This window comes from Amphiprion ocellaris, chromosome 18 (assembly GCF_022539595.1).
Source record: "Amphiprion ocellaris isolate individual 3 ecotype Okinawa chromosome 18, ASM2253959v1, whole genome shotgun sequence".
Taxonomy (NCBI): Eukaryota; Metazoa; Chordata; class Actinopteri; family Pomacentridae; genus Amphiprion; species Amphiprion ocellaris.
Genome location: NC_072783.1, coordinates 31003244 through 31112520, shown reverse-complemented (window position 1 = coordinate 31112520; position 109277 = coordinate 31003244). Strand labels below are relative to the sequence as shown.

Sequence of the window (109277 nt, the reverse complement as noted above, 5' to 3'; positions counted from 1 at the left end):
CACCAGCAGGAAGCCGCTGTCCTAGTTACAGTGATGCTGTACCGCTACCCAGCAATGATATGGAAATCCTTTACAAATCCGTGGATCCACACTATAAACCACATCACTGCCAAAATCCAATCACTTGGTCCATGTCTTATTTCTAACCTTCCTGGAAAATTTCATCAAAATCAGTAATTGTGATTTTGAGTAATGTTGCACACAGACAGACAAACGTACGCTGATAGTCACATACCTCCATCGTGTTCATTAGCAGAGAAATAAAGTAAACAGCAATGTCAGATAAGTTTCCCAGCAAAGCCTGTAATCCAATTTCAGAATGCTAAATATTCTCTCATTTAATATTATTTAGAGAATGTACTAAATACTATATTTAATCACAATTCTACAGCTCCGATTTGAAAAACACCCACACGTCTCCTTTACCAAATGATTAATCTCCAGCGCAAAGCCTGAGAGCCAAATGGAAACCTGAGACCCAAAATCTGTGACCCTCTTGTCACGCTCTGAGCTTTTTGATTTACTACAGTCCAGCTCCCAGGTGAGCTCCCCCTTCACCCGTCAGCCCCGTGCTGCTTGTCTCACCGCCTGCAAAGAGATGGATGGCTGTGAGTGTGAAACCTAGCGGCGGGCTACATAGCCTTGAGGTTTACCGTCTAATTAGGCTCTAATGTAACTACAATGCTCTGGAGAAGATGTTGTCTTGCCCACCAAAGCTCTTTAAAAGCCTCCCCAGGGCAGCTTGCAGGGAGGTGCGGTGGCAGGCCACAACCATGTCCAAGTGACAGGGTTGGGATTCATTCCCTTGCTTGGATGTACTCGAAGCGACATGCCAGCTCTTGTGACACTAGATTTTTTATTTTGCCAGTTTAATATACATACTCTACCCGGTCAATCAGGCAATTTCATGCTTTCCATGAAAACGCACACTTTTATTCATGTGCTAACATAATTGGACAAGGGTTTTCTAACCATCAATTAGCCTTTCAACACCATTAGCTAACACAATGTAGCATTAGAACACAGGAGTGATGGTTGCTGGAAATGTTCCTCTGTACCTCTATGGAGATATTCCATTAAAAATCAGCTGTTTCCAGCTAGAATAGTCATTTACCACATTAACAATGTCTACACTGGATTTATCATTCATTTAACGTTATCTTCATTGAAAAAAATGCTTTAAAAAAATACGGACATTTCTAAGTGACCCCAAACTTTTAAATGGTTGTGTATTTATACAAACTGAAGGTTTTCATCTGAATCCAAATACCTTGAAGAAAGAGGTCACTGTGCTGTCTAATTGGAAATGTACCACGCTTCCACACCAGAGTATTATGTTGAACGTCTACATCCACCCAAATTCAGGAGTTTTAGTGAGATACGTTGTCATATAAATCTTTTATAAGTTACACACTACACAGATTAATAATAATCATTCATATAGGGAATTTTGAGACAAATCACTTTGCACATCTTTCATAAACTGTTCAAACCCCCATAAATAAACCATTTGACCTCTCATCCTCTGGAATAGAGCTGCAGAGCATCAGAACCAAAATCCAGTTTTTACCACTTTAATAAATATGGCAGTTGCAGACTTGGTTTATTATGACATGATAAACCTTCAACAGGGCTACCATCATGAAACTGCTTAGCAGAGGTAGATCGCCACCCACATGCTGATGCATCAGCTCCTAGATGAGACATTTAGTGGCAGAAAGTAACTTTACACTTGAACAATTTAATGCACTTGTTTTCTGCTACTTCAGTCTTCAACTTCACTACAGCTCAGAGGCTGATACTCTACTTTTTACTCCACTACATGTATTTACCATTTGTTACGTTGCAGGATAACATTGTAGAATATAATCACCAAATAAATATGATGTACTGTTAAAGGTTAAAATAAGACTTTATTGATTTCTACGGGACCAATTAGCTACACTGCAGTATATCGAGCATTTAACACTGACCCCATCTCTAGCAGTTGCAGCATTTAAGTGACGTGTGTAGCATGAATCATCAGTAATTATAACCCACTAATATAAAGCATATTACTCTAAAGGGGCACTCTGCATGATGAGGACTCTTTTGGTAGAAGTATTCTGGTATATTTATGCTGACGTAGTATTCCTACTGAAGTGACATTTTAAATCAGATGTTAACTGCACTACGTAAACCATTTGAACATTTTCCATCGTTTCTGATCCTTAAGTATCTGCTGTACTACAGTGATTCTGAACTTTCTGCCAGCATTATATTACCAATTCATAATATCTTGCTTTTTTTGTTTATTAGAAGAGGCCCCCTCTACTATATTAATGCTGATGGGTTATTATAAAGTGAGCAGGTCAAATGATAATTTAATATTTAAATGAAAGCAAAAAAAGGTGTAAAAATTACAATTAGAGGAATAAAAAACACATTACTGCTTCCCGCCAGTTTGTTAACACTAAATAGAATCAAACAATATTCTTTTTATTTTACACTTAGGTTGCTGCACAGTTTTAACAATCCAGATATAAAACTTTAATTAGTGAAATGTTGATTGTAACTTTATATTGATGAATAAAGATTCTGGCATTGTTGCACTACAGCCCTTTTACAAAAGGTGATTTACCTTAAAATACAAACTGGAGGAGGATTTGTCGCAGCTACAGGCATGTTCATGGTTATAAATTACAACCCAAAATATGTCTTTTAATGGCTTATTACTTCCCCTTCAAATATCCCAGATCTTCAGCTCTTTATGCATTTGGGTTCAAAAACCATAGAAGTATGTCATAAAGTCTTTAGGAACCCATTTGTAATCAAATTATTTCTGATGTGAAATAATAGCACTGCATGCTTATTAAATATTACTGAACAGTTTCATATTTATTCCTTGAAGTCATGCATTTACAGTTAAAGGAAGATGAAACTGCATTACAGCATGCTGTCACTGTTTCTCTGTTGTGCAGTCAGCAGCAATGAAACAAAAGACAAATCAGAATAGAGAGCACTGTCAATATTTTCCTGATGCATCATGTGATTTCCCCATTTCCCCACAGCTCATGAAAGACGGTATCATCAGCTTGATATAATATTAGAAACCGGTCTTGAAAGATAAGGTGTCTGGCTGAAGGTCATCCGTGCCCTCTTGAGTGAATATAAGAGCCCTTTGTGGTTGGGTTAAATGCACCTGACAGGCTGTTGGAGCACAATCACCCATTTTAATTGTCATGTAATGGTTTCATGTAGAGCCAAACTGTCTGCAACACTTCAGTGGTTGGAAACCAGAGCCTGGCCACACAACCACAGATGTGGTTATCTGGATGTCCACTAAAGTAACCAATGAAAAGAGAGAGAAAAATCACCCTGGAGAGAGCTCTGCAGAGACATGGTTAGAGGAAGATGTTTACAGATAAAGCAACAGAGTTATCTGCAGCAATTTGTTAAATTACAGAGCTTATCAAATCCTTTATGGTATCGAATAAAAGCGGAACACATTTGAAAATCTTTGTGTTTTAAGCTTGGAGAAATACTAATTGCTTTAATGCACCTGACAAACTGGCTGCTAAATTACATTTTTGGAAAAAACAGCTACCCAGTCCAGACAAGAAAACCTCAACAGTTATAATGCACGCTCAAAGAATTCAATTTTACAATTTAGCGGAAGCCAAAGATGGCAGGAAACAAGGTAATTCACAAAGCCCCCAACAACAAACTCCTGGCCGTCGTCCGTCTGCTTCATGAGCAGTAATTATGTCTCAAAATGAAAGCCATTTCATATTAAGCTGTGGTCATAATCCAACGTCAAAGGCAGACTCATTATCGACAATCATGGGAATTAGTTACATCATTTCAGCAAACCGAACTAATCATTTCCAGGATACCGCACAAGCAGATAGAGCCATTAGAAAAAAAATTGGAGCTCCTAAATAGAATAATTGACATCTATATCTTCTCTGCTGCTTTGGCTGAAGGGCTTCAGAAATTGCATTAGTTGTCATTGAAAATCTGAACTGAGGGAAAAAGACACCACTTAGACTTTTGCAGGGCTTTGAGCTGCATTCACTGTTCTCATTCTTATATTGCCAAACGCTGCATTAAAAAGGTCTGTGCTTCATCTCACTCTGTCACCAGCGTAACAATCTGCAAAAACGGGAGCAGATAAACTCAGGAATGATGAATTTTTGACAAATGCTAGCCCACTGAAACATCTCGTCATCCTTTATCTTTAAAATGAGTAATATGTGTATGTATTCAACTTAATCTAACGAGTTGGAAATAAACCAGAATTTACTCCCTAGGATACTTTCATTAAAAATAAGAGAAATCTTTAAATGAACCCGAAGATATTTTAAACTTGAATGTGAACCTTTAGTTTTCCTTGTCAGTCAGATGTGGCCAGGTCATCTAGTTTAGTGGTTTTCCCTCCCAATTTCCACTAGTAATAAAGAAGCGTCTAGTTTAGGACACAGACCTCTGATGTCTATCAGCACAGGTCACTTTGTGGGGGCAAGTGGAGCCCTCAGCAAGATGAGTGGATCATCACTTTCCCTCAACACATCATCAGGAGAACAACCTCTCCTGCCCCGACACATTCCCAGCATTTCTCAGGTGTTCTTTCATGCAGGTAGCACATGTGACAAATGTCAGAGTATGAAACGACTTCATGATGTTGGTCAAAATTTGTGTACTTCTTTTTATTCCACTGCCAGTATCAAACACAGTCAATATTAAAAGTCTGACCCAACAACGTCATGGTAAAATGCAAAACCAAAACGACCAAGGAAGAAAAAAAAAAAGAGTCAAAAAGGTACATATAATTCACTTTTAGTCAAGAAAGAACAAGAAGACAATACTTGAAACAATGAAATATTTAACATGAGCCAGAAAAGAGAAGAGACCTTACTTACAAAGAAAAACTGGTGTATTGGAATGGAAAGAAATGAAAGGAAGCAGTATAGTTATGGTACACTGGATGCCAGCAGATAACCCCAATGTGATAAAGGCTTCATATGCAGAAGGAACAATTCCACGCTGCACTTAGGTTGACCTGTAAACCAGAAACGTGAGGAGAGATTCAATCAACTTGAGCAATCAGTGAATGGATGCACAGACAAGCAACATCCCAATCGTAGACTACAGCATATTGAGCCATCCTTGAGTCAATAAATATGGAGAAATTAGTCTGAACAAACATTTTGAAGTAGAAGTGATTAAAAACAACTGCTGCTGCTGCTCTCTAAATTTCGGAAATCTGCTGATTCTTTCAGTGAAAGAGCTGAACACAAGTTTAAGTGCCATAGATTTCATCCTATTCTTTCATTTCACCATTACAGAAACAAACATCTGCTAAAATAACATTTTTCCTTTTTGTTTTTTCTGACAAATCATTTTTGCAAACACTAATCAATTCCTCCCAGAAGTCGATTTGAAGGAAAACAATTTAACCAAAAACGGAAGGAAAACAAACCAGAATTTCTGGTGTATTTAAATGCAAATCCAAGCACTTCCAGTTCGTACTGTTGGAGTTATTAATTTCTTTGCACATACTGTGTACAAACATTCATAATAATTTAGCGAGGGTGTCATTACAGTTGCTTTTTAGACATTTCAGTCAATTCTTTCCTCATTAAGTACAAAAAAGGACTCCTGAGCCCCACTTCCACTCAGTGATTTATCAATGCCACCTGTTGTTCAAACAGCACTCTGTATACACCTGATGCAAAAACAAATTACAGTAAACGTCTTTTAATTAAGATTACAGTTTATTAAAATTGTAATTGACTGTCCAAACTTTGCATCTCTGAATATTATAAACAATTTCTTTTATTTTTATTCTCTTCTCCCAGCTTCTTAAATGTGACAATTTGTTATATTTCTTAGTCTTATGTGATTGTAAACCTAATATCCTAATATCTTTTGGTTTTGGACGGTTGATCAGACAAAACTAGCAATCTGAAGATGCTACTACCAACTCTGAGTACTTGTGATGAGAGCTTTACACAAATATTTGACATTTTATAGAATAATCATTATTAACCAACAGATACCCTGACTGAGATATACGGAGAATCACTAAATTAACAACTGCATTTCAATTTGCAGTGCAGACAATATATTTTTGGCCAATTACACATTTTTTGTTTTCTGGGCTTCGCAATTTACATCAAAGGCTACATTAAACAACATGAAAACCTTCAGCTTTAAATGGCAAATAAATTTCGGTTGGCAGTTTGTTCATAGAGCTCACATGTAGCTCAGAGGTGCTACTTTGACAGAGGTGAAGATATCTGTATATATGAACAGTGAAGAGATGACCATGGAAATAATGAGAGGTAATATTGAAGCTAAAAAAGGAAAATCTACCACAGATATACAGTGTAACGTTGGTTTGCCAAAGATAACAGTTGGGCATGTTGTAAAAGAACAACAGGTTTGCAAAGGACACATAGAAAATATCAAACATCCTGCGAGTGGAGTGCTGTGGGTGACCAAAAACCCTTTGCACAGTGAAGAAAAAACCTTAATGACTACACAGGAATACGTCAGGAATGCCCCTCAGCCTGTAGGGTACATGTTTCATTTTCACATAAATACTTGATCATAACCTAAAAGAATTTACCACAAAACGCAACCCCAATACCCTCAAACAACAAAAGGTCTGGTGGCTAACCAGTAGAACAGTGGAGCAAAGTAAGAAAGAGAAAGCACTGGGATAAAAAGGAAGGGCGCATGACCCAAAGAATTTCACCTCATCTGTCATACATGATGGTAGTTGGTGGGCTATGCTGAGGTTTAGGAATGCATGTCTGCCGACAGAAATGGCAAACTGCCATTTATTGATGAGTTTGCTGCTGATGGAGTCAATAAGATGAAAGCTTATATTCAGCCAAATGCAAAAATCAGTCAACTGATCTCAATCAGACCGAACTGAAAACCAGCAGAATGTAAAATCCATCATTTTATTTCTGTACTGAAGCACAAAGGCTGAAGAACGAAAAAATGTGTAACTGTCAATTGGAATACAAGCCATTTCAACACCAGCACAAATTGCCTACAAAAAAATACCACCTGGCTATCTTGGTTTCAGCAAAAATCTTAAGTTTCTAGTTTCATAGAGGTAGTATTCATTACAGGCTTACTGTAGTGAATTGCATTACATTCTACAGCAGGTTTCTATTTGTCTGGTCAGTGACACAGCCAGAGATACACAAACTGGAGGGCGGATTTTCAAGTTCTCATCTGTCTATCTTTCAGCTGTCGGATATTGAAAAGTGGATGGACAGAGATACAGATCAGCATATGCTGCAGCTGGACATGCTCCTTGTAAACAGACCTGCTCAAAGATTCAGGAGGTAGCAACCTGCTATACTATGTTAGTGTGCTAGTGTGGGCACCACAGTGTGGGGAGGAGGACTCACTTGGGCTTTGTCTCAGCATCTGTGACTTGGCGGATGAAGATGGCGTCCTCTGGATGACTGATGTCTCCTTTCTCATGCATATAGGAGGAGGCGATTGCAAGCATGGTGCCGTCATTATTGAAGGCCAGTGATGCAATGCTGGTCGGGTAACGGTGGAACTGACACAGACGCTTCTTGTTGAATGGGTCCCAGATGTTCACAAATCCATCTGAGCCACCTGGCAAAAGGAGAGGCTCAAGGTCAACCTCAAAAGTTATGTTGCTGCCAAGATATGGATCTTTATTAGCCGAGTTCCACAAGCAATCTTGGCAGCTCAATGATAAAAGGTCACAGCAAAATGTTAAAAAAAAAAAGGAAACAAATATTTGCTTTTGTCAAGTATGAACTAGCCAATCGTACCTGTGGCAAAGGTGTTATGAACACTGTGAAATGAGATGGCATTGACAGGGTAAACCTGCTCAATTCCATCTTCCTTCAGCCTGTGGCATTTGAAGGCATACTTCTTCTTCTGAACCTCCTGGCTTGGGTCCAGGTACTCCACAGCTACACGTCCCTCGATTGAACTCAAAACGTAGCCCTGAAGCCAAGACAGAAAATATGAGGTTACCATCTAACTTCCACACATGAAGAATCTGTATCGGTAACGTGATGCTTAATTAAGAGCTAATTATTAATTCTGAGTACATTTTATCTGACTCTAACTTAAATTTTACCTGCTTGTTGGGGAAGGCTCTAATGCAGCGAGTTTGATACTTGAGACTGGATTCTCTCCTTTGCTGTACATAGCCCATGTTCCTCAAATCCCACACCAGGACTCGTCTTCCAGCTGTGCCAACGATCAGCCTATCTCCAGCCACAGAGAGGGTATACACCTTTCACAGACACAATAAGTATGAGACCAGAGAAAGACATACCACTAGCAACGCTCAGAGTATTTGATATATACACACACAACATTATACAAACACGTGACAAACTAACAATGAAATAACATCCTCTTTATCGAGGTAGAATACTACATTTACAAAGTTTCTCTTTTCTTATACATTTAATTTAAATAGATAGCTTTCTGGCAAGCATCTATAAAGCGACCGTATTATGTAGCAGTGGTAGGTACAAAAGTGAAATTACAACATAATGTACATTTCTGTTCTCAACTAAGGTCCTACTAGTGTATTCTTTAAAATGACTGTTGAACATTCCCAAAAAATGTCATGTCATTGTGACTTAAATTATCATCTCCAAAGAGGTTTAGATATGAAACCTTCAACAAAAACATGCAGAGAAACTAGCAGGCGGTTGGCTGTTTCTATGTTCCTGCAAAAAAAAAAAAAAAAAGTCAACAATACAATCCTGCACATTTGTGATACCTGTTATACTCAGGTACACACTACTTGTAGGATTTAGGTGACTCCGACATGTCAAAATAATTTTTATCATTTAAGACACAATTTGACATTCATCAACATTGTTATGCACCAGTGTGACTCTGCTGCTCTACCTTTTCAGGCTGAGTAAAGGTGCCAGCGTTGCAGGGTGTCCGTGGGTCCCACAGCCGAACCGATCTGTCCCAGCTACCCGTTACCATGACGTTAACTTCTGGGCAGTACTCCACACAACGAATGGGGGCATCGTGAGTTCCAACTATTGTATCTGTTTAGGAAGAATATTACACAATAGAAAGTAAATAAACAAAATCAACACTTTCAAATTGCAGTTATAAAGCTTTGTGATAGATTTAAGCGATTTCATCCGTTTCTCAGAGGCTTGTGACATACCTTGGTCTGTGTTTAAATCATGAGTTTTCAGTTGTGCATCTAAACCTCCACTCCAAGAATGTGCTGGGTCCTGCAAATAAAAGGTGACATTATCTGTATGTACCACAACTCCAGGCTATGACATAACAATTGGGAACCTAAAGAAAAAAATCTGTGACCTACATAAAAAGCACAGTCAAGAACTGGAGCTGTGTGCTGGTACTTCATCCGCATAGTGTTTCCTACGACATCGTAGAGACGCACGGTGCAGTCCCAGGAGGAAACCAGGAGGAACTGGGCTGTGCTGGGGCTGAACTTGACAGCAGAGATGCCATCCTCTGGTCCCTGGTTCAGCTTGTACTCATTTGAGCCAGTCATCTGCAGAAGACGAAAAAATGCCCATTAATCCTAACCTGAAATTAAGTGATTCTCCAAGATCCTTTGAGGGAAACCTAACTGACGCATATTAACCACATATAATAAATAGCATTCAAGATAGAGCATAAACAATAACAGTTGAGGATGGAACACTACACTACCACATAATTCTATTCCATTACAAACTACAGCTTTTAAAAAATGTTGGAGACTTGACATGGAACAACTCTTGCACTGTCTAAACATTTACTTCACCATTTCTATCTCTAAAGATGCTTCACAGATATCAAATTCACTGCATGGACTTTGTCTGGAACTGCCTTACATTATCCATATAGATACCCGAAGCAGAAGAAAAGAAGCCAAAGCACTCACTTAAAAAATAAACAGTGTTATACTCAAGGCGAGTAAAGATTTTTGACTAATACATATAACTGACGGCCTACTTTGACATTTACAAGTTAGACTGACAACAAAACATTCACAATTGTGATTTGAAACCCAAACGTTGACTGTTGTGAACAACAGGCTTTTGTGGTGACCGTAAAGAGTAAAAAAAAATACGTTCCACAACTTTTCTCATAATATTTGATAATGTAACAGAGCTGAATAACAAAACAGTTATTAGTAAATCTTTATCGATTCACGGAATGATATGAGTTAGCTACCAATACAGCTGGAAATGTATTGAGTCAGGCAAATGAGTTATGACATGTGAGTCTTCTTTTATGTTTGGAAAAGCATCTAATCATTTCCATCTTAGAGAAACTCACTGGGAGTAAACCACTAGCTTGTTGTTAATTTAGCCTAGTGACAGACAGGGGCTACATATTTAGCTAACAAGCCCACTTAGCTACTTAGCCTGCTACAATTTATGTTAAATAACGCGTTTTGTCCTGTTGCGAAAGCTCATGTAACAATTACTTTACTTTTGTAGATTCACGATTGCATTAGTTCACATTTTACACCGTGTACACGCTTTTCCGTTAAATCCAGCAATTACACCAAGCCCACTTCTACTGCCACCGGTGTGTGTGCTAACGCTAGCTCGGCACAGTAAAGATAGCGGATACAAGCCGTAACATGAGACGTTTCACTCGACTTACCGCTTCAGTTTGGTGTCGTTGGGACGCAAACGATTCTCTTATAAAACGAGACCAAATATAATGCCTTGGTTTACTATAAAGTATACAACATATAACGTAGAAAATACTCGAAAGCCAGGTGGCTGCGTGAAGCTAGCTCCCTTGTAAGCGCTGCCGATGCTCCGCCGGATGCTGATTGGCTAAAGCGAAAATTCAAGTTCGCGCCTGCGACTTCATTGGTTGAGTTTACCTCAAGGTTACTTCCGTTGTCTGTACACAGATCACATGACACAGGTCTGCTCTCCGTCACTCTACGGGCAATGATTGCATGCAGCGTTTTTTTTTTACTGAATGTGAGTAATCATATGTGTTTCATTAAGGACATATGTAATGCAGGTATAATAAAAGCACTGTAGTATACAATAAATATGCACAGAATGCAAAATAAAAGCAATAATGGCGTATTGTACGTTTTTGGGCAACCAGTTGATTGCTAGAATAGGAATATCAAAGGATTTTTCATCAAGTTAACTGTCTGAGTTAGTACTATTTCCACAAGCTTGTTTAAAGGAGATTTATGTCATTCTGTGAAGTGGACCACTTTATTTTATATAGCTTCCCTTTACATCCAAAAGACACACAGTCTCTTATAGCCTGAGCCAACAGGTCAAATGTAGCCTGGTCTATTTTAGTCCTTTTCTCAAACGCAAGCCATAAAGAATAATTATTCAACTCTCTAAACCCAATATTAATATGGTTAAATTTATGAAAAATTAACAAGACTGGCTCCTAGGGTAATTAATCATTCAGAATTGCCTTGTAATTGTGGTCATCTAATTCTACCATTTGTGTGAGACAATCTATTGTTTTTTATTTTTAGAATATTTACATTGTTTTCTGCATAATTAGAGCATTGGGTATTTAATAAGAGCCTATAAGATCAAAATGTAAAAAAAAAAAAAAAAAAAAAACAGTTCGTAAATATTGCTGAAATTAAACTGTACCCTTTTTGTCCAAGTCATCAGTCTATGAAGGATGGCCATGAGTAACTCAGGATCTAATTCTGATCCCTGTTTTATTATCTGGATGATGGCAGACCCACAATGGGACTTAATGCCTTGTTTAAAATATTAAAGATAATTTCATCCTCACAAATGTTTCAAAATCTACAACATGACTTAAATAACCCATTGGTTTTGCATGTACATCACAATTATATTAAGGATAAATACATTTCTTTTTGGAACAAATCTTTACTGAGTGTAAGACCAGAGAATATACAGAATTTCAATAACAATATCAGAAGAAAACCAGACACAAAAACAGAGGCTATTTTTTGGCTCTTTCATGGCTTTAAAATAACTGCCAAACACTGCGTCATAATAAAAACTGTTGCCTGTATTACCTGCAGTTTTCAGGATAATTCTTTTAAGGATCACATGATTGTCCTCACTGTTACAAAGAGAAAAAGGATATTTTGTTGTCTTTCAGACTGAGCTATAGGTGACAAAGGCTGGTAACCTATTGTGAAGCCAACGGTATTGCACAAAAATATCAAAATATTAAATTCCACATTTTTAGCTACAAGCACTGACACAAGTCTCTGTAAAATACATATAGACAGCAAACCCTGTTCAAAACAAGCCTCCTTTACCCCCCAACTGAATACAATAAATATATGCACCCATTTTTTTAAGATTCACCAATAACAATAATAATATTAATAATAATAACAGTAATTTTGGTTTGTTCCTCTCTTCCTATAGAAGCTGTAAATGGGACTCTGCTCAAGGACATTTCAGCAGAATAAAAAATGGTTACATATAATAATAATAATAATAATAATAATAATAATAATAATAATAATAATAATAATAATAATAATAATAATAATAATAATAATAATAATAATGTGACCTAACATTGTGAAGCTACAAAATATACAAAATTTTATTTTTTCAATGAATCACTCTTATTTAGCTAAAAACATATGTACAGCGCGTTTTGTCACCATCAGTGTTAAACAGGCCTCAGCAGTGGGACTGGGTGGGAATAGTACATGTGGTGGGGAAACGCCAGCAGGGACTGGCTGCCCGGTGAGTTTGTTGCGGGGCCCCCGTTGCTCTCCGAGGCTCCGTTTTCGTGGTAAAGTATCGGAACCCGCACAATCCTCTGCGCCGCCGCATGGCTCAGGTTGGCCGCCTCCAGCTCCGCGGCCAGCTGCCTTTTCCACTTATTCCTTCGGTTCTGAAACCAGATTTTCACCTGCGTCTCGGTCAGGTGCAGGGACGCGGCCAGGCCTGCCCTCTCCGAGCTGCTCAGGTAGCGCTTGATGTCGAAAGTGGACTCCAGCTGGAAGACCTGACTCCTGGAAAACACCGTGCGCGTCTTCTTCTTTCGACAGGTCTTCTTGTCGGAGTCCATCTCGTCCGTTTTTCTCTTCCAGTCGTCCTCTTGGTCTATTTCTTTCTTTGGCTCTTCCGCGTCACTCTCATCCAGCGCGATGTCGTCGTCGGCGCTTTCCTCTTTGGCATCTTGGTCACTTTTTTGGAGATCCGGGGAGCGCCTGTCCGGTGCCGGGGATGATTCCCTCACGTTGACCTTTTCAGAACCTGCAGAAAAAAAATATTTCACAACAATAACATTCTGTGTTTTAATTCATTGAATGGTGGAGTCACAATTATGTATTTTAATTCGTTCTGGATATTCAGTTTATTGATGGAGGATGCGTTTTAATTGAGTTAAAATTTTTATATTTAATTAATTTAAGGTTTTGAATTAAAACACGTACTTTCATTGTGATACTAAATATACCAAAAGGCCCATTTTTTTGCTCTAAAATCAATTCATTTGTTTCCAGGCCAGAACTCAATGATTCTCTTGTGTAAAATTTGAACAATAATTTACCTCCAGTCCTAAAATGCGTCCCAATCGTGTATGGGTACCACCAGGTAGACGCTCTCTCCAAATACTGCGCCGATAGTCCAATTCTCTGAGTGGGAAACTCAAGTCGAGGGAAAGACAAGTCACCGAACCGAGAGAAGAAGCTGCCTTCAAAAACGCCCTTGGACGAGCCGAGTAGGGTCTTCGGCTTCGTGGGTTTGTCTTCAATATTCAGCAGGTTCTTTATGGAGAACGGTGAGTCTTTTGCGGGTTGGCGAGTCTCTTGCGTATCAGAGTCTGCCATCACCGTTTACTGCCCGATATGGATCACCATCAAAATTTATCAAAGTGGGAAAAACACCTGAAACAGATTTTCTGGTTTTTAGAATCTGTGTTGAAATAATAAGAAAAAGAGAGAGAGAAATCAGAAGAAAAAGCTCGATTCTGCGTCCAGCTCTTCCTGGCGATGATCAGTGAGCGCGCTGGGATCACTGCGTCAAACTTGCGCCGGATTGTAATGATGAAATAAAAATGCCATCCGAGTTAAAACACGCTCGGTCTCTGCTATTGGGCAGGTACAATAGCAAATGGGATTTGAGATGAAACCGCGAGGGGCTGTGACGAGAATAGACTCCAGAGAAAAAAGGCCGCGCAAGCGTTTTGGCTCCGGGCGCAGCAGTGCGCACCCACTTATCATCCAATTAGATTAAAGAGGAAAATGTCTCGGGGTTTTTGGGGAGGGCGTGCACGGGCCCCAATCACCTGTCAGTAAATTGAATAAATGGTCCAGAGATAATCACACCTAAACGTGGAGCATAAGCACATTGGCCTTATTACGAGAATTACGCATACATTTTACGCACGAATGTAAGCCTCTAGAAGCATGTGTGCAATAACAAAAATGAGGATATTTGACTTAAAAGTAATATAACCCTTAAAGTACGAAAAAGATATACAAATGGTGGAACATTTATTGATTCATTCTATTCTGTAATCTGCTAAAATGTTGGGGTGGAACCTTCCATTCATCTGTTGCGTTTTAAATATCCCCTGTTCCACCTGTGCTCAACAGAAAAGCAATATCCACTGTGCATTTCACCTGCACCGGAGCTCATTGACTTCAGTGTAATTTTATTAGTCAGGAAGTGCCGCAGGCAAACATCAAATTGAATGCTTACCATCGTGATAAAGTCTTTTCACATCAGCTTTGTATAAAAGCCTGCAAACCACAGGGGCAGCAGGTGATCTAATGCATGAGGATGACAATAGTCTTGTTTCTGGCACTTGTAACTGTTCTGCTGGTGCTTGGATTAAGCAAATTATGTTTGTATTCTTTGTGAAACAGCCATGTAATCAAGTGTGATCATATTAGACGAAAATTAGCAGAAAATAAAAGCAAAATAAAGAGGAAGAAGATGATACTTAGCTTGAATCCAAGAGCTGGTCTCTGAAATGAGCTTTGCATTTTGATATAAAACATGTCACTAAGAAGATCCTAAAACACACAAAAATGTATACCTGCCACTCTGGGATGGCTAAAGACCTCAACATTTTTGCCCACATTATTTGGATATATTTGCTTATAAGGGAGTCTAAAAATTAACAACACAAAAATCAAAATGTGGGATGCATTTAAGGTTCATCATATCAACCAAACTTGAAGCAGATGCAGAGAACTAATCAAACAAATTGCATTTGCTCAACCTACAAATATGCAGCCTGTCCTTTCAGCTCATGGAGCGCTCTTCAGCTCTAAAGGACAACACTGTGTTTTGTGAAAAGCTACTTGAATCTTTACATAATTAGAGGTCTCATAACTGTGTTAAAGATGGGGGCGGAGAAAGTGGCTAGCTGAGCTGCATTTGCCAAGGCAAAGTGAAAAGCAGATAGCGGTGGTGTTTCATCAGATTATGTTCATTAACTAGGGGCCTCCACAAGTCAGGATGGATCAGAGGGGAAAATAAAGTACACTCGATCGCTGATGCAAACTCGGGCCTGAGTTTCCCTTTTGTCGTTTAAGTGATTTTGGGAATATCTTGGCAATCATCAGACTGATCATATTAATAACATTTTGTTCTACATCTGTTCAACTTGTCACTTCACTCAGGTATTAAAGCACCAACATTATCCTCAGCTATCAGATTCAGGGGAAGATTTAAAGTATAGGGATATATAGATAATTACATCCCACACTACAGGCAGCCTAACATATCAGACTAAAAATTCTATCAGTGAAGAACCACAACTATAAACAACACATTATATTTTGCTCCATGGAAATTTTGGTGGAGGTTTCTTTGACAGGGTTTGGTCAGGAATGTTCCAATTATCCTGAATTTTCATGAGGATGAGCAACATTTCAGCTAATTTCACTCAGAAAAATCAGAATACACTCAAAATCTGATGTATTAATAGGTGAAATTAAAACAATTAAGTAAACATTAAGTAAAATCTGATATCACAGATTACTATAGTAACAGAAAACAGAACATCACACATTATTATATCCAGCAAACAGTGTGATCAATATTTCTATTGGTTCTTCATTTTTAGTTATTTTCTCTCTCTTTCTGAACTGAAATATAGTTTAATCAATGTAATAAATAAAAGTCTTGTTATTTTAAGCTTATGAAAAACACTGCCCATCTCTGGGACTGTATCCTCTCTTGCATATTTTACATTTCTTTATTTCTTTTTAACAGTAATTCTCTGTAAGGGGTCATGGGTATAACTTTTATGGGTCTGTATACTTGAACACAGCCTGTCTGTTGTTTTAAACAATAGACTTTATTTTACACAGCACACGTAACTCATTGAAATTTAATCAGTCTAACCTACAAAATGATCAGCGAGTCAATTATGCAAGGCAGGCTCTTTTCATTTGAAGCACCAGCATAATTAAATTGATATAAAATATCATTAGAGGTGACAGGCTGTTAAAAGACATGGTAATTGACTGGCCTTTCAGTGTGAAGCTGCAGCAAACTCAAGAGTGCTGCTGTCACTCAGGAAAATGCTGCCATCTAGTGAGAGATCCTGGTGTTGACCTGAAATCGCATGAAACAAAGACTGACACGACAGTATATTTCACATTTAATACTGACAGTTATTGAATGATGATTCTTTACAGATATTTCATGATGTGCAATCACTCACTGTACAATATTTGTGGTGTGAACTCTTACATTCCACCTGTTATTTAGAGCATCCTGCAAAGACAATGCATTTTAAAATTACTGATATCAGTAATAGAAGGCACTAAAAATCCCCAATCAATATCTTTCAAATATCCTCCCTCATATTGCAACATATGGATTGGACATGTTACATAGTTCATCACCACGTCTCAATAAGAAGACGACAAAAAAGGGAAAGAGGTGGTAAAGATCTACAAATGACAAAAACCACCTTATTTCTTGCTTTTCACACAAGTGATGGAAAGAAAATGGAATTTAAAAGAAAAATAAATCTATATAATTACACCAGAGCAACTTTAACCCAAAAGCCAGGGAAATGCAACTACAACATCAGTAACAGGAACTACTTAACAAGAACACAAGTTCCTACAAAACTCTAGTAACATGCAGCAACATGATGCTGCTGGATTAATTCCACTGAAGTCTTTCGAGGGAAAAAATATGGAGTGAAACAAAGCAAAGTGCAGCGTATCATTCTGTGATTAGATGGTTTCAGTAGTCATACTCCTTATCAATGAACTTGGCCATAGTGGAAAGCTGGACATTTGTTGTGCCCTCATAAATGGTGCCTGCAGAAGGAGACAAAACAAAGCATTAGAATGAATTCCTGCTGTACAAAACAATGTCCATTTGTCAAATTCTCCTGCACAGTACATGAATCTGAAGCTTTCACTAGCAGCAGACAAGGGGCTTTATTATGCAGCTCAGTCTGCTGCTGCTCCACCTGGAGAACCAGGGAGCCAAAATGGTGGTGATGAAAGGAAAAGGGACATTTTGCCCTGGCAGCTTCCTTGGCTGTGTGCTGGTATAATGGCACTCTGAGGGGTCGGACAGGGGAATTCCTGCAGAGTCCGATTACAGCCACCGCTATCAGGCCCTCTCTCCGCCCCACTCTGGTCCAATCACAAACACTGACACCTGACCTTCCTGCAGCCTTCCTGAGTTGTGTCCTTCCCACAGTGCAGCTTCAGTTACATAAACTACATCTTATCTAAACAACAATCTCACAAACAATGTCAAGTCAGTGTTTGTGGAGTGGTTCCGAGTCGTGGCACATATGTAAAGTCAGACTTACCAATTTTACAGTCTCTGTAGTATTTCTCTATAGGATAGTCTTTGGTGAAGCCAACTCCTCCCATCCATTCGATGCATTTAGATGTAGTTAGAGTTGCAACCTAGATAGACAGATGGACAGATAGATATTTTATTAATTCCCTTGGGGAAATTTAAGGTATCCAGTAGCACACACGTATTACATTCATGAAAGATAAGGAAATCAGCGTACAAAAGAGTGTTCAATAAACATACAAATTGTGCTAGTTGAAGAAATAATGTGCAAAACTGCTCATATTTACAATTGAAAAAAAAAACAAAAAAGGCCTAATACAGTGTAAAAATACAATCTGATGAAGATAAAACAAGAGACAATATAATAATCTACATTGCTGAAACTGAAAATAGTTTTCAGACAAGGATTAATGGCCAAGATTGCAGCACCACACAGCACAGATAACATAGAAATAACATAGCACAGGTAAATAAATGAATATGAAGAGAGTAGTAAATGTTCAACAGCAAAGTATGGATCAGAGGAAAATGCAAAACTGATAAAACAGCTAAGTTCTACTACAAGGAAAATGTATAATCATTAAATATATAACCTTGATGTTCACTCTATAAACCATGAAACTATACACAAGATGACAAAATAAAGTAAAAGAAACTGAACCCTCTGTGTCACATTTTCTGGCATGTTTTGGGTCCACTTGTCGGCTTAAAGGAAAGCTTCACTGCAAATCAATACAAAGTTCCTCTGATTGATCACCTTTATCCTGTGAGGAGAAATTTCTATCTTGATGGCGCCTAACATACAAATGACTGGACTATGCAGCAGTTGTCGGCATTTCTACTGAGCTTGAAGGATCCAGTTTTACTCGCTGTGCAACTGCAACCTGAAATAACCTGCAGAACAATCTAAAGCTTGACTCATTTATACCCTTAGGACAATTTAGGTTTTTAATTTAACCTTCCATTTAGCTTCCAGCTGTTCTTGTTTTAGTGGATTCATTGGTTCTTAAATTTTAAATGTGGTAATTAGCGTTTTTATTATTATATCAACCTTGCCCTTTAAAGTTTTATTGTTATTCAAGTTCCTTCTTTGTGTGCCTACATCTGTTACTTTCTTACTCGACTACATTGCAAATGAGGAGTTCATACCTCATTGTAATATGAATTTGAATAAAGGTTGAACGAATGATCTTTTCCAGGATTGTGATGCGCCAATCCATGAGATACGAGGGGTAATCTAGTGGCTCAGTGAGTATTAAAATGATGCAAACCATATGGTATGGCATTCACAGTCAGCAGATGTTAACCCAGTTGAACATTTAAGGGATTTCTTGGATCAAAATGTTCGACAGTGCTCTCCTCCATCATCATTAAAACACAAAATGAGGTGAGAGGAGTGTTCTAAAACCTTCCAGTTAAGTTTCAGAGACTTGGAGAATCACTGCCAAGGTGCACTCAGGCTGTTCTGGTGGCAACAAACTGATGCATCTCCTTACTAGAAGACTTTATGCTGGTTTTTCCTTTAATTTGACACCTCACCTGTACATTAACAGGTCCACAAATATCCTTGTATTAAATCACAGTCCATGAGTCCAGAAGCTCACCTCTGAAGTGAAGTATTTAGCCATGCAGGCCTCCTTAATGAAAGGTCTCCCAGCTTCCTTGAGACGAGCAGCGTTGTACGTCAGCAGTCGGGCGGCTTCAATCTGTGTTGCTACGTGAGCTATTTGGTGCTGCATGCCCTGGAATACAGAGTACCATAACAACATAAGAGCCCACTGAACAATGCACAGCTTCCAGAATAATGTGAACAATCACCAAGGTGTTATGTAGAAGAACAGAGTCTATTATGGATCTTAACCTGGAAGTCAAAGATACGTTTTCCGAACTGCACCCTCTGTCTGGTGTAAGGAACAGTGTGATCAAAGCAACCCTGTGCAAGTCCAACCATCTGAAACACACAGAGATAACACGTGCTACATTGCCATTTTACTCTTTAAAATTTATGATGGCACATGCTTAGCTTGTTTAAAGAACATAATTTAAACAAAAATGTCTCATAGTTTACCTGCGCTGCAATTCCAATCCTGCCCTCATTCAACATTCCAATAGCATACTTGTACCCGTGGCCGACCTTTCCTAAAATATTCTTCTCCGGTACCTACAAGAGAGCAGAAAGTTAGTAGAAATCACAGTCTGTACTTTGCCTGACATCAGACAACACAATGTGTTTGCATGCACCTTGACATTGTCAAAGTTGAGCGGGCAGGTAGAGGACGCACGCAGGCCAAGCTTGTTCTCCTTCTTGCAAATCTCGAGCCCTTCAGTGTCCCGGTCCACAATGAAGCAGGTAATTCCTCTGTATCCCTGCCAATCAGAGGATAGTTTGTGTTTGCTTTAGTGCATCACAGAGGTACACATTTCAGTAACAAACAGTATCACCACAAACTACAAGAGAGTGGACAATACACGGTAAAATGCACAGCAGTACAATGCCACCCAATTCAATACAACATCCCCAGAATATATGATAAAACTGATTTGCTTATAAACTTCAGCTTTAGCTGAAACTGAGTGACATAGATCTTGATTTCAGCCTACCATTTTTAAATTTAGAATTTATATTGCTGTTGTTTTGGATTGTTCTAATGTTCACCAACTGAGCTTTATTTGAGAAAACCAAGTTTCCTCATTGAAAATACATTGTGCTTTAGTCAAAAAAATTTAAATCAAGTCAATGTGTCATCACATTATAAACTTTAAAAAATGTATCATATTTTATCATATCAGCCTTAAAGAGACACAACTGGCAGACTCTAGAGAACATAATGAGAATAGAAGCATAAGCAGTGACTCACAGCAGACGGATCCACATTGGCCATCACCAGGAAAACACCTGCATGCTCTGCGTTACTGATCCACATCTTGGATCCATTGATTATGTAATAGTCCTTGTGTTTTTCAGCTCGTGTTTTCAGAGCAAAAGCGTCACTCCCCGACTCTGCTTCAGAGAGGCAGAAGCTTCCAACCTGTCACAGGTATATGAGGAGATGGAAGATGGCATTACAGCAAACGCAGTGCAATGAGAAAAACACCACAATACTGGACACTGGAGAGTCCACTGTTAAGCTACAATGTGAAATGGCTCACCATGTCAGTTGACAGCCGGCTGAGGTACTGTTCTTTCTGAGCTGGGGTACCAAGCTGGACAAACAGTGTGTTGATGAGTGTGTTCTGGATGTCACAGAGCACAGCCACAGACGGATCCACCTTCGCCAGCTCTTCAATGACCAGGATGGAGGAGAAGAATGTGGAGCCAGTGCCACCATATTCTGGATCAATTTCAATGCCCATGAGCTACAATAATAATAATAATAATAATAATAATAATAATAATAAAAGAAAAGAAAATTAGTCATAGGATTAAACTAGAAAACTCACAGTGATTTAATTGTAATGACACATCTGTTGAATCACTATTAAATGAATTACATACACCCTGTTCAAAGAGGGATTTGATCACTTCCTCATCCATCTCAGAATTTTCATCCATCTTTGACACAAATGGAGCGATGCGCTCTTGCGCATATTTTTTCACTGTCAAACAACAAGACAGATGTTTAGTGCTTTAGGAATTTGTGTCACCAGCCGTCTGCAGCAACGTGAAAACAGTTCTGCTCACCTGCTTCCCTCATCATGCTTTCTTCCTCTGAGTAAGTCTGAAGGGGAGGGAAGGAGGAGGCAGCTGCGTGGTCTGAAGCCACATCTGGGGCAGCTCTGCTGGAACTGCACCTCCATGCAGCCTGGCAAGTCCCCCATGGTCGAGAGATTTGTCTGAAAGACTGAAAACAAACAACAATAAAAACATTAAATACTTCCGTTTTTGGGTAGTTACACATTCTCACTGAGTGCTAGGCAGTTATGTCTAACGCTGCTGTTGTCAGTTAATCAATTAAACGATTAATTTAGTAACAAACCTGCTGTGTGACCAAACGAGGTAGCTTGTGCCCTAACAAACATTAGCATGTTAGCTAATCACGTCATATCAACAAGAGCTTGCCAGGTTACGTAATTCAAGGGTAAATGACTGATACAGTGGAAAATGCATTGAAATTAGCGTAAAAACCTCCAACACTAGTAAACTACATGAACAATCGCATAACATCCAGCCTCACCTTTGAGAAAATCCTCACCAACGGAGCAGCCATGGTTTGTTACGAAACGTTTAAATGCGTGTCTCCAGCAGAGGGCTAATGCTACCTTTCATAACCTTACGTAAAAGTCAACACCTACATTTTCCGGGGTGTAATATTGGCACGTTTATCGTAAAGATGTGATTTTCCTATTCTTATTTATGGAATGCGCAAGAGACGAAATTGGGAAGTCTTGCCAAGCTGCAAACAGAGAAAAGTTGTACAACGTCTTTGAAAAGCGTCCTTAACTTTTTCTGCATGACAGTGAAATAGTAATTTCTCCGATGGTCACTGAAGCCAACAGTTGCGTTTGGGTGAAAACTAAACACAGACGTACCAGTAAACAACGGAAGCAATCACAGGTTCCCTGAGTAACGATTGTAGCTGATTAATTATCTCTCTTCTGTTTGATTAACAGTAATGTTGTTTAGACAAAGAAAGGTAAGATGTTAAACTATGCTAAATATGAGTGTTAAAACTATTTTCAAAATCCGTAAAGGCTAAGATAGCTAGGTGACGTTAGCGCCGCTGCTAATAGCTTTAAGCTAGCTATTAAGGTATTTTATATACAGATTAGTGTGCTACCGCTAGCTACAACAGCTCACCAGCTGTTAGATATCAAAACAGTCGTCTCACTAATAAAATTTTTATTTTTTTAGGTTCAATAGAGAAGAGGGAACATGGAAGAGATAAAGACGGAACCTGTGGATTTTGTGAAGGAATTTCAAGAATACCTGACGCAGCAAACCCAGCATGTCAACATGATCTCAGGCTCTGTTTGTGGAGAGAAAGAGGCAGCGGAGGCGTTTCAAGCCGGTGGGGAGGACGCACAATACACAACAAAGGGATACGTTCTGTCTCTGATAAGTAAACGGTCAAACAGTAAAGTCACGCTCCTTGTTTCTTTTTTTCATTATTTTTATTTACAGTTGCCCCGAGGTGTGAGCAAAATGGTCTGGACCCCCCGTCTGTGGAGGTGAGCCTGCCAGTGGAGGACGGGCCGGATGTCCAGATGGATGGCCTGGAGAGGACCTGCGATGGAAAGTACAAGTGCAGCTACTGCAGCTATGCTAACAAAGGCATGGCTCGCTTAATAGAACACATCCGCATCCACACAGGTCAGTGTTATCTCTGCATTTTAAACACTGTAGGCATAGTGCTGACAAACTGATAAAGCAGTGGCTCGGGGGGTTATCAAGGAAGGTGTAGCAATAATGAGTTAGTTGTTCTCTGGAAATAGTCCAAATTGCTACACTATATTGTACTGTATATGTCTGTTACATTTCATTTTTTTCACAAAAGGCATAGACAGCACTGGCTGAAGTGTATTCACTTTGTTTTTTATAATGCCTTCTGTAGTACACATACTAGATTGTACCCCCTTCCTTACCCTCTGTTTACTTCATCACAGTAAAGTATGCTTAGTAATATCAGTTTTATAACTACTATTTTTTCCCTCACCCAGGAGAAAAGCCTCATCGCTGCCAGCTGTGCCCATTTGCTTCTGCATACGAGCGCCACTTGGAAGCCCACATGCGCTCACACACTGGAGAGAAGCCGTACAAGTGTGACCTCTGCGCCTTTCGATGTAGCGACCGCAGCAACCTATCGCACCACCGCCGGCGGCGACACAAGCTTCTGCCCACCAGGGTCGTCCGCTCTCCTTTCTCCAACAAAAGGATGTTGAGCGCTTTGCAGAAGAGGACAGGCTCGCTGGGCTTCAGCCGGCGACTCCTCATTAATTTCAACCCTCCCTCCATGGTATTGCCAAAATCGGATTATCTGAGTGACTTGTCTCACAAGATCCACCATTTGAACAGCAGTGAGTTTAAAAACCTTCCCAAGATGGATGACAGTGAAAGTCGCAACAGGAGTGGTAATGGTTTGACTTTTAAAAACCCACTAGACCAGCTGTCTACACTTGCCGGCCAGTTGACCGACCTTCACCCTGAGACTCAGACTCCTGTTTCCCCAGACAGGGAGTCTTTCAAAGATGAGAAGCCCATTCTCATTCAGCATGTTTCTAGTGAACAGGTTGCAGTGTGTACTAATGGAGTGCAGACATCACCACCTAAAAAGGAATCTCCTGGCTCAGGCCAGGGGAGCTGCAGTCCTGTTCCTGGCCTCGGCTTTGAGAACAACATGAACATTCTTGCTGCTAGTGTTAGCAACAGCCAGCCCAGCACGCCCAACCCTACCCTGACTGTGCCCGACCAACAGCTTTTGCATAAATGCCAGCATTGTGATATTCACTTTTCTGACAATATCCTCTACACTATTCACATGGGCTGCCATGGCTATGAACATCCATTCCAGTGCAACATCTGTGGTCATATGTGCATAGACAAATATGATTTTTCATGCCATTTTGCCCGTGGCCAACATAAAAAGTGATTCTGTGCAGCATAGATGCATCGTGTTTTCAATATATTGTTTATACAGTATAGAAACTAAACATGGTGACAATGTTTTAGGTTTGATATTTTTGCTATGTATAGTTCATTACTTTTTTTACTTTACAGTCAATAAGTACATTATACTGTTGCTTTACTGCATTTCTACGTTGCTGTCAACTGTGAGCTTTTCATATTAGTTGTGAAGGTACAAAACCACTGAAACATCTTGCAACACAGCAGTGTCTGCAGCATTTCACAGTCAGTGTTAGACAATGCTGTCTGACTGCAGTCCTCCTTGGTATAGTGTTTGCACTGCAGTTTTCTGGATTTGCAACGTCTGACGGCGTTCGAGTGAGTCATGGATTCACTCAACCCTTGCAGTAAATCACAAACATATAAATGGCTATATTTAAGTAATTTTCAACACCAAAACAGCATTTAACACCAAACATTACAAGCTTTATCAGCTTTGTAGTAACAACAAAGCTCTTCATCTGTCATTTTGACCACTGTCTGTACAGTACGTTGCTTGTTGGTCTAATTTTACACCAAAGTTTCCATTTTAGTTCAGTCATCTGTGGGATGTTCAGAGACAAAGTTTGTATCCAGACAGACTTCTTACAATCTTGTCTTTTTTTTTTTTTTAAACTTACACCTCATCTTAAAGACTGCATAATGTGTCAGCCAAATGAATCAATCATGTTTAAAGTACATTTCATTATTGTCTTTTAACTCTTATCCCCAATATTTATAATTGTCTTGAGGTACTATACATACCAGTTTGTAGTACATATCAGAATTCACTGTAGCCACCATCTGTTTGTACAGTAGCTGATGTTGAGATACTTTAAAGTTTGGGTGTAACCCCAACACTTTTACGTGTATTGTGAAGTGATGTTCGTAGCTTCTGGTTTGTGTAAATCTTGGTCTAAAGAATTAATCTACCAGATATCTTGTTTGTATGTGATTATCTTATTACACACCGAAAATGGGAATTTGAGAATAATAAATAGCCCTTTACTTTTAAATACCATATTTGCAACAATAATGTAGATGTTTTCAACGAATTTTGAGAATTCTTTATTTATTTTTTGTAAACATTTCTTTCAGGTTTTTACTTCCTAAATAAAATAATTAACTTATAAATGCATTTTGTGTGTTTAGTTTCACAATGGTGTAAAAAAAATATAAAAGTCCCCAAAAAAACATTTAATTACATGCAGAGCATTCAGTTTGATGCAATTTTTCATACGATTTGTTAAAAATCTAGTCATATATGGTCATTTATAATTCTTGACAGGATTTCCTTCTTCTTTTCATCAAAAATGTCCACTGCTTTTTTCACCACACATTCCACGTCGATCTCTTCTTCTTGAGTGAACGGTGCCTCCTGAAGGAACTGTTTCCGCAGGTCATGAAGAAATGTGGCTTTGGATTCATTCAGCTGCGCGGCCAGTGACCTCATGTGTTCAGAGTGGACATGATTTTCTGGAATTAGGACAGCAAAGTGATCATTATGCTTGACTTGAGATGATCATGTCTTCAGTTGAATGTGGATATTTAATATTTATGAAACTCAACACTGACCTCTGGCAGTTTTCATAGCCTCGGAGATGAGGCGTCGACAGGCCTGGTCAGCCTGGTGGACGACACTTGTTGCACATTTCAGACGGTCAGCTTCCTGTATGAAACAAACAATTACCCTCCTCTGTAGCTAGGTGCTTAAATTTCTCTACCATGGGCTGCAGAGTTGAGATGACACACCTTTTGTTCAGTGTTGTCCTCAGCTAGGCTCAGTGGGTTACGTAGTGCGGAGGAGATCAGCTCCATCACCCTCTGGCTGAGGATGAATCACACAGGGAGAGTAGGAGGCAACAAACAAAAACGAGATTTTATGCAGTGAACTTCAGCAATGACTGTTAATAAGTGCTTGTTCTGTTGTCTTACATATCAGATTCGAATAGATCGTCTGTGCTGTTGAGTGAAATGCTGCTCATCTCCCATGAGTTCTTCTGTGGATTTGGAAACACCAAACGCTTCACCATATCCAGTATCACCTCAGTGGGAATGGGTTGAGACCTGCTCTGGTTTCTGCTGATGCAGGACTCCAAACCACACTGTAGATAGACCTGGCAGAAACCCAGCGAATCTGAAACGACAGAGGACAACTTTCAACCACCATTTAAGCAGTATAATGTTGGTTAGTGGGATATTCTGTTGACAAAGAGTTCTTACACTTTCTGGCAAGTTGGCACACTTCATATCTCATGCTTGGATAGTAGAAGTTGTCATCCAGAATAAAGAGAAGTGGTGCCCGGTCAGACTTCGAACCTTCAGGCTGCTGCAGGGCTTGAATGCATTGTTCCCAAGCAACGCTGTTGATCTGAGAGCTGCTTGGTAGCTCTACAAATACTTGAGGGTTCTTCAAGAACTGCTCTAAGCACTGCAACACTGCTTGTCTGTGAGATTTCCATTCAGTGTGCTGGAGAAGAAAAACAGAGTTTCCCAATCAATGAAACATCAAACAACACTGGTATGGTAGAAAAGTTCTGTAAATTTTAGAGTCCGACCGCTATATCACTTGAAAAACATTGTCACAGTTATGTCGCAAAACATGCACCAATATGATTACTTTCTTTTATAGATTAGATTATACAGAAGAAGATATTGATATTAGAAACCAGTTTAGATCCTGAACTGACAGCTCTGATGTGTTTACCATCTCTTGCAGTTGGACACTCTCCTCCACTCTGGTCCGAAAAGCTTCCTCTGGGATCAGGTCATCATACGGGACCACCGTGGCTCTCCATCCGAGCTGTGCGGCGCTGCTGAGGAGGCTGCGGGCCAGAGTGGACTTCCCGGCGGCAGGCAGCCCGCAGAGGACACACAGACAAGCCGGAGCCCGAGCGACACTCCCGGCCTCCTTTGCTGCCATGAGCTACCAGACAGCCTCCTTCAAACTCAGCTCTTGTGCTGTATTTCCATGGATGCAGGTGTGTTGACAGCTGATTTCCGCATTGTGCCGCGTCAGAATCACGTGGGTGAAACACGTGACTTCTTTTCAAAATAGAATCCCACAAAGTGAAGCAACGACAGACTGTATAAGAAAGATACATTTATTTATCTTTAGAAATATTTTTATTACACAGTCTATGGAAGCAACTCAAAAAGCACACATTCTATGCCAAAAAATACCGGGGTTATCATTGTAATAAATAAATAAATAAATAACGCAACTTAATAGTTTGCATAATTTTTTAAATTTTGATTTTTGATTCTACTAAAATTACCTTCACCCAGTAATCTACATTTTTTCCTCTGCAATCTAAATATTTTTAATTGTAGCTTACTTTTTTTTAGATTTGATTTTAATATAGTGACTTTTTAAGAAAACAATTCATTCAACAACAAAATTCCGTCTAATAAAGTTTTTTTTTTTTACTGCAGTTGTGTATTTACATACACTATATGAAAATCTTACAAAAACAACAAATTTGAGTTTAAAGTACACACAATATTAAGTTGATGCAATTCCCACTATTATCATCTCAATCCAACACATCTTGTAACCATATATCTAAGTAAATGGAGAAAATAGGTCCCCTGGATTACTTTCACAGTTTGGGAGCAGTCCCAAACCAGACTACAATGTTTTTTTTGTTTTTCTAAACTAAAAGGATGTAATACAAAGGGGCATTGTTTAACACTGGCTGCAAACCTGGAAGTCAAAATCCCTGAAGGGTTCCAAGAGATAGGGTCTGCATAGTCACCAACTATTCTACAAACGAGAGATAACGTTTGTATAGATTCTCAGTCAACCAGGGCAAGTTAACAGTGAGATCGTCAACAGGACTCTTGTATTTGGAAAAAAAAGAAGAAGCTGAAGCTCTTGGGAATAACATTTGTGATCTTTATTAACTTATTGTAAAACATTTCCAACTTCAACTCGAAAAACCCCAACTATTAAAACAATAAAACCACAATTCGAAGTTATTGAGAGATATTAGGTTGACTTCACATACCAAAAGGGTTCTGAACAATTGGTTTTAGAACAGCCAGGTGTAGGTGGTTTTGTTTTATAAGTAAAACTTTCTTTGGTTTCTTTGGTTACACATCCCAAACAAGCTGCATATTGTCAACGCCCAAGAACATGGAGGTTAAAGTCATTTATCCTTTAGGTGAACAGTGAATGCAAATGGCTAAACTGCCGAAACAGAAGAAACAAGGTGAGAACATTTCCCTTGAGGCACCGCTGAAAAACAAAGCGAAAAGTAAAGCCACTTACTAAAGCATTTTCTTGCATAATGTTTAGATCTGACACCTGCATAGTTTATGCCCTTCATGTACTATTAACACACTCCAAGAATTAAAAAAGGGCAAGAAAAGCATACTTTACAATAAAAATAATAAACTTTGTACAAACTGTATATTTTTTTATTACAATTAACATCCACAGAATCAAAATTCATAAAATATTTAAAATACTTTGAAAAAAAAACCCCATAATAGAACAAGATACAGAAGTGTTTTCCCCTGTATATCTAAAGTGTGATAAACAATGATTTAATAAAACCAACATATTCCATTAAGTATTTTCCAGCCTCATCCACCACCACAATACTACATCCAATCTTACAGAAGGTGCAGGTACCAGGTTACAGTGAATAATCATCACAGCGTTTTAAAATGATCTGTTAATACTGCGTTGAACTGTGGTCAACTCACTCACCATACAACTAAAAATATGCCACAAAGAGAAGTTAATCACACTTGTTTTTGTCTTGGAGGGATTGGTTTGGGCACCCCGGGGCCTTGCGTAGGAGCTGGTGATTGCACAGGGACCTTGTTTGTGTTCCAGTAGTCCAGTTCTCCGTACCTGAAACTGATAGGTTGTGGTTACATTCAGTTAAAACCAGTTACACAAGTTTGCTTGTTTAATTAAAGTTTCAGCTTCTATTTATGTATAAAGGAAATATTTATTGAGTGAAGTTAAAATCGGTTCATACTCAGAACTTGGAGCTGAGGTAGCTGGTGGATTTCCAGGCTAGAATTAAAAGGAAAAACAACTTACAATGAGCCATTCTTTAAAAACATACCTAAACCTTAACATGGACATACTCTATTCATAGATTAAGTTCGTGAATCCATTATTGATGAAAATCTCTACAAACAAACACTGCACTGCTTTCTCTGCAGTGCCAGTTATTAAGAAAAGCATATCTACCCTAACAGGAGGGACCCGTACTGGAGGATGGGTTGTGACGTCTGTTTGAACATTGTGGTTTGGCTGTGCATTTACATTTCGAGCATTTCGTGACCTGGAAAAGACAAAACCAACATAATTTTTTAAAAATAAAAATATGAATCAACCTTTAAAATATCTTTATATGTGTATATATTTTTAACATGAGCCGATGTTTACTTATGGCTTCGTTGTTTTAGGCAGGGCTCCAGGGAATCTCTCCTATAGATGTAGAGCATCGCCAGAATGATGAGAACCAGAACAGGAACCGACAACAGGAAGAAGATCAACAGGCCGTTTCTGAGGGAGTAGTCTGAGGCAAAGAGTATTATGTATGGATATTTAAAAGTGTCATTTGCATTAAGAAGTCAACATGTAGTTGTACTTGTTTACCTACAAATATACCAGGGATTTATTCTAGGAGCTTCGGTAGAAATCAACTGGACTTCTCTTGTCGGTTCTTGAAGACGTTTCACCTCTCATCTCATCGCTGATTCTGGCTGACTGGCAGCTCCACCACCAGGATTACCATTCAACCACTTGGTTTCATAACAGTTCACACCATGAGTCACACGAGTCCTGGGCCGTTAATGGGCATTTAACCATGTAAGCTGGAGTGACTATAAAACTCCCAATCAGCCAGTTAGAACTGAAGAAGCCTCTTGGATGAGAGGTGAAACATCTCCAAGAACCTAAAAGAGAAGTCCAGTTGATTTCTATTGAAGCTCCCGCGATTCCCACAACTTGGATGACTGAGAACCAGCACAGACATTGGTGATTTATTGATTTTTTTAACCATTTCAGAGACATGACAATACAATAGGACAAGCAAAAATACATCAGAACTGGAGAAAGGATGCCAAAAACGATGTCCACTGCACACATGCAGTAGACATGGATAGATTGTCAAGACGATCAAAATTATCTACGACCATTCTCATACAGACTCCACAACACAAGCTACCACAGTCATGCCAAGCAGACAGGATGATTAATATATGAGTAACATGAAGCTCTGATAAAGGACTACTGTAGGCTACATGGTCTTGTATTACGTTACCGTACACATAGGGATGCATGTGAAGAACATCATTTCTAACTGGTAAACGTTTTTCCGATTAGTGCTGATGACTCTGTGAACTGTATACATGGAAATGACTTGATGTGTACTTCAGTTTGAAAATGAAACCAGCAGATTGAATATAAACCTACCTATCTGAACAGGACCACTGTCTATGCTGCCACCTTGCCCCGATCTGTCACAGTTAGGTGGTGCCCACCCATTATCACAGTGGCAGTTGCCTTGGTCATTACATACCTGAAAAAGACATTACAACAAGAAAGTCAGACGTGCCCTTATCGGCTGGTAAGTGAAAGTAAAGGAAATGCAGTTTTACCCCTCGGCCATTGCAGGTGGTTTGAGCCTCACAATCTAAGTTGGGCAGCAGAGCAGAAGCGTTCACGCACTGAAAGTCCAAACAGGTCTAAAAGAGAAAACATAACTTATTGATGCAATTACCATAAGTCAGTGAGTCACTTTTTCTGTTTCCTGGTTACATTCCTTCTCTTTGGCATGGACATTTTTCAAAATAGTTTCCATCCTTCAGTCTGCTCACCTTTCCTTTGTCACAAGGGCTGCCAGGGTTGACGTAGGCAGGATCAAGCACATCTGTGCCAAGGTTGAAGTCTGCATTGACACAACTTGACCCTTCAACTATTTGGATGCCGATTGTGGCACCATCAGGAGGGTTCCACAAGTCCACATCCGTGCACTGCACCTTCCCACACATGGCATTTCTGTGGCACAGGTTCAAAAGAATACGGTCAATTCCCAGAGTTGCTAAGGAGTTATATGATAGAAGGCTAAAAGCTATATATCTTGTACCTGACATGCAAAAGTTGCATCATATCATCTTGTATAAAATAACCATCATAAGGATGATATATGTTGTAAAGCTGTGATTAAGCTTAATAAGAGGATTTGGCATTTTAAAAGATTTTTTTGCAATTGTATCCATATTAGTGGATTATAGCTCAATTATATGTGCAAGACGGGTAATTTGAAAATGCAACACGACAACTGTTTTTCCCCAAAGTTACAGACTTTATATAAAATCCATCATTGAATCAGTTAAACATCTAATGATTATTAACGAGAGATTTAAAACTTAAGTACTTACGCTACAGTGCATTTTATGTAGTTTCCTGTGCTGGTGATTCCACAGTTCCCAAATTTGTCTCCTATGACATTTGCATGTGAAAAACAAATATCCGCTGCCTTTCTTGCAGGATCTGCAAAGGAGTAAAATAATATCAAAGATAAATTGTTAATGACAGAAGAAGTGAATTCATGTCTTTCTAGGTGATGGCTGCCTCCTCTGGTCAATGTATTTTAGACTACATTATCCACAGACTATCACAGAAACAGATTTATTATTCAGTACATTTAAATGGTACAGGGTGCAACTCATGCACATAACTACCCAAAAGTACAAAAACTTTAATGACCCAAATGTATCAGTCATGGTCATTGAATGTACCTGGTGCGAATAGATGTCTGCACTGGTAATCGTATGTCTGGCAGCGGCCTTCATAGCAGTATGCAGCATTGTTTTCACAGGGCAGGCCATCCATGACATAGTAGTCATTGGGACAAAATGGACTGTTGCCTTTACAGAATTCAGGAAGATCACAGGTGTTGACAGACTCTCTGCATGGCGTTCCAGCAACCTGGATCTAAAATCGAAAACCATCACATTTCAGAATATTTTCCAAAGCACAACTTATGCAGTGCAGTTCCAAGCTTTATAACCTCAGCTAAAGTCCAGAATATCGCAGACCTGACAGTTGTTGCAGCAGCCTCCCTGAGCACAAGTGGACCCACGTGTGAATGTACATGTGGCAGGATCACAGCATTGATTATCGCATTCCTGTAAGAAACAAAAGAAGGAAAAACTATGCTTACCATCACACTAAAAACAACAGGAATAATACACAGCAACAGCATATTAAGCATAAAGGGGCTCTACTGTGTAAAATGCATCACATTTGTGCATTTGTGTTCCACCAAAAACTTCTTCCTGACTTGCAAACACAGTGTCCTTCTAAACAACATTATTTTTCAAATATTGTTTTTATATTCAAAATACTGGATTACACGGTCTCATATTTGATAACTGGACACTTACACTGCCTCCTGCTGTAATAGTATCTGGTATATACACCGATCAGCCATTATTTGCTTATTATTTGTCATATCTGATATACCTCCAAATAAGCAGAATTTATCCCTACGAAAGCTGTGAAAACCATCATCAAAGGCATTAACGTTTATTAGACTCGTGCAATACATAATAGCATGGAGTTCTGTTATTTCCTATGAGTGTGACTGTCTGACTGGCAGTACTCTACCTCTGGTTGGCCACAGTCACACTGCTCTCCGTCCTCCAGTCGGCCATTGCCACATTCAGCAATACCGACGACATCTGTCTGGGAAGGCTGATTCCTCAAACACACACCTCCTCCACGGACAACCAACCTCTCAAAGTCTTCTGCACTGCAGCGGCTGAAAGTAGTGGAACCACTGCAGGGAGATAAACCATTAATGGACATATCCATTTGGACAGATCTCACATTAACAACTTTCACCACAGCGAACAGAAAAAAAAGAAAGGAAACTTGTTCAAAGCACAATTATATCATCAAAATATGGATCCATCATTTGTGGGAAAATGTATTACGTTGCACTCGCTCCCATGATGCAGCTGTTTCCATTGCAGTTGCAGCGCGAATTATCGTGATTCATGCCCAGATTGTGGCCCATCTCATGGGCCACCACAGTGGAGATAAAGGCCAAGTTGTTGTCACTGTACTGCAAAAAAACACATTGGATACATTTAGTACTGGCGTTTAAAAATAAGATCCTGAATTTGAAATTAAAGTTAATAAAAATTTAACTTTATATTATTTATTATTAGGTATAATAATAATAATTTAGAATGATATTAACCTGTGAACAACATAAATACTGGTAATCCATCTTGTTTTCTAACATAAATTCTAGAACAAACTAACATATGACACCTTAAAGTAACCTAAAGCTCCTTATCTGTACTTTGATGTAGAATATTAAAGACACTTGAACACATCACAGAGCAAAAAAATGCAAGGAATCTAATTACCAAAATAAAACTGCCTTGTCATGGGGTAGGACTACTTTCAAGTAGAACCTGTTCTAGAAGTGTGCTTTTTACAGAGTGTGAGAAGGAGCTGCCCTCCCATACTGTCCCATGAATAATATAGATGGTATCAGTTTCTATGCAAAAGCTTATGCTGCCAAAGCACCATAGTGTCAACTGGTGTTAGGAGTTAAAAGAGAGTTAAACTAACCACGTTGATCCCTCCACTGGTCGTTACAGAGCAGACCGTTCCAACGAAGGCCATACCTAACACGCCTCCTTCGTACGCCCGGGGTTGACCACTGTGGACCGAGATACAAGTCACAAACTGTGCTTTCCATTTCAGAACATTTCAGACTTTGGGGCTTCCATTGAGAAATATAATTTGAAGGTACATATTGCTGGAAAAAAGCAAAAAAAAGTACACATTACTTACACAATGAGCTGACCAAGGTCATGTCTGAGTCTTGGTACCAGAGTCGTCTTCCTCCACCTAACAAACCTTCCCAGCACCTCTCCTGCAGAGCCGTCCACACTGAAGGGGTTACTATCCGTAAAAATCTCCAGGCCCACTAACACAACGCGGATATTCAGCTGTTTGTAGTACTGGAATGGAACAGAAAATAAAAGCAGAACATCATAAAACGCAGCACAGTACACTCGCACAATTAGATTACATTAGAAATTAGCATGTTTTCTTTTACAAAAAACTTAAAAATCTCACCCCATCCAGTAGGTTAGCCATCTCCACCATCTCCTCATGTACCGCTGTCTCATTTTGTTGTTTGAAATTGTACTGGTCACCAAATGAACAAGAAAAGTGTTAAATAATGCAAGGACTGCTATTAATTATTTCAAAGCTACAGAGTCAGTGAGTAAAGTAAAAGTGTTGACTTACAAGTTAAAAAAGCTAATCATTGTGAAAACTCACCCTGAGATTATCGACAACCAGCACCAGCTCCACATAACTGGTTTGTGGTAAGTTTCGCTTCCTCTGTTAAAACAAATAGTTTCGGAGGGAAAAGCCGCTTAGAGCTGCATCCACTTTTCATTTTAAAACCTGTTTACACAATAAATATAAGTGAACACACAGAGAATCCTTACCCGTAGCAGAGAAGTCAGCGATTGGCCGGGTTCAAAGGGTTCGTGGCTCGGCGTTGACTGGGCCTCACTGACGACCCCGCAGGTGACGGGCTCGGACCGAATGTCCTTCAGCAGGTACAGAAGATGCTCATTAGTGGCAGACTGTGGTGCAGGCTCAAGTCCAAACGTCTCATTTCCGAGGAGGATCACACCCCTGCGGGAAAGCAGTGAATTATCAGATGTAGTGATAGATAAATGCTTTACATCAAAGCAGGGATGTGGTGCTGCAAATCTGTGTTACGGCAAAACTTACTGAGGAACAAAGAGATGGAGATCAGTTTTTGAAGGTTTGGACTGATCACACCCCATGAATTCAACACACATATATGATAATATGGCAAATGGGTGCATGATCTCATTTTTCGGTTTGATTTTGTACGCGATGAACTGTGTTAAACATCTAATCAGACAAAACTTAAGGTCAACAAGTGTTAACACTGAATCGGAGTCCTGCTCTCGTCCCTTTTGTCACACAAAAGAGGAATTAGAAACCAGCACCCGCCTAATCTAACTGGTTTGAAATAAAAATGTTCCAACCTGAGGCCAGAGCAGGTGCTGAGTGCTACCACTGAATTTTCATATCCTTCAACCTCTCCGTGGTAATAGCAATGCACCTGGAAGAAGAGAAGTAAAAACAGGTTTGAGGGAAAATGCTCAAACCAGCCTTCCAAATCAGAATACACAATCTTCAGCTTACATGAGGTCTTGGATATGATGTGTTGTAGCTACCAGCTGCGTCACGTGAATATTGGACAAATTTGGGGTGTAAGAAGTCTCTGAAAATAAGAGGAAAAATGCAAGAGATCTTTCATATGCAGCATAAACAAGGTCTTACAATAACATCAGTGTGATTTAATTCTGCACTTACCTGTTCCTTTTTAGATGAAGGACATGTTTTTTGTTGTTTATGTTGAGTGCGTACGATATTGTCTCATCTCTCTGTTTCTAAATACAACAAGAAAGCACTGTTAAATGCTGTCATACTGAATAATCAGTTAAAAAGACAGTCAAATTTGGTTTCTACCTCCTCTGATTGTGCCGTGCTGTGGATGCTCCTTGTACTTCTGTGAATCACCTGGGGATTTACAATTGAGTACTTGGAAAGTTTTGATGTAATCCCATTGAATACATCTGGAAGAAAAGAGGACACAACGACAAGCTGTAAATACTGAGAAATTATTCTGTGATGACCTAATGTCATCCCTTCTCAGGACACAAGTAAATCAAACACACACCCAAAGGAAAATGAACAGAGCAATATTTAAGCCTTTTTGCTTTATTCTTAGAATAAATTACGTCCTTTTAAAACAGAAAAGATAACACAAGCAGAACTAATGGTTAACAAACTCCTAAATGCCCCGTCATTGTTGTTGGCTTGTGCATCAAGGAAGAGAAGCGAGGTAATTTTTCTGCTCCATCGACAGACCACGCAACAACTCAAAGCGCCTCACCTTTGTTGTCAATCCCAGAAATAAAACACTGCAAGAAAACAACGAATAGGATGTATTTTCTGACCATGATCCTTTGTTAAAGTAGCGAGATTATGTCCCCATTAGGAATACGGAATGCCAACTGTTAGCCAAATGAATTCAATGTTCGTGTCTGCCTTCTTGCTTCCTCCTGCTGGTCAGGTGCTGGTCAGGTTGGGCGTGTCTTTAGACAGGTGAACACACCTTAGGAAACAAACACGATACAATGGTGCAATGGCAACACGGAAAATATTCAGGTGAGGGTTTTAGCACGATAAGCTATCCTGTAAGTGTTAAAAATGGTTGAATTATATTTGCTTTTCCGCTTAATACACCGATTGACCCCCGTTTGTCATTCCTGCGTTCGTTTGGGTTGTAAATAATAAAATATGATATAACTTTAAAAAAAACTTAAGCTTTTTGTTGGTGGCTTCTGAGTCAGAGTTTTTGCATATTTACACCAAAAATAAAATTCACATTAAGAATTTACAAAGGTTAAAATACGCTTTGAAGATATCGCGTTATTTCCGTATATAATACGTCACTCGCATGCGGAAGTGTTTTGGCGTTAAAACAGCGGCGCAGATGAATTGTTTCAACGCTCCTCTAAAAGTAAAAGTACGGTTTTAATTATAACAGAAGAACAACAAATATTCTTTTCTAATAGACTTTTGTCAGTATAAACAAAACCTGCTCTAATGTGCAACGCTTTTTAAAGCAAGGATTGTTTCTCGGTTGTTTTAAGCCAAGCTGGTGTAGTCTAAAGCTAGTTAGCACGTAAAGCTAGTCAACAATCCCAGGTTGAATGGGTCGTTGGATGCTAGATAGTCTGGCAAAACTTAGTTTGACAGCGACTAATTACGATTTACGATAGACTGTTCATTACTTTAGTATACAAACAGCCATTTCCCTGCATCAGTAAGTGCTCAGCAAACGTTTGATTGTCATAAAACTAGTTAATCATTCACATATCAACACTAGTGATTCTGCCACTAAACCACTGGTATGCGTTTTCTTGAAATAGTTTATGGCTACACACCGGATTTTAAGATTTGCTTGCCTACTGAATAGACGGCAGAATCAAGTCTGGACAGCATCACATAACGCTTCATTAATCGTTTCTGCTCAAGTTGTATTGTGAGTGCACATAAAATGCATTTCCATGTTTAAAATTGCACTTGTGTTCTTTTGTAAATGGACGTCTCACATATTGCTTTTTTCTTTTAAAGAATGACTGCACTGACAGACTTTGAACCTTTAGCAAAGAGGCTAAGGGTTGAATCAAGTGCTCCAACATCACCCTCATCTTCTCACGAAGGTAATTTGTTTATTTAGAGTATATGGACATGCTTTTGACTTCATTTTCAGTATCCTTATTAACACAACTTTTGCTTTGTTCTTCAGGCCCATCCCTATGCAGTCAGAGCACAGGTAATGAAGCTGTAAATCAAGGAGGAAGAGAAAACAAAGCTGAAGCGAAGATGGATGTACAGTCAAAGGCCAGAGAAGGGGTTCTTCGAGATGTAAAGACAAAAGGTTCCCTTCAAAAGAGAAAGCAAGAACAGTCTAAAAACACTCTTGACCGATGGTTGGTTAAGCCCTCAAAAAACCCAAGTACAGCTGACGTGTGCCAGACCCAAGAGGATGAAGAAATGACTAATGATGGTGACTGTCAAAGCACCTCAGCTCAGTCTGTGGACTGCAAAATTGCTGAACAACACCCAGTATCTGACACAGATGAAGACACCCAACCATTGACACCACAAGACCTGGATCAAGACTATCCTGCGTCGCCATCTTCCCAGGATTCTGCAGAGAGTGAACTTACTGAGACATTGTCTCGTAGTGATGGTGGATTAGAAAAACAAGAAATGGAAACATACCAAGAAAGCTCAGAGGGCCCTGTCAGACAGAATATAAAGATAACAGATTTTTTTCCAGGGTTGCCATCACTCGCTTTACCTATGAGACGAGGCAAATCAAATAAATTTCCACAGAAAAAAGATGCAGACAAGGCAACTGCCTCTACTGATGTCAAATGGCTGGGCACGCCGATCAGTGAGCTAAAGAGAATGCCTGCATGTGGTGCACCGCTTCCTCGGCTGAAGGATATTACTGGCCAGCACACTGTGATGATACGGGTTAGAGCTGCTCTTTCCTCTGCATACACATCACAGCACAGATTTGTACAAATATCTTTGTCAACAATTCATTTTCTTTTCAGGATTATATGACTGCGATAAGATTCCAGTTTTGTTAGAAATAGCTTGGGTGAAATTCACACAAGATTTCAAAATTTTTTTTAATTTTCTTTGTGTTTCTCAGGTGTTGCTCAGATGAAGGCCTCATATTTTAGTTGTATAGTATCACTGGACTCTGAATGTTCGTTGATCTTCCAAGGCTTTAATCAATACATTTAAAAGTATGCAGCAATAAGATTTAGTTTACAGTAGTTTTTATTATGTGTGAATCCAATATTTTAAATACCAGTTTGAAACAAGACCTTTTGGAGAGCATAGTCAAAATTTCATAAAAGTTAAAACCATGTGATATAATGTCTCCGATCCTTATCTCACAAATTGTTTTTCTATGAAAAAAATATGTTTTATGATGATCTTCAGAATAAGTTATAATCAAGCAAAGGTAACATCTGAATATATAGCCTTTAATATGTCAATTATTGTTGGGATTTTTAGTTTTTTTACAGATATGCATTTTATTGGTCATAGGACTTGGTATTACATGTGCTAATGCCTTTTATTTTCCTATTTTCCTTCCCATTGACAGACAGACCTTCTTCAGAATGGTAGAGTTCCAGTTCCGTATCCTACCGTGTTTAAGGATACCTGGGATGAAGTCCATGTCAAGATGCCCTGTTCCAGCAGTAATTTGTTTCCTGTACAAGATGAGGTAATCCTTCAATTGTTTATACACATGCAAATGTTGGCATAAAAACTCCATGATATCATGGTTTATGTTTTAAAGATGTAAAATTACACTTAAAATAATGTTCTAAATTGCCACATAATGAGACAAACATGGGCATATTGCTTTTTAGGATGAGCCTGGTGATATTTTATTTCAAAATATTATTTTAAAGTAGTGCACTTTAGGTAAGATGTCAAAAGATACTACAAGTTCATTTTTTTTACATCTCTGTGCATAAAATGAAGCATCATTGTGATGAGGCACAATTGCAAGAAACCTGCCCAACAACACAGTGTTATTTTTTTGCACATTAAAACTGAACTGAATTCACCCTGCAACGATCTAACAAAATTCTTGCTTCAACAGGAAACACGAGAGCTGAAGAATAAGAGTCGATGGGAGCTCATCAAGGAAACTTTAGAGATGCAATTTGCAAGTCCGCTTGAGTTAAAGGCAAGTTTCACAATTTTGCTACTTTTATTGAACAAATTACATCCATGTTCAGAGAAAAACTATTCAACTTTGGGTTTTACTAGTCTAACATTATTTTTCCACGCATAATGTTTCCTGGGTAGAAATTTATTAGAATAGGTGAAGATTAAATATCCAAAAGGAGTAACACCTAGTACAATTCTACAGTGCTGAGGATCTCCACCACTGAAGTTGTTGTTACCAGATTCAGCCATAAGATGGCGTCATGGGCCCAGAAACTGAGAGAGACAGCCTCAGAATTTAGACTGTGGAAGAATTTGTTTTTAGTACACATATATTAGTAATTGTGTCTTAAATGATGGTTCAAATAGATTCTGCTTGTTTTTCTATGTTTATTTTTTATGTTACAGAATGCAGTATTAAAGTACAGTGCCTCCCATGCCAAGAAATGGGACTTTACAGCATTGCATTTGTACTGCACTAAGGTAAGAAATATATCTGTAAATCTATTTTTATGATGTATTAGTTACAGTTTTTATGAATCCTCATGATCCTCAGCGTGGTGAATGACGCTCCTCCCGTTCAAAAAAAAAAAATCCTTCTCTGGAGGTGTTATTGAGTTATTACTGGCGTGCAGGCATGTAAACACAGATGAGCACACATGTTGAATATGTCAAAGGAGTAGCTGTGGACTAATGAAACATCAGCTGTCCAATCATGGCATTTAATTGCCAAGCAGAAGGCAGTGTCAGCTAGTGTTGGTGCTCCTCATTAGCATGGTATATAAACAGTATTAAATGGCATTGTGAATCAACACAAAAAGACAGGCCTATTAACTTCATAGCTCAATATTTAAGAAGTAATTGCTACACCTGTGCAGCCATATTTCTTGTGTTTGGTTTTCTTCTACTTGAATACACAGTCATGAATTCCTATATGAACCTCACATGAAGAGTGATTTTGATTTAAAAATATTTTTAAAGTAATATTTTTGTGCAGGGCTGAAGCAGCTATGTAAAAAAGAATTGTCTGAAATATGCACCAACTGGAAACACTTGTTTGAGGTTATTGTTACCGAGAGAGGTTTGACCAGTTAACACATCCAAGTGTTGACTTACCTTTTCCACCAGCACTAGGAATGTCAATTCAAAGTGTGTGTGTAATAAAGACATCAAAGGCTTTAACTGACTGCATATACCTGTGACTTAGATAGATTGTGTAGGGAAGAGATTTTTTTTGAAAATGCTTGCGCTGTATTGCTCAATATAATAGAATATAACAATTGGGTGTGATTAATTTGTACATGTTTTAAGGTGTTTTTTCTTGTCCATAGCTAATTAATTTCCTTTACATTCTGAGACTAAAATAAGCCCAAGTTGCCTTATGCCGGGCAGAGCACTGCTGGTTCATTGGTCGTTGCTCAGAGTTGTCAGTGTTTTCTCCGGCCTTGTTTGGAGGCCATCCATCATCTGTTGTCTTAATGCATTCTGCGTCATCCTGTGTGCAGAATCAGAGAGGGCTGTACTATTGTCTGGCTTGTGAAGGGGATGGGAATATTCCATTTGGAGAGATGGCTGTTTTGTGACAAGAGTGTTTCATATAAGACGTACAGAGCATGTAAGACTAGACAAGTAATAGACCTTATTTTCTTTATGGTAAAGGAGCGCTCGCTCACTCTGTGCTTCGTGGCATCATCTAGAATACATCAGCTACATGTTTTGATGATATCTCACATTTCACTTGAAAATGTCGTCATGAATGTCATTGTGCCATATGTGTTTCTGTCATTTTGCAGAAGAACAGTAATGGGTTTTACTGTGGCTGAGAATGTTGTAGCCCTTTACAAGCAAGTGGTTGTATAGAGAAATAATTTAATCTTTTGCCAAAAGGTCACATTTAGTAACTTGTCAGAAAGGAAAGTGGCTGACATTACAACTCAGAGACTGCTTTTCCTCAGCTTTATACTGTTACATCAATTGTGTGCTGTATGGGTTTCATAAATTATGTTATAAAAGGGAAACCTGTTAGAGAAAATCTCAAGATGTTGAGAGTCTTTAGCCAAAGGCTAAATTTTGCAGTTGCAGCTGGACTTGGAGTGTGTCACGTCTCCTGGAAATGTTAAAATAGAGTTAGCTTTATGGTGAGATCCCATATAAATTGTAGTTAATGGCATCAAACGTTTTTATCAATCACTATTTTGTTGTTTAAAGTGAATATGTCAGTTTCACCAATACTGTGTGTGTATTTGACTGCTAAATTGTAAAAATCTGGTGTAATTGAGTGCCATGTTGGACAACTTTTTAGAGCCACGTAAATGTCACTGTTGCTCAGACAAAATACATTTACTTCATTTATGCACTCTGTCATTGCAGAGTTGACACACATATGCAGTACCCTCGTATCAAACCTTTATTGCATCTGTGCCTTGCAGAATTTACTCAGCGCTTGCCTGTGTCACAAATCTGTTTTAATAGTCTAATATGCTGAAGGGGAAGTAGAACTCTAGACAACGAGTACAGTATCTGTAACATATAGAAAGAAATAGTCACATGTAGCCAGTATAAAATGGTGTTAATAAGAAAACAAGTTCCATTTTTTGAGTAAAACGTAGCAATGCAATGTAACGTGCCCATTTTTCACTTTGTTGCTTCTCCTCTGCCCCATGCCAGTTTGAAGCTGTATTTTGAGTGTCAGAGAAAAGTAAACATGAATGGCATGGAGTGACGGGCCAGGCTCCTTCATTGAATATTCATCTCAGCACGCGTACCTCATGAATAACTGAATAGCTGTTGACAGACAGCACCACTTTTGTTCATTTCTCTTTCACCAGCAACCAGTGCTCTATTTACAGTTATGGGCACACAAGTGTTTTATTTTAACACGGTCGCATGTCCACAGACTCAGTCAAAGAGATTGCTTTTTTGCTTAGATCTGTGGGGAAAAGGAACATGAGTGTGAAGTGTAGTGTTAAATCTGTATGGGAGCTCTGGTTTCTCACTGCTCACGCCCCTGCATCCTGCTTAATGGCTTTGTCAGTTTTGCTGTGATGTCGTACAGACAGTTAGTTCAGCTGATTTGATGCACTGTCCGGTGCTGATTTAAAGAGCTCGGCTTATACTACCTCAGCTATATCCACTGTCTCCCGCTGTCAACCAGCGTCATTTATTACGCCCATAGGAGCAGTTTATGATGTCAGCCAGGTCATTACTTATGACAGTGTTTAGTCAGGCTTCCTTTGCCATAATATAAATGTCCTGGGCTAAATTACCAGTCAGGGCTCTTTGTCCTGGGAACACACTGTCCTTTCTGTTTCAAATACTTGGTCATTTGCATCTCTTCCAGGAAGACTGTTTAATCAGTTGGCATGGCTGTGCAACCTTGATGAAATGGCAATGTGATTGATCATTCTGACATTTTGTAGCCAGTATGAGTGCAAATACGGGTGGTATATAATGTCTGTTGTCTCTAAGATTTGTAAGTGTTGTGGTGTCATGGCTAGTGGGTATGTTATTCATGTTAATGTGGTTGTGTGGATATTACTGTAGATGAGCTGTCCAGCTAAAGCCAGATATATTTTATATTAATCCATTTATTCCACATTCCCTTTGAAATATCTTACATGAAGGAACAGTCCACCATGCAGTTTATCAGTTTTCCCTCGTTATTTCTATCTACATGCACGGTATTGTTCTGCATTTTGGATATTTTAACAGCATTTGTTTTTCTGTGAAACTGTACCTGAAGTCTCAACATTTTGATGCGGATCAGAGCTGTGAATTTTATCTGTTTGTCTCAAACTAATCAGCCCAAACAGCTAATAATGTCACAGCTGAGTCTTGTGGCAAATCAACAAACATAAACAGATCTCTCGCTCTCTCCAAGGTCCTGGATCCTGATGCTGCTGAACATCTGTTTGACTCTCTGTTGCCAGACATGGTGCAATTAGCACTGAGAGTATCTGAGCTGTGCACCAAGGTAACACCCATCACTAACCAGTGGACACTGACTCACTGGTCTGTGACATAGTAGATCAACCCTGCAGGTTGATCCCAAAGGTCACGAAATGATAAATATTCTTGTGAAATGGTAGTAGAAAATGGTGAAGTCAAGGCACGTAGCTATTGATGGTCATTTATCAGATGTTTTATCATCCTTTTGGTCATCTCGTTCGTCAGCATGTAGACAATGAAGAGCAATGTGTGTCTGCAGCCAGAAAAAGGCTCATTAAGGAGGTTTTTGTGTATTCATTTGGCCAAGCAGCAAATTATTATAACTTTTAATTTGACACCTGTGTGTTCATTTTATTTCTAGTTTGATTAATTTAACAACCAAAGTGGCCCACACAAATAAAAACATTTTCCAAACAGATTCACGATTGAGCAATAATCATGGTTCCATGTGGCGAACTCATCAAGTGAGCACGTTTGTAGTATTGACAATTCTGTTATGTGCTGCATAGTAGCTGTTTATTTCTGTCTCCTGTAATTATCTGTGCAATTGGTTATTTTGAAGAGGATTACAAAAAATTGTTATTTAAAGAATAAAAAATTGTCCATAGAAAAATCTATCTGTTGGAAATACCATTTGTGGTTGAAACTGATTCATTAATACTACAGGAAACTGAGTGGATCGGAGAAAAACTCTTTTTGCTGTGTTGTTTCAAATGTTTTGGCTATGCAATTCATAGCCAAAGTCATTTTCCTGTTGGCCTGTTGTATAAGTGTGACATGCTCTTTGTATTGCTTACACAGATTTATCATGTATTTATAAACCTGCTACCCTGAGAGTATGTCTCCTGCATATGCACGAACAGACCTTGATTGTAATTGTATTGGCTGATTCAAGAACGACAGAGTGGTGCCAAATTATTACATTTATGCAGCATACTTCAACGTCTTGTTTGCTAAATTGACAAAACAAATTATTTTGACCTTCCTCGGTTGTACCTTTGTTCCTACTCTAGCCGATACCCCTCATCAAGAAAGGCATGAACCACTCCATCACCATGTCTCAGGAGCAGGTGGCATGTCTGCTCGCCAACGCCTTCTTCTGCACATTCCCCCGACGGAACTCCAGAAAGACTGAGTACTCCAACTACCCAGACATCAACTTTTTCAGGTAGTCTATGAATGTAGTACTTGGACTTGTGCTGTTTAAAGTTATATAATCAATGTGTAAATTACACTGCTGTGACAACTAGCTTCATTTCCATGAGGGGGCACTACTGTATATCCTTTTCTCACTAATCATTTTGTCTTCTGGCTACACTTTGAAGCATACAGCATTGACAGTGTGAATGTGTTGTCTTCAGCCTACTCTACCTGCCAGAACCAGAGGTTTTAATTTATTTGTAGGGTAACAGGATATGTTACCAACTAGAGCGGTGCATTGTGTCTTTACAAAATGAAGTACTTCATGAGAAAAGAGCAAACTGAGTAGGTATATGCCTTCATAACCATTTTTTACTGCAAAATTGCTTTTTAAGAGTTCATCAGCAAAGTACTGCTTACATTAAGGGTACAACAGTAAAGGATATGGTATACAGAAGGTCCATGTGGGAGTCAACCCTTTTAAGAAAAAAAAACCTTTCTTTTAATTGATTGATTTTCTAAACAAAGTGGTGCTTTAATTCTGTTAAACATTGTTAAATTGTTAAACACTTCTTACTTTAATTCTATAATTGTGTTAATTGGGACAATTTTTTCATCATCATACCTTTCTCTTCGAGATTTGCTCTTGTGGGTTAAACCAGGATAACAAGTACCTTTCTTTATGTGTATTTAAAATTGAACTTGTTCCCTTCAAAAGCATAGACTCTGACGAACAGTACGGTATTTTCTTAATCCCTGAAAACATTCCCAGTGGAGTGGAGTGGTGTAATGTAAAATCAGTCTGCAGATCACTGCTCTGTCATGTCCCCCATCTCTGCTGGCATCACATTGTAATTACCTAAATGGAAGAGGAAATTAGATTAACATTGACTCAGATGGCTGCTTTTGACAACACAGAAGGCCATTGGCTATTTTGCAGAAGGCAGTAAAATGGTTCAATTGCATCAGAATTTCATTCACATAAAGGTTTTGTTGTAATTTGAACCAACAGCCAATAGATCATCATTTTTTCCTCCTTAGAAATGTCAGCAGTGTGGTACAACCAGATATTAAATGCTTTGCCCTTTGTTTTTAGAAATTATGACATAGTTTTCATTTCATTACTTTTGGTAAGGGGTTATGATAGAACGAAATTCATTTTTATTTCACAAGGAGACTCACAGGATAGGTGTAGGAAATAAAAAGCCTATTATCTGTGGATTTTCCTTTTATCTCAGTGCAGACTTCCTATTTGCATTGAGATAAAAGTGACTATTAAGACTTTTTTTTACTTGTTGGAACACTGGCTCTGCTCTTCACATTATTATTCAGCAAATTGTCTGTATTATTGTACCCTAATGTGCTTTAAACCCAGGGTTTTTAGACTATTTTTTTTACATTTTTCTCGAAAGGAAATGTTGTTTTTTGTTGATGATGCTGAAATCTAGCTATTATATCAAATGTAGTGATATATATGATTTTTCTGAGTTACATCATAGCTTTCTGCACATCTGTAGGAGGTATATTGCTGTTATATAACTGTGTATTAATTCTGTCCCTCCTAAAAACCACATTGCGATTTGTTACTAAAAGGCTACTCTCACTAGTGGCTAACTTATGTCAAAGGCATTTTCCCTGAGGACTACATGAGGCATGATTGCTTCTAGGGGCCACTCTGACAAAAAAGAGAAATGAATGGTAGAGTTGACTTCGATGAATGACTTTCTCAGCCCCTGAAGGGCTTTCAGTGCATCAGGCTTTTGTCATTATTTCATTTCCTTCACATGAAATTTCTCTCTTTTTGTTGTGGCATGTGTGGCTGGCTGTGGGGTTCTTTATAGAGTTTGCTTGAGAGTGGTGGTGGGCTTAGTGTTTAAAGTGCATTCAGACCCATCCACTGCACCTCACTGCTAGCAGCTTTGTGTGTGATTATGTGCTTTTCCAGGGGGATTGACACTTTGCCTCCTGAGGACTCTGTTTCTTAAAAGGGACACAGGACTTCTTAATGTATCCCCAAAGCGGGAGCCCTGTATCCTTCTCTCTTCCTTTTTTGTATGAGTGCTGTGAAGTGGCACATGAGTGTTGCTCTGTGATGGAAAGCCTGGGGCAACTCCGTTGTCGTAACAGCGAAGGAGCTCCTACATAATCGGATAGTGACTGAAAAGGAGGCTGAGTGAGAGATGAACTAATTCATATCAAAAGTTAAAGCATGACTGAACTCACATGGCTAAAGTGGAGGTCGTGTGTCTCTACAGCACTGGTTGTGCAGAGTGCAATTTTTCTTGGTCCTGGGTATAGTTTTCTGATTGTGAGAGTTGGTGGTTGGCTAGAATGCCAAGTAAAGCCCCCTTGTTTAAAAAGTAAGCTTTTCATTTCTGAAAGGAACATAAAATGCCATATATCAGTATTTACTCAATGAAATCCATCATTTGTTTTTGCTTGCAGGCTGTTTGAGGGATCCTCTTCAAGGAAGATTGAGAAGCTGAAAACCCTGATGTGCTATTTCAAGAGTGTCACTGAGCAAAGTCAGTGATCAGATTTTATTTTCATGATTAAACTGAAACTTATTGTTCGAAGATTTAAAGCAGATGTGTTTTACCTTTTTGTCTTTCAGATCCTACTGGACTCGTAACATTCACCCGAAAAGGGTTGGATAAACCGCTAAATTGGAAAAGGTTTGGTATTTTTATGATATAATAAAAATATCATCATTATAGTAGGAGGAAAAGTGTGCCATTTATTTCCTCCAGAAATTCTTGCACTGTTAAATCTGCTAAGCTGCTTGGAAGTAAACAAAAATCCATCATCTTAATCATGGTCGATAACTTGAAAACGATCTTTGTGTTTCAGCTCACAGACTCTGCTAACAAAGCTCCACATTACTTGTGAAGGGACCATTGAGGATGATGGTTATGGAATGCTTCAGGTGAGACGCAGAGGAGGAGCCTGTCAGTATTGTTCACTTGTGGAAAGATAACATGGTGTGGTTTTTAGGGACTTTAATTTGCAGAATCGTCTTTGTTTGCTCAAAGGAGCTGTTAGTTTGAAAGATGTTCCTTCTTGTGGCTGGTTTCCACTCCCTTTCCCCCCTTCTGTCGTAGTCAGTCACTGAGCCGCCTCATTCTGGAGTCTTCCACACAGAATGCTTACTACTGCTGAAAAGGCCTTTGAGGGAGCTGGTGACACGTCGGAGGCAGTGTGTGCTGGGACTGGGGTCGAGGCCTCTGAGCCTCCCCTGCTCTTTGTGTCGGCCATGCTTCCTGTCCACTGTCAGGACGGCCCGCTCTGGCTTTCACCTTTTGTTTGCCTCCAGTTGCCACAAACTGACAGTTGATGTGCACACATGACCAGCTCCGAGGCACGCTGCAGCTCCGATTGATGGATGCTCTGCTGCGGTGGGGGTGGTGGCGGTGAGGTGCTGACAGCTTGTCAAAGCAGACTTTGGAGGCTGGCTAGCTGTCCCAGAGTTGAGTGACCAGTTTGTGGAGATCTGCTCTCAGACTGCTGCTCACCCTTCTGCAGCTTCTTCCGGGGGTTGTGAGGGGTTTGGTCTGGTTTGTCTACAGGCCAATGAGCAACAACTGTCAGTCCTGAAATTGTAAGATTATATGTTCCACATGGCTGCTTTCTACCTGTGTAAAACAATCAACTGTCACGTCTGTCTGAGCTGAAACAATGAAATGTGTATTTTCTTTTGAATTGTAAAAAGAAAATCAATTTAGCAGCATGTTGTGACTGGAGGAAGATGTTTACTGTGGACTATAGGACTTCTCTTGATTTGATATCTGCTACTAACAGCCGCACATTTTAATGCTGTTTGTGGGGAGACCTTATTTTGACATAGGGGACAAATGTCTGAGCAATGCCAGCACCTCAGGCTACATTCCCAATCAGCTTGTCAGGGAGTGTGTCACAAATAAAAGAAAAAGGGTGAAGATCATTTTATGAAGTATTTTTCACCTGTTGTCCAAGTCTGGGAAGCTGTACATTAAACCATCTGAGAAAATGCTACTTTAGTGTTGTTTTGTTTGATAAGAATATGTGCACATGACTAAAAAAAATCTTTTGATGCCACAAGAACATGGGTGTTCCATAATCATCAACCATCTGTCTTGATTTGCAGGTGGATTTTGCCAATCGGTTTGTAGGAGGAGGGGTCACCAGCTCTGGTCTCGTTCAAGAGGAAATCCGTTTTCTTATTAACCCAGAGCTAATTGTTTCTCGTCTCTTCACTGAAGCCCTGGATCATAATGAATGTCTGATCATCACAGGTCAGTGATAACAAACTCTCCTTGTTAAGCAATCATTTCCACTAAAGAAATCCTACTGTTTGATTATTCATGGTTTAATCCTTTGATCCAGATCGAATCAATAATTCCCTGGGTTCACTCTTCTTACACTTATCCTATAATTTGACCAAAGAAACATTGCATGCATTTGTTGTCACACACAGCATCAATTTACGCCATTCTGACTCAGCAAGAGGTTAAAGGATGTTTGCAGCAATTGCCTGATTTCTGTATCAGTCCTTGTCATGTTTCCTTTTGATTGGCTGCAAAAGGTACAGTCTGGAGTTACAGACCAGGGTGTTGTGATTGCTCTGTTGGATCTTTCTGTTGATTAATTCCCACTATACTTCTGAATTGAGTGTTTGCTTCAAACAAGGCTGGGACAAGCCAACAGGCCCAATAACATGGGCTTGATGTGAGGAGTCCCAGCAGGAGGCTGATGGCATCTGTCTGGTTTTTCGCTTTTTTTTTTCTTTATCTGTCTCACACTGTTTGTCCAGACTGTTGTAGCTGCTTGATTGTATTTGATGAAGAGTGCAGACAACCTGTCTAATATAGTAATAGTAAAAACAAAAAAGGCCTACTCAAATCCAGCAGTCATGCTGCAACAAGGAAAATAATTAAGTACTCATGCGTTAATAGATGTTAAAACTGTCATGAGTTAAGTGGCCAAAAAGAAAGAGCTGCTACAGAGGCTACAAAGGAGATGTTTCAGCAGCATTTTTTAGTTCTCTATTTTGCTCATTTGGTGGAACAGATATATTCCTACTTTAACCTATCCAGCTGTCTACACAGGTCACTTAAAGGCTTCTGTTTTTTTCATTCCATTTGTAAAATTCAACTAATTTCCCCTCAGTTTTACTTGTAAAACACATTTTGTGTCAAGGCAGGTATCATAACAGTAATTACATATTGGATTCTGAGTGCTGCCAAGACGTAAGTAATAATAAACTAGTGATTTTCATAGGTGATATTCAACCTTTCTCATCTGCTCTGGTACAGGTTAACTATCTGTACTTATGCAGTACAATTGTACCAAAAATATCAGTTATGGTACATTATGGTGTATGTTGTATCTGTTTAAATATAAATATATTAAGATTTATGTCCTTCTATAGATATCAAAATTCAATCAAAAATAGAGATTGCTTTCATGACCCCCTCTTGTAAGAATCTATTTTTTTATCTTCTTAACATGCCCTTATGGTGTTTTTTTATTTGCCAGAAGACAGATTATGACCTAAATAAGCAGTTAAAAACATGGCTTGAAGCTGCCGTGTCTTGATGAAAAAGATTCAGAAAAACAGGATTTCATACATAACAAACCTAAGGAACCAATTATGTCTGCTTGCAGGGTTGGGCTTTCTGGATCAATACTCTTGTTCAGATTCAGTTTCCGTTTACAATATGTGGCAGAATTGCTCCACTGTTACAACTTGCCGTTGTATAGCGGAGGGTAGTTTTACAGTGTTGGAGCAGAGCTTGTGTCCCGTAACTGCAGTGAATGGGAAGTGGTGGTTGGAGAGAGAGGCAGGGGCTTTATACATCTGCATATTCTAAAGAAAGCAACAGTTCAGAAATACATTCAAGCTATTTTAATGAACGAGGGAACAATTTTCGTGGAAAAAAACTTCTAAATATGAACATTTGATGCACAGAGATGGTTTCTGGGGGGTTTAATTGATGGCCAGAGAGGGACTTTAACATTACATAACAAGTGGCTTGGTGGTTTAGAACAGGAATTACGACACCCAAGACTCCATCCTCCCAATAACCAATCATTCTGCAGCATATAAGCTTCTTGCTTTGGCAGAGTCACCTTCAGACTTCTTGCTGGCCATCTCTCCCATGCCTCCACTTATGCCACTTAACTTTATTACTGAGCCCCAGAATTAATTATAGCTGGAAGACCTGCCCAAGACCCGCTCCACTAATGGACTCTTCCATTCCATCATCTTTATTAAACCCCGCCTGTATCTCTTGTTCTCCACTGTAAAAGTCTGAGCGTTAGCTACATCGTGGGTATGTGGTAAATCATATTCCCCTGTGATGCGTTTTGGCATTACAGTACAGGAGGTAATGGATCTTACCTTGGCACTGAAATTTGCAAAAGTGCCTAGGCCTAATTGAATTTTCCTTGATTGCTAGATATCTGGCTGCCAGTGGGGCGGTCAAAAGTATAAATAGTATCAAGGAGAAGTCATATGATTCATTGATTGCAGTGCTGACCAGAAAATACGTTGCCTACGTGATGTAAGCAGGGAAGTTTTTCTTGACTCTGTATGTTGGAAAACAGTGTCCGATAAAGCCAGTGCTAACCTCTGATGATTATATTGTTGTTTGAAACCTGTTTTTGCTGGACCATTTCTATAGTGTCCTTATTGTAGACGACTATATCTTCCATATCTTATTATTGTCTATTTCTTAAGATGGAAGCTGGCACCTTGACATGGAAATGAGATACGCTGCTGACCTTTCAGTATCTGGTCCACCACAAATATGAGACGCTTTGTTTTGCTGTATTTACACATGAATGGAACAACCTTCAAGACACAGTGAATTATACCTGCTGGTTTTTTATTCATCATGTTTGTTATTTAGAAATAATTTCTAATGAGCAGGATGTGTAAAAATCAAAAGCATAGTTCATTTTGTTCCCGAAGAATGTTCCTTTCAAATCCAAGAATAGCTGATCTGAGAGTTTGGAGAACCAGTAAAGGTCAGTCACATGCATAGTTAACACGAGCCCATTTAGTATGATGGCAGCAGTGTTATCTTGTGGTGGACTTGGAATGTTTTGCATATTTATATCTAATCTCTTTACATTTTCGCTAAGAGTGGTAAAATGTGTATCTCAAAATTCAAAACCTCCACTGGGAATCAAGTTCCTCAGCCGCAAAAAAGCTTATCAGTCCCTGCTTTTGCAAATACATGATTGATTCGTGATTGAAGTGTGTTACATAATAGACATTTGAGCCCATTCTGCTTTTTGCTAATCTGTTTTGCTTAAATGGTAATCTAGATTAGATGCTTCAGTGTCTTAATCAGGTTGTAGTTTCCTATTACTTAGAAAAAGAAATAAGAGGCTGGCTGATTAGTAGTGAAATGTCTATGAAGTGGAGAGCACTCTAGAGACCCCCCCGCTCCCCCATGTACAACTCCTAAAACCTGCTGACCAAGACTCCACTACTAATCATTCGGTTTATTCACTTTGCAGCATGAAGCATCTCCGCAAGTGCTCTCAATGGTCAGGTACTAATGAGTGCTAATGAATGGGAAGTTAATTTGTGGCCTCATTTGTTTGACTGTGCAGTTGCCTCCTCCCCCCGCTGCCCTGCTCCCTTTTTACGGGTGTTGAGTGTTCCCCTGTGGGCTGGCGGTCAGTCACTGCTTCTCACATCGTTTAAGGGGGGTAATAACTTGACCTTCCTCTTGTCAGAAACAGCTGCTCCTGGTTCTTTCGGGCAGATTTGTTATTTGTCTAAAAGTGGCTGTTTTTAGGTAATTAATTTTCTTTGTATTTGTTTGTTGATCGATTATTGGATACGTATTTAAATATATTTAGGGAGTCTTTTGACTTAGAAATGAACCTGTTGTTATTTTACACTATGGTGTTTTACATTTTTATAGCAAAATGTATGAGCCACTAATTGTAATACAATGGCAGTCATACCAGTGTTTGCTTGCTCACCATAATCACACCAAATTATTGAGCCAATTAAGACAGTGTCCTATTACCTGCCTTTCAGCTTTGCCTCCTAAAATACGACTGGAAGGTGTCTTCACTTCGGATAATGTTGGAAAAATCTGTACTAATATGCTGTTACTGGCTTTTGCTGTTTGTGATTAGGAACGCAGCAGTACAGTAAGTACACCGGTTATGCTCAGACCTACAAGTGGAGTGGCAGCCACCAGGACCCAATTCCAAGGTATGTGTTGCATCTGCATGCTTTAACATTTCTATGTTTAGCTCCTTTGTTACAACCAGTTATTGTGGTTGATTGGTCACTTAAACCCGTTGGTGTGATTAGAATGTCTGTTAACTGTTAGATAGATTTCAATGATATTTTATGAACTCATGGATTGATATTTTTGTTTTTCAGTGAATACCTCACCAGCTATGCATCAGATTTTGCATGGATATTTCTGTTTCAATAATTGCTATTGATTCACAGAGCTTTTTTCTAGCGCCATCATCAGGTTGAAACTTTTATTTATCTTCCCAACATTAAAATGTTAAAATGCTGCTGTGAGCATGTCATCGTGTTAATTTTGGCATTTAGCACCCATCATAAAGCTGCTAGCATGACTGTAGATTGCAGCTTGTCCCTGTCCAGTTACAACTGGAGCAATCTTCATATCCTGTAAATTTATTTATACACAATTGAAACTAAATTCAGACACAGTTTTAATTCAAGTTGTATTGACTTCATTTTGTGCAACTTCCTGTCTTTTCTGTGGTCATAACTACTAGGAACCGTTGCCCCTTTTGACTAAATCCCCCTTGTTTTGTTGTGCTAAAGCTGTGCAATCCCATTTCTTTTCTTTGTTTCAGTGACACCTGGCAGAGGAGATGCACTGAGATTGTGGCCATCGATGCGCTGCAGTTCAGGAACCATCTTGAACAGTTTCTCCCAAACAGAATAAACCGAGAACTTAACAAGGTTATTTTTTAAAATTTTCTTTAACTCTGTTTCTTTCTTGTGTTTTTCTGTGTTCTTGGTCTGCTTGTCACAAAACATAGGTACTGTGTTTTGCATTTTGCTTCTGTTTGACACAGGTTTAGATAAGGTTGTGGCTTAAATGAAAACAAAACATTATGTAATCTCATTAGAAAACACATATTAGCTTCACAGTGAGTGTAAATGCGAATTTCTTCTTTGTTTTTTTTTTAGAGAGATGAACAGTAATTTTGGGATAATTCTACAATTACTCTTTTATGTAATTTTTTTGTTTTTATCCCCCGTAGTCACGTCTACATAAGAGTTTATGGCTGCAGTATTGTAATTTTTTACTCTGTCGTTTCGCTCCATGTTTGGTTTGCACAGATTTAATGGTTTAACTGTCAATCCATTTAGTTGCTAATGGAAGAACAGTCTCATCACAAATGTCAGCTGAGATTATATTGACTCGTGTTTACTTTTCTAAGGGTAAATATATCAATTATGGACAAGTGTCACATGCCTGTAATATGTACTGATAGATTGTTTTATTTATAGAGAATAAGCATAATCTTATTCATTGCATTGATCATTAGGCCCAGAATGAATTTTAATGAACATAATTGACCTCACGGTAATTAATCATAGTTATTAAATTCACATCACAATTTTTTAAAAACGGTTGCGCTTCCATATGTGTAATCCTCCCACAGCAGTCATGTCTATTCGTAATAGAAAATCAAGATGTTGATGTTGTCAAGACTGCCGTCAGAAAACATGGAGGAGTTTGACAGCTCTGACAAGGGTGTGAAGAATGCACCTCCACAAAGATCAATCCTGTTTCAAATTTTGTTCAGCAAACTGTCATATCTGCCCTTTCACAGGGAGAATTTATGACCGGTCAGGCAGAGGATGGGCACTTCAATTCATTTTCAATATGCACTTCATTTCCTATGTGAAAATTAATATCTAGGACCCCTTCAGATCTTTAATTTAACATGTTCTGCTTTTAGAAATTAGATCTCATGTCACTTACAACCCACCTGCCATGCCATTTCAATTGCTCTTATTATCGCATGTGGATTTAGTCCAATTATTAGTATGTAAAATCCATATCAATTTCACACCAGCTGCAATAAAAGGGAGGGAAGATTGATGAAGTGGCGCAATGTGACCAAATGAAGTAATGTTAAAAAAAGTATTTTCAGTGAGGTCAACCAGCCTTTATGATGTACCAAGTACAGGCCTGCAGGAAAATGCAATTAGTATGTTGCTTTCTGTATTCCATTTATGTATGAGGTTATGATGATGTTCAGTTGGCCTGGTTTATATAAAACAAACCAGTGATCTGGAACAATAAAGCAATCCTGATTCTTGTCAGATCTGATTCCAGGTTTATGTACCAAATGACAAATATAATTCCCCACGCACTGGAATGACCTGGCAGCATATGTGTCATAGCTCAATGTATTTGAGTTCTTTACTTATTGAGGATTTAAACCCTCGAAATTTCCAACTTGGATACTGCTTCCAGCTACGTATCCTGTTGTGCAATTCTGTGCTTGGAATAACTTTTATCTGACAATATATAAAGGCGATGATGCATATTTCTCCAGAATGTCAGTGTGCATTTACTGTAAGGAATTGTAAATGATTTCAGACTCATCAATATTGTACTATTTTGAGTTGCTTGTGGTTGTAGTTTTCTTTATTTTTACATTCTTTTTTCTAATTTGCTTCCTTCAGTATTGCCTTTACGTTGTCTTTATATAGGCTTACTGTGGCTTTGCACGCCCCGGAGAACAAAGTGAAAACCTGGCAGCTGTGGCGACAGGGAACTGGGGCTGTGGGGTTTTTGGAGGTGACACGCGTCTCAAAGGTAAGCACTGACGTCACGCTGCCATCAGTAGATCTTAGAGAGAGAGAAAAAGACTGAGATCATTTTTGGGCATTTTGCGGCGTAATTGGATTCTCTTTCCTGGATATAGCAGAATAAATTTCAGATTGAAAAGTCTCAGCAGATCAGTGTGGGCATCCATTTGTCTTCCAGGAATGCGTTCATTTACTTAAGGCCTATTCGTCGCCTTCCTCCTATTGATCAAACGTCAAAGTTAATATGTTTCATTAATAGTGAAATTGATCGCCTGCTTGAGTCCATCAATCTGTTACAGCTTTCTGTCTGTGCCTTGTATCACTGTCACTGAGCAGGAGGCTTCAGGAGAGTTTTTGCTCACCATTTGCTGTAGTAGCCCTGCTTTCCATTCACTCACTTAGCGACCCTTTGCCTACAAATATACATACGTCCGTGCACGTTTATTAATTAGCCATAGCAAGGTATAGCCCTCCATAGGCACAGTCACCTACTGTCTGCTTAATGACATGTCTCTGGGGAAGAGCTTTGTATTTCAGATGCTGCTCTCTGCCTGGGTTTAGCTTCTGTGGCCTCACATCACCACCTATATTTTTTAATTGCCAGATAATTCCTCAAGAAAGCTGTTTAAACAGAGCAGAGGAGAGAAACTGCTGAAATGTGGAGATATTCAGCTTAGCCTCCTTTTGAAAATGTTGATTCAGTTTTGCTCATTAACGTGGCATCTCAACCTTCATTAATCAGCAGACATATTTCCCGTCTCTTAAAATATTCACAGCTCTCCGGGGCCAGACCTGGCCTCCCTTTGTAACTAATCCAGAGTTCTCAGTGGGGGTGAGACCTATTCCACCCGATCACTTACCTATTACTGTACAGGCTGGGGAGGCTGGTGCCACTCAGTTTTAATAAAGACATCAGCTACTGGATGGATTTCAGACATCTCTTTATTTATTTTCTGTTGTATTTTTACAAGCAAGACAAGGAAATATGTGTAAAAACATGTAAAAGCTCACTCCCAGATAGTTTTCAGCTTTTGTAGTTTTCTTTCATGTATTTTTAAACTACTAAATCATTTATAGAAATCCTTGGTCGGTACTTATACTGCACTGAAGCATATTTTGTGTCACTTTCAATGTTGAGGTTTATCACAGTCTTGTTTTCCTCCAGCTCTGCTCCAGATGCTGGCAGCTGCCGAGGCGGGCCGAGATGTAGCCTATTTCACCTTTGGTGACAGCCAGCTCATGACAGATGTCCACAACATGCACTCTTTCCTCACTCAGAGGAACATCAGTGTTGGTAAAGCATCCTGTCGGGTTCCTGTTTTAATGAAACTGTGTTTATGCCTTTCTTTTTTACACTTTATCGATTGCGTACTCAAGGATGTGAAGCAAAAAATAATATATATCCTCTTACGATTTTGTTGTAAATGATGTGATCTAATGAAAGCAGTCTATGGGTAATTATTGATCGTGAAAACTTGTCAACTTGTCCACCATTTAGAAAAAATAGACGCAATCTCCTTGTCTCCATCACAGGGGAGGTGTATGATCTCCTGGGGCAGTACTACAGCTCAGTGTGCAAGAGCTGCCTCGGTCGGCGCCCTGACGTCAGCCTCTACTCCTTCATCTACCAACAGGTCAGCTCCTCCCTGGCGCCCGACGACTCCGACAGGGGTTCGGCCAGACAACACAAACCCACAGACTGCCATTAAGGTCAGGTGGCCGATGAGTCACCATGCCTTAACCTCGGAATCAAAACCCTCTTACTCTGCCTTTAGCTTCATTTTTATAACTTATTTTTCTGCTCAATCAACATTTATTAAATTGTGAAGGACATACCAAATGTGGCCTTGACAACTGGCCGCTGAAAATAAAAAACCTTGCATGCAGATCCTTTTCAGAAGCAGCCGAACTGCAGACGGTGGTTAGTTATGACCCTGTCTAACGCTGCAGTCCAAGCTGTGTTAATTTTGCTGCAGCTGGTAATACGGCAATAGATTGAGCTTCAGTGCGACGCAATTGTGATTTTAATGGTGAAGCAAAGGTTGCCATCCATCTTCTCGGTTTGTCATGTTGCCTTTTTTTTTTTCCACCCACACATATCCAGCCTAATTGAATTGGCTGTCAGAAATCAAGTTAAAGGAAAAGAATAACAAGCACGGTGTTTGGAAAGCTTGGAGCAGTCTCAAGAGAAGTGATTTGATATAAAGAGCAGCCATGCTCGTTGAGAAATAATCTCCTAACTTCAGCATTTACTTAGTTACAGTCATGGGTTGCATTTTGAATACTTTCTTTAGGTTAATTTTTGTATGTGATTGCACTTCAAGTATTAAATTTTTTATCAATATTTTTCAAACAATCTCTGTACAAAATTGTTATTTCTAAAAAAACCAAAAGATGCACTACAATGAAAAGTGTGAATTTTTCTGACAGACTTTGTTTTTCAGTTTAAATAAAATCAGTTTTAAATTAGCCTGTTTTTAATGATGCATATATTTTATTCAACAACAGCATTTAAATGGAGCCACAAATGTCAGTAAAGCATCTCTGAACAATCAGAATGAAGGTTTCTTCTCCAATGGATGTTATAGGCGAAATGAGTTTCCATTTGTCTTTCCCCAGCTATTGCTTCACCCTTTCACTCACAGTTTAATAAGGTCACACATTTTATATAAACTGTACATGACACCTCATTAAGTTAAAGAATAGATCATAGGACATCCAGTCAGATGTGAGAGTCGGCAGTGGGGCTCCTGTGTTATCCTCTCTCTGTTGGACAGAAGACAGCTTCTTTTGCAATAAAACCATTAGCACTTTGTAATTTGGTTTAATTAGGCCCATCACAGTCATAAAATTTCAGCTGACATTTAATTGTCACACTAATAATAGCAATTCAAATGTCTTTTTCTGCCCCTATGCCTCTACTAGTACTAGATTAGTGGTTTTATTTCTTTTGACAACCATCTTTTTTGCTGCAAATCTAACAAAATGATCTCCCAGTTATTGTGCTCTTCTTTGTTATTTGGCTTAAAACCAAAATGTGTCCAAGATTAATATAAAAAGAAATGCAGAAGAAGAGGATATACATGACGGAAAACAGTGTGACAGCAATGACTGAATGAAATTTGTGTTTGTTTCATCCAACTGTTTTTATGCAGGTGAATAGAAACATCAGCAGTCAGCTGAAATATTTACAATTTGGTGATTACTTAATTATTCCGAGGTGTGATTTTTTTTTGGGGTGCCACAGTATTAAAAATACTATTTGTAACTTATCGTTTAACTGAGCACAGTTAAACCAGTTTACCACTCTGGCCTTGCAGATAAGATCCCGGCCTGGGCCTGATCTTTCTGCATGGAGTCTACATGTTCTCCCTCTACATGTGTGGCTTTTCTCCGGGTTCTCCAGCTTCCTCCCACAGTCCAAAAACATGCTGATGATTCTAAATTGTCTGTAGGTGTGAATGTGAGTGTGATTGTTTATCTCTATGTGTAGCTCTGTGATAGACTGGTGACCTGTCCAGGATGTCCCCTGCCTTCACCCTAAGTCAGCTGGGATAGACTCCAGCCCCTGTGACCCTAATGAGGATTAAGCGATGTATAGGTAATGGAAGGATGGACAATTAAACCCGGTTATGCATTCAATGAAAAAGGTGTCCAACATTTAGCACTCCAACACTGATTTAAAGATTTCTGCCTCTCATGCTCACTCATACACATTTTTTGTATTTCAATTTGATTTTCTTTTCTCTTTGTCTGATTATCTAGTTACTTCCTAATGAGCTGGTATCGGTCAGTTTACAGATTATCCACTCAGCAGGAGTTTAGTCGCAGAGTATTATTAGTTAAATGTTAAATTAGTTGTGTTTGCGGTACTGAATGAACTCCTGGGATCCTATAAGTGAATGAATGACGTTCAGGCGTCTCTGCTTTAATGCTACAGTCTGCCTTCATGGAATCAGGACCAGAAGCAGGGGGTCTCTCTTTGTAGCTTGCCGAGTTCAAATAAAGCCTTTGGTGGCGTCTCTCCCAATGGGATCCACCATAGACATCCTAGTGTATTGATCCCTCCACAGTGAGCCTCATGTGTTTTTGACCTTTAGGCTGCCATCTGTTCTAAAGTCATGAACATGCACAGGGTCCAGTCCTTTAAGCATAATCAATAGAATGCAGTTTAGTAATAGAAAACATAAAAATGCAGTTTGTAGATAGGACTTTGAACTTCAAAGGCTCAGTGGAAGTGGTAGTTGCAAGTCACGATGGAAAAATTCTTCTTTGCTGTCTGTTGTTTTTATTTATTATCTGTTGAATTTCTAGTGTAGTGAAGGAGAGCTCTGTTTCCTCTGTGTTAACTCATCCCCCTTGAGTAATTATATCATTAATTCATGATTAAAAATATTCTTGCCTTTGTTTTGTGACTAAATACCTTCAAACCTAATGCAGCTTCGATCAACCATAGCTGTGCTTTGTGGCTAATGTTAATTAATAAATGTTAGGAAACTAATATGCAAAACAAAGATACTAAAAATGGAAAACTTTATAGATTCTGATCATTAGCCTATTAGCATTGTCACTAGTGAGCATGATAACATGTCGATGTTGGCTTTTAGCTCAAAGCACTACTGTGTCTAAGTACAGCCACACAAAACTGCTAGCTTCTACGTTTTGTTTTCTTTGCTATGATGTGCTTTCCATCTATTAGTACCTTTGTTTTAACATAATTGGAGCTATTATAGGTGTCTGTTAATGGCATGATTAGAAATTGTAAATGTTTGGGGGAAAACAACATCCTTGGCCTAGTGACAAGTGCACATTAACCCCAACTGATTAATGCTACTCCTCTAGTTGTTATTGTAAAATGTGTTTTCTCCCTTTTAGGAACATTGTATTGTGTGATTATGGAACATTGTGTTGCAGCATGAATTAGAACTTTCCAGCCGTCACCTGATAAAGTGGCCAAGTTGGATTTGAGTTGTGCAACAAGGAGCTCAAGCAACATTTGAACAGGTACAGTTCACTCATACATTTGCACTGAGAAATCACACACATACAGCACTATATTTATTCTAGCTTTTCTTTAGACTGTTGACTTTTCTTTAGTCGACTGACTGAGATATCAGTGAACCCCAGAAACAAATATCAAACAGTTCATCACTGGATTCTAGTTGAAACTGGAACAGTGCTGCCATGTAATCTTTTCCACTTTTTCTTTGTTTCCATCCAAGAAGGTCAGCTCTGATGATCTAGGGTGCTTTATTATAAATGGAAAGGGTCTATTTAAATTAATTACAAGCTATTTACTTCATATTTCCTTATCATTTTTGATCATTAGTGGCAACTCCCTGCAGTGTTTGGAGGAGTTACGCAAGGTTCTCTTGGCCAGAGATTAAAGGCATTATCAGTTGAATATTGATATGTTTGTAGAAACCCTGGGAGCTGTGGCTTATATTTGTTTGGACTGAAGACATAAGACAAAAATAGGATTCGTTGTCATGAGCAACTAATTACTTTGTCGTTTCTGTGATAAAAATCCCATGAAAAATGAAAAGATGAATCTTGTAAATACACCTGGGACATCGGGATTCTTGTGGGATGGAACTGATTTGCAAAGGACTCTAACCTTGGAACATGTAGTCGTGTATTGTTGCTAGTCTACGCTTTTGGCATAAGTAATCACTGCTTACATTAAAACAGATGAAAACCAAGACAAATCCAACACAAAATCCGATCAAGTTGACCAGTTTAGCATTAAGTAGTAGATCCAAATCTGTCTTTGCTGTAAATTTTTGCTGATAAATTTGACACCTTTTAGAGAAAAATGAAAATGAAACTTTACACATCAAAGAGCGCTCTCTAAGGTGTTTATATTCCTTGCCTACTCTAATTAATCTGTGTGCTGCAGTTTTCAAAGGGATTTATTAGGATATGTTTTTTTGGCAAGACCCTTTAGCACAGGTGCATCTGGTTACAGCAGTTACATTACTGGAGCGGGACACAGTCAAGTTTAACAGCAAACCTCTCATTATTTGCGGTTTTAAACTTCAGCAAGATACAAAAATGTGATTTTAAAGCTAGGATTAATCAAAAGAAACGGCTAGAGGTTCCAAATTACAATAATATGTGTTGCTTTGGAACAGCCACTAAGATAAAATACAATATTCTGTCACTCGTTAATTAATATTTTCCTCTAAACATCATTAAGTTTAATAAGCTATCAATGAATCACAATGTTCCACAGGATGTTTGCTTGCTGGAGTTATTGAAATTTCAACATTGCTCTTCTGTTAAATCATATTTGTGCCATCACAATTCATAAACCTTGTCTCTAAATGTCCTCGCTTCACACTGCTGTATCCGTGTTTGAACTTGGCGTGACCGAAATGTTTCTCCACTTCCTCTGTGTCCTGTGTGGCGCCTCAGCAGTGGCATCGCCTCTATTATTCGATGGTAATTGTGCCTCTCCTCCGGCTCTACACATGCTGAGATGGTTCCTGGTTGCACCGGTGTTTCCTTCACCGCTCTGAAAAAACCTGCTTGCATTGTCTTTTATTGAGGTTAAATAGCCTGCAGTGGAGACGGCATATAAGTCGCTGACAACAGCGATTCTTTATTAGTGACAGCATTCTGTGGCCATTTTAGATCAAAGGCTTCCACTGCAATTGATCCGAAAGAAAAATCCATTTTTATGTGATAGCTGTAGCTTTTAAGCAAACTGACTGCTCGCTCCATGAGGTCAAGGACTGAGTGAGTGAAGTTATTCTGGCTCGTAGTGTTATTAGATTGCCTATCTGTCATTGGGGTGTCATGTGATTGATACTGACTCAGCTTGAATGAAAGATGGAGCAAGGCCATCGGTGCTCACACACAAAAGTGAGGACTAGTGTGGAAGATGCACTTAAAGGAGAGAGAAAAAAGGTCCAAGCTGGATACTAATATTGCGTAATTTCTCATTTATACCCATTTGAAATCCATTGTCCCAGCTCTGTCCTTCATTTTTCTTTAGAAAACTCACAACTTCAACATGTTTAGTGGGAAAAAAAATGCTAGATTGGCAAAAGGATGAGCAGTTCCAATTGCAAAAACTGCTAATTTAAAGACAGTCCTCATGTTGCTGACCATGTAAAATTGCATGAACTAATCATTAGCTTTCATGCGTTCTTACTGATTTCATTTTTACCATGTTCTAGGATTCTAGACATCAAATTTAACTCTCCAAATGCACCATGTAGGAACTGTTAATTTTGTGGTATACAACTGAATTGGTTTTACTTTCCAGAATTCATATGTTCTGAACGAAGCATCTCTTCAGGTCCTTTAATTGCACACTTGTTGCTCCTCTCACCCAGGAGGTAGATACCACCATCTGTTTCGCGTCTGCGCAAGACCAATCATAATTTCAAAAAGAGAAAAATACATTCTGTTCCCTGGCAGAGATTTCAAAGTGCTCCAGGAAGCTTGTTAAGGAATATGAGACGCACCTTTTATATTTGCTTTAAAACCATTTTAAATGGAGCTGCATGTCCGAATGAGACGTATCGATGTGTATGTATGTATATGTTGATTTTAGGGTGCTTTGGCTTGTGTTATGGCATCAAGCAGATGTCTCTCACTAGGTTTCAAAGGTTCCAGAGACAGATGCTTCCCAAACATTTCAAAGGAGACATTTTACTGACTTTTTGGCCTTGATCATTTTCAGGATATGATTAGATTCCAACACATGGCAGCAGCCGTTAACTGAGAAAAACAAAGTAAACAGAATAAGTTTGAGTATATTTTACATTGGTTAGTTAACCGAATCTTAGATTAAACTGCAGCTGATTCTAACATCTAATGGGGGAGAATTTGTTGCTTTCTTTCGCTTTATACCACTTCAAACTGAAGATGTTTGAGGCTTTTGACTGCTTCACAGAGCTAACATTAACTTGACACACGTTTGATCTTTGAGAAAACCGTAACTGTGGGTTTCCAAAGTGCTTGATATGTTGTTTTGTTCATGTATGTGAGGAGTCTTTGACAGTGGACTGTGGGGAATGAAAGGCAGAATGACTGGAAGCAAAGGCCTGTCACGTGTCGCAGGTTGCCTCTGAGCGTCCACAGAGAGGACGGATCTGTCTGCATGTGCTTTCAGTGCTTTTCAGAGTAGCACTGGCAGAGTGGACCTCGAGGCTCCGTCGTGCACTGGCCTTGTTATGGAGCTGTCACTGTTAGGGTGGCAGCGCACAAATGCAGCACTCACTTTCCTGGATGTTGGACAAACTAACTGTTTCGCACAGATACTTTAAGAAACTTAAAACTCGCTTGTTTTTCCACAACAGAGCTGTAATTACAGTGTTTTTAAACAGGCAACACTGGCTCACCAGTGAGGCTGCACAGAGGGTTGACGATTTCCTGGTTTAAAAAGTGAATCCCTGCTGGGCTTTTCTTTACTCAGTATTAATTGGATTTCATCTGCGAACGCCCTCCAGTCCACAAAGAGACATCCTTTTTAATCACAACATAAATGAGACATACTAACGTGATATCATAACTCAGGGGGATTAATGGCTTCTAATTGAGAGAAGAAGTGCTCAAATAGATTCTTTTATCTTTGCCCTTTGCTTAACATCTTATGCATGATCAAGTTCTCCATTTGGGATCAAGAGGATATATTAAAGCTATAATATGGAATATTTCTGCATTTAAATGTCAAAAATCAATTACACCAGTGTTACATATTTTGTTGACTCGTGCACTTACATTATGTCAAATGTTTGCAATGATTTGCAAGCTAAGAGAAGTCCATAATTCTGTGTTAAAGTATATATTATTTTGGTAAATAATAAATTGTAAATGTTTTTGTTTGTTTGATTGATTTTTTTTTTTTTTTAACCACAGATGAGTATGACTTAAATTAAGCTGCAGTAATGTTAGAAATCAGTAATACATTAGCTTGCATTAGTTGCAACTATTAAATTAGAATTACATGATGTCATGCAAAGATACGTGACCAAACTTAACACAAATGCATAACCTAATTAATCTGCCCTGCTGAAGAAAACATCTCCCAAGATTCCGAGCTGCTTCACCACAACATCAACGATGTCTTTTATTATTGTTTTCAACTGTGAGACCCCTAGTGGCAAAAATTCCATTTAGACTTTAGAGCTTGATGGATAGACTTGGAACCCAAATTCATTTGCCCTTTTCTTGGCTAAATTGCTCTTAATGTAATTATATTGCAGCAAAGTGTAGTGTATATCAAATGAAACTACACAACTTGACCTTTCTAACAATTCTGCTTGCTTGCCTGTGCGACGAATCAATGTCAAATAAAACTAATTTTAATTTAAATCAAATTTAAGAATAGCTAAAACCTGCAAACGAGGATTCTTCAAAAAGTTCTCGACCTCACTGGAAAGCGTCACAGCAGAAAGATTGCATTATTTTTTATCATAGTCTTTGTGAAAAGTGATATAAAACTTTATAGTATACAGTTATGCCCTAAAATGGGAATTCCACCCCTTGTTTCCGGATGAGACCGAGAACTTTTTGATATGATCTCCACAATTACTCATGAACCTGTCATTGCAAAGATATATGAAATATTTCCCTGGTTTGTCACCTCCGCAAGTAGGTATGTGAACATGTACATTAAATAATAAAATGTATTTCTGTTAGGCATTAAGCACATATTTTTCCCAATTCCCATTATCATGGTTCTGATATTGCCATATTACAAGCAATCTTCTCTACACAATTATGAAAATGTATCTCTAGTTCCAGCACTTCACAGTGAGATACAATACAGGTAAACATAATAGTTTGATAATACAAAGCATTTTTTCCTCGATATGAAGTCTAATATAATCATCTACAAGTATTATTGTGGCAGCTGATAAAAGATCTGGATAGCCTGGACAAAAAACAAGATACAGCATTTATGGTTAGCCTTCAAAATGACCAAGATAAGAGCTTGAAAGCAAAGTTAGGGAAATTACACTGATAACTACAGAAGGCTCATAGGGTTAAAGCAGACCAAAAAAGACAAAAAAGGGCAATTAGGTGCATTTACAGGTACAACTGATTTGTTTGTTGCACATTTCTTTTTGTCATTCAGATGAAAATGTGATAAAATTCTTGTTTGTGTGCAATAGTTCATCATGTTCCAAGCACCTTGATGTCACTTTGGTAGTTATCACATTTGAATCATTTACTGCGCCATATACTTGTTCATATAGTAAAACTCTGCCTTTGTAATCGGTGATTTTCGCTTTCTCACTGGTAACACTGAGTCTTGGGCAACTGATATTTCTGAGTCAGCTCAGAGGCTGAGGATGCTATATAGTTTGTCTCGGCGTTAGGTAATTGTAAACTACAGAGACAAAGCCTATTTGTTGTGTGCATCTGAGCTGTCTTGTAGGGCTAGTTTCCTTGACAAGTGTGGCTAGAGGGGCCATAAAGCGACGCTGCCGTCATCCCTCAGCCCTGTTCTCTATTACATATGAACTAGTGGCTAAACTGACAGGCTTATTTACACCAGGACGCATGTAGCCGAGATAATACCATCACTCCGGTGCCAAACGCTGCTGGTTCACCAACATATCTCTCAGACAAATTACTAAGAGTTAGGGTAAAGAGTAACTCCCAGTATCAATTCACCAGTCATTTGGTTTGAATACACTTCCTTTACGGATAAGTGGATTAGACCTTTCCCCCCTCCTGCTGTTCAATTACCTGAGCACCCATAAAAACCTGAAGTTCCGTCTCCAGTGTGAGATATCGTCGCGCTGCTCGTAGCAATAAGAGCGAGATTTAGGAGAGACCCGGCAGAGGGATTCTCTCTGTCACCAGATATTGCGATCTCCAGCAGCTCATTAAACGTGGAACCATTACTTTCTCTCTGCTTCCCCCCTCCAGTCATCTGCCTGCACAGCCCCCCTGGAAGTAAATAAACACAAATGAGCTCAGGAATGTATGAAAAAGGAAAACAAAACACATAAGCAGAATTTGTGAAAAGTGGCCACAGAAATACTTCAGAGCTGCGTGGCTCATAAAGTTCCTAATGCCTCTTAGTGCTTGGATGAAGTTTATATCACAGCCAGCTCCCCTGTGAACTACTGTGATCATAGTATGTGTGTTCCCCATGGTGCTGTTTGAGTTTCAGCTGCGTTATTTGCTTCATCAGTAAGAGGGAACAGAACTCATTTTCTCATTTCTGGTAGTTCAGGGTATTGACTCATTTTTTTCTATTAGCGGATTTATTTTTAAGTGGCTTTTTAAACTCTAGACTCCGTTTATAGCTTTTCAAAATGACAGATCTGCAGGGTCATTGTCAGGTGTAAGGTCAAACATGCAATCATCCATAACAGTTCATCTTCTTTTGATTACAAGAAATTTTTGAGAAAAAACAGTTGAAGTATCACAATAGGTTGTTTAACTGGATTCTAAACCCTTCGATGTTCCAGCAGTTGGAATGAACAGGGAGCAGAAACCCTCACGTTTCAGATATGAATTTGTCTCATGGCAGAAGTGTAGCAAAAGTCGTGTAAAAACACAGCCAACTGTGAAGCCGCTAGACTCGTAACTACCGTCCTCAAAACGTATTCTCCATCATATTCATGTTGTTCTGTAACTTCGAGTCTTAAAAGTTCTCTCGTTAGACTTGCCGCCGCCATGTTTCTCCTCAATCAGGATTCCTTCTGTGCCTGCACACAACGACATTCCCACTGTGCACAATTTTCTGCGCATATTTCCTTTGCTATTAAAGCGACATTTATTGTCGCTTTAAAACCAGAGGAAAAGCACATTTATTTGTTTGTCTTTATGTTTCTTTTATTAGCCTTTTCTTTTATGGATTCATTTTTTGATTAATATTGCTTTATTTTGCCAAATTATTTTTTGATTTTATTTATAAGCACATTTCTTCTAATTTTTAAAAATTATTTTGTCTTTAAATTTCAAGTTTTTTTATTAGCCTTTTCTTTTATGGATTAAGTTTTTGATTAATATTTCTTTATATAGCAGCATTTATTTTTAAAATTTTATTTATTCGTCTTTATATTTCCACTTTTATTTGCTTATTCTTTTCTAGATTTATTTTTTTAATTTGGCACCGTCACTACTCCATACTTTTAGCACTTTTTTCGTAGAAAACAATGAATTTTTTCATTTAAAAAAACAACAACAATGGCATAATGTAAACAAACTGGCATTGAAGGTCTATAATCATGAAAGTGAATGACTCATTGGTAATTATGATCTGGACTAATGTAGATCTAAAGAGATAAAGCACTCACATTTAAAATAATATTAATATATACTGTTTTTCTGGCATTGTTTTTGATGTGGACATTTTTGTCCTTCAGAACCTCTGTAACTTTTTTAAATTCATGCCGTGTTAAACCACATTCTGGCAAACTAAGCACAGAAATGTCTCATAGAAATTAAAAGTTAAAGAAAAACTCCCTGTTGGTCCGTTCATACAATAGGCCGAAGAAAAAGCCCATTTGTGTCAAAATCAGCTTTGTCTCTTCTTTCCGAAAACAAGCAAATGAACACACCTCCATTTTCCCATCTGTTGAAACGGCGTTTGTTCCTCTTAATGGGTCGCTGTAATTGGCAGGAAGCGAGCGCTGCTCCATGGTGTGTGCTTTAGTTGGTGGAGTCTGGAGAGTGATGGAGTCACTGGCAGCTGTGGGCTCCAAGATGCTGCTTTCTTGCTCACTGTGGGCCTCAGTTCATCTCCTCACCACCCCACACAGCTCTGTTCCACAGGGACGACGCTACTGGGACAAATGGCCACCTGGGAGCCGAGCACTTAATGAAGCACACCTTTTTTCCCCCCTTCTTCTCCTCATTCAACCTCTTTTCCTAAGGCCAACAAACCCTCCATCTCACATCTGGCCCTGGCAGCGGAACAGATCTGTTAGGGGAACTTAGGGAGCGAGAGAATTGCCTTTTTGCAAAACTGTGTCTCACATGACCAGAGCCACAAAGCATACATGCCTGCAAAGCCATGCCTTTTTATTTGCCCTCATGACAGTATCGCTATTAGCTGCCTGGTGGCGCTTTTCACTTGTCAACTGTTATGAGATATCCTTCAGAACTCATGGCCAGTTCACAAATTTCCCTGCATTACCGAGATGGGGTTTGTGAGGAGAGTGCAGCTCTCCTAATGAGTTCCTTCCATCTAACTTTTCTCCCTCCTGTCGCCTTGGATCCGTTCATAGCGGGCACTTATGCAACCAGCTCTCGGGCTGAATCGGGAGGCCGTGCAGGCGGACGAACGGTTGTTACTCCAATGTGAGGAGAGCGTTTAAACGTTTGTCTCTTTGCAGGGCTTTTGTGGATGATTGACTCTGGTCTTAAGATGATGGCCCGGCACAACCACTTACCTTCCAGAGCTTTAACTTTCACTTCCTACATTCTTTTTTTTTTGTTGTTGTTTATGCTCTCAAATCTATGAAGTGCATGTGATTACTTGAGGTGTTTTTGCTACCCTGAGCTGCACAGTGTGCTTATGATAATGATAAAGCTAATGATTAATGATTCTTCTACACCAATCCCGACTTTTTGCACTTTCTCCAACTGCAACACTCTGACCCTTTCGCTTATCGTCCCCACTATTCACTCAGAAAAACCTCTTTCGCCAAGGCCACTCAAATTAGCCGCGGCTGTTCGATGAGAGCCCAACCGCTGCTGGACCTGTCGCAGGGCCGAAACATAAATCATTCCTCCGTGGCAGGAGCCGTGGCAGGCCTAGACACACATCCACCAACCCGAGATTTACGCCGCATAGTGGAGCACAGCCTCGCAATCTGGAACCTCTCCACCAGGTCATCCTCAAATTGGTTATTGATCTTCCAATCCCAAAATGAATCATATGTTGCCAACAGTGTTTAGGTACTGCGTTTACAGTAGCATGGCTTGCGTTACGGCTGATATGCAGCCCGGGGATGGATTATAGTTTAGAAACCATGAGAAAACAAGTAGCTTGGCTGAATGAAGGGGAGAGTAAATAGGAAAAGAAATTAGAAGGCCTCGAGATGAATAGGTGTCATGTTGTCATCCAGCAGAGCCTCATTATAACACATCACAACAGCTGAAGAAACTGTTGACAGTTGCTGAAGTGAAGAGCTTGAAGTTGGCCATTTCACCACGGTGACGTGCAACAGTGTGTGATTAAGATGTTTTTCATTCGATAATAATTGCAGTGATACTATCGCACTGCAGTCAGAAAATATACCATGTTTTGGAAATTCTTGTTTTATTTAAGCAACTTCTTCTCCTAATTCTCACTTGTTCCCTGTTTTAAAATCTACTTAGTGGGCGCATGAAGCTAAAATTTGCAGGATTTGAAGGATTCTGTCACAGCAGAATAGGCGCTTTTAATCACATCTTTCTTAAATAGGACTAGTTTCATGGAAGAAGTTCATTTTCAGCTCTTGGCATATGCTATATGGAGGCACATTATTTAATGGGGCCTCACTTCTTGCCCAATTAGGCTCCAAGATGGTGTGTAAATGTAGCTCCTGCCCTGGGAGCCGGTTCCTCATAAATGCCAGAACGGCCATTATCAAAATTCCTTTGTGAGTGAAAACAGACAGCTAAAATATGGCCTCAGCCTTAATTGAAAGATGTGAGAGAATGGCAGCGCTACTATCTTTTTAAATGTCAGTATCTGGAACAGAAGACAATGGGACATTTCTGGGGTTTTTTTGTCCCATTTTGGTGGGAAAATGTCAAGCTCATTTTCATTTTCAAAGATGGCTGCATCATTGCTGGAGTGTCTGAATTGCTTGATAATGATATAAATGGTTAGTTGACAGGTTTAGCGTAACTAATTGGCTGTTGAATGGTTGTAATCTTGTAGCTGCTGAGTTCTGTGATTCATGTTCAATTACAGATGCTCATTACAACGACTGTACATGATGATTACAACACGATTTTTGAGCTTTGCAGCGCTTGAAGCGAACTTTTTTATTAAATCATGCCTTTTGCACTGTTTTTTAAGAACTATTGTCCCTGTTTAAAGATGTTTTTATTTAGGAGTCTTCGGTTTCATACCCCTGCTTTGCTTTTTGTCATTCTCAGATGAGGTAGAAGCACAGCATCGGTGCTCTTTCATTTTTCTTGTACTGTGGCGAGCCCATGAGCGGGGAGGAGGGGGTGTGGATGGACAGCTCTGCTCCCCTCTACTCCCCTCTCCAGTCGATAGCAGCCAGCAGGTAAGGCTCTGACTCTGTCTGCAGCGTGGCAGACGCTTATTAGTGGTAATGTTCTCCCATCATCAATCTCCAGGTGGGCTTCCGCCATTGATCTCGACGCCAAGTCTTGTCACAAGCTGCTCCTCGCACAGCGAAAGCACCAGTCACCGCCAGTGCTGGCCTTCGATGACCCGGCTTAATGCTCTGTCAATAGACTGGCCAGCTTTAGACCTGTGAGATGACTCGCACAGCAGTGTGGGGTGTTTTTCCCCACAGTGGCCCTAAATACCTTTCAGACAAACAAAATGAAGCGCAGAGGTTTATAAAACTTTAGATGCTTAATTCTTACAAGCATCTGGCAGTTAGGTGTAAAAGACAATTTGCATTTATGTTCTAATTCAGTTAATTAGCATGGACTCTTGTAATACAGTGAAATAAGGTTAAAAAAATGCATTGAGACTGATAGTAGCTCTGTGCTAGAAAAATAGTTCAAATGGTTACTTGAATAAAGCCAGTCTTAAGGTGCGGTAGAGGAGGATCTTTTGAAATAACGCACAGTCGTTCAGCAGAAATCATTATTAATAATTAAATAATTAAATTTGCTACTCGATGACATATTTCTACAGTTAGCCTCATTATTATAATGCTATCAGGTGAAATAATTGCTTTTATGATGACTTTCCACTGTTAAAATCTTGTGTCTGTGTATTACAACATGTTATGCTGAGTTTTGCCATCTGGTAAAACTTTAAACATGTGAATCTCTTACCCCAACTGGACTTCTAGGATCTTGCAAACTGACTGCAATCTGTGTCAGCTGGTGGAAGAATTTTTTTTAAGAACCCCTGAACCCAAATAGTACTCATCTTTGGAGGAGGCCGAGCCAGAAGACTCATGGGGTGCTTTGCCCATTTCTGTGGTGGAAACCACTTAGACTAAAAGCCTCTCGGTGGTAAAGCACCGTTTGTAGGCCTACAGTAAATGATAATCTCTCTGGGCTGCAGAAGGTCATAGATTTTATTGAACTGACCTAGGGGCAATGTCTTTTCAGTGCTACTTAAGGAGAGAGCTTATACTGGAGCACTTTTGCTTGTTGAAATTTGTATTCAAGATGTGTAATGTTTTTTATTTCTTTGATTTTGTAAGAATATTGGAGGAAACATGATAGCTTTCCATCCAGGCTGCATATCTTTCGTAGACTTGGGGAATTCTTGTGACTGTATCCCTGTTGTGTCTTGTAGGATTTGCTTCAGGAATATGAAGTGCAGGAGCCGTTGCCACTAAACATCCAATCATTTTCTTGTATAAATGGAGCAAATTTGACAGTTAAGTTTTGCATTGCCTTGGATTGTGTTTTTAATGATCATAGACAAAATCTGTAGAGTCTCTAGGGCAAAGGGCTGAGGAGTGTTTAGGTGCTGTCAACTGTTGGTGACCTCAGGATTGCTTCTCTGCTTTTTGCCAATTATCTCGTTATGCTACAGACTGCTGGAGTGATTTGCATCCTAATGCCTGTCTTCATTGGAAAATGCTGAATGCCTTGGCTTTTTTGAAGTTGTGAGTGAATTTTTCCACCAGAGAAGAAGCATTTGTGGATCTCCTTCACAAGAAAGACTGAGAGGATGTGAAATGAACAGGCTGCTTAATGCATCAGCTCCAGACGTGGTCCCACAGTACTGGGAATGGAAAAGAAATCAAATAAATCAATTTATCAACATCACTTTTACTTTGGATGTCAGTCCACCTTTAATGCTCAGGAGCTGCTTTAACTTGCCAGTAATTGCAACAACAAATCAAAGGTTAGCTTACTAAATGACAGCCAATCTTTCTTAGTTTGCGCTCACAGCAAGTGGTAACCTACGGAGCTAAAACCTGAAGTGCAAAAAAACTGCAGTTCCTCAAATGGCCACTTGATGGTGGCTGCAAAAGTGATTCAATCCCCGTAGGCCCCTTTATGGAAATGCCAACTTTACAGCAGACATAAAGATGTTTACAGTCTGGTGCAACAAACTGTTTCAGTTTCTCAAGCTAATTTCCCCAGTCATGGCAGCTGTATGAAAGTTTTATATAACTCATCTTTTTAAATTGTATTAAGACTGAAAGTTATGAAGGCGTGGCTGCTTTCAGGGGCAGGTCGGTAATGTCACAGGACAATAAGGCCCAGACACGTTATGTCTGCATTGCCTACCTAAGAGCCACTCTTGATAAGTGGTCATGTCCACCTCAAATTAAAGTGCACATACTCAGAACTTAAGGTATATTCTAACCCAAATGTAATTTAAACTGTAATAACAAATTATAAAGCGTAACTTTTTAACATTACTCAAGGGGTACATTGTACTTCTAGATGGTTTATGCAACTGATAAAAGCAAGTCACCAGAAAAATTTACTGTCAGACCAACAGAGATTTGCCAAACATGCAAAAACTAATTAATGAGATTTCACTTTAGTGCTGCATTAGTGTGAATAATGGTTTTAGCTTGGCCACCCCTATAAAAACTGGCTCCATCACCAACTCCCGCTCCAACTCTTAGCTCATTTTTGGATTAGATGTGAGTTAGGAGAAGTCCGGCACTGCCAGGATGGCGATGGACGGAGCCGCCACACCGAGCTTCCAAACGTCTGTTCAGGAAACGTATGTGGACACTTTGCCCATCTTTATAAAAGGTCTATGGCTTGAAATCTGTTTTATTGTTCATATCATGTAATCAGACAGCCACACACAGATGTGATTGGCATCCTGACTGGAAGTTAGCACTTCTACCTGATGTGCTGCGGAAACAGAAGTAGTTATGGATGGAAAACGAAGATGCTTTGTTGGTCTTGCAGACTTTAGTTAACGTGACATAGAACAGAATGAAGCTACATGCAAATTCTGCAAGCACAAAGTTCCTGCTCCAAAGGGAAACGTAATAAGCTTCTTAAACAGAATCATGTCACAGAAGTACCTTGTGCATGTCCAAGAAAAAGCAGGAATAAAATCACATGTTTACCCTGCAGACTTTTAAGACATAGCGGTGTATTACAGTGAATTGTGTCATCATGTGCTTCAATGCAAACCAGGTTTAAAGTTCAACCAGCTGACATGATAATATGCAGCATCATGGAACTCTACAGTTTTTTTTGCACTTGTTACCACTGACACACTGAACTGTTTATTTAATCCACAGGAGTCTGCATATTTTGTTTTTGCCCAGCCCTATTTGTATTCCAAATTTAATTGGACCAGTTCATGGGAGCTTGACTAAATGTTTAATGTTTTTTGAGCACTTGGTCTGCGTGGTTCAGTGGCTCGACCAGTGGAGAATTAAATTTGTGTCTCTCCCCAAAGACCTTATCAGATGCCAGTGAAACGAGGCCATCTGTTGGGAGTGTGTCAGTGCAATGACCATGCTGCAGACAGACAACCCCATGCAAATGAGTCTGGTCACATAGAACTGTAATTGAGACTGACAACCTTGGTTAGGATTTACTTCACAGCTACGTTAGCTTAGCATTATGGTTGAAAACAGAAAATAATTTGGGCAAACTATTTTTTTTGTGTGTATAAACTGATTTACTCCAGTAGTTTTGTAGTTATCGTCTAATATGTTATTCCACCGTCCAATTCTTGACATTTTGGCTCTTTTTAATGCATTTGAGGAACATCTGCATCTCTAATTGAATCACTCAACGTCTGAATGTTACATAAGTGTTGACATCTTGGAGTTAATGGTATAAATATTAGGCATTTGAAGCAGATTAATTGCATTATATTGTAAAAACAATTTGAAGTTGTAAGCCTCTTCCCACTTCCATAAATACAGGTTTGGAGTATGTAGTGTTGTCACACTGAAACAAAATACACCCACAAGTCAACTTTCATTCTAAAATACAGTGTAACAGCATACAAATGTGGTTGTAATAATTGTGGCAGTACTAAATAATGTGTAATTCAGGACTGAAACTAAATTAGTTAAAGTGCTATCAGGCCTCATTGTATTTAAACAGTTTTGTGGGGTTTTTTTGCAGCATAAATAGAGCAAATTCAGGTTGTTGTTTTGTTTCTTTTAATTTAGGTGAAATTTGTTTCGTAATTAACCGAGTAAACACTAAGACAACAACACACATATATGACTTTCAATGTAATGGCTTTAGCAGTCATCTTTAACTGTTGCACCATACTGTGAACAATTTAGAAAAAAAAATATATTAAGGACAACTAGGTGGATGCACTTTTAAATTTTTTTTTAACAAAAAAACACTGACAGTGTTAAGCATAATAGTTTTAATTGCTTTTTTATTTATGGAGCTGTGCATTCAGTTTTGCTACATGCCAGTTTTAGTACAGCTTAAATGTGTGAGTTTTTTTTTATCATCAACAAAATATTGCTCTAGCCTAAAAAAAATAAAGATTTTCTTTTTCTTTTCACAATGATGAGGACATTGCATCACACTTAATATCAAAATGAAACAACAATGCGTTTCACATTAAATACCATTTACAAAAATGTTACAATGAATGAGTGTCATTTTATCAGGCCACATTAACACAATGTTGTTATACAACAGATGTACTAGCCTCATCATTAGTTACTTTTTATGAATGGATCAAACAGAGAACCCACTGAATAACACATAACAAATATTACATTCTTTTACATGTTCACTCAGATTAGACAGCAAGCACCAAGTCGAAACACCAAATGAACATCACAGTTAAAACATTAAACACTGACAGAATATAACATCTGATAGGAACTGTGAAGAAAAACGTTTGCATTACTTTAAGGCATTTTGAATTCCCTTTCACAATAATTTACTTTAATCATGTTTTCACGTGGACATATAAAAATACAGCTATTATGTAAGAATAAACATGCACGTGTGTCGCTTATGGAATTTGAAAATTATGGTTCACGTTCATGTTGGCAGATGATACATAGACACATAATTTACATGTCATGTGGACACGGGACAACAAACATCCTCACATTTTCACTGCTAAGAACCACTGATTTGATTTCCTGCAACACGAGCCACCACAGGTTGAACACAATATGCATTTAAGTCACAGTGCACTATGAATGGACATTTTTTGTGACCGAAACTGCATGCGTAATGTCGATCGCCACGATTCTGAATATCAAAAATAGCAACTGTAGTTAATTTGTTATCACACGAAGCTACATGCATCTAATGAGCTGATTTGGCAAATTGCACATAAACCCTCACTGCACTTGCTATTGTGTTATTGCACAGAGAACCTACCATCTAACAACACGTCATTCTACCTCTAAGTGCAAATGCAATGTATACACATGGACAGAGTGGTTTGCCTCAGTCACCACTGGACTGTACCTTGCTCACACAGTTGCACTTTATATCTATTGCTATGTTAAAGAATACACACATACAGCACAGCTACACAACTTCAAATGTGCCACTTAAACCATATCACACAACTCACTTTTCTCACATAGATTATAACCATTTCTCCGTTTAAGTTCATATCTCTGTATAAACAAAGTGCCTCCATGTATGCACCGATTCTATGTGGTGTCAATAGAGCACAAATACGTACGAGAATAGAAACGACACATTTAAAAGGATCTTGCAGTTTTACTGATACAGTTTGTTGTTACAACATAATGGCAAACAAGAAGTGAGGTCGGCAGGGTCACATTTACAGGACGTCATGATTGTTATAAGTCACTTATATATCCTGTCTTTATTTTTCTGTCATGTATAATAACATTGCTACTCTATGTGTGTGAGATATACATTAGGATCATTCAGTTGAATCACTATCTGACCCTCAAATGAGTGCTTACAAAAGCAGACATGGCTTCAGTTTCCTAAGTCAAGCAGGGTCAGCGTTGGACCCGAAATCAGTCCATCGTCCACACACATCCAAAAGAAAACTAGTTTCCAGTTTTCAGTCATATATTTTTTTTTATATATCTATATACTATATATAGTTACATGAGAATTTTAAGGCTTTGTATTTTGTTGTGAAAGGAACACTATTGCACAAAGACACATGAAGGCGTCTCAACTACTGAGTCTAAAGCTAAATTCTAAGTCTAAAGGTGCTGAGCCGAGCAGCTGAGTGCTCTCCCAGTATGGCTTACTTCCCTGATTTGCGAGGCTGCCCGGCTGCCTGGCTGCTCTCAGCCGGTTTGGTAGCTGCAGCGCTGCTTCTATTGCACAAGTCCCTGATTTCCAGCAGGCCCTCATTCAGGGCCTTGACGAAAACCACCGAGCTCGTCTCCGTGTTCTCCCAGAAACTGGACACGCAGAACATGATGTGGTCCGACTGTGGGTTGTAGCAGGCGCCGTAGCCGTTGGGCACCACTGGGCCGTAGCAGCAGAACATCTCCACTGTGGTGGGAACCTGTACATGAGGTTGCATAGCCTGGGTTAGACCATATTTGAGTGTCAGGCGAAAGAGCTGTTCAGCATTTGAAGATAATGGTCAGAAAAGTTTCACTTTTCAGTGTTGGAGGTCACCAGTTGGTGGTGTCACAGTGGCTTCGTCCATCTGTACTACACAGTTTGTGGTCACGACAATCTCTGATATGATACGAAACAGAGAAATGTGCTCACAAATGAACAAAGCTGGTCAGTTTTCAAGAACAAGGTCGAAAACTGAGTAGAAAGGGTCAGTAGATGGGAAATAAGGCCTGTCTTGTTTTTCAAACCAACATTTTTTTAAATAATAGTTATAAGTTGCTAATTGTTTTTAGGATGAATCAGCTTGTCTATAAACTTCCCAAAAAATAGAAGCTACCAGAGCTCAAGGTAAAGAATAATTCAAGGATTATTTTATGAAGTCAACAGTTTACAAGACAGCTGAAAATTTTTCCAGATATCCCATAAATGAGTTTCTTGCAGGTAACATGGTATTTGTTAAATCAATTCAGAGACAGTAGCAAAATTCAAACCATAGATTATTAATTCCAGTTACACATTAACACCATTAAAGTTACTGTATAGTATAAGACAGCTGATGTGTTTGTTTTGCTCCCAGAAATGTAAAAGTGCAACCAAACCTGAGAGTCATCCAATGCAGTTACACCTCTACCTCAGTCAACCAACAACACAACTGTCAGGTGCTGCAAATGTCCAGTAAAGTGAGTGTGCTACGTAAATTTTATGTATGTGGCTGTCTGGGGGGAAAAAAAAGCAATTATTTTAAATGCGGGGTTCAAGTGCTGTCAGGAAGCTCCTGAGGGAAGTAGATTCTGGCAAGGTCTCTTATTAAAAAAAGACTTTAACAGCAAACGTTGAACCTTAAGCAGAATCCCAAACAACAGCATAAACTAAGTATCTTTAATTAGTCTTTTGGAAATGGTAGTTGCTGTGTTGTGGATGCACTTTTGCTGTCTCAGTTCTTTTTCTTCAATGATTACAGTAGACTTTAGTGACTGTTATTGAGAAGCTGCTCCCGCAGCTGTTTCTTCACTGACTATACAGATTAACAAAGTGGCTTAGGTTGAATTATATCCAAACGATTGTGGTAAATTTGCAGATTCGCAACATTAGCAGGCTGGATTTTAGGTGGCAACCAATTTGTAGGTTGTCTTATCTCCAAAGGTATGATAGAATAGTCAGAAGGTCAATGTAGAGTTTAAAGAGGAGATGGATGAGCTCCACCTTTTTGTAATGCATAGTTAGATGGAGGAAAAGCAGACAGATATCAATAATTCTGTTTTTCTCTCTATGGAAAAATCTGTGTTTCATCTGTCATGAGGCTATGCGAGAACGTCTAGCGTGACTGGTGAAAGTTGAACAGACGTTGACGTCCAATGTCAAGAATAGGCATTGGATTTAAAGCAATAATTTGGAAAGACAAATTGTTTTAAGATTCAGTAGAATGGGATTACATGTTACCTGACTGGTGGAGAGGATGAACTGGTTACTGGCCAGATACGTCTCATCACAGAAGATCTCTGGTTTCTCCATGTTGAGGTCCTTTGCGACCCTCAGGAGCCCAAGTAGGTGATTGTCTATTGCCATTCCTGTAATAGCCTGACAGACATGCTTTGGCTCAGTGACAATGGAGACTTTTCAATTTGAACCTCAATAGGAGCACAAAAGTGTTGCCGTCTGCTTGTTTTTTAACTTTTCCAAAAGTCAAAGTAAAACGTGGATCATGGTCACTGAAATACTTCTGCCAGATCAATGCAAGCTAACTTCAGCTGCTGCATGACAAAAAAAGAATCTTCTTGTAGCCATTTAGGGGAAAAAAAATTAAAAATAGAAGTAGTGCCTTTTTATGTTTTTTCACCAAGAGTTAGTTGAGAAAATCTGTTTTAAAGATCCCTGAGATGCTTCGCTGAGCTTAGCATTAAGGCTAGCAGCAGGAAAATAGCTAATGTGGCAGAAGGAGCTGAAGAAACTCCACCTAGCAGCACCTCTAAAGCCCACTAATGGGCACGTCACATCATATTTGAGGACAGTTTGGGGTTTTGCAGACTACTTCTTGGTCAGACCTCTGCAGTCCATTCCTCAGCTCTGCTTGAGGCTATATTAGCTACTAATAACACAACACGGCCTAATCGGTGAGTTTGACATTTAACAACTGAAAGGAAGATATTTCAAGTTCTTGTGAGTCTGGTGAAGCTGTGAAGGGTATAAGGACATAATGCCTGTCTGTGACATTATTATGCAATTCTTAAATGGCTTAAAATACTCACTGCGATTGTGTAGTTTGTCTGGGCATTAATTGCATCCCTCAGTCGTTTCATTTTTTCTGAATCCTGTTGGAAAAGCAAAAATACTTTAGCCTTTCTCACATTGTACAAACAGACAGCAGTGCAGCCAAACATTTTTCAGACATCCACCAAATCTGCAGGGAGATCATCTGTTTAAACTGACAGACTGACTCTGGCGTGCCAAGGTGGCCAGTCACACCTGTTTCATTTAAACAGCCGTGATGAACAGTAATGTGGGATTTAGTAATTTGGGGTGAAAGTGAGAAAAATGACTCACCGTGTAAGTTACCCTCTCATCTGTCATAGACTTCACAAAGGCCAGAGCCTCAGCGGTGGCTGAGCGGATGTTATCTACCCGGCCTTGCTGGAAACGCCGAATGGAGGCGCTCTCGTAGGTGGGAACGAGCCTTCTACTGCATCTGAGTCACAGAAAAGATTTCAAAAGGTATATTAATAGTGATGCACTTTGGTTTAATTTAAAGGTATACATATGGAATCTACTTTACTTGTAGAATGCAAGTTGTAAGGCAACTTGTATGAAGGCGTCTGGACTCATCTTCTGTTTCTTGATAAATTCTTTCCCATAAACTTTGAATTTGAACACGTCCATGTCAAGATTGTTCACCAGCCTGAAGGAGAAAACAGAAAATATGTTCTGTTTTCTCGAAAAAACTTGTAACGATATGTAAACATAGTTGCATGTGAGAGTGTTTGTGTTGGCCTTGCCTCTGGAGTCTGTCTCCAGATGCTGACAGGAGTCCTTGGATGTTGGGGTTACATTTCCAAAGCAGCCTTCTTGGAGGGGGAAGCTCTCTGAAGTTGGATGATTTAACCATCTCGGAGGGACTTCCTGTTCTGTTCAGAACAAAGAAGACACTGTTTCCTTCACTGTTGACATCAGCAACATTCACTGAGATGATATGTTTTGCTGCAGGGGTTTAACTTACATATATTTCATTAGGAATTCAGAGCACTGCACCAGAACTATTCCCTCAAATGCCGAATGCTCACACACCACTCCACATGTCCCATCCATTCCTACAACAAACTGAGAGAAGGCGGTTTAAATAATTGCCCAGTCTTTATGCTATGGAGGATTGGAGCTCTTGGAATTTTGTGACTACCTGCAATGATTTGTCGTACCAGCGGTTTGCACCGTTCTTCTCCCGGCCGCCACCGTGCAGCATCAGCAGGGCCCTGTTGGTGTCACTGGGCTCCAGACCGCTGGGCTCATCCAGACAAACCACACATATACAGCTCTCAATCAGGGCCAGAGAGTCCCTGTTGGTTTTATCTGGGTACAGGAAGGAAGAAAGTCAGTCACATCTTGAATTTACTCGTCTGAAAGGGCTAAAAATGGGAAAAGCAGTTGTGCCTTTGGACCTTTAGTTAGTGCGTCTCTAGCTTGTGCCCATTCTGTCCTCCCGTCAGATGTCAAGATACCAAAAGGAGGGAGTCTCTCCTCAGCGTTTTTTGACATTTTCACGATCTTCTCCAACTGGGATAAGATCTCCGTCTCACTGAGGTGCTTGCTGTTTGCGACGACATCCAACACGAAAAACTGGTGAAAAAAGTTAATAGTAAGATTCATAGTGCTTTATAGCTGATCCTGTAGTTACTGTAGTGCAGTATTTGACCAGTTGAGGTAATAGGGACATAAGTAATAATGATAGAGACTAAAAATAACCACTTTCTGCCTCCTAAATGGCTCCTCTACTGCGATCAGTTAAACATGTGACTCAAGGAAGCTCTCAGACAAAGTGGCAGATTTAATCAGCAGTAATTAAGTTAACTTCTCCATAGGGACGGGCCCTTATGCGCTAAAGACTGATAGCTCCCCAAACCCATTTCCAGGTGAGTGCTCCTGCAGATGTTAGCTGAATGGGTTCCATGCATTTGTGTACATGAAGATTATCAGTTAGGACTGAGATATTTGGGGGGAAATGAGATGATACTGTGAGCAGAATGAAGATTATGGGTGGGAGGATTTGGGGAGTGGAAAAGCGTGATGTTAAAGAAAACATGCTAAATCAAAGTCTGCAGTATTTGTGCATCAGTTTAACAACAGTCTTGAAGATTTTGCATTTAGGCAGATGTGTGTAGATGTACCTAAAATGTGCAAATACAAGTTAATACTTTGAGGTTTGCTGCTTTTTCATGCCAAATGTATTAAATTAAAGCAGCATCTAACTGACTTTTTTGCTAATTTAGTCAATAAAAATGGCAGCTTAGATCAGACCAGAGCTACATTTCTCTAAAACATTTCTTAGAAATAGAAAATATCCCAGCTAAAATTCACAATGTGTGACTGAAAACTGTTCTTTCTCTTCCTATAGCAGAGCTTCATGAAAAAGCTCAGAAAGTGAGATAAGATGCAATCACACTCATTGTACAAGATCCGTTCTGACTTATTATGTTTGGTATTTCCTGGTCAGTCATCCTCAATTTGATATTCTGCTCCATTTAAATATTCAAATAGACACTTTAGCATCACTAGATAGCATTACACTAGGCAGCTTCATAAAGAGATGTGTTTTCAGACAGAATTTATAAAATGCAGGGATGCATACTCAGGCCTGGTCCCTATCTCAGCTGAAATTTAAATTATAGATACTATCAGTCAAATAACTGTCCATTTAGCAAAGGAGGAGTTGGTCGTTTAGGTCAGTATTTTGTATTTTGCAACTTTATTCCACTATCTTTTGCTGATTAACTACTTATTTAATTAACATTAGGCATGTTAATAGAAACAAAACCTTGTATTCAGGGCATGGAAGATGTTTAGTTCCAGTCATTTGTGATGCATTGCATTCAAAGATCCCTCTCCTTTTGAAGCCAGTTTAAATGTTCAGAATAGTCCTATACTTTCAACATCTATTGATAAAACAAAGTCTAATATTCAAACATCCTTGCATTCCCTTGTATTGTTTTCTCAAATGGACAGGATGCTGTCTTCAGTATGAAGTGTGATGGAGTGTGAAATTTCTCCTCAAAGGCCCAGTGTCCTGACCTGGTTCTTGCACGCCACGATCATGTGCTCCGGTGCTGAGGAGGCTGCATGGACCTTCAGCGAGTCTGTCTTTAAGTCCGGGTAGCGGTAGGAGGTGAAGAGGCGGTAGTACTGCTCCATGCACAGAGGAGTCCCGGCTAGCTGGCCTCGAGCGAACTCCAATGGCAGTGCTCGCCTGAGAGTCATTATTACACACATCAGATTACTTCTGAGGACTCTCATGACTCATTATTGTACTATAATTTTAATCTCAAATCCCCTGAGATCTCAGGGTGGCAGGTAATCCATTACAGGCTGAACTTACGTGTCAATGAGAGCCTTATACTCCAGCACTCCTCTGATGAGACGAGCAGCAAATCTAAAAGAAGATTGAAATTTTTAAGAAAGCACAGAGTTAGCTGGAGAACATGCTGGCCGGTGATTATAATCAGATATACTCTCATCTCCCAGAGGGCCAGCAGTAATCACATTATAGTAAATTACTAGGATACAGTGCTGTTTATCTGTGCGAGAGAGAGAGAGTCGGTTTGGATGTGTGAGTGGGCGGTGTGGGCAAAGAGGGAAAACGCAGTGCCGTGTCAGGTCTTATGTTGTATGTCATTTGTCTTGGTGTTATTACGTTCAAAGCCAGATCAATACAAAGGAGGCAGCCACGGCGCACCACACCCCTAAATGAGGCCTGACTAGCAGCCTCAGCGGAGAGCTTGGCCCTGTCACTCCCAATCTAATGAGCGGCCATGTCAGTAGATTACCAGCTGCTTGGGGTGCTCTGGAAATATTCAGTTAGTGTGGCGCGAGCTGACAAAAGCTAATGTTGAGTTAAAGGGCTGGACGGACCGGTGTAATGTCTGGTGGACCACGGCTCATTTAATAACGGGCAGAGATTCTCTCCATGACTGTAATTCAGATCTTAATCTGAGTCTGCTGAGGAGAACATAAACCCTGTCAGCAGATAAAGAGCTTTGTATGTTTTACGTCGTTAATGATGCTGCAGTATTCTGAAGTTTGATCTGTACTATTTGGTCGATGTTTTCACTAATATGGAATTTAGAGGAAGTTTTAAATTGACTCTTACAACCTGTTGTAAGAGTCAGATGTTATGTTAAGCCAACTTGTAGTTCTATTTCAGGAGCAGATTTCCTACATTTCCCAAGTTTTCCCAGCAGTACACCAACAAATGTAGGGAACCACAATGTCAAGCAGAACTAATGAATTTACATCAATTTTGAAGCAAAACTTTTAAAGATTCCAGCTTCTCTCATTCAGAAAATGTGATTTCCTTTGTCTTATTTTAAAATATACTCAATTTCTTTGCTGTTGATTGGACAAAACAAGGAATTTAATATTGTCACCTTGGGTTATGGGTAGCAGGTTTCCTATTTTCTGAAATTTTTGCACAATTCAACCATTCTGTTACTTAAGAAAGCAACTCAACTGGCAGATTCGTTAAAAAAGAAACCTAATAAATTGCATTCTGGTGTCCTGAGGCTGCTGCCACAAGAAGAATATGTTTCTTTCTTTGTATTCAGTTGAGAAGCCAAAACCTGACTGGAATATTTCCTGCCGCCAGAAGCGATATTGGAAATATTTGAATGTTGTGTTGGATATTTATTTTCATGTCATCTTACATGTTGCATCAGATAAGCTGTGTCTCCTATCTGCTCTTATCATTGACCTACATGATTCTGATGATTGTCTGGTGGATAAAGTTTCAGCAATTTGAACAACAGCAGAACCACAAGTCCAGCACCTACCTGAGGGCATCTTTCTGATCTCTGAACGTCTGCTTAGGAAACACCATGACGGGACTGGAGTTGACAGGTAGGGCCAATCTATTGTTCAGGTACATGTCCTCCAGCCAGTAGTCATAGACCTGAATGTGAACACAGGGACACCGTATGAAAGATGTCACTTCATTAAGCGTTTTGGACTCAAGTTATTACTTTCAGAGTTGAGACCTGTGGGCAATGGACTAAAAAGAACCATAACAGTGTATCACTGCCAGATGAAAAGGAGAGTCTGAGAGTCTGCTGCTGTGAGTGGGAGTGTGATAGATTTCACCCAAACACAATAGGGAAGATTGAAGCAAAACAGGACAAGCAAAGGCTCAGATAAATCTTTATCTCCAAGTACTGGGCTGTTTTTCAACTCTTTAATGAATGTGTTTTATATTATTCTTGAAATTTTGTCACATGTAAAAAGAAAATCTGAAGCAGCTTTCAATTTTAGATGTAGTTTGATACATTTTCATTGAAAAAACAATACAGAGCTAATGCTCATTAGAAATAATACAAATGTAGTAGTATATGCATGTTGATAGTAAAATGAATTTGCAGTGATCATAGTAAGTTTGCCAAATTCCTTTTTCATGATCTGCAAAAGGAAAAACAGATAAAAACAAAAAAGACAACTGAAAAGAATATATTTTTATTGATACAAAGTGAAAACTGAGCAGGATGTGTTCTTTTTCTTGTTTTTTTTTTCAGTTCATGCACCTTTGGCAAGGAGCTTGAGTGTCATTTTAGATCTGAGCATTTACCCAGTTGGTCGTCTTGTCCCTCCTCTCTACGAGCTTCTTCTGGAGAACCTCTCCGACGCCCCCAGGTGCCCCAAACTTCTCCACGATGGCCTTTGTTTTCTTGAACTGCTGCTCCTTCACCAGGTGCTGGACGCACTTCAGGTAGGTGTCGAGGGTCTGCTTCAGTGGGGGCACAGGGACCTTTGGCAACACCTGATGTCACGTAAAAACAAACAAACAAAAAGCAACAGATTGGTATAAATACTCACAAGGAGCAGTGGAAGGACAGCAGCTGTGCAATATTTGAATGATTCATTAGTTAAAGGAGTAATTCCCTCACATGTTGTCTTTATGCTTTTATCATTAGAGCCCAAGTTAATAATTGATATAGAATGCTTTGAGGCCCATTTGAAAATAAATCCCACGGCCTCACGGGTATTGTTTCTTTAAGGGTGGAAAATGCAAAGTGATTATCTTTTCTGTCTGATGTTTTGATCATTTGCATTCTGGATACTGTTGGTAAGCCAAGATGTTAATATTGATAACTGAAATGCAACAAGCTGTGGCTACTGAGTTCCTGGAAAGAGGGGCATTTTCAGAATCAGGAAAATTATTAAAATTAAGCACGGATCAACCACAATACAGCCTCTGTTATATTATAATCTGGCTGATGTAGGATTAAATGAGTGCATGAAAAGGGGAATATGCTATGTCGGTGTTTAGGATTTGGGTTTAAACCACTAAAAGATCAGAGCCCTGCTGTGTAATTTTCGCCCCTAGTGGCCAGTTAGGAATGTGAATCTGGCGCTGTCCGTGGTGCTGAAATCCAGCAACAGCTGCCAACTTCAGCACCACGGACAGAGACGGAATTTTGTAAACCCTCCAGAAAAAGTAAAGATGCAAAGCTGATGCACACAAAACACTTAAAAAAAAAAAAAAGAAAAAAAAGGAAACAGTGACATGTTTTCATACTTGGCTGCCTTGGTCTCTGGCCGTCTCTTTCTCCAAGATGGGCATGTCTGCAATCCAGTCCAGTCAGAGGGGAAAATAACGTGGAAACCCTCTGGAGACAGTTTGAGCTCAGCCTCCTCTGCTCGAAGCCTGTTTAAACATTTTAAGAGAGAAAAACAGCACAGTAAAAGAGAAAAAAATATAACTGAAAAAAAGGTAAATAAAATTAGGCCCATTGAGAAATGTAGTTGTGCTGTGCTGTCTGAAAGTGAGGCAGCAGGCTTCCATTCTTCATCATTTTGCTGCAGCCTCTAATGCAATTTGCTGCTTGCCCTTGAATTCCAGCTGCGCCTCATCGCTCACCGCTGCAAAGATACACGTCTAAAAAAACTCAGTTTATCTCTCTGTCAGTATTTTTTTTTCCTGAAACAAATCGAATTTCTAGCCAACAAATAGAAGAGGTTTGGACTTTTTTCTTTTTTTTATTGCATTTTATCTTGAAAAGTAATATCGTGCAGAAATATGTATTTGAAAGTGTATACAATCCTTTATTTTGGATGCAAGTGAAATAACTGACAAGAACAACTTTTTTTTTTTACAGCAAAGTGAACTTAAAAATAAATTTAATTGTGCGTCAGAAAGGCGCACATAACATATAACTTTTAAAATGAGCACAGTATTTTCTTGAGAGACAAAAAAAATCTGCCTTACCTGATCAGTGCAAGAGGTCAGAGAGGTGCGTGGAAGTTCACATCGTTCCCCACTTCCACGCCGTGCGAGCCCATATTAGAGTAAAGCTCCGTTTACGCGCCGGACCGCTCCCACGCCTCGCCATAAGGCTGTGGCTCCACATTAAAGCGCGCCTTGGAAAAGATGCTGAAGGTGTTTGCGTTTACCTTCCCCCTTGAGGCAAGAAACTCCTCCCATCGAAATCTATTCGCGGAATATATTATGTGACAGCTTGCTTCACCACCCTCCCACAACCGATAGTAAATTTAACATATGAAAGAAGAGCGAGTCCAGAGGAGAGAGTCGGTTTTCGAATTTGTCATTCAGAGGTTCTGTTGATGGCCCTGAGGGTCGACATAAAGGTGACACTTTTGGTGCTTTTACTGTTTAGATTTAAGTCCTCGGCTTTCTGCACAAGTTGAGATGCAACTGCCACGACAATAAATCTGTTTTGCTGCTCTAGATTGATTTTCTAACTTGGATTTGTTCAGCTTTGGTTCATATTGTGACTAATGCGCACTCGTTCTGTCTGTGCGCCTTTTTACCCACCGAGAGCTGCAGCTTATGGAAACCAAAAGTCAGAATTCGACTTTGCTGTCCTATTTTTCCTCATATTTTCTGCCTAATTAGAATTATTTTTCCAACTTCACTGTTGCTTGTGGACTCTGAACCACTTTCATCATCTAATTTACTCTCCTACACCTCAAGCAAAAATAACTTTTGCGCGTATTTTTCAGTGTTTATTCGTTTGAAATGACAATAAAAAATCACGGCTGTCACACAGATCCAAACAGAGATTTATTAAAACGACAGTTGTTAAATGAATACATATTTGTTCATCTTAAGGAGACTGACTTCATTGGCTACGTCTTGACAAAATGTTCATACACACACGCGCGCACACACACACATTTCGTAGAGGTCCACGTATGTTTTTAACAATTTACATTGTGCATGTATCCACATATGTACAAATTCCATTTATTATTATACATTTAATTTCAAACACCAAAAAATAAATCAGAAATAATGGTAATGATAAGAACAAACAGGCCCACAAGTTACAAAATCAACATTCACGAAATTTTCAAACAATTAAATTAAGAGAGAAATAAAAGAGGCCTTTGATGTGCAAGTAAAAAAAGTTTCCTCAGACTAAAAATATAGGCTATTTTGTGTAAGGGGGGAAATGTGCTGCTTATAGTTGGTCCCATATAATCTTGTACGCACATTTATCTATTTATATCTTTTTTTCATATAATACTCATTAATACACACAAATTCAACAGTAGCTGATAATCTCTCACAAAACTCCAGTTATACGTCCATGACAAACGCTACATAGACTTGTTCGACACAATGAAATCACAGTCAAAAAGAAAAGAGAAGAAAATCAACTTTGGAAAACGGGTCACACAATCATGATTTTGGTGATTGGGTGTTTATATTGCACATCGGTACTTACATAAAAGTTTGAACCACTAGATTATAACCCGCCTGAACTCCTCTACACACCTCTCCAGGGGGGATGTTGGACAGAGTGTGTCCAGTCTAAGTGTACTCCGGACCGGACGACTCCTCTGACAAGGACCGCTGTGCTTTGAACGGGTCGAACCCGTTTTCATCTACTGACAGGCAGTTCCCTGCCGAACTGTAGCCCTTCTTTTTAGCTCTCCTCTCCTCCATCTTGATAGTGTCGTACAGCCCCTGCGGAGCCTCCTCTAACAGGTTATCTCTCTCTGAGTAGGACGGTTTCATTTGGCACACGTTGCGCAGCAGCAGCAGGGCTGGTGCGTAAAGCACATTGACGAGACCCATACCCAGGTTAAGCTGTACAAAACCCATACTGTGCACTATCTGCCCGGCTACTATAGGACCCATAGCATATGCGACGGAGTAGGAAATATCTGCTATAGCATAAACACTACCGTACACGGAAACATGACGCACGTCAACTAAAAACGCAAGCGTCGGCAGCAGCGCGGTATCGACCAGCGCGATGCCAAAACAAATGCCGCACAACGGGGCGATGAGCTGCCCAAAAGTTTTGCATGCGGGGACTGTGCAGGAACTCGCCCCTATGATAACCAAACCTACAGCTCCGTAGAACCACTGCAAATTTGGATGCTGCGCTGCCAGTTTAACTGTTATATACACGCCGAGGACATGAGGGAAGAAGGCTGGGAGCCAGGTGAGTCCCATCTCCCACTGAGAGGAGTGCATGGTGGTCTCCATCCAGTTGGCTATGGTGGGCTCCAGAAAGGCAAGGGGGATGTTGCACACTGTGAGCGCCCCGGCCACCACAGCTATGTAGGGGTCAATCATGAGTCTGTATATGGGGGTGCCGACTGGCATGTTCTCTCTAGTCCTGTTGGAGAAGGGCTTGATCACGGTGAGCAGCATCAAGCCATCCGCCAAGCAAATGCAGGCGAGCACGATGAAGGGCACCCGCTTGCCCGCGAACTCGTACAGGACGCCCCCGAAGGGAGGCGCCACCAGACTGCCGAAAGAGATAAACGCCAGCGCGATGCCGAGCGCCGTGCTCCTCTCTGCCTCCACCGTGTATTTGTCTGCTATCATCGCGATCCCAGAGGTGTCCGCGAAAGCAGAGCCCAGACCCTGCAAACTTCTGGCCACAAAGAGCGTCGCATAGTTCTCCCCGAAAGCAAATATGCAGGTGGACACGAACATGACAGTGAGTCCGATTAAAAGTGGAATGTCATATCCGACCCGGTCTATGAAAGTTCCCGTGAGCGGGTTAACTAAGAGCTGGAGGATGGCTTTGGATGCAAAAAGTACTCCGATTTGGACATCTAAATTGTCCTTGTTGCTTTTGTCTTGGCTTGTGCTGTTGGCTGAACTGTTGGGGTGCATCACTACGTGGACGTGCTCTGACTGCTCACTCTCCAGATCAGCAAGATAGTCTGGAATAATTGGCACGATTACCATGTAGAGCATATTGTCCAGCAGGAGAGCCACGCAAACAATCACTAATATGATCCGTCTTTGCTGGTGCGGATCCCTCATCGCGGTGCCTAACTGCTTGGTTCTTTCGCCCATCTCGGATAGTTTTACGGCGGCTGATTTGGCCAACCCGGAGGATCCTCCTTCTCCATCCATGGTGTGCTTTAATTTTTGTGACTTTTCGATTTAAAAAAAATAAATAAATAAAAAATTGTAGTTGTGCTTCTCCCGTCTTCTGCCGGTTCTTTCAGCACCTCGGATGACTCATTGGTGTTTTCTCTACATTGATGTAATGCTCTCCGTCCTCACCTCGCCTGTGCGTAAAGGGAGAGGCGCAGAGGAACTTGGCTGCTTCATCGGTGAAGATGGCTTTCTTCAGCTCCTTCGTCTTGTCCTCGGCTCAGCCGCATCCGATGCTGTTTCATGATCTCCCGAGAAGTGACGTGGTGAAATCGTCGAATTTCTGCACCTTGCAGAGGTTTCGGCCACTATTCTCACATGGCAAAGTTTTGGTTTGGAGAGATTTTGTCACTTATTTGCAACACATAGGACGCTCAAAGTCTGGCATCTCTGTGCTCATGCCTCCTATCACCTGTGGCACTTTTGCGCTCTGCTCTGAGACCACGAGTGACTTCGTGGCCATTGGTGTACATTAACCCGCAGGTTCGGCGCTATTTTAGTTCTTTTTTTGTCTCCCCTTTTCACCAAGAGCTATGACGCATCACCAGCTTGCCCCCAAGTGGATCCCTTCGCCACTTGCCTCCTTTATGTTAATTTCCAACCGTGGCAGCAATCACTTCAACCAATAAGAGGTGGTGAGCACTACAAGAGTGGGGATGTTAGTCCGGTAATATCCAATGTGTGGCTCTTGGCTTTGGTGACATGGGGGAAAAAAAGTGACGTTTTACATTTAGGTACGCACATGAGCTGGTAAATCTTTTCTGAGGAAAATTTGTCTGATATTGATTTCAACACAAAAATAAAAATAACAAACATACCCAGCAGTCTATTTGCATGTTCCTTCCATCCCATAAGACTATAAATCTAAAGATAAACACCACAAACATGATATTAAATAACTACAATCTCACTATTATTTCCACAGATTTTTGGAATATTTTTGAAATATTAGTGCCATTCTTAATTTCAATGAAATATTTAAGTCAGTTAAGTCATGAACTGCTTCAGGAAGGGTTTGTAGTTTAGCATATTAGCTTTTTCAAAAAAAAAAAAAAAAGCTGTGCTCTGGACACGAACTCAGCAACACTGCACTGAAAAGACTTCAGTATTAGGAGGCAGTTGACAGCTTAAATGATCAAAAATAAGTCAGGCAGCCAAAGAGGTTTTCACCTCTTTAATGAGACAAAAATACAGTCCATTACCTTCTTAAATTGTATCCAAAAAATGAAAATCTTAGAATAATTGTAAAAATGTTGCATTTAATATGAAAAGACTCTTGCATGCAGCTCTTATCGTGCGGACCACAGTATGTACAATATGTGCAGGTCATGTTAATTTAAACATTGGCGACACCTTGTGGTGAAAATCAATAGTTACACCTCTGTACAAAGTCTGTTAAATGTAAAATGATTTCATTTCGCATCACCTCTCAATAAATGCCATATTTCTAAGTTGACCAGTAAGGCATTCCTCTTATGAACATTAAAAAACTAACAGTTAATACATTAAGAATTCAGGATTCAACATAAAAACTCAATGCGACAAAAGTGAATACATGTGTTATCAATGACAAACAAGTTAGAAAACCTGATGTCACTGAAACTAAATTAAGTATAGCTGTGATCTTCAATCAGCCTCATTCCCTGATCCTCATGGAAAAGGATACAGGAGGATTTGTGAAAAAGTCAAAATCCATAGAAACACAGTTACAGCAGCAAACAGAATATCTGAGGAGGTTAGAATCAGACTGGTCTAACCCATAAAAAATCCAAATTGAATTTTATATAATTTCTGTAATATTTTATGGTCTAGATTTTAGTGGCAAAGTGGTCTAACCCAAAAACCAGATATAGTGTTCCAGTAGTGCTTCCAATTCTTGAAAACACAAAACTTTGAACCCATTTGAACCCACCCACCTCAAAAACTACAGAAAGTGGGTCAGACCACTCTGCTTCCAAACCCTCGATATTGAAAAAGCACCGTATCACTAACCAGAACTACAGTGGTTGTCCTCCTAAAGTGACGCCACAGACAGAGAACTACTTTCACAATGTAGCTCTGAAAAACAGTGGAGTAAGTATTTCAGAGTTGGCACAGAGGTTATCAATGGACTTCTGTGACAGCACGGACTGTAGGAAATCACTGTATAATATTCACTTCTATAAACAGCATCCAAGAAAAAAAAAAACTTACTTACTCTTTGATACTAAACTGCAAGATTAAGCTTAGGATGAAAAATACTGGAAGTACACTCTTTGGTCAGATGAGACCAAGATGAATTTGTTCAACTGAGTCCAGCATGTTTGACCAGAACTACCACAGTGAATGTATAGTCCTGACAGTGAAGCACAGAGGTGGAAGTGTGATGATATGAGGGTGCATGAGAGCAAACGGTGTTGGGGAGATGACATTTATAGATGGCAGCATGAATACTTGTGAAAACAAAATATACTGGCTAATAGGATGACTCCTGATCTGCAGAAGCTTAGTAAAAGAGGAATATTCCAGCATGATTATGCCTCAACTTTGGCTGTTGGGGGTCAGAAATAAGTAGAGAGAGCGTTCATCAGAGAAAATCCAGTTCTCCCAGCCTTTTGCAGTCAGAGTTATGTCCTTCTTTGTGAAAGCCAGTCTGTTCTCATTTTGCAGTTTGGTGAGTCGTGGGGTACGTTGCCTCTTGTAAGCTTCCAGCCCCAATGAGTCTGTTAAATAAAGATGCACAGAGCTCTTAGAAACATCTTCAACAAGACTTTTCAGCCTCTGACTGAGTCGCTGGCATGACTGGTGTCTTCTACCCTCGGCCTTTCTCATCAGATCCTTGGCTCTTGCATTTGGTCCAGATGGACGTCCTGAATGAGGCCAGTCTTTGAAGGATCCTCCTTTGTTGTTCCTTTGCCCCCACTTCTGCACCCAGCGGATACTTCTGCCAAGGGCTTGAGATACCTGCTGACGCATTTTTCCTACATTTTGAAGAGTAATGGCCTGAGCAAAGCTTTTCCACCTTTACTCTTGGCCATGGTAACAACGCTTCCAAAATTTGGTTGTGAGTGTAATGCATTTTGGTCAAGCAAGGAATTTATATACTGACCCCTGACAGTTTGACCAGACCAACAACTAAAGAGTATCTGATAGACCAAATCATCACACATGTTGTCCAGTGTAGAGAACAAACCTACCAAATACGTTGTCTGACTTGAATCCAATAAAGCACCTTTGGGGTATTTTAAAGAGGAAAGTAGAACAACAGAAGAAGAGCATCTAAAAAGAAGAATAACAGAACCCCTCCCCAGATAATTGGTATGCTCCATGCCTCTATTAGTGTTACTAAAAATAAAGCTGGACATACACCTTATTGGAAAAATAATGATAATTTGAACCCCAGTAACAACACTAGTATTTTTGTTCCAATAAGTTCATACTGTGGAGCCTCAAAATGCAGTAAATCTAAATTAGTTTGTAATTGTACAAAAAGGAAAATGCTGTTCAACTTAGAGGTCATGCTATTATAGAGAGGTGATACAATTTGAATTAACTGACCTTTAAAATGAATAAATCTTTTTAATTTTCTGTCTAGTTAGATTTAGTTTCTGATATAGATTTAGTTTTTTTATGCTGTAAAAGAAATATCGTTTAATATTTTTAGCATCATGTTGTTTGTATAAAGGATATTTGTTTACTTTGTTCTTAACAAGCTTTCTAACTCTTTGCCAGCAGAGGGCAGTGAAGACTTTCATATAATAATGATTGTGAACTGTATAGTGGCACCCACTCCAAGACAAAACACAGGATTGGATCTCCATTGCTCTGACACCAAACCACTACTGAGCAAATTTAAATCTGTTCGAACAAATATGAGTTAATAAATACATAAAATGCATCATTAAAGTAGTTTAACAGACCAATATTCTCAAATATCATCAAATAGGGAACTTTCATTTGTGGGAAATGTTCACCAGTACAAGAAACTCTTATGGTTTGTGCAACTCTAAATAAAAATAAATGGCTGTTAGTGTTATATTCAAATAGGTCCTATTAGATAAATTTATCTTCGAAGACAAAATTGCACTACTGCTAACAATGATAACAATAATTTTAGACTGTCAAGCTGTATCCCTCTTGCATTCCAGTAAATATGACTTGTTGCAAACGCTTCTGTTGCTGATTTTTGCATGACAAATGTGTTTGCTGGATGCTGTTCTCAGGAGACAGTGTGCTCAGTGGATTATCTGAAGCAGAAAACATTAATACACCAATAGGAGGATTAACACACCACAGGAAACAACTGCCCAATTTCACTAATGAGAGAGGCTTCGCTCTGCACTCACTATTACATTAATACTCCAGTGTTATAGTCTTATACTGCAGCAGCGCTACAGTCTTTAAAATACTGCTGTCCTATGAGTGACGGTGCATGGATCATCTCTCCAAACTCATTCTAGTAACTTGGCACAGTGAAGAGTGTCAGATTTGTCCTCTGTGTTGAATTATGGATGATGATTTGGATTCTGATACCAAGAGGTCACACAGAGGGCTTTAATTTATGAGACTAGAAAGAAATGCTGTCGAGATGTCGAATGACGCAAATATGATCTAATCCTTTAAAAGTGATTTCACGGAAAATCCACAGGAGACGTGTCACATCATCGACACTTTGTCATGTAATAAAATCTAAATTTCTGTTGACGTTTGTGACCCAGAACCCATTATGAACAGACACATAGAGTATTGTGTAACACATGACCAAGCTTCACATGTTGGATTTTATTATGTCTCCTTCCACGCTGTGATATAATCTGACCTGTGGACTCTAATGTATAAGGTTTAAGGAAAGATTTACTCTGACCTTTGCTTTTGCTTCTCTGATAAGTAGCTCCCACCTTTGATCTGGACTCTTTTACATCAGTAAACATGCTCATTTTTTTAAGTCTTATTCATGATAAACGTCCAGGATTGCACGTTTTGGACCAATACATGGAAAGTCAGTAACTTGGAACGTAAACAAATACTAAACTCAGTTCACGTCTGTGCCTAAACTCCAAACATGATTATGCAATATTTCTTTTTAATTTTTTTTTTTTAGCTTGAACTGTTACTCACCGGCTGATCTTGTGTACTTCAACAGATCAAGTGCTCTTCAACCATAATCCGCATTTTAAAAGGCCTTATGCTTTTTGTAGAAGTATAATCCAGCTGTGCAGGATTTCAGAATGATAAATTTAAGCTATATTTTGAGCATTTGTTTCATCATTTTTTACTTTTTTTTGTATATTTAAATCACAAGAAGGATTAACATTGTGTACACATGGTGGTACTAAACCTTTAAACATGTGCATGAGAGCAATATTCATGCATAGAAAATCAAGATAAACGGGACGTTTTTATGTTTTTTTCTCATTAAACTATTTGATCAATTTTTACTTTGGCAGGTTGTGATATGTTCTTTACTTGTTCAATTGCTCATGTCATAGAAATAGTTAAAATTGGAGATTTAAACAACCCAAGGAGGAATATTTTTTTCATTTTTCAATCAGATGTGGACTTTTAAAGTTAATTTTGACAGTGGTAAATATCTTTGAATTTGACTACTGTGGGCCAAAAAGGGGATTTTAAAAAAATTCTTACATCATTTTTTCTATTCCTGTCAGTGTGGCTTTGCTCAACAGCAAATAGACTGTGATGTAAGGAATAAAAATGACAAGAAGTACTATTTGAATGGGCAGCTGAATGGAATAACATGTGAAAGAAAACATAAATGGTCAGAAATGTTTATCAGAGCTTGTTTGAGGATGATTTGGAGGATAGAAGATTGTGTCACGTGTGACAGTTTGCTCCTTAACTATATATTGAAGTGATTTAATATTGGTAGGATATGAAAAGAGGAAAGTAAAAACCAGCACAATACACAAGAAAGAGGTGATACAAGGCTGAAAACACTTTGACTTGATATAAAAGGTTTCTTATTGGGTGCAGTGTTTTTACATTTATGGCTGCGATCCTGATGTCATGATGCTCTTAAGGTCAAAATCTGACTGATTAACTAAATCTCATGTCACATGTATGAATCCATATGTGGTGCGGTTGCTGTTTTTGCTGCATAAGGACGGATGTGTGTGGTTTTTTTTTTCACACCATCTGTTCGTGACTCGCATTAGATTAAAAATAGTCATCATTCTCTATTTAAGCACAGTCTGGAACACCTTCACCTCACCTTGTGGGCGGATCCCCAATTTAAATCCTGACTCTATTGGAAAAAAACATTGTAGTCAGATTTACTGTGAGTACTGTGTTAGAATAAAGCTCGGTGGGGCTATATCTGTCTGTGACAAGTCGTTCTGCTTTCTTCCGGTGAGCTTGTTGCTTCTGTTTCTGTCCACGGCTCTGATAAAATTAGATCAGTAGTCCACGCACAGCCGTGTAATCAGCCATTAAGCAAAGAGCCAACTGCTTCCAAGAATGTGACACTAATCTGTCAGATTGTTCAAGTCTCTCCTGAGAAAAGACCCGGTTAACCCGAGGTGAATGAGAAATGCTCAACATGTAGTACCTGTTAATGAGCAGAGCTTGTTCATGTGTTGTAAGGACATCTGATACTGAAGAGGCACAACAGCAGTCATGAGTCAGCTTCTGGTTAGGGGGAGTGGTTGTTTTGTTTTGCAACTTTAGCGTACCAACTTAACTTCAGCTACTTCTGTCCCCTACAAACACGATAAAATGCACAAATACATTATTATAGTGCTGACATCTTGCCAGAGGTGATGTGCTTGATATACGTTTTCATTCAGTCAGTCAACATGCTGATGATTCATGAATATAAAGATGTTTACTATTTTTGGTTTAGGTTGTTGCTTTGCTAAAATTTACTGCTAATTAAGCAGTAACACAAACTACATCTGAAGTTAACGGGAAAGTCATTAGTTCGACAGGTGTTTGATTATAAACCAAAATTCTGGACAAATTCATATTTTAATCTGATGATGGTTATCACCAAAAATTCAAATAATAACAAATGAAAATCAGCCTTAAAGGAACATAAATGTACCAAATGTCATTCATTCGGTCACTGTCGAAACATTTATTTCACAACCACAAATGATGCCGGAGAAAAAGTTGTGAGGAGCATGAATGTTGGTTCTTCTAGTAGTTAGTGTAATATTTTTGTGTGAACCAAAAGGACAGTTTGAAGTTAGCATCCATAGCTAAAACACACTTTACATTAAAATCGGTTAATATATTTTTCTCTGTTGCTTTGATTTCAAATGAGTGACTCTGAGTTGACTTAAGGCTACTATTTCAGACCTCTGACACTGTGACTTTTGCTCATTAGGGCTGACTCCTCCGTCTCCGTCGACAGTGAGAGGATTTCACCTGTTGACGACCGGCCTACTGGCAACGTCACTCCTGAGGTTAGTGTGACAGAGTTTCACCGGGGCTTATTTCTGGATTGGATCTATTTAGCGTCTCAGAGACCACAGTCACTTCTTCTCTGTGCCCTCACTGACAAACACAAATGTGACTCAAACTTAAGAAAAAAGACAGAGAGGCATGCATGTAATCAAAGAGTAATATGAGCAAACATCAGTGTTGGCAGGGATTACATTCTTGCCTAAATGCTTAACTTCCTATTTGCCATCCAACTTACCGACATGTTTTGCTACTGTTTACAAATTTGATGACTCGTTCCTCTAAAAAATAAACTCTTAATGACGTCTTTATTCCTGCAACAGGGACTCTGCATTTGCTTTTGTGCAAATCAGCACAATGAAAAGCGTCAAAATTTCTAAATAAGTTAAATCTGTAGCTATATTCAGGTAATGTGAGATTCTCTGCCTCTTCACTCATCAGTTTACTCATAGACAACCAGTTAAATGTGCCTAAGTTCACTTTTAACACAATTGCGTAATGCAGTCTTAACACAGTAAATGCTTCCTCACTATATATAGCAGTTATATCACAGCTCTCCAGTCCACCAAACAAAAGCACAATTCATTAATCTGTTTGGTGTCACATCAGGGCGTCTCTGGTTGCTGGTCGCTTGTAGCAATTAGCCTTCTTGTTACTTACCACAGCTCCTTTATTCAGGCCAAGTGTTAAAATAGATTCAGGACACGGTAATAGAGCAGCAACATCTGTGTTTATTGTGAGCGTTAAATGTGGACGGAGGAGCAGAGCAGGTAAGATACCAGTTACTGGAGAGAAAAAAAATGCTTTAAAAAGGATAAATTATCTTAAATGAATCCTGTTTAAACAAAGAGGTTGTCCCGAGTTGCAGCTACTGTCCAGATAGTATGAAAATAACACAACTGTACAGACATCTAAACGGCTCAGTGATGTTTACTTTACAGCATCTTAGTGTGTAAGTGTGTGAGCAGATGATGGTCTTTGACATTTTGCAAGAACATATTGAGTTTGCTTTTATTTCGACTTCTTAACAACTGGCTCAACAATCTTCTGTCCGGTGAGGAAGTGCCAAACGCCGCCTCGGTAGAACTCATTTCCAAATGAGTAGAGGAGAGCGTTGAAGATAGGGTTTGTCTTTGCAACAACCGGAAGCACCTACAAGAGAAAACAAGCATCTGTACTATTTTTTGGGGTACTTACTTTCAGAATTTATCACAATTTAGATCTTATTTTAGACATATCATTCATGTTTATCAGCTATAAAAACATGGTGCTTAATATGTGAACATGGCAACAGCTAAAACAAACTTCCTACAGGTAAACAAACACAAGCAGTCAAATGTTTCAACCATCATTATCTACACCACTTCATTTGGAGGTCAAACTATAACTAAGCGCACCATAAAATTGTAAATTTTAAAACCCCTCCTTGCACAGAAAAGCTGTTCATGCCATTAACTATCTAGGAAAGATGGACGTAACCACGGCAACGTAACCCACTGGTTCTGTTTTAAAGCCTTGAGCCTGGAATTTGGCCGTTGCCATCTTGTTTTTTTTAAAAAAGGATGTGACAAATAATGAGTGAATCTGCCTGAGAAACGACTTCTCAATCACAACTTAGCCACGCCCTAAAGGCATTCCCTGCTTTGTTGTATATTTTATTCTAAATGGCACCATAATTAACTAAATTAACATCATTTGTTACTAAAGGAGACTTGAAGCTAGCAATTGAGACCATAAACTCATTAAGGAAATGTTTACTGAGGTAATAAATGAAGTGAAAAGTAGGCTAATTTTCTCATAAGATCGGAAGTCTTTTTGCAACCAGAGGAGTCGCCCCCTGCTGTCCATTAGAAAGACTGCAGGTTTAAGTCACTTCCACATTGGCTATGTCTATATTTTAATATACAGCCTATTGTTTGAGCACACTGTGGCAGGTTAAACTGCACTGGATACTAACGTAGTGTGGTCTTTATTATCTGTCCTTCTCGTTTCAGGTCACAACTGCAAAAGTAAGACCCAGTCTGTAATATACTGCAATTGGCTTTTAAACTATGTCAACAAAAAAGACAAATTCCTTCCCTTCTTTTTCACTATATTTCCCCCACACTGTGAGAATGAATTAAACAAAAAAGCACTCACCATTCTTAGCTTTGGAGACACAACCTTGACATTCTCAAAGCAGGCGTAGATACACATGAGGACGTAGGGGCCCCAGCACATCAGCATCACCCTCAAGGGCATACTGGTGTTAAACTAGAAAGTAAAGACCATTGTGTTACAAGCTGTATGGCTTATTATCTAGCAAGATAGCCATTTCCCTTTGGGTCAAGTCTCTATGCTGAGCTAGGTTAATTACCTGCTGGCTGTGTCCTCATATTGAGTGTACAAACATAAGAAAGGCATCAATCTACACATTTAACTCAAGTCAAGGAACCCAATTTCTGTACTTTCAACACAATTTTCAAGATTCTTCTTCACACACTACTACTGATCATGGTCTTTCATGCAAGTATTTGTTGTAATCAAACGCCAACACACACAATAATATGCTACAATACTAACAACAGGTGTAAGTACCACACTCAAATCAGAATTTGGGACCATGTTGGAAAAGAAATTGAGCATTCCTATGCAACTGATTTTGAGAAAACTGCAGCACATTTACCCTGTGGTGGTGGATCTTCTTGAAGTGTTTGTGGATGGAATCATAACAAGACATCATGGTGAAAGCTGGGAACATCAGGTAGAGCGCCACCAGAGTCAGCATGTAGGTCACATAGTCCCTGTCAGACAGGAAAATAAATGGGAAATAAGTGTGAAAGTGCTCCATGAAGCAGCTTTTTTTGGAGCATCTCTTAATATACAATAATTCTGAGCTGACTAAAAACATTAATGTGAACTGATGGCAAAGAAAGCAACAGCAAAAGGATCATTTTATCCCTAAGCATAATTTCTGTGTGTTTTTCTTTACCTGTCTCCTCGGGTGTAGTCCAGTGTGCAGCACGTCCTCATAGGCTCAAAGTCATAGACGCCCCATCCCATGAGAGGAACAGCAGCCCAGAAGATGGACAGAATCCAGACGATGCCACTCATCGTCAGAGTCGTGCTCCAGAAGAGCTTCTGTCCTACAGAATGAAAGGATAGGTGTCAAAGTTGTTTGTTTAGATGTGGCTATTGATGTTTGCTGATATTTTGGGCTACCTGCAGGGAAGACATAATCTGAGACACTCAGTTTATTTTAGCATAAAACCTCTGAAGAACAAAACCTCAAAGAAAAGACAGTGTCAAGATAAAATTGCCTTCAACAGCTATCAGTTAGCTTGTGTAAATACTGTAACTGAGATGGGGCTATTATGAATATTCATTTTCAGATAAGTGTAAAATTGCATTAAGCGACTTTTTGGAAGCACTTGTAAGCATGACACGGATATTTTATTACCTTATAATGTTAATATAATGGATTTATTAGCAAACAGTCACCTTGTTTCTTATCGTCTTTAATTTAGACTTTAATTGAAACAGCCACCTGATTAAAATAAGTTCAATATTTACTCTTTTTCTGTGAAAAATATCTGGATTTTCAGGGCCTAAGACTTGCCTGTCTGTTGTTAAGTGCCAGGCAGCAATGACTGTATAAAAAACTGTTATTTTGAAAATAAATTAAACTGAACAGTGCAAAAATGTTGTTCAGTGCAACCTCAACAATACTAAAAAAACATAGCAATAATGCTTAAGTAAGGATCTTTGCCATCAGCATTTAGTTTTGCAGTAAATATTAGGTTTTGCCATTTTTTTCTTGACGTAATAGTGATTTATAGTCCATATTTTGTTCCTCTGGACAGCGACCTGAACCGAACTGAACTCACTGGTGCAGTACTGGTGATATCTGTCCCAAGCAATACAAGCCATGAAGCTGATGGAGGCCAGAACCGATATCATCCCCTGGAAACCGTGATAGGCACAACCCTCCTGACCAAATGGCCAATACCTAGAAAAGACAAAGGAAGTCGAGTCACACTCCAGTGTGCACCCAAAATTACATAAACACTGTTACATATCAGGCTGTGAATGCAGACTGGTGGCATTTTTCAAAGACCCTCTCTGGTGAAAATCAAGTTTTTTACTTTGTTAACAGGTCAGGCTGAGCATTTCCATCGTAGCCCTTCATCAGGCAACTGATCATATTTGGTAACTTTCGTACACATGAAATATGGCGTTGCTCCCACCTCTCAGTGAGCTCGAGAAGCATGTGGTTTTCACACAGCCAGTCAGCGAAGATCACGCTACATTACATCACACTACATCATGGCATTCGACCAATCAGCAGAGGCCTGGAACATATCAAACTTTCTCTTTTTTCCGAAGTTGGAAAAAGACGGACTTGTGGTTCGGTCCTCTTCCATATTTGTGGTTGAAATGTCAAAAGTAACCATGATTAGTTGATGAAACCCACACATTTTATGACTGAGTAGTTGTGCTAAGTGATGATACACAGTATACATTTCTTGGAATGTTTTTTTTTTTTAATCAATAACAGACAAGGAACCATATATGGCAACTTTATTGACCTTGAATTTCAACAGGAAAATTAAAAATTCTGAAAAATGTCACAAAAGTAAAGAAGTCTTATGCCCTCCAGTAACACTACAGGGTTGACATTTTGAATTTCAAAGTATTTCAATGAATGTCCTTTAAAGGGTTAAAGCTACAGTGTGCTGATGATCGTCATCAAAACATGGATTCAGACTTCTGGGGTTTCGTATGAAACAAACTTAAGGAACCAATCCTGTTTATTTACTGGATTATCCTTTTTCATTATTCGTCTTTGGAGTCGGTTTCTAGTTCTAACATCTATGACTGAAATACTCTAATATTACAACTTTCTAGTAGTTTTATCGTGTTTTGGCAGAGTTGTGGCGGCTTCATAGATCTGCACATTCTACAGTTACAGGAATTGATTATTTTCATGGGAAAAAAATTGTGTATTGTGGATTGTGTATGTATTCTTCAATTTTGCATTTTTAGTATCCTGGTGCATATTTTTTTCTTTTTTCTTATTTTTTCTTATTTATCTTGTATCTGTATCTATCTATAACTTATGTCTTTAATTTATAGGTGTGTTCTCTTACTGTCACTTTGCTGTTGTGACGCTGCAAATTTCCCTTTGTAGGACTAATAAAGGATATTCTATTCTATTCTAATTATGTAACTTTAACACCCAGAGATGAGTTTTAAGGTGTTAAAGTGATGACCAGAAAGGGGACTTTAAAAGAACAAACTCAGGAAACAGCAGTACAATTTTAAATTAACCCACTAGTTTCCAACTTTTTTGACTAGTGACCCACCAAACACACACAACCCCTCCGAATAAAATATCTGTAGGCTGTGAGCAATTAATGCACACAGTTATGTTTGATTTAGATGGCTTCAATACATGTGTCACTGAAAATGAAATCTTCAACCATCTTGCAGCAAGGTTAGTTGTCTGGGTAAGGAAAATGAGCAACTAGAGTCCACAGTTCATTTTTGTCCCCAGGCAAAGTCATGTGACAGGAAACCCAAAATATCTAAAAATAACGTCGCATTATCTTTCTTAAAACTGTCTTTGTTCTACAGTTTGTAAAATCACTTTGTTTGGTAACTTCCGAGAGATTTGCTTGTGAAAAAAGGTGAATTGTGGATCGGATTGTCGGGTCGGATTAGGAAACCCAGAGGCTTATTTAGCTTGTGTTGGATAATATCCAACACTGGACTTTTTTTTCCTTCAGATCAAACAAATGTTGGACTCACACATGATTTAAAAACTGCATGTGGTAAGAGAAACTTTGAAAAGTGCGTGATACCTGATATAACTGGCATAAGCAGCCGTGAGGCCGTTAATATTCAAACAGAGGTCAGCAATGGCAAGATTGAAGACAAAGAAGTTGCTGGGATTTCGCATCTCCTTCACTGTGAGGAAAGACACGATGCTGATGGCATTGAGGAAGAATCCCAGCATTCCTAGAAGTGAGAAGAAGACAGACAATTTCCATTTTAACCAGAGCTATTGTGATTTGCAAGCAGTCTTATCACCATGATCCAAAACTTTATGGCCCACAAAGTTTGCAAACATACAGAGGTACATTTTAAATGGAATTTGTCTATTTTTTGATTTAGAAAATGGAAACTTTCAACACAATGTCAAGCAATAATCTGAGAAAAATAAAGACATGAATGCAAGGTTTGCACTTTTCTAAATTTTTACAAGCTGTACTTCCAGAGTGAACTGTCCCTTTAAATCTTATGCAATCCTGTTTTTCAGTGTCTCTCGGTCCACTTACCCCCAACTAGAAGAGCTGAGCCGAATGTAAACATGTCAAACTCCGTGAATCCCTCCGGTAACGTGTATGCTGCCATGTTGAAGTGCACAGATAAAAACTTTTTGCACAAAAGACGAGTCCTTTCCTTTATTTTCCGATGCGTAAAGAAGCACCGTCTCCAAACACCACGACGCCTTATAAAGGCTCTTTCACGTGAAAAAGCATAAAGACACTAATCTCAGTAAACCTCCCCCTTTGCAATCCCCCGAAGAATGTGGTAACGAGCAGACTTCCTGCAAACTTTATGCAAGTTTGTGGCCGCAAAAAAAGAAAAACTTTGCGCGATTGCTGCGTAACTCTTTGACGTGAAACCCCACGAAGTTTGTTCGATTTTACGCTCAAATATGATCAGAAACTGTGCAGGCTGCTGGGAGACAGCAGCCGCTTTCTTTGAGTTTAATTCAGCAGCGTTTTTAAGTGATAAGGAAAGAGAAGGGAAACATGGGAAATGGTGTCTTTTAACCTGGATTTTAGTTGTGGCGACTGATGCTCATTATTCAGATTACGACTATTATAATTGCAACCTCTTGCGGAAAATTTGTGATGTTTGGACTGTTTCAATACAACTGACGTGACCTTCAAAGAAAATACATACTTATAGCATTGAGAAAATTAAAATTTATCCATGAAAATATACTGAAAAGTTGCAAATTGGCTTTGAATAAATTTTTTTCCTGAATATATTCACAGAAATTGCTCCAATAGTTAACTTAGGTTTTACTGTCTGATTTTCTGAAAGCATACAGTTACGGTCCGTGTATATTTTGGCAATTGGATTTTCCGTTCTGAAACGGGTATTGAAAAACAAAAAAATTAGTGGTTATTTGATTTTCATTTTAAAATACAAAAATAAAATTGAAATACAAGGCGTTTTTCCTTTTCATGATCAAAAGGGATATATGAAATTTTAAAAATGCTTTAATTTTCATTTTACAGCTTTTAAAAAAGTTATTTTGCTTTAAGGTTAACTGAAACCCGTTGAGCTGCACTGAAGTTTAACATTCAGCTGGTTTGAATTAAACCAAGCTTAACTTAACATTGCGCAACATTACCTCTCTCAATCTCCATAATTTCAATAAATTCCTTCTCTCTTCCACTGCTCAAGTTCAATCCAGTATATAAAGTGACATTAATAGTGAATAAACTAACAACCAGCCATTGTATGTATTTATTATTGCATGTATTTGTAGTAAAACATGAGTTGAAACATCCTACTTTTGGATCTAGAACTGCACAAGCTGTTCATTTTCAGTCACCTGATGAGTTAAACTCCCCTTTTTATGTGAGGTTGAAGCAGAAAGTCTGAGTTAACAAAGAAAGTTGTTTATAATTTGCGATACCTGTTATCTCAGACTGAGGCTTTAGTTTTTGTTGAGCCGATTTACACGTAGAAACTTTGTTCAGGAAGATTTCTCAGTAGTTCAGAGGACAGGCTGCTTTTTACACAACCTTGTAAGAGAACGTCTGTCAATGCTTTCACCAGAATTTAGAAACACAACACTTCCTAAACAGATATTTTGAGGCTGTGAGGTTGAACGTTTGAGAGTATATCAGTGTGTTTGTTTGTGGTCTTTCTGTTTCTAGGTGGAAGCTGAATTAGTGAGGATGACTCCTGCTCCTGTCATCTCTAAGCTCCTCACACATCTTTACCTGCACATGAGGAAAATCTCTCCTGTAGAATGCAGGTATGTTTGTCATGTCATGTATGTCGAAAAAAAATGCAATTTTGCAACATGTTGTAAAAACGTGCCAGATGATGAAATAATATAAAGTAGGCCATGAAAAGTACTCCAGAAAGGTTTTCTTTGAAAAAAAAAATCATCATGAATTTTGGCGCAAAAAAAACGCCTTACTATACTATGTCAAAAAAAAAATGTGATTTTTCAACATGTTGTAAAAACGTGCCATACGATGAAATAATGTAACGGAGGCCGTGAAAAACACTCCAAAAAGGTTTTCTTTGAAAAAAAAATCATCATGAATTTTGGCGCAAAAAAAACGCCTTATGTCGAAAAAAAAATGCGATTTTTCAACATGTTGTAAAAACATGCCATATGATGAAATAATGTAAAGGAGGCCGTGAAAAACACTCCAGAAAGGTTTTCTTTGAAAAAAAATCATCATGAATTTTGGCGCAAAAAAAACGCCTTACTATACTATGTCGAAAAAAAATGCAATTTTGCAACATGTTGTAAAAAAGTGCCATATGATGAAATAATGTAACGGAGGCTGTGAAAAACACTCCAGAAAGGTTTTCTTTGAAAAAAAAATCATCATGAATTTTGGCGCAAAAAGACGCCTTACTATACTATGTCGAAAAAAAAAGCCATTTTGCAACATGTTGTAAAAACGTGCCATATGATGAAATAATGTAAAGTAGGCTGTGAAACACACTATGGTAAGGTTTTCTTTGAAAAAAAATCATCATGAATTTTGGCGCAAAAAAAAACGCCTTACTATACTATGTCGAAAAAAAATGTGATTTTTCAACATGTTGTAAAAATGTGCCATATGATGAAATAATGTAAAGGAGGCCGTGAAAAACACTCCAGACAGGTTTTCTTTGAAAAAAAAATCATCATGAATTTTGGCGCAAAAAAAACGCCTTACTATACTATGTCGAAAAAAAATGTGATTTTTCAACATGTTGTAAAAATGTGCCATATGATGAAATAATGTAAAGGAGGCCGTGAAAAACACTCCAGAAAAGTTTTCTTTGAAAAAAAAAATCATCATGAATTTTGGCGCAAAAGAACGCCTTACTATACTATGTCAAAAAAAAAAGCGATTTTGCAACATGTTGTAAAAACGTGCCATATGATGAAATAATGTAACGGAGGCCGTGAAAAACACTCCAGACAGGTTTTCTTTGAAAAAAAAATCATCATGAATTTTGGCGCAAAAAAAAGCCTTACTATACTATGTCGAAAAAAATGCGATTTTGCAACATGTTGTAAAAACGTGTTATATGATGAAATAATGTAAAGGAGGGTGTGAAAAACACTCCAGAAAGGTTTTCTTTGAAAAAAAAATCATCATGAATTTTGGCGCAAAAAAAAGCCTTATTATACTATGTCGAGAAAAATGCGATTTTGCAACATGTTGTAAAAACGTGCCATATGATGAAATAATGTAAAGGAGGCTGTGAAAAACACTCCAGAAAGGTTTTCTTTGAAAAAAAAATCATCAAGAATTTTGGCGCAAAAAAAACACCTTATGTCGAAAAAAAAATGCGATTTTTCAACATGTTGTAAAAACATGCCATATGATGAAATAATGTAAAGGAGGGTGTGAAAAACACTCCAAAAAGGTTTTCTTTGAAAAAAAAAGTCATCATGAATTTTGGCGCAAAAAAAACACCTTATGTCGGAAAAAAAATGCGATTTTTCAACATGTTGTAAAAACATGCCATATGATGAAATAATGTAAAGGAGGCCGTGAAAAACACTCCAGAAAGGTTTTCTTTGAAAAAAAAATCATCATGAATTTTGGCGCAAAAAAAACGCCTTACTATACTATGTCGAAAAAAAAAAGCGATTTTGCAACATGTTGTAAAAACGTGCCATATGATGACATAATGTAACGGAGGCCATGAAAAACACTCCAGACAGGTTTTCTTTGAAAAAAAAAAAGCAACATGAATTTTGGCGCAAAAAACGCCTCACTATACTATGTCGGAAAAAAAATGCAATTTTGCAACATGTTGTAAAAACGTGCCATATGATGAAATAATGTAACGGAGGCCGTGAAAAACACTCCAAAACGTTTTTCTTTGAAAAAAAAATCATCATGAATTTTGGCGCAAAAAAAACGCCTTATGTCGAAAAAAAAATGCGATTTTTCAACATGTTGTAAAAACATGCCATATGATGAAATAATGTAAAGGAGGCCGTGAAAAACACTCCAGAAAGGTTTTCTTTGAAAAAAAAAATCATCATGAATTTTGCCGCAAAAAAAAAACTATGACTGTTTTTGGATATTTTGGACGACATACTAAACTGACGTTTTTTGCTAAGTGGGTTTGATTCAATAGGTAAATAGAAGTAATAAGGAGAGAGGAAGACAAGAAAGCAGAAAAGACATACAGCAAAGTGCCAGGAGCTGGAATCAAATCTGTGTCTCTGACAGAGTCCTGTTTAAGAGCCACCCTCTCAACCAGTTGAGCTACCAGGGCGCCAGTTTAGTGCTTGTTGGACAACATACTAAACTATGACGTTTTGGTCACATTTTGGACGACATACTAAACTATGATGTTTTTCTGACATTTTGGACGACATACTAAACTATGACATTTTTGTCACATTTTGGACGACATACTAAATTATGACATTTTTGTCACATTTTGGACAACATACTAAAAAATGCGATTTTTCAACATGTTGTAAAAACGTGCCATATGATGAAATAATGTAAAGGAGGCCGTGAAAAACACTCCAGAAAGGTTTTCTTTGAAAAAAAAAATCATCATGAATTTTGTCGCAAAAAAACGCAATTAGTATACTATGTCGAAAACAAATGTGATTTTTCAACATGTAAAAAGCAGAAAAGACATGCAGCCAAATACCCTGAGCTGGAATCAAACCTGTGTCTCTGACAGAGTCCTGTTTATGAGTCACCCTCTCAACCAGTTGAGCTACCTGGGCACCTGATTACTGCTTGTCGGATGACATACTAAACTATGACGTTTTTGGTCACATTTTGGACGACATACTGAACTATGATGTTTTTCTGACATTTTGGACGACTATGACGTTTTTATCATATTTTGGACGACATACTATGACGTTTTTGTCACATTTTGGATGACAAATTTCCTTGACTAAGCCAGCCCTCTGGACTTCCAGGAAGCTGTGTTCCTATTGGCTGTCCAGGTGGCTGCTTGGTGTTATCAGCAACACCTGAGCAGCTCAGTGTCTTCCTCGTTTATTTAGCTGCAGGCAAACATTTCCTCTGCTTCTCTTGACCACTGAAGTGGGTTTGGTTCTGTTGCTTGAGTTTGTTCTTTAGGCGTTGGCTTGCAGCTTCCAGCAGTAAAATCATCTTTAATGTGTTTCTTGGTGTGTTTTAGGGCTTTGTAATGGATAGTTGTCTTGGTAAATGTGGTTTTTCAGCCACAGTTAGCACATGGTGCTAATGTGTGCAGTGATTAGTGGATTTGGTACAGCTGTGTCTTTATCTTGGCTGTAGTGAGTCTTTAGAGGTTTTTGCTCAGACACATTCTGTATTCTTGTTTGAGAACCAACATTGGTTGTCCAGAAGGTAAGAGTTCCTGTCCTGATTCTCTGTTCTCAGAGGTTCTCTGGTAGGCTGCAGGAGACTTTAGCGTTTGGGTTGTGCTATTTTGTTTTTTGTACGGTTTCATTTGTACGACTATCTTGAGGCCCCTCCATGTGGTTTAGTGAGGTTTTCTGGAACAGTTCTACAAAGCAACCTGCAGCAGAAGAGACTTTGAGAGTTTTTAGGAAGTTCTGGAGACCAGACTTTAGAGCAGCAGAAACATTTGTCATCAGTTTGAGCAGAAGGTGAGCTTCAGAGTAGAAATGAGACGGAAACCTTCTTGACCCGTGTGGTGAGGTCCTGTACCAAGAGTTTGAGCAGGTTGTAAAGAGT

The 109277-nt window shown here is 39.0% G+C and overlaps 10 protein-coding genes across 17 annotated transcripts; 2 read left to right on the top strand and 8 right to left on the bottom strand.

Moving 5' to 3' along the window:
• Positions 1-4658: 4658 nt before the first annotated feature.
• On the bottom strand, positions 4659-10821 carry bub3 (BUB3 mitotic checkpoint protein). 2 transcript variants are annotated; one of them, XM_023290813.3, is made up of 8 exons: positions 10654-10820; positions 9353-9547; positions 9191-9260; positions 8914-9065; positions 8126-8284; positions 7812-7989; positions 7413-7629; positions 4659-5041 (listed from the first exon to the last, which is right to left on the bottom strand). In XM_023290813.3, exons 2-8 carry the CDS (start codon positions 9545-9547, stop codon positions 5032-5034), a joined length of 981 nt encoding a protein of 326 aa, XP_023146581.1. In that variant the 5' UTR covers positions 10654-10820; the 3' UTR covers positions 4659-5031. The 2 variants fall into 2 exon arrangements, with proteins under 2 accessions (XP_023146581.1, XP_023146582.1); XM_023290814.3 differs by lacking the exon at positions 4659-5041 and having other exon boundaries at positions 7409-7629; positions 10654-10821.
• A 786-nt stretch (positions 10822-11607) lies between these two features.
• hmx3b (H6 family homeobox 3b) lies at positions 11608-14482 on the bottom strand. Its single transcript, XM_023290823.3, has 2 exons — positions 13540-14482; positions 11608-13244 (listed from the first exon to the last, which is right to left on the bottom strand). Exons 1-2 carry the CDS (start codon positions 13817-13819, stop codon positions 12652-12654), a joined length of 873 nt encoding a protein of 290 aa, XP_023146591.1. The 5' UTR covers positions 13820-14482; the 3' UTR covers positions 11608-12651.
• Positions 14483-16283: 1801 nt separating this feature from the next.
• On the bottom strand, positions 16284-22144 carry acadsb (acyl-CoA dehydrogenase short/branched chain). Of its 2 annotated transcripts, XR_004849016.2 has the most exons (12): positions 21956-22144; positions 21463-21622; positions 21277-21377; positions 20931-21137; positions 20639-20809; positions 20022-20147; positions 19849-19941; positions 19642-19731; positions 19385-19522; positions 17788-17887; positions 16672-17281; positions 16284-16562 (listed from the first exon to the last, which is right to left on the bottom strand). XR_004849016.2 is itself a non-coding variant. In XM_023290808.3 (11 exons), exons 1-11 carry the CDS (start codon positions 21986-21988, stop codon positions 17205-17207), a joined length of 1296 nt encoding a protein of 431 aa, XP_023146576.1. In that variant the 5' UTR covers positions 21989-22144; the 3' UTR covers positions 16596-17204. The 2 variants fall into 2 exon arrangements, 1 of the variants encoding a protein (XP_023146576.1); XM_023290808.3 differs by lacking the exon at positions 16284-16562 and having other exon boundaries at positions 16596-17281.
• A 119-nt stretch (positions 22145-22263) lies between these two features.
• Positions 22264-25519, top strand: LOC111582230 (zinc finger protein Pegasus). Its single transcript, XM_023290810.3, has 4 exons — positions 22264-22414; positions 22633-22789; positions 22903-23091; positions 23439-25519. The coding sequence occupies exons 2-4, from the start codon at positions 22654-22656 to the stop codon at positions 24365-24367; spliced, it is 1254 nt and encodes a 417-aa protein (XP_023146578.1). The 5' UTR covers positions 22264-22414; positions 22633-22653; the 3' UTR covers positions 24368-25519.
• LOC111582231 (L-seryl-tRNA(Sec) kinase) lies at positions 25434-27399 on the bottom strand. Its single transcript, XM_023290812.3, has 6 exons — positions 27089-27399; positions 26605-26851; positions 26317-26518; positions 26134-26209; positions 25957-26050; positions 25434-25857 (listed from the first exon to the last, which is right to left on the bottom strand). The coding sequence occupies exons 1-6, from the start codon at positions 27302-27304 to the stop codon at positions 25640-25642; spliced, it is 1053 nt and encodes a 350-aa protein (XP_023146580.1). The 5' UTR covers positions 27305-27399; the 3' UTR covers positions 25434-25639.
• Positions 27400-28258: 859 nt separating this feature from the next.
• On the bottom strand, positions 28259-36572 carry zgc:174164 (uncharacterized protein LOC570656 homolog). The gene is made up of 22 exons (XM_023290807.3): positions 36384-36572; positions 35957-36063; positions 35801-35877; positions 35630-35708; positions 35470-35546; positions 34894-35086; positions 34721-34783; positions 34514-34585; positions 34226-34395; positions 34001-34091; positions 33352-33482; positions 33023-33194; positions 32452-32541; positions 32152-32347; positions 31792-31903; positions 31228-31408; positions 31009-31095; positions 30824-30929; positions 29792-29924; positions 29594-29687; positions 29376-29413; positions 28259-29251 (listed from the first exon to the last, which is right to left on the bottom strand). Exons 1-22 carry the CDS (start codon positions 36448-36450, stop codon positions 29134-29136), a joined length of 2454 nt encoding a protein of 817 aa, XP_023146575.1. The 5' UTR covers positions 36451-36572; the 3' UTR covers positions 28259-29133.
• Positions 36573-36620: 48 nt separating this feature from the next.
• LOC111582226 (poly(ADP-ribose) glycohydrolase) lies at positions 36621-58142 on the top strand. Of its 6 annotated transcripts, none has more exons than XM_023290800.3 (18): positions 36966-37019; positions 37426-37538; positions 37631-37719; positions 37806-38542; positions 39189-39311; positions 39696-39782; positions 40172-40246; positions 43644-43736; positions 44725-44879; positions 47297-47376; positions 47466-47526; positions 47702-47777; positions 48975-49122; positions 52991-53069; positions 53696-53804; positions 55575-55680; positions 56839-56967; positions 57207-58142. In XM_023290800.3, exons 1-18 carry the CDS (start codon positions 36987-36989, stop codon positions 57380-57382), a joined length of 2469 nt encoding a protein of 822 aa, XP_023146568.2. In that variant the 5' UTR covers positions 36966-36986; the 3' UTR covers positions 57383-58142. The 6 variants fall into 6 exon arrangements, with proteins under 6 accessions (XP_035813380.1, XP_023146570.1, XP_023146568.2 ...); XM_023290799.3 differs by lacking the exon at positions 36966-37019 and adding an exon at positions 37026-37319; XM_035957487.2 differs by lacking the exons at positions 36966-37019; positions 37426-37538 and adding an exon at positions 36621-36658.
• A 16966-nt stretch (positions 58143-75108) lies between these two features.
• LOC111582227 (choline O-acetyltransferase-like) lies at positions 75109-86993 on the bottom strand. Its single transcript, XM_023290806.3, has 15 exons — positions 86746-86993; positions 86056-86184; positions 85105-85296; positions 84320-84438; positions 82870-82923; positions 82566-82740; positions 80939-81116; positions 80680-80849; positions 80503-80603; positions 80282-80410; positions 80062-80184; positions 79833-79974; positions 79538-79600; positions 78732-78869; positions 75109-77232 (listed from the first exon to the last, which is right to left on the bottom strand). The coding sequence occupies exons 2-15, from the start codon at positions 86098-86100 to the stop codon at positions 76966-76968; spliced, it is 1896 nt and encodes a 631-aa protein (XP_023146574.1). The 5' UTR covers positions 86101-86184; positions 86746-86993; the 3' UTR covers positions 75109-76965.
• A 549-nt stretch (positions 86994-87542) lies between these two features.
• Positions 87543-90485, bottom strand: slc18a3b (solute carrier family 18 member 3b). The gene has a single exon (XM_023290820.3). It carries the CDS (start codon positions 89881-89883, stop codon positions 88315-88317), a length of 1569 nt encoding a protein of 522 aa, XP_023146588.1. The 5' UTR covers positions 89884-90485; the 3' UTR covers positions 87543-88314.
• Positions 90486-98019: 7534 nt separating this feature from the next.
• Positions 98020-104046, bottom strand: rgrb (retinal G protein coupled receptor b). Its single transcript, XM_023290815.3, has 7 exons — positions 103629-104046; positions 103152-103308; positions 101175-101296; positions 100280-100433; positions 99974-100091; positions 99448-99561; positions 98020-98460 (listed from the first exon to the last, which is right to left on the bottom strand). Exons 1-7 carry the CDS (start codon positions 103702-103704, stop codon positions 98320-98322), a joined length of 882 nt encoding a protein of 293 aa, XP_023146583.1. The 5' UTR covers positions 103705-104046; the 3' UTR covers positions 98020-98319.
• Between the last annotated feature and the right edge of the window lie 5231 nt (positions 104047-109277).

Excerpts from the sequence above, each read along its gene's own strand:
- bub3 (XM_023290813.3), bottom strand. The coding sequence starts at position 9,547 with ATGACTGGCTCAAATGAGTACAAGCTGAACCAGGGACCAGAGGATGGC. Across the intron at positions 8,285-8,913 it reads CCTTTACTCAGCCTGAAAAG|GTGTATACCCTCTCTGTGGC; the intron begins GTAGAGCAGCAG and ends TGTCTGTGAAAG. Across the intron at positions 7,630-7,811 it reads TCATAACACCTTTGCCACAG|GTGGCTCAGATGGATTTGTG; the intron begins GTACGATTGGCT and ends TCCTTTTGCCAG.
- hmx3b (XM_023290823.3), bottom strand. The coding sequence starts at position 13,819 with ATGGCAGACTCTGATACGCAAGAGACTCGCCAACCCGCAAAAGACTCA. Across the intron at positions 13,245-13,539 it reads GACGCATTTTAGGACTGGAG|GTTCTGAAAAGGTCAACGTG; the intron begins GTAAATTATTGT and ends TTTTTTCTGCAG.
- acadsb (XM_023290808.3), bottom strand. The coding sequence starts at position 21,988 with ATGGCTGCTCCGTTGGTGAGGATTTTCTCAAAG. Across the intron at positions 21,623-21,955 it reads TGGTGAGGATTTTCTCAAAG|TCTTTCAGACAAATCTCTCG; the intron begins GTGAGGCTGGAT and ends GTTTGTTTTCAG. Across the intron at positions 21,138-21,276 it reads AATCCCTCTTTGAACAGGGT|CTCATGGGCATTGAAATTGA; the intron begins GTATGTAATTCA and ends TTATTATTGTAG.
- LOC111582230 (XM_023290810.3), top strand. The coding sequence starts at position 22,654 with ATGGAAGAGATAAAGACGGAACCTGTGGATTTTGTGAAGGAATTTCAA. Across the intron at positions 22,790-22,902 it reads AGCGGAGGCGTTTCAAGCCG|TTGCCCCGAGGTGTGAGCAA; the intron begins GTGGGGAGGACG and ends TTTTATTTACAG. Across the intron at positions 23,092-23,438 it reads ACACATCCGCATCCACACAG|GAGAAAAGCCTCATCGCTGC; the intron begins GTCAGTGTTATC and ends TCCCTCACCCAG.
- LOC111582231 (XM_023290812.3), bottom strand. The coding sequence starts at position 27,304 with ATGGCAGCAAAGGAGGCCGGGAGTGTCGCTCGGGCTCCGGCTTGTCTG. Across the intron at positions 26,519-26,604 it reads GTGCCAACTTGCCAGAAAGT|ATTCGCTGGGTTTCTGCCAG; the intron begins GTAAGAACTCTT and ends CTGTCGTTTCAG. Across the intron at positions 26,210-26,316 it reads GATCTATTCGAATCTGATAT|CCAGAGGGTGATGGAGCTGA; the intron begins GTAAGACAACAG and ends ATTCATCCTCAG.
- zgc:174164 (XM_023290807.3), bottom strand. The coding sequence starts at position 36,450 with ATGGTCAGAAAATACATCCTATTCGTTGTTTTCTTGCAGTGTTTTATT. Across the intron at positions 35,878-35,956 it reads GCACGGCACAATCAGAGGAG|AAACAGAGAGATGAGACAAT; the intron begins GTAGAAACCAAA and ends TGTTGTATTTAG. Across the intron at positions 34,092-34,225 it reads GACCTTGGTCAGCTCATTGT|TGGTCAACCCCGGGCGTACG; the intron begins GTAAGTAATGTG and ends CTCGGTCCACAG.
- LOC111582226 (XM_023290800.3), top strand. The coding sequence starts at position 36,987 with ATGAATTGTTTCAACGCTCCTCTAAAAGTAAAA. Across the intron at positions 37,720-37,805 it reads ACCCTCATCTTCTCACGAAG|GCCCATCCCTATGCAGTCAG; the intron begins GTAATTTGTTTA and ends TTTGTTCTTCAG. Across the intron at positions 43,737-44,724 it reads TATCTGAGCTGTGCACCAAG|CCGATACCCCTCATCAAGAA; the intron begins GTAACACCCATC and ends TTCCTACTCTAG.
- LOC111582227 (XM_023290806.3), bottom strand. The coding sequence starts at position 86,100 with ATGCCCATCTTGGAGAAAGAGACGGCCAGAGACCAAGGCAGCCAA. Across the intron at positions 82,741-82,869 it reads TATAAGGCTCTCATTGACAC|GCGAGCACTGCCATTGGAGT; the intron begins GTAAGTTCAGCC and ends AATGACTCTCAG. Across the intron at positions 80,411-80,502 it reads GAATTCCTAATGAAATATAT|AACAGGAAGTCCCTCCGAGA; the intron begins GTAAGTTAAACC and ends TGTTCTGAACAG.
- slc18a3b (XM_023290820.3), bottom strand. The coding sequence starts at position 89,883 with ATGGATGGAGAAGGAGGATCCTCCGGGTTGGCCAAATCAGCCGCCGTA.
- rgrb (XM_023290815.3), bottom strand. The coding sequence starts at position 103,704 with ATGGCAGCATACACGTTACCGGAGGGATTCACGGAGTTTGACATGTTT. Across the intron at positions 101,297-103,151 it reads GCTTATGCCAGTTATATCAG|GTATTGGCCATTTGGTCAGG; the intron begins GTATCACGCACT and ends TGTCTTTTCTAG. Across the intron at positions 100,092-100,279 it reads GACTACACCCGAGGAGACAG|GGACTATGTGACCTACATGC; the intron begins GTAAAGAAAAAC and ends CCTGTCTGACAG.